The sequence below is a fragment of the Coregonus lavaretus genome (assembly GCF_964263955.1).
Source record: "Coregonus lavaretus genome assembly, chromosome: 1".
NCBI classification, from domain to species: Eukaryota; Metazoa; Chordata; class Actinopteri; order Salmoniformes; family Salmonidae; genus Coregonus; species Coregonus lavaretus.
Genome location: NC_139988.1, coordinates 41,998,247 through 42,117,396, shown reverse-complemented (window position 1 = coordinate 42,117,396; position 119,150 = coordinate 41,998,247). Strand labels below are relative to the sequence as shown.

The 119,150-nt window shown below is 42.0% G+C and overlaps 1 protein-coding gene across 1 annotated transcript; it reads right to left on the bottom strand.

The window, feature by feature from the left end:
• Nucleotides 1–8,525: 8,525 nt before the first annotated feature.
• On the bottom strand, nucleotides 8,526–116,054 carry LOC311129332 (VPS10 domain-containing receptor SorCS1-like; the record flags this gene model as incomplete). The annotated part of the gene is made up of 27 exons (XM_084161605.1): nucleotides 8,526–8,584; nucleotides 9,440–9,594; nucleotides 10,678–10,786; nucleotides 11,542–11,641; nucleotides 22,057–22,191; nucleotides 22,887–22,999; nucleotides 23,237–23,360; nucleotides 23,608–23,741; nucleotides 23,906–24,092; nucleotides 27,518–27,689; nucleotides 27,883–27,996; nucleotides 39,526–39,659; nucleotides 40,324–40,441; nucleotides 40,749–40,856; nucleotides 41,065–41,156; nucleotides 43,078–43,154; nucleotides 43,650–43,752; nucleotides 43,848–43,994; nucleotides 59,111–59,290; nucleotides 66,465–66,554; nucleotides 66,765–66,883; nucleotides 67,574–67,638; nucleotides 73,561–73,634; nucleotides 75,052–75,210; nucleotides 76,504–76,603; nucleotides 83,285–83,352; nucleotides 115,299–116,054. 27 exons carry the CDS (start codon nucleotides 116,052–116,054, stop codon nucleotides 8,526–8,528), a joined length of 3,792 nt encoding a protein of 1,263 aa, XP_084017731.1.
• Between the last annotated feature and the right edge of the window lie 3,096 nt (nucleotides 116,055–119,150).

Sequence of the window (119,150 nt, the reverse complement as noted above, 5' to 3'; positions counted from 1 at the left end):
GACCTCACTACAACGCCTGGGCATGCTCCTGATGAGGTGGCGGATGGTCTCCTGAGGGATCTCCTCCCAGACCTGGACTAAAGCATCCGCCAACTCCTGGACAGTCTGTGGTGCAACGTGGCGTTGGTGGATGGAGCGAGACATGATGTCCCAGATGTGCTCAATTGGATTCAGGTCTGGGGAATGGGCGGGCCAGTCCATAGCATCAATGCCTTCCTTTTGCAGGAACTGCTGACACACTCCAGCCACATGAGGTCTAGCATTGTCTTGCATTAGGAGGAACCCAGGGCCAACCGCACCAGCATATGGTCTCACAAGGGGTCTGAGGATCTCATCTCGGTACCTAATGGCAGTCAGGCTACCTCTGGCGAGCACATGGAGGGCTGTGCGGCCCCCCAAAGAAATGCCACCCCACACCATGACTGACCCACCGCCAAAACGGTCATGCTGGAGGATGTTGCAGGCAGCAGAACGTTCTCCACGGCATCTCCAGACTCTGTCACGTCTGTCACGTGCTCAGTGTGAACTTGCTTTCATCTGTGAAGAGCACAGGGCGCCAGTGGCGAATTTGTCAATCTTGGTGTTCTCTGGCAAATGCCAAATGTCCTGCACGGTGTTGGGCTGTAAGCACAACCCCCACCTGTGGACGTCGGGCCCTCATACCACCCTCATGGAGTCTGTTTCTGACCGTTTGAGCAGACACATGCACATTTGTGGCCTGCTGGAGGTCATTTTGCAGGGCTCTGGCAGTGCTCCTCCTGCTCCTCCTTGCACAAAGGCGGAGGTAGTGGTCCTGCTGCTGGGTTGTTGCCCTCCTACGGCCTCCTCCACGTCTCCTGATGCACTGGCCTGTCTCCTGGTAGGGCCTCCATGCTCTGGACACTATGCTGACAGACACAGCAAACCTTCTTGCCACAGCTCGCATTGATGTGCCATCCTGGATGAACTGCACTACCTGAGCCACTTGTGTGGGTTGTAGACTCTGTCTCATGCTACCACTAGAGTGAAAGCACCGCCAGCATTCAAATGTGACCAAAACATCAGCCAGGAAGCATAGGAACTGAGATGTGGTCTGTGGTCAGCATCTGCAGAACCACTTCTTTATTGGGGGTGTCTTGCTAATTGCCTATAATTTCCACCTGTTGTCTATTCCATTTGCACAACAGCATGTGACATTTATTGTCAATCAGTGTTGCTTCCTAAGTGGACATTTTGATTTCACAGAAGTGTGATTGACTTGGAGTTACATTGTGTTGTTTAAGTGTTCCCTTTATTTTTTTGAGCAGTGTATATTTTTATGTTAGTATTAAGTTTGTTGTGACATGAGGTGTAATGGATCATGATGAATGGATATCAAAACCGTCAGGCAAATTGACGTTCAATGAGGACAGCATGATTGTCAATGGAAGAGGCAAGTGCAGAATCCTCAGTTCTTGCAATTCAACAACCAGTTACTGCTGGTGGTTTGAACACTGAGCTTGACAATGCCTGCCAAAATGGTATATAATGGCAAATTATCAAATACATAGAACAATGTTAACCATTAAGACACTTCAGAAAAGGGGATCTAATTCTGCACTAGACAGGATTCAAAACATCATAATAGTGTTTTCAATCTTTTTTGTTAGTGCTCCCAGTCGCTGGCAAGGTGTTGCACAATACTTGATTAAGTGGTGTTACAACACACCATGTAATGTGTCAAAACATCTCAGGATGATGTGTTTCAATACTCCACCAAAGTTACGGTTTCGTCTCCTTCAAGTTGGTGGCAGCTCAGTTGCCAGTAGTTTTGGTGTTACAAAGCACTTCACTTTAACAGTGTAATGCTTCATGTTATTCACCATGGTTCAGTGATAGTCTACCTTATAATAATTGTTTGCCACAGAAGTGCTAGACAAACAAGGGTATTTCTATATGTATGTCCTCTCTGTCAGAGGAGTTGTCTGTACTGTCATCACGACAGCCTCTAACACAAACACCCCCCAGCTTCCTGAATCTCTGTTTCACTATTATCCCCAAAGGTATTGCACAGTGAGTCCTGGCTGGAACACATATCCCTTATATCTGCCAGCTAAGGCTAGACATGCACACACACACACACACACACACACACACACACACACACTTCCTTGTTATCCAGCATAGGCCCTGAAGTAATCTCTTTTTGCCAGAAGTCTAAGTTTGTGTGAGATATCGTACCCCTGACATTAAAGTACAATTTGGCCTCTGAACAGGTGCATTTTACTCTCTCTCCTCACCCTCTATCTCTCTTTCAACACCACAATGTCAGACACCAATCTACATCATTGCCAAGCAGTTTCCATGTCCCTGGGAGTCTCACTCTATCTAAGTTTCTCATTTCAAATTACCACCACTACATTTCTGTAGCAGGGACCTAATGCTGTACTCAATTAAAGGAAACATGCTCAATTTCACACTGGGGCTAACAAAATATTGCCGCAAGCTATTGTTGTGGAATATTTTTCATTCAAGGTGCTACTCCACTTATAGAAACCCGCTTGAGTGTGTTTGAGGAAATCCGTTGCGCTTAATACTGTATATCTGAGTACAGTTCATTAAAGTGATTTTGTAGTCATTACTCAAACCGATAGAGTCACTGTGACCCTTTAGAGGATCCAGATTTGAGTTGTATTAGCTTGAAAATGTTGAGTAACACCCCCACTTAGCCACACCTCCAATATAATTTCCCAGTGTTCCTTGCCGTTTCGAGTTACCACACAAGGCTGTATTTGTTAGTGACAGAGACATGGTTGTTGCATTTGTTCGTTTTATGTCCTGTTGCCTTCACCAATTCAGTTCCTAAGCAAATATTACAATTATAATTAAACTCTTTATGACAATACATTACATATCTCATGAGGCCTTATTTTGAGGCCTAGCTTTATCCTAATACAGTGGCCTGATGGTTTACAGGCGACATCAGGCCTGCAAGTAGGGTTGCAAAATTCCAGTAACTTTTCCAAAATTACCAGATAAAAAAAATAAAATGCTGGATGCAGCATTTCCAGAAATCTTCCAACCGGGATTTCTGGAAAACGTGGGAAATTTACCAGAATTTTGCATCCCTACCTGCAAGTCATATTATGCTGGCTTAAAAGTGATGTGTAATTCCTATTGGAATCCAGCCAATATATTCAACAGTTGGAATTTTTTATTCACCCACAACCTGCATTCATAATGACTGCCAGGGTTAGGAACAGTGTGAGGAGACTACTGTATCTAAGCCATTTAAACTGGAACAACCATTTCAGTAATCTGTGCAAAAAATCTAACTAAATGATTGGATTAGTTTATAAAAATGCATGTGATTTATCTTTGTGTAGCTAAATCAATCACTCAATGTACATGCAAAAACAGATATCAAAAACAATTTGAAATTTTTTTTACCTGCAGTAGAGCATGCTGGGTAAACAGTTCATTTGTTATCATAACTTTTAAAAAATGGAGTTGATGTGACTTCTCATTTAGTTTTGAGTCAGTACCATATAAACATTTTAATCAATAATGACTTTTCATTGACTTGGAGTTCAGCTTACTAAAAGTATTAAAATTTAAAATTGCCTTGTGGTTTACAGTGTGGAGAGGAGATAATTAATTTGTTGCAGTGGGGAAAATGTGGAACTAGCCCATTAGATACACTCCAGGCTTCTTGCTTCTTTTCATTTTCCTCCCAGTCAGCCCCCAAGTACATGCAAATGACAACCTTGGAACATAGATAATGCTAAATAACACTTGTTACAGATAAAAACACAACAACTGTGGATGGTTATCTTAAAGATCCTTATCGTGAGCCAATCCCAGTCCGTTTTCTCCAAGATCGCCTCTCCTCCTACTCATCTTAGTAGAGTCTCAGAGCTACTGTAACTAACTCAGGGTTATCAGCATCTAAATCTAATTATGTCATACAGCTAACTGTTAGGGGCAGTTGGAATAATTCCTTTCATATGAACTATGCAAACAGAATAAACATGTAGTTGCAGATTATCTTGAGCCAAAAATATAATGTTCATTGCGTTTAACCCTCTATGTCTTCACCACATTGCCAGTATTTATTTATTTATTATTTCAATTCACAATGGCTGGTACAGTGTGATACCACCCAAAAAGACATCTGAATTCATAAACGGTAAAGGAGTCACAATAATTGCCCTACTCTAGCTGCCCAGTTTGCAAATCGAAAATAGTTTACATTTCCCAAAATAAAGTCTAGCAGTAACTGTAAGCATGTGAAGAGAGAAACAAATACCATGCAAACAAATATGTACAGTTTCCGTTGTACACATTTCTTAACAAAGCGTAACAAAATGTAGTTTGAAAGACATCTACAGTAGTTGAGTTTATTTACGTGTCAGTGTGTTTTGGAGGAGTGTGGAGGCAAGTGGAAAACTGCTAGTCAATTTAACTGACATGTTACGCTGACAATACTTTAAAAGAGAATTTGATTTAGGACTTCTGTGCCTCTCCCAAAGAGACAGCCAACCTATCGAAAACAGTCAGTCATCTCTGGCTAGCAGACTCCTGTCGACAAGAAGGGATATTCTTCAGTCTTTCAGTCCCATGTGGAAAACAAAGAGATTGGATGTGAATCTTTTGCCCAATAGTCCTTTGCCCAAGGAAAGAAGTTACAATGGCAATTTCTGCACCAATACTGTAAATTGAGTGGTAGCATCCAAGTGTTGATACCATGGCACATATCCAGTGTGAGAATAAACAAAAACAAAAAGAGCATGCAGATACTCTATGTCCCTGTCTCATCCGAAAAAAACTATTCAGAAACTCAAAGATTTGACAGAGATGGAGCCTGCATGGTACATCCTGAACTATACCCTTCTCGTGGAGAAGGCCCGTGTAGCTCAGTTGGTAGAGCATGGCGCTTGCAACGCCAGGGTTGTGGGTTCGATTTCCACGGGGGGCCAGTATGAAAAAAATTTATGCACTCACTAACTGTAAGTCGCTCTGGATAAGAGTGTCTACTAAAATGAAAAAATTAAATTAATGGAGGCCCTGGGGTCTACCGGTCTCCTTCTGCAAGGACTCGAGCACCAATTTGAGTGTGCAAATCATCATCTGATCTGGTGCTTAAAGGGCAAAATCCAGCAGAGCTGGTATTGGTATGTACTTACTGGAAACTTCCATCCTCCTACAACCACCACATCTAATATAGGTATTGTCATAATAATGACATAACACAGTCATAGACCTCACAGGATCGTGTCATTGATTTAACTAACGTATGCATTATGATCTGAATCAAAACATGAGAAACAAGTGCAGAGTTTTTTGCATGAATCTCAAGTTAGCATTTGAGTATCGCAAACTTTTAATATTGTATTAATGCCCACCAATAACATTGACTGATTGTATAAACCAAACATTAAGACATTTATCTCTCGTTGTCTCGTTTAAAAATAAATTCCATGTAGTTAGTTGCTAAGGGCCCGATTCCGACGTAGGGAATTACGTCTTTCTTACACACGCCTTTCCTATGCACTTCTCAGTAGTTGGTATTCAAACTTACCTTATGATGGTGCGTAACGGACTTTGCAAACTTCGTTCCCTTGTGCACACTGAATAAATGTAATTCAACTGATGAAAACCCTCCCACTTGCTGGACAACATATGTTCTCGTGGAGTTGTCATTCAATAGGGTTTTCAGTACATGTATCTTAAGCCATCCCTTTAAATACAGTGTACCTTTAATTAGAATTTTGTCCACAGACTAGAATACATCGAGAGAAGGGGTTCAGAAAATAGGAATCAATGAAAAATCCCATCTATGCATCTTCGTCTCTGTTTCAGCACCAACTGGTATATTTAAAAATACTCTGATCTTTTAGATTAACCTCTACAGGATTGGTGTCCCGTATACGGGATGGTTGAGCTAACATGCGCTAATGTGATTAGTATGACTGTTGTAAGTAACAGCAAACTTTCCAGGACATAGACATGTCTTATATGGGCAGAAAGCTTAAATTATTGTTAATCTAACTGCACTTTCCAATTTACAGTAGCTATTACAGTGACAAAATAACATGCTATTGTTTGAGGAGAGTGCACAACAACAAAAAACGTATCACGGCAACTGGTTTGATACATTCACCTCTGAAGGTAAATAATGTACTTACATGCAGTAATCTTGCTCTGATTTGTCATCCTAAGGGTCCCAGAGATAGAATGTAGGATAGTTTTGTTTGATAAAATCCATTTTTATATTCAAATGTAGGAACTGGGTTCTACAGTTGGAACCCCTGCTGTCTCTGACTCCACACCCGGCCATCTAGATGTGTGAAAGTTAGTGTATAAGCTAATGATCCATCATGTATGACATTCCTGGGAGTGTGTAAACTTACATTTTATATTACCATATCATTTTTGTTTGTTCTCTATAGTTATGTACTTAAAAATGTATCAATTGACGAATTTGGCACATTTGGGCAGACTTGATACAAAATAGTCCAGTATTGCAATGCTTCAATGGATCAATCTGAAACTTTGCACTCACACTGCTGCCATCTAGTGTCCAACATCGAAATTGCGCCTAAACTGCAATATTATATTGTGGCCTTTCTCTTGCATTTCAAAGATGATGGAACAAAATAAATTATAGAAAACGCATGTTTTTTTGTTTGTATTATCTTTTACCAGATCTAATGTGTTATATTCTCCTACATTAATTTCACATTTCCACGAACATCAAAGTGTTTCCTTTCAAATGGTATCAAGAATATGCATATCCTTGCTTCAGATCCTGAGCTACAGGCAGTTAGATTTGGGTATGTCATTTTAGGCGAAAATTGATAAAAAGGGTCAATTTTCCTTAAGAGGTTAATTTGGCAAATATTAGGAAAGTATGTCTCAATCATAAAAAAAAAAAACTGATTTGGAGAGCCTTTACAAACGACATATATTGATAAAATAAAATATACAGTGATTTGATTCATTCTGAAAGTTGGAAAAAAGTGGTGGACAATAGTCCTATAAATCTACCCTAATTCTCACTAATCATGGAACAGTATGACAACAGTCCAGTTGACGTGAACCGACCGCGACAGGCGACAGGTTTAACCTGCTACATGTGGTCTGAGTTCCATAATGATTCAAATAGGCTACATGTCCCAAATTATTGCACAACGTTAGCCTAATATGATCCACTAATGCTAGCGACCCACAGGAACAACTTACACGGACATGACAGAGTAAAGAAAGGTCAACGGAACGGAATGGAATGATGCTAAATTTAAGTTACAACTTGAAGAAAACAAACACTAAAGTGATAGTTATAAATGTATGTGGATATTACTGACGGTGGCTTCCCATAGTGTCTAATATTTAACATGATACAAATTGTAAAATAAAATGTAGAAAAGCCCGGGCATAGGCTATAATTAAAACATTCTAAAGCGCATACATCAACTCGGCATGTTCAGCCCTACAGAAGCCTATACCTTGGGTGTCCAAATTTCATCCACGCAAATTATGAGGGCACACACTTAAAATTCTGAATAACGGCACAGCTATTTATAGCCTATTTCACTGTGGAAAACGGGCCGCAATACATGTCATGTTGATATGATTTTCTGTTTGCTTCAATATGGATGGTTTCACATTCGTCTCCAGGGATCATAAGGAAAAATCATCTAATTAAAACAATTGCTATGTGTATTTACAATCCCTGTCTCCAAATGGATTACTCATTTACCTAGCGCCTATCAATAGCTCTTATCCATTTATAAATTGCAGTGCATGGAGAATGCTATTAATTCTATCGGAAAAAAATAAAGTAGAGTAGATGCTTTTTCCACTTGGAACCGGCAGGTTCACTCGACCTTATTCATGATTTCCTCGCGCGTAAAGGTGGAGGAATTATGAGGGGATTAAGTCAAGGTCAGAATACGGCTTATCTGTAGACCCACCTCCACCACACCTTCATTTCTTAGATCTCCCCCATAAAGAATAGCGGGTGAATAGCATACTATTCTCATGCTTAAGTTCAAGGTCAGAATAGATAGAGAGATAGAGAGAAAATAACGTTCCATTTACGTGTGCTTAGCTCAGGTCGGAATCGGGGCCTAAGTACACCTAATTTACACATCCTCCACACACCTACCACCAGAGACGTACTAGAAATGGAACACTCAAGAGAAATAGATTACTGTACATTACTGTTGCTTTACTGTTTCATGTCTTGAGGTCATACACATGACTGTAACCAGCTGAGTCAAATTATCTTTAGTTCAGCAATTCTGTATTTACACTATTTTCATAAAATAGTGCAATGTTCTTGCAAAAATACAAGTATTTTGATTAAAAATTACCCTTTTCAAGACGCAAGTAAAATCTGTAGTCTCCTCCTCCTAGAGTCCAGGCAGCACAGTGTAAGAGCTGGTCCGTCCATGCATTGGTAGAAAACACTCGAGACCATCCATTTGTTCCGTGGTTTCAGAGTTCGCTAGAAGCAACTGCCAAAAAGACTTATTGCTTACAAGTCGGCTGTAGACTCAGCATTAAAACACATGGGGAGTTTCATCTGAGAGTTTGATGTCTGTGTGAGATGGCAGGTATCCTAGCCAGAAGAGGTTACACAAGAGACAGAGAATAATTTATATATCAGCATTAGCACACTAGCATATCTATTTTTCCATGCAAGCATATCCATCTTCAATACTAACAAATCTTGCTTGACAATTGGAAGGATTACATCAACTGGAGCTCTACAGATTCCTTTATCACTATTTTAATATAGCATTCTCACTGCACTGCTACATTCTTAGGACACTAATTAATTAATAAATACAAAAATAACTTCTGCATGCAATTCAATTCAATTAGGTTTATTGGCATGGTAGGACACCATCTTACATTACCAAAGCAAATATATAGGAATGTAACAACTTAATGAGGAAAGTAAGGACATTGTAATTTCAATGTATTGTTTTGATCTACCTGTGAAAACGTTTCAAAATAATAAGTCATTCAGTAAAAGGATTGTGCAAAAGTTTGTCAATTAAGGCCATGTTTCTACTTAACCAGAGTCAGATGAACTCATGGATACCTTTTGTATGTCTCTGCGTGCAGTTTGAAGGAAGTTGAAGGTAGTTTCTGGGAAGAAAAATAATTTCTGGTAGCATGCTAGCTGTTCCTGTAGACTTCCAGTCATTGTGCTAACGCTAGTTAGCAATGGCTCCAAAAACTAACTTCAACTGACTTCAAACTGCAAGTAGAGACATACAAATTTTATCCATGAGTTCATCTGACTCTGGGTAAGTATTGCCAAAATGTAGAACTATCCCTTTAATAGAGCTGTACACCACTATATAAAGGTAAAATATGTGCATTTATAGCTGTGTCTCATCAATTGGCCCATGAGTTATTCTTGACTACATATCAGTAACTGTCCTCTTTATGAAGGATACCTTACCTATGCCACGTGCATCTGGCCCTGTGTCCAAGTGCTCCAGAGTGCTCACCATGTCCCCCTCAGGGTTTGGGACAGCTATAGATGCCACCGAAGGGATCACTTTCTGTTGTTTCTCTGACCGCTCATCTGTGTGGATGTTGATGCCAGGGATCTTCCTATAGGAAATATACATTGTACAAAAGAGTTAGGAGGATTAACAGCAAGTCAAATGAATAGTAAATACATAGTCAGTTCCCAGCTAGCACATTTGGAACATATGTTTTTGGTTTACATTTTAGTCATTTAGCAGATGGTTTTATCCAGAGTGACTTACAATTAGTGAGTGCATACTTTTTTCATACTGGTCCTCCGTGGGAATCAAACCCACAACCCTGGTGTTGCAAGCACCATGCTCTACCAACTGAGCTACACGGTTGTTGGAACAAAGCCATTCGTTTCTTGACCGGTAAAACAGAACGTTTTTTAAACGTTCTGAGAACAGAAGTGACCAAGCTTTAAGAAACATATGGTTCTCCGAATGTTATGTGCTAGCTGGGTTCTCTGCTTAATCACTTGTGTAATATATCTCATAAAATATATTTACCACCGATGAGGGAAAAATTTAGTATCACTCCATTTTCTGATAATTCTGGGTTTCATGGGGTATTTACAGTACCTTTTCACTGTTGTGATAAATGTTGAACTATGAACAACCCTCATTATCTTTAAAAGTGACAGATTCACACTCTTTAGCACTTTGAGTATAGTAATAATTTAAACTTGTGGGAGAGTGTGGTCTTTTGCAATGCAATGGAAGCAGAGGATACTATCCATTTTATTTGGCATTGTATGTTGTCTCAGGTCTATTCTTTTCAATCATTGCTGCCATTCTGTTGAATGCCTCTCCCTGAATGACTCTATTTACCATTTCAGAAAGGTCAACTTTCACATTTTTAGATAGATGAGTATTGACTGCAGAATACTGACACTCATTCAGCACTTAAAACATTGATTCGACTGTCATTCTCGGGAATATTCAAGAGTATAATAGGAAAGAGAAGAGTGGCTTCTATGATGTCCAATTGTTAGGATGTTTCTAAAGATAGTTGATGATATTTTGGTTAGTTTTAGCTATTGGATTCGAGAAGTAAGATGTACAGATGAATTTGCTTAAGGATTGGCGTGTGAGAATGGCCTAAATTGACACTATCACTCTCATTAGAATCAGCTTAGTTAAAATGAAGTCCAGGATACTTTACCTTTTGAACTTGCAGATAACGAAAACTGCCAAACCCACAAATACGACTGTCACTAGCATAATGACTGTAGCACCATTGTGACCACTCTCACTAGTGTCCACGAGAGGAGCTTGGAAAATAATATAGGGGGAAAAAGTATTTAGACATAAGACAAAAGAGAGAAATAGAGGGTTCAGACTTTTCTTCTGGCAACAAACTCCCAAGTACTGTGAGGCTTTTCAACACCATAGTGTAATTGAATTTGACCTTAATGATCAAAACAACATGAGTTATGTCTTTCTTACACTCTCTTCATAAAGCTGTTGTGGTACTAGACTTCTCAACAGCAGTTAGCCTAGAGGTTAGAGAAGCAGAATGCTATGCAAACTGGAAGGTTGGTGGTTCAAATCCCATGTGTAATCTCCTGCTGTTTTGGCCTTAAGCAAGTCACCTACTAAATTGTATTGCTCTGTGGCTGACCCTGTGCTAACAACATTTACATTTTAGTCATTTAGCAGACGCTCTTATCCAGAGAGACTTACAGTTAGTGAGTGCATACATTTTCATACTGTCTCCCCGTGGGAATTGAACCCACAACCCTGGCATTGCAAGCGCCATGCTCTACCAACTGAGCTACACTACAAATGTGTGTGTGCGTGGGTGTTGTCTTGGGGGTGTGGAGACTGTTTAAACAAATATGAATAAATACGGAATATTCTTCTTCTATTTTATTCTACTACATAATAACATCATTACAAAATGGCCAACATGCAAAACTCTATGAATTGATTCTAATTGCATAGTAGTAGGTAGGACCTTATATCTTTAACTATCCTATGGTCAGACATCAGACTATACTGTGAACACAACAGCAGACTGGCTGACCTGGAGACAGTCGTGTGGCGTAGACGTTAATCTGAACCCCAGGGCGCAGAGTAAACTGGATGAGGTCTTGGTTCAGAGCACTTAGCAGGACTAAAAAGAGCTGTGGAGTAATAAACACAGTTCTGGTTACGAGCACCATTTCACACTCATCAATATTTCAACCTCAATCATGAATAGTCAATATTGCTTTGTTCTATTTAAAGTCATGTTGTCAAATTGTTCCGAAAACTTTCCATAAAAACCACATGAAAACTTTAGTAACGTTCAGAAAACGTTCTAGGAATGTCATTTAAAAACATATACAGTGAGGGAAAAAAGTATTTGATCCCCTGCTGATTTTGTACGTTTGCCCACTGACAAATAAATGATCAGTCTAATTTTAACATTTTAATGGTACGTTTATTGGAACAGTGAGAGATAAAATAACAACAACAAAATCCAAAAAAACGCATGTCAAAAATGTTATAAATTGATTTGCATTTTAATGAGGGAAATAAGTATTTGACCCCCTCTCAATCAGAAAGATTTCTGGCTCCCAGGTGTCTTTTATACAGGTAACAAACTGAGATTAGGAGCACACTCTTAAAGGGAGTGCTCCTAATCTCAGCTTGTTACCTGTATAAAAGACACCTGTCCACAGAAGCAATCAATCAATCAGATTCCAAACTCTCCACCATGGCCAAGACCAAAGAGCTCTCCAAGGATGTCAGGGACAAGATTGTAGACCTACACAAGGCTGGAATGGGCTACAAGACCATCGCCAAGCAGCTTGGTGAGAAGGTGACAACAGTTGGTGCGATTATTCGCAAATGGAAGGAACACAAAATAACTGTAAATCTCCCTCGGCCTGGGGCTCCATGCAAGATCTCACCTCGTGGAGTTGCAATGATCATGAGAACAGTGAGGAATCAGCCCAGAACTACACGGAAGGATCTTGTCAATGATCTCAAGGCAGCTGGGACCATAGTCACCAAGAAAACAATTGGTAACACACTACGCCGTGAAGGACTGAAATCCTGCAGCACCCGCAAGGTCCCCCTGCTCAAGAAAGCACATATACAGGCCCGTCTGAAGTTTGCCAATGAACATCTGAATGATTCAGAGGAGAACTGGGTGAAAGTGTTGTGGTCAGATGAGATCAAAATCAACCTCTTTGGCATCAACTCAACTCACCGTGTTTGGAGGAGGAGGAATGCTGCCTATGACCCCAAGAACACCATCCCCACCGTCAAACATGGAGGTGGAAACATTATGCTTTGGGGGTGTTTTTCTGCTAAGGGGACAGGACAACTTCACCGCATCAAAGGGACGATGGATGGCGCCATGTACCGTCAAATCTTGGGTGAGAACCTCCTTCCCTCAGCCAGGGCATTGAAAATGGGTCGTGGATGAGTATTCCAGGATGACAATGACCCAAAACACACGGCCAAGGCAACAAAGGAGTGGCTCAAGAAGAAGCACATTAAGGTTCTGGAGTGGCCTAGCCAGTCTCCAGACCTTAATCCTATAGAAAATCTGTGGAGGGAGCTGAAGGTTCGAGTTTCCAAACGTCAGCCTCGAAACCTTAATGACTTGGAGAAGATCTGCAAAGAGGAGTGGGACAAAATCCTTCCTGAGATGTGTGCAAACCTGATGGCCAACTACAAGAAATGTCTGACCTCTGTGATTGCCAACAAGAGTTTTGACACCAAGTACTAAGTCATTGTTTGCAGAGGGGTCAAATACTTATTTCCCTCATTAAAATGCAAATCAATTTATAACATTTTTGACATGCGTTTTTCTTGATTTTTTTGTTGTTATTCTGTCTCTCACTGTTCAAATAAACGTACCATTAAAATTATAGACTGATCATGTCTTTGTCAGTGGGCAAACATACAAAATCAGCAGGGGATCAAATGCTTTTTTCCCTCACTGTACATTCCGTTCTCAGAATCAACAAAACTCTCTCTTTCTTGTTAAGTGTGTTCAGGTGTGTTGGCCGCACCGACTAATTGGCCACACCTGATCTTAAATTAGTTTGTTTCCTTTGAAATGGGTTCTGTTTGAATAGACAAAAATTAACAGCTTTGTATGAGAAAATAAAACACATGCCATGCTACTGTAGCTCCATCCTGGTTGCACAGTGGACTAATTCCATGGATAGAGAACAGAAGATCATAGGTTCGAATCTCACTGATCCTGTGCCACAATACAAAATAAATGTGTTTGCATGATTAATGCCTAAGGAAATGAATTTCCATGTGTCCTATCTGTGCTTGGAGTTCAAAACAGTTAACCTCAGCTAGCAGTGTTATTAAAAGTCTTATTGAAACATGTTGTCAGAACATTATTTAATAACCTTCAAATAACCTATAATTTCCATTCTCAGAACGTTAATAAAACTTCCCAGGAAAACTTTCAGGGAACCATAGTAAAATGTCATGTATAAATACATTGAAATAATAGCTTCCTTCCATGATGGGAGAGTAAGGCCCTCCTTCAAGGTCCAATTGAAGGATGATACAGTATAAGCAAAGGGGTCAATTCCTCTTTTAAGCTTTTGTACCACTGATGGGAAGCCGTCGCTCCCTGGAGATTTGTTGTTCTTAAGTCTAGTAACTGCACTCACTACCTCTTCCTCTGTAATGGGTGCCGTGAGGGTGTCATTCTGTGTTTTCCCAATAGATGTCAAATCCAAAGAATTGAGAAACTCCTTCATTATACGGTATCCTCATCTGCTGCGGGTGGTTGATTATACAAGTTTTTGTCATAGTCCTCAAATATATTCTCTATGTCTATGGGTCCGTGGTTAATTTGTCTAGTTTGTGGATCTCTTATCTTATATATTGTACTTGCTATTTGTTGTTTACGTATGTGTCTAGCTAGCAGTCTAGTAGCTTTACGTCCCGCCTCATAAAATATATGTTACATAAATATTAATTTTTTCTCTGTCTTGTTACTAAGAATATAATCTATTTTTCTCATTGTTTCTTTCATTTGTTGTATTATTAATGGATCAAGTGATCCTTTGTTTTTGTTCCATATCTTTCAACTTTTTAATCAAATTCTGATATATAGCCAATCTAGCTTTCTTCTGGAATGTTGTAAGTGCGATTAGCTTCCCATAAATGACCGCCTTCACTGCATCCCATAGAATATTAGGATTCACCATTGTCATTTTCCTCTATACATCTCCTTATTTCCTTTTTTATTTGATCTACCATTGCCTTGTTGTTCAAAATGGCCATATTCAATATCCACACAGTATTTATTTTCCTACAGATATCTAATCTGTAGGAAAATAAATATTGTGTGGATATTGAATATGGCCATTTTGAACAACAAGGCAATGGTAGATCAAATAAAAAAGGAAATAAGGAGATGTATAGAGGAAAATGACAATGGTGTGGCCATAGAAATTATAATATGGTCTGATACAACAGATACCCCAATCCCACATTCCTTCACTCTATACCTCTCCTCCGTTTATAAGAAAATAATATATCCTAGAATAGACTGAGTGAGGGACAGAGTAATGGGTATAATCCCTTTCCAATGTGTGGAGGTCCCTCCAGATATTAATCAGTCCCAGTTCTATCAATGAGGTGTTAATCAACTCTGTAAGGTACATTTTATTTCTCTTAGTACTGGTCGTGTCCAGATTATGATTTAACACCATGTTCAAATTGCCCGCACAAATTAAAATCCCCTCTGCTTCTGATGCAATGGTTTCAAGTAAATGTGTAAAAAAATAACTTTTCACTCTCTGGAGGGGCATAAACATTAATGAATGTTACCTCTTTATGTTCTATTTTCCCCTTTACGTAAATCTCCCCTCTTTGACATTCATTTCCTTAATACTTTCAAAATGAACTGAGTTCGGAATAAGGATTGTGTAATGGGTGATTTGAAGGAGTCAGGCACAGAAGGACAAATCACAGAATAAAAGGTATATTCCGAACACAGTAGTACGCAGCAATGCGTCAAACACTTCAGCGCGGAAAACAGGTGCACTGGAAAACAATGAAGACACGGGTGAAAATAACCCGGCGATACAAAATAACAAAGAGCTCCACCGAGCTAATCGAACCTCCACAATAAACAATCACACACAAAGACAAGGGGGCAGAGGGAACACTTATACAGGTACTGATGAGGAGATGTGAACCAGGTGTGTGTAATAAACAAAACAAAACAAATGGAATGATGAGATGAGGAGCGGCAGTGGCTAGAAGGCTGGTGACGACGAACGCCGAAGCCTGCCCGAACAAGGAGAGGAGGCAGCCTCTGAGAAAGTCGTGACAGATCGCCACACCAGCCCCTACTGTGTTTCTGTTTAAAAGAGCTGTAGAATGTGTTTTTAAAACCAAACATTTTCAGTTTTTCATGTTCCAATTGTGATAAATGTGTTTCTTGGAGGAATATGGCCTGTGCTTTCTCCTTTTAGATGTTTTGCAATAACCTTACTTCTCTTTACAGGATTGTTCAAACCATTCACATTTAGGGACACCAACGTAATGTCATTTATCATATGTTGCATTATTTTTGTACATCAAGATGGTTTTGGACCCCGGTAACAAAAAACATTCAAACCCTGAACATCTGGGTACTAAATCTAAATAAGATAACAAAAAGTAGACCTCCAAAAAATGGGTTGCCCAATGCACCACGCAACGTGGAGGTCCCTCTCTAATAGTGCAGAGATACTAGAAAATTCTCCCTCTACACACTCTAGCTATGACCAGTTTCCACCACACACCTGCTGGTCTTGGTTACTATTCAAAAGAGTCAGTTTTCTGTTTGAAAGATTCACTTCGTTTGTGAGTTTCCAAAGAAAACGTTGTTGTAAACAGTCGGCCTTACAGTCTGCCTTTTGAGCGATAATTTTCTGGAAATAATGTTACGTCAGTATGTTAACCGATTGGCCTTAATCCTCGAGTGACCCTATCCAAGGCTGGGTTATAGCCTATAAACAATGACAGTTTTAGCCACAAAACAAATTAGCTGAGCTGAGGTTACAGGCTATTTGGCTAACTATAAATTGCTCGGTCAACCTGGCCCAGCAATATGCTACCTAACCAGCCAACCATAGTTGCTATCCATCTACCCTAGCTAGCTAAACCGCCATCTATAGGTGTTATCCACCTACCTCATATTTCAGCCCTAGGAAATTCCCCATACCTGTTATTACAAATCACATATGTATCCTTAGAATTAGGTCTCCGTTTGAATTCCTGCAATCTGTCCCTTGCTCTGTGTGCTCTCTGGATCTGAAGATCTGTGTCTGTCGGCAGAGAAAGTTCGTTTTTGAGTAGACCTTCTATGAATTGGGGCATATCTTTTCCCTCTGCCTCCTCAGCAATGTCATAAATATGGATATTGTTGTGCCTGGACCTTCCCTCAAGGTCCGTCAGCTGCTCCTGTATTCGTTGTTGTTGTTTAAATGTAAGGAGTAGAGATTTGCCAATTTCCATGTTTTGTCCTTCCAGCTGTTCTATCCGTGTCTCTGCCCCTTTAGTTTCCCTTTAGTTTCCTGAAGCCTCGCTGTAACTTTGTGTTTGAATTCCTCTAACTCCTTTGTTATTTCCTTCTTAACTTTGTTCCCTCTCATTCCGGTTCTAAGTTTGCAGATTTATCTGCTAATACTTATTGCCGGGTTCCTCACCATCTCACTTTCGTCGTTGCCATCATGGCTAGCTTGTTGAGGGCTGTGTATATCTTCATCCATTTCTGCTTTATCTGACTCTTTAACTCGTGTTTTCACTTATTCTGACTTCTCGTTCTAACTCCCCCACTCATTTATACTGAAGCTTTATATATTCGAATTTTGAAAAGATGAATTTGGAGGTGAATTATTTACAACCGACCACGAGATTGTTTTATACATGGCCATTCCGTCGCTTGCCATCTAGGAAGTCAGCATAACTAAATGTTATGTTGCTTTTCTTCCACCCAAGCCTTATACACCTGAGTCAGGAAGAAGAAAGAACTTGTAGACCACTGCTCTTAATAACCCCTAGAGTCGATGTCCGTGCCCCCGCAAAAATCTAATTAGCATAATACAAATATTCACATGAAATCTGTCCGTTTAAGATAGAGATATCTGTTTTTAGTGTAGTGTCTGAACAGTTTAGGGCTACACACTGATATGATCCCTCTGTGGAAAGGTGAGACTCTCACAGACATGTACATGTCAGTTGTTCTGCTCTAGGACGCCCTCAGGCCTCACAAGACTCATCTGAAGGTCCCCCGGTACCAGTTGAAAAAATGAATTGAAGTATACTGTATATGAAGACTGTTCAGGGTCAATTTATTTTACACATTTTTCCTGATCTTTCTTATATCGCTTATACAGTGGGGGGAAAAAGTATTTAGTCAGCCACCAATTGTGCAAGTTCTCCCACTTAAAAAGATGAGAGAGGCCTGTAATTTTCATCATAGGTACACGTCAACTACGACAGACAAATAGAGCATTTTTTTTCCAGAAAATCACATTGTAGGATTTTTTATGAATTTATTTGCAAATTATGGTGGAAAATAAGTATTTGGTCACCTACAAACAAGCAAGATTTCTGGCTCTCACAGACCTGTATCTTCTTCTTTAAGAGGCTCCTCTGTCCTCCACTCGATACCTGTATTAATGGCACCTGTTTGAACTTGTTATCAGTATAAAATACACCTGTCCACAACCTCAAACAGTCACACTCCAAACAAAATTGTAGACCTGCACCAGGCTGGGAAGACTGAATCTGCAATAGGTAAGCAGCTTGGTTTGAAGAAATCAACTGTGGGAGCAATTATTAGGAAATGGAAGACATACAATACCACTGATAATCTCCCTCGATCTGGGGCTCCACGCAAGATCTCACCCCGTGGGGTCAAAATGATCACAAGAACGGTGAGCAAAAATCCCAGAACCACACGGGGGGACCTAGTGAATGACCTACAGAGAGTTGGGACCAAGTAACAAAGCCTACCATCAGTAACACACTACGCCGCCAGGGACTCAAATCCTGCAGTGCCAGACGTGTCCCCCTGCTTAAGCCAGTACATGTCCAGGCCCGTCTGAAGTTTGCTAGAGTGCATTTGGATGATCCAGAAGAGGATTGGGAGAATGTCATATGGTCAAATGAAACCAAAATATAACTTTTTGGTAAAAACTCAACTCGTCGTGTTTGGAGGACAAAGAATGTTGAGTTGCATCCAATGAACACCATATCTACTGTGAAGCATGGGGGTGGAAACATCATGCTTTGGGGCTGTTTTTCTGCAAAGGGACCAGGACGACTGATCCGTGTAAAGGAAAGAATGAATGGGGCCATGTATCGTGAGATTTTGAGTGAAAACCTCCTTCCATCAGCAAGGGCATTGAAGATTAAACGTGGCTGGGTCTTTCAGCATGACAATGATCCCAAACACACCGCCCGGGCAACGAAGGAGTGGCTTCGTCAAAAGCATTTCAAGGTCCTGGAGTGGCCTAGCCAGTCTCCAGATCTCAACCCCATAGAAAATCTTTGGAGGGAGTTGAAAGTCTGTGTTGCCCAGCGACAGCCCCAAAACATCACTGCTCTAGAGGAGATCTGCATGGAGGAATGGGCCAAAATACCAGCAACAGTGTGTGAAAACCTTGTGAAGACTTACAGAAAATGTTTTACACACAATACCCCATAATGACAAAGTGAAATCATGTTTTTAGGAATTTTTGGTAATTTATTGAAAATGAAATACAGAAATATCTCATTAACGTAAGTATTCACACCCCTGAGTCAATACATGTTAGAATCACCTTTGGCAGCGATTACAGCATCGCACACCTGAAATTCACACCTAGAATTCTTCAACTGTCAAATTGGTTGTTGATCATTGCTAGACAATCATTTTGAAGTCTTGCCATAGATTTTAAGCAGATTTAAGTCCAAACTGTAACTCGGCCACTCAGGAACATTCACTGTCTTCTTGGTAAGCAACTCCAGTGTAGATTTGGCCTTGTGTTTTAGGTTATTGTCATGCTGAAAGGTGAATTCATCTCCCAGTGTCTGGTGTAAAAGCAGACTGAGCCAGGTTTTCCTCTAGAATTTTGCCTGTGCTTACCTCCATTCTGTTTTGTTTTTTATCCTGATAAACTCACCAGACCTTAAAGATTACAAGCACTATGTTTGAAAATATGGAGAGTTTTACTCATTAATGTGTTGGATTGGATTTGCCCCAAACATAACACTTTATATTCAGCTTTGCCACATTTTTTGCAGTATCAGTTTATTGCAAACAGGATGCATGTTTTGGAATATTTTTATTCTGTACAGGTTTCCTTCTTTTCACTCTGCCAATTAGGTTAGTATTGTGGAGTAACTACAATGTTGTTGATCCATGCTCTATTTTCCCCTATCACAGCCATTAAACTCTGTAACTGTTCTAAAGTCACCATTGGCCTCCAGAGCGGTTTCCTTCCTCTCTGGCAACTGAGTTAGGAAGGATGCCTGTATCTTTCTAGTGACAGGGTGTATTGAGACACAATCCAAAGTGTACTTAATAGTCATATTCAAAGGGATATTCAAAGGGATATACCTCCCTGGTCTTTGTAGTTGAATCTGTGTTTGAAAACTCCTCGACTGAGGGACCTTGCAGATAATTGTATGTGTGGAGTACAGAGATGAGGTAGTCATTCAAAAATCATGTTGAACACTATTATTGCACACAGAGTGAGCCCATGCAACGTTTTATTTGACTCATTAAGCAAATCTGTACCTCTGAACGTATTTAGGCTTGCAATAACAAAGGGGTTGAATACTTATTGACTCAAGACATTTCAGCTTTTTATTTTTAATTAATTTCTAAACATTTCTAAAAACATAACTCCACTTTGACATTATGGGGTATTGTGTCTAGACCAGTGACAAACATCTCAATTAAATATATTTTAAATGTGGAAAAAGTCAAGGGGTGTGAATACTTTCTGAATGCACTGTATTTTTAGTACATTTAGTATGTTAAGTTTTCTCTGTGAGAAGAAAGTTCATTTTAAGTTATTTGTGATTTGATTTATGTAGATACATCTCAATGTAGTTAATAAACAAATTTGCCGCAACAGTTTGCCCAAAAACAAATTTTGTGAAAATATGAGCTTGCCGCACATTTTCGGCATATGAAAATATGAGCTTGTGGAAAATGTTCAAATAATTGGCCAAAGATTTGCCACAACTGTTTGCCAGAAGCCAGTTTATTTTTTTTCATTAAGGGTTCACACCTAGATAAAGCAGTAATTTAACAGAAGATCAGAAACCATTTAACAAGAGACCAGAAAGCCTTCCCAAAGCCAATTTGACTCCTTAGCCCATGGCTCACTGATGCCATCTCGCTCTTTCTAAAATCATTCTACTGGTTAAAATTAGCTGTACACTGTATGAATAATTACTTTTTATTATAGTGGCATATCAGGGTCAGTAAATCTATTGCACCTTTTAATAAGCTGTACCAGACAACCCCCCCCCCAACACACACACACACACACAAACCCAATGTGCGCACACACCATACCACACACACACGACACAAGAAGATGTGCAACAGTGAACTAAGATATATTACCCCATTGTCTGTGAGGTATTCAGACAGGCTATAGATAAATACATCCGCAAAATTCCCAACTCAGGCTGCCCAGCCACTAGTCTCCTCTCTAGATGTGTCCAATTACATGATGCATCATTGTAATTAAATACCTATTAACTCAGTTCAAGACTAACTGCGAGCCACTGGAATTATGTTTACTTGAATTATGTTTACATGTTGCAACATATGCAAATAAGCAATATGCAAATAAGTGGATCCAGGATTGTAACAGATCAGTGTCTGATGGTGGACTGAAATGGATAAAAATGTTACTATTCGATTGAGATGCTGAAAGGCAGATGAAAACGTGGTGTGTTTTATCAACTCTATAGAATGTCAAGAATTATAGAGCTGAAAAACCATTAGAGCGCAAGTCCAACATCTTAGTCATTCTATTCAAAGTGATTCTATTAAAAGCAAACCCTTCATGATGGAATAAATGGTAAGTATAGTATGTCTTAGTGGTTAGAATTGAGTTATGTGAAATACATTTTGATGCTACAGTATAGGTTGCAATGCTGTATTGAGATGAATGCAGGTTTTCAAGCGCGAGGTTCTATTATTTTGATGGGAAGACATTGCCCTCTAGTGGTATAAATGTGTAATGAAATGCCATTTTGTTGCGCTTGTATATCTAACAAAGGATCAGTAGACTCCATATGCATGTATGATTACAGCAGCGAAGGGAGAAAAACGAATTATGAGCAAATGATGAACCCACCATGATATGAAGAATATAATCAAGGGGAAATGTGTTTTCACATTATGCTGCTATTTAGTGATGCTGTTATTACTTGCTTAATTTAACATTGAGATAGGCCTAACTACAGCATGATTCAAGTAATGGATCTATGTAAATGGAAGTAAATGGGTAGAACCATAATAATAATAAAAAGTAATTAAAGACTTTGTAGTCTGGTGATACATTACCTGCTCTAAATGTGTCACTTTTCCATCCATTCTCCCCTCTGTTGACCTTTTCTCAGGGACGATGCAAAACTCTGCTGCCGTTGGCAACCCTGGGAGCACTGACACTAGAAGCTGCTCTCCACTGATCCCTGTGACCTTCAATTAAAAAGTAATGAAATATAACAAATGTATCTGGCATCTCAGTTTCTCCTATATTTTCATTAGGTTTTGTCATATAGCGCTGCACTGTACTTAGCTATGGAAAAGGCTAAATGCACCCGCTTCTTTGCTTCAGATGTCATTTGACTAAGTACCAGTCACTGGCAAGATATAATGCACAAATCAGCTCATTTTGACAGTCTTTAGTAAAGGGCAGCCCTTTTTAAGTGTATTTGTGCTGTAACAACCCTGTCACTTTCCTGGTATAAAACATGGTCATAGCTGACAAGACAGAAAGCCAGTGTGGGGTGTATGTATAGCTCAGCAGCCAGGCCTTTTATGTAACCCAATGCGCTTCTTGACATCCTGAGAGAGACAATGAAGGAGACTGGAAACACTTTACCTTATATGGTACACTCTACCTGCTATTTACATTAGGCCAAATACTTGTAGGGACATAACCTGATTTGTGGCACTTAGAAATTGTATACTGCTAGTAATGATTGCTAGCAAATACCTTTACTTCATTGAATTCAGTGAGGGAAGCATCATGACATACCATTTACTACCAAGTTGTTTGAAATGCTGTTAGAATTACTTGAAATAATAACCAGAGTGCACCAATGAGTTACTGTAATCCCAGTAATTTACTGGTAAAAAATGATGTAGTAGTACTGTACAGGAGAACTCACTTGGACCATGGAGTCCTTGACCACTCTACTGATGTCCTGCCTCCATTCAGCCACACCAGGATTGAAGGCCTCCAGATTAGAGGAGAAGGCTAAAACGTGTGACCGGAAATATTCTACAGGAAAATACAAGATACATATTTAATGGTGATAGATAATAGATAATAAGAGAGAAACTGTTAATAGATCATAAGAGATTATAAATGATTAAACGTTCAACATCTAAATTATCAAATCACATTTTATTGGTCGCATCACAGTCAATATTTTATATAAGAGAACATTTACCACCTGCATGTTAGAAACATATAACACCTCTGTAATGTAGAGATGAGTCCTTTCAAAGACCTTACCATAGACTGCAACAGTTATTTTGTCTTGAAGGAAGGTGTTGCCAACTGACACTTGCACAGTGACAGTATGGGTTCCCTCCTTGGAGAAGGTGAAGGACATTCCTCCCACTAAAGTCATGACAGGCTAACACACATACAAAAGACAGAGTGATAGAGATAGAGTTAGAGTTAGAGTTAGAGAGAGAGAGAGAGAGAGAGAGAGAGAGAGAGAGAGAGAGAGAGAGAGAGAGAGAGAGAGAGAGAGAGAGTGTCACAAACTAAAGGTGGGTTTGTCCATATAATACACAATATTGCAATTAATATGGTAAATTAGGTAAGTAAAGTTCTGTAAATCTGTAAAGTTTTAAGATATTGTGGAAGTCTTCACTGACCTCAGTGTGGTTGTTGAACCACCAGTAGTAGGTGACTGTTCCAACGTAACTTGGCTTTAGGACTGTTGTTAGATTCACTGCTTCATTCCTAACAACCACTGAGGGAGCTGAAAGCTGCACTTGCTCAAGTAGACCTACAATAAAATAAAATAGAACTGTTTCCTTTCATGGAAGTGTATTCCTTTCCTACTGCAGATACATCATTGACTGATTTTTTTATGGGTAGAAATGTTGCAAAGAGCACCTGTAACTCTATAGTAAAATAATGATATCAGTCATCCATTGCTGTTTCACTTACAGGTAACATGTAGGTATAGTAAGACTCTCTCAGAGCCCAGGCTGTTGAGTGCTGTGGCAGCCACTTGGTAAATGCCCACTTTACTGTAGATATGTTTGACTCCATCCTCTATGGAGCTGATGTTAGCGTAGGATATGGCCATCCCATCTCCAAAGTCCACTGTTATACTTGTTATGGAGCCATCACCCTACCAATGGAAACATGTTTCCGATTAGATCAAAATGGCCACAGTGTGCATGTTTAACAGAATTTAAATCCACTCTATATATGTATTTATATATCCTACGCATATTCTGCATGTAGAAATACATTGTTATATGTGACAACTGTTATATGACAATGGCTACAAGTGTTTGACAACAACCATCAAGGCTCTTAGAGCAGGTCTATGAATCAACAAAATGTACAACATGATGCACAGCAGCTCATCTCAATCCATTGGTTGACGATTGAGAGTAAACCAATGTATACGTAAATATATACTATAGGGAGGCAAATACATAACATCTAGATATGCCCATTCATAGCAGGGTTGTTCCACAAAATGAGTGCCTTTTGCATCCCTTTGATATTTTAAGTACAAATATTGAATTTTAAAAGCCTGTTATATCAAATGAAGTGCCCTTTAATATAGACCACATGGAAAATTTAATAAATCCAATCTTTTATATGAATAAAGACTTGCTAAAGAGCAAAAATTCAGCATTTTGACATGTCCCTCTGTGCTCCCTCTGTGACTTCTAGGAAGATTTTAACCCATTTAACCCCAACATTTCTCAAAGTTTTCACCATTATTGTAAATCCCTAGTTAATATGTTGCTTTGATAAAGTCATTTCTGCCGATTATTATTTATTTAATGCGATTGGTGATTCCTTTTAAGGTAAAAAAAAAAGAAAACTGTCCATACTTTTAAGGTCAACCCTGTTATGTGAACTGAACTCTCGTTTTAATATGGTGAAACTATTCCTTTTTTAAATATTGTTTTCAAAAGAAAGATGGAACATCTTATAGTCAAACCCTAGTGTCAAGCAGGTGAGCTGATTCTACTCTTTTTGGCCATTTTCTCATGTTTTGTGGTGGAAAACTGAGCAGGTCGAGCCAAGGCGGCAGCTACTCTTCCTGGGTTCCAGGAAGATTAAGGCATTTATATACCAAAATAAATATTACATGATATTACATTTCATAACACTTTTCACAAAACATTGTGTTCCCTCAGGCCACTACTCTACTATCACATACTGTATCTACAATACAAAATCCATGTCTACGTGTGTGTAGAGTGGCTCCCGAGTGGCGCAGTTGTCTAAGGCACTGCGGCAGTGCTAGCTGTGCCACTAGAGATCCTGGTTCGAATTCAGGCTCTGTCATAGCCGGCTGCGACTGGGAGACCCATGGGGCGGCGCACAATGGGTCCAGGTTAGGGAATGGCTGGCAGGGATGTAGTTCAGTTGGTAGAGCATGGCGTTTGCAACGCCAGGGTTGTGAGTTCGATTCCCACGGGGGGTATAAAAAATAATGTATGCACTCACTAACTGTAAGTCGCTCTGGATAAGAGCGTCTGCTAAATGACTAAAATGTAAAAAAAATTAGAGTGCGTGTCATATCATATGTACAGTGGGGAGAACAAGTATTTGATACACTGCCGATTTTGCAGGTTTTCCTACTTACAAAGCATGTAGAGGTCTGTAGTTTTTATCATAGGTACACTTCAACTGTGAGAGACGGAATCTAAAACAAAAATCCAGAAAATAACATTGTATGATTTTTAAGTAATTAATTTGAATTTTATTGCATGACATAAGTATTTGATACATCAGAAAAGCAGAACTTAATATTTGGTACATAAACCTTTGTTTGCAATTACAGAGATCATACGTTTCCTGTAGGTCTTGACCAGGTTGCACACACTGCAGCAGGGATTTTGGCCCACTCCTCCATACAGACCTTCTCCAGATCCTTCAGGTTTCGGGGCTGTCGCTGGGCAATACGGACTTTCAGCTCCCTCCAAAGATTTTCTATTGGGTTCAGGTCTGGAGACTGGCTAGGCCACTCCAGGACCTTGAGATGCTTCTTACGGAGCCACTCCTTAGTTGCCCTGGCTGTGTGTTTCGGGTCGTTGTCATGCTGGAAGACCCAGCCACGACCCATCTTCAATGCTCTTACTGAGGGAAGGAGGTTGTTGGCCAAGATCTCGCGATACATGGCCCCATCCATCCTCCCCTCAATACGGTGCAGTCGTCCTGTCCCGTTTGCAGAAAAGCATCTCCAAAGAATGATGTTTCCACCTCCATGCTTCACGGTTGGGATGGTGTTCTTGGGGATGTACTCCTCCTTCTTCTTCCTCCAAACACGGCGAGTGGAGTTTAGACCAAAAAGCTCTATTTTTGTCTCATCAGACCACATGACCTTCTCCCATTCCTCCTCTGGATCATCCAGATGGTCATTGGCAAACTTCAGACGGGCCTGGACATGCGCTGGCTTGAGCAGGGGGACCTTGCATGCGCTGCAGGATTTTAATCCATGACGGCGTAGTGTGTTACTAATGGTTTTCTTTGAGACTGTGGTCCCAGCTCTCTTCAGGTCATTGACCAGGTCCTGCCGTGTAGTTCTGGGCTGATCCCTCACCTTCCTCATGATCATTGATGACCCATGAGGTGAGACCTTGCATGGAGCCCCAGACCGAGGATGATTGACCGTCATCTTGAACTTCTTCCATTTTCTAATAATTGCGCCAACAGTTGTTGCCTTCTCACCAAGCTGCTTGCCTATTGTCCTGTAGCCCATCCCAGCCTTGTGCAGGTCTACAATTTTATCCCTGATGTCCTTACACAGCTCTCTGGTCTTGGCCATTGTGGAGAGGTTGGAGTCTGTTTGATTGAGTGTGTGGACAGGTGTCTTTTATACAGGTAACGAGTTCAAACAGGTGCAGTTAATACAGGTAATGAGTGGAGAACAGGAGTGCTTCTTAAAAAAAAAACGAACAGGTCTGTGAGAGCCGGAATTCTTACTGGTTGGTAGGTGATCAAATACTTATGTCATGCAATAAAATGCAAATTAATTACTTAAAAATCATACAATGTGATTTTCTTGGATTTTAGATTCCGCCTCTCACAGTTGAAGTGTACCTATGATAAAAATTACAGACCTCTACATGCTTTGTAAGTAGGAAAACCTGCAAAATCGGCAGTGTATCAAATACTTGTTCTCCCCACTGTATGTGTGTCTGTGTCCATAGATAGACAGACTATAAATGATTTAACAATTTTTAAAAATGGTGAAGCTTGCATTCAATTGCCCCTCCCTGTTTCATACAACCAGCTTCCATTTCCCCTGTCAAAAAGGATTTATTTCTGATTTAAGATGAAATCGTCAACCTTGTTACTTTACTTGGCACTTAATAGGCACTTACTATTGTCTTTTTTTTTATTAACCTCTTGAAATGGGAAAACATGGTTTTTATCGACATTGAATATCTGCTCTTTATGACAGAATATTTTTTTATTTTTCTATCACCAAGTTACACTGCTCAAAAGGCACCCAATTGGTGGAACGACCCAGCACATGCTTTCAAAAGTTTGATAGGATCTCTAAGAAATATGGCAGACCATTACCTCCTCCAGAAACACCAGGAAGGTGACGTTGTCCCCTATGGTGGCTGTAAGTGTCCCCTCACTGGTGACCAGCTGCAGACCTCTGGGGGCCTGGCGGGGACACCTTTGGCTCCTAGGGCTATACTTCCCCAGGGTTCCCGCAGTGCAGTTATTGGACAGAGCCTTACGGTATCTGCAACATACGCACATACAGACATAAATAATTAGACAGCCCATACTCTATCTTAAATACATTTGAAGGAATAAAACAAGAAAATAGACTGTCAACTTTGCTGATGGGTTCTCTAATACTGTATCTTCTTTTGAGTGCATTTCTGACTAGTTTAGTAGTACATCATGTTTAAATGGAGATGGATTTACCATACCCAGTAGTGTTGAGGAAACTGTCTCCGGTGGTGCAGTCTCTGGACACAGAGGATGGAACAAACCAGAAGACAGGGGTGCATCCTCCATCACTCTGCCTCTCAAAGCCATAATCACTATTTGGGGTGAGAGAGAGAAATCAATAGGCTACAGGTCTTGAGATCGGTAATAAGCATTAAGTATAGAAAGGGGATGTCTGTTTTCAAGGTTTATTAGTAAAACATTTTAAGACTGTAAATAAAAATATACAGACTTGAATTTCCTTGATTTTTAACACCAATCATTACATAGTTTGATAGAATATTATGTTTGGTGTGTTCGATATTAAAAGAACCATAAGAAGAAAAAGAAACATCTAAATATGTTTAATCTTGTTAACTGGCTTTGGAGCTCTGTAAGAAAATGGTATGTAAACAGATATCATATAAATGATTTGACAGATGTCAGTGAACCTTTCAAAGTATGTTAGCTGGAAGTTTGGTTCCAGTAAACAAAGTGCAGCATTGGTGACACACACAGATACACACACACTAAATACATATTCAAATACTCACATTCAAGCACACTTAGGGTTGCAAAACTTAATGTACTAACGTTACCGGTAATCTATGGCAATCTATGGTAACTTTGGTAATTTATACTTGAATATATATTATTCATATATAGTATAAATGTTTTATATGTGTACATATTGTCCTTGAGTTTCTAGTGGATAGACCATATGGTTCAAGAGAAAATAGCCTTATTAATTAAAAGGCATCTAATCAACAATGGCATTATTTTCCATTAACTCTGCAACTATTTACTTTTTTCACAACTGCCACCAGTTTGGCGCCAACACATTCACAACAAAGACATAGTAAAATAAATACGTGTGTAAAATATATATTTCATGCTGAAACCCTCATATTAAACACCAATTGTATTCACTAAGTTGATGGTTTATATTAAGGATAATGTTTTACAGCTTTGTAATTCTATTTTTCATTTTAAAAAACGTCTTATTTGATTAGTTATATATATTTTACATGTGATCCACACGGAGGGCCAGAGATAATTACAGACACCTGGAATAATCTGAAGTACCCAAAAAGGCCATTAGATGTCATGTGATAAAATTGAACAACAAAATAATAAAGTTACAAAATTCTGGTAGTTTACTGGTAAATTTAGAAATGTACCAGTAATATAAAATACATTTAATCAATTCAAATTGTATTTGTCACATGCTTCATAAACAACAGATGAAATGCTTACTTACAATGCAGAGATAATAGAAATATAATAACACAAGGAATAAATAAACAATGAGTAACGATGACTTGGCTGTATACACAGGGTACCAGTACTGAGTCAATGTGCAGGGGTACGAGGTAATTGAGGTAGATATGTACATATAGGTAGGGATAAAGTGATATACCCTCCCTTTGCATACTCAACCTGTTGTGACCTTTCTCAGATTTCAGATTAAGCCAACTTTTGTGATTTTCTTTTTTTACATTTGATAAAAGTACAGATTCAGAGCTTCAAAATTATAGTATATCATTACACTGTAGTTGAAGGAAATATGGGAAAGTTATGCTGCTTTGAAAGTTGATAAACATGTTATCCCACTTAGGGGACAAGTAGGAGAAAATGCCCTTGAAAGATTTTGCTGATATTTTCACACTTGCTAGAGAGCTCTTCTTTGTTTAAGTCCATTCAGCATCATTCACACACTCTAAAGCCCCACCCATCTCTTTAAGAATTCACATGTAAACGCATGTGAGTCATCATGGCATTGTCCTCCAGAAAGTAATCTCTTTACTTAAACTTTCTCCCACTGAGCTTTGTCAATAGCACCAACTAAATTCAGGGCAGAAATGTTTTTAAGAGCTGTAGCAACACTTTTGCAGTTGTTCATAGCTATATCTTTCAAAAAAATCTGCTGTAGCAAAAATAATCTATATACTGACCAGGGAAGGCGCCATGCTGTTATAGACAGAAGCCTGTGACATGACAAACCAATCAGGATTCATCTCTTGGCATGTCCAACCCCTCCATACAAGTTTGTAATTAAAGGGGAATTGCACCCGCTGATTTGGCTTCATTTTTTGGCTTGCTCCTCAAGAAATGCTGGCAGCCATGACAGAAGCCAAACGTGAGTTGGGTTGGAAGTGTGGTTTGATGTAGGCATTTCTTGGGTGTGTCCTTGCCACCACCAAGACACACCCAGCTGTCAGAACCTTGCCCGCAGCTGTTTTCCCTCACTCAGTCACAACAAACAAACATCCTGCAAGTTGAGTTCAATAATTACAGGCAGATGTATGGTGAGATGCCGGAGGAAGCTTTGAATAGGGCAGTAGCCTACAGAGTAATATGAGAAGAATGCAATTGCTGAATTTATGTATATATTCTAAACTAAGTGTTTTGATAACTTTCAAATGTAGTAACAGGTCCATGTAGAAACAACTTCCCTTTACATAATACCATAGAAGCAGTGTTCTGCTATAACAATGTGCACCATTCAGCTTTCATTGTCATTCCCAGCTGATACAGATACCGTGCCTATCAGCATTTTGTCTGGTGGTAATGGGGCTACCTTGGCAAACACGTCAGCGTGGTCATACCTTGTTGTGTGGTGTCCCATAAACAACAGGAGTTCCCTGATCCTGGTGCAAAATACACAGGGTTTCTCCCTCCCCATATTGACTGAATCCATTCAATTCAATAATAAAAAAAGACAATACAAGTGAAAGTCTAGTAATGTTTTTATGCTGAGTGGAAGGTCTCACTCCATTCAGAGACGTCAGTATCATAGCCTGTCTGTCAGTGAGGACTCCATCACATCATCTTGCATGTCTCCAAGTGCTGGCTCCATAGATGCATCTGTGAACATATACACTGTTCTATTACAATTGTTTACAAACAGATTATTTCACTTAAAATTCACTGTATCACAATTCCAGTGGGTCAGAAGTTTACATACACTAAGTTGACTGTGCCTTTAAACAGCTTGGAAAATTCCAGAAAATGATGTCATGGTTTTAGAAGCTTCTGATAGGCTAATTGACATCATTTGAGTCAATTGGAGGTGTACCTGTGGATGTATTTCAAACTCAGTGCCTCTTTGCTTGACATCATGGGAAAATCAAAAGATATCAGCCAAGACCTCAGAACAAAAATTGTAGACATCCACAAGTCTAGTTCATCCTTGGGAGCAATTTCCAAATGCCTGAAGGTACCACGTTCATCTGTACAAAAAATTGTACGCAAGGATAAAGTAATCCTTCTACCCCCCCCCCCCCCCCCCCCCCCCAAAAAAAAATTATTGTAAAGTGGTTATCCCACTGGCTATAGGGTGAATGCACCAATTTGTGAGTCGCTCTGGATTAGAGCGTCTGCTAAATGACGTAACTGTGCCCTTGAGCAAGGCACTTAACCCTAATTGCTCCTGTAAGTCGCTCTGGATAAGAGCGTCTGCTAAATGACTAAAATGTAAATGTAAATGTAAGTATAAACACCATGGGACCACGCAGCCGTCATACCGCTCAGGAAGGAGACGCATTCTGTCTCCTAGAGATGAACGTACTTTGGTGCGAAATGTGCAAATCAATTCCAGAACAACAGCAAAGGACCTTGTGAAGATGCTGGAGGAAACACGTACAAAAGTATCTATATCCACAGTAAAACGAGTCCTATATCGACATAACCTGAAAGGCCGCTCAGCAAGGAAGAAGCCACTGCTCCAAAACCGCCATAAAAAAGCCAGACTACGGTTTGCAACTGCACATGGGGACAAAGATCGTACTTTTTGGAGAAATGTCCTCTGGTCTGATGAAACAAAAATAGAACTGTTTGGCCATAATGACCATCGTTATGTGGATATATTGAAGCAACATCTCAAGACATCAGTCAGGAAGTTAAAGCTTGGTCGCAAATGGGTCTTCCAAATTGACAATGACCCCAAGCATACTTCTAAAGTTGTGGCACAATGGCTTAAGGACAACAAAGTCAAGGTATTGGAGTGGCCATCACAAAGCCCTGACCTTAATCCTATAGAAAATTTGTGGGCAGAACTGAAAAAGCATGTGCGAGCAAGGAGGCCTACAAACCTGACTCAGTTACACCAGCTCTGTCAGGAGGAATGGGCCAAAATTCATCCAACTTATTTTGGGAAGCTTGTGGAAGGCTACCCGAAATGTTTGACCCAAGTTAAACAATTTAAAGGCAATGCTACCAAATACTAATTGAGTGTATGTAAACTTCTGACCCACTGGGAATGTGATGAAAGAAATAAAAGCTTAAATAAATCATTCTCTCTAGTATTATTCTGACATTTCACATTCTTAAAATAAAGTGGTGATCCTAACTGATCTAAGACAGGGAATCTTTCCTAGGATTAAATGTCAGGAATTGTGAACAACTGAGTTTAAATGTATTTGGCTAAGGTGTATGTAAACTTCCGACTTCAACTGTACATACATACAGATACACATAAATACATACTGTACATACAAACATATAAATACACATACATACAGCTCTGGAAAAAATTAAGAGACCACTGCAAAAATATACGTTTCTCTGGTTTTACTATTTATAGGTATGTGTTTGAGTGAAATTAACATTTTTGTTTCATTCTATAAACTACTGACAACATTTCTCCCAAATTCCAAATAAAAATATTGTCATTTAGAGCATTTATTTGCAGAAAATGACAATTGGTCAAAATAACAAAAAAGATGCAGTGTTGTCAGACCTCGAATAATGCAAAGAAAATAAGTTCATGTTCATTTTTAAACAACACAATACTAATGTTTTAACTTAGGAAGAGTTCCGAAATCAATATTTGTTGGAATAACCCTGATTTTCAATCACAGCTTTCATGCGTCTTGGCACGCTCTCCACCAGTCTTTCACATTGATGTTGGGTGACTTTATGCCACTCCTGGCACAAAAATTCAAGCAGCTCGGCTTTGTTTGATGGCTTGTGACCATCCATCTTCCTCTCGATCACATTCCAGAAGATTTCAATGGGGTTCAGGTCTAGAGATTGGGATGGCCATGACAGGGTCTTGATCTGGTGGTGCTCCATCCACACCTTGATTGACCTGGCTGTGTGGCATGGCGCATTGTCCTGCTGGAAAAAACAATCCTCAGAGTTGGGGAACAATGTCAGAGCAAAAGGAAGCACGTTTTTTTACAGGACAACCTTGTACGTGGCTTGATTCATGCGTCCTTCACAAAGACAAATCTGCCCGATTCTAGCCTTGCTTAAGCACCCCCAGATCATCACCGATCCTCCACCAAATTTCACAGTGGGTGCGAGACACTGTGGCTTGTAGGCCTCTCCAGGTCTCCGTCTAACCATTAGACGACCAGGTGTTGGGAAAAGCTGAAAATTGGACTCATCAGAGAAGATGACCTTACTCCAGTCCTCTACGGTCCAATCCTTATGGTCTTTTGCAAACCTCAGCCTGGCTCTTCTTTGCTTCTCATTGATGAAGGGATTTTTTCTAGCTTTGCATGACTTCAGCCCTGCCCCTAGGAGCCTGTTTCGAACCGTCCTCGCCATGCACTTCTCCCCAGCTGCCGTTTGCCATTCTTTTTTTGGGTCTTGATGTCATCCTACGGTTGTTGAGTGACATTGTTGGAAATCTGTCCTTTGGTCTGTTGAGTCCAAATTTGAAATTTCTGGTTCCAACCGCCGTGTCCTTGTGAGATGCAGAGTAGGTGAACGGATGATCTCCGCATGCGTATTTCCCACCGTGAAGCATGGAGGAGGAGGTGTGATGGTGTGGGGGTGCTTTGCTGGTGACACTGTCTGTGATTTATTTAGAATTCAAGGCACACTTAACCAGCATGGCTACCACAACATTCTGCAGCGACAAGCCATCCCATCTGGTTTGCGCTTAATGTGTCTATTATTTGTTTTTCAACAGGACAATGACCCAAAACACACCTCCAGGCTGTGTAAGGGCTATTTTACCAAGAAGGAGAGTAATGGAGTGCTGCATCAGATACCCTGACCTCCACAATCACCTGACCTCAACCCAATTGCGATGATTTGAGATGAGTTGGATGGCAGAGTGAAGGAAAAGCAGCCAACAAGTGTTCAGCATATGTGGGAACTCCTTCAAGACTGTTGGAAAAGCATTCCAGGTGAAGCTGGTTGAGAGAATTTCAAGAGTGTTCAAAGCTGTCATCAAGGCAAAGGGTGGCTACTTTGAAGAATCTCAAATATAAAATATGTTTTTGATCTGTTCTCTATCTAGTCCCACCCTTCAGCGCCATTCAACCTGTCCCATCTATCTCTTAACACCATCCATATTGGATTTCTATTTGCCATATATTTTTCAACTGTGCTGTGATGCTTCACCAAAGTTCTTTACCTTTCTATTCTCATAGTTTCTACAGATTGTAAATTAAATATAAACATTTTTTCTAAAATTATTTTTATATTATTGATCGATTGACTATGAGTTTTCAAATCACCCAGTATTGCTATCTGCAGCGTTAGCTCCAGGTAAATGTTGCAATTCTTCAGCCATTCCTGGACCTGTGACTAAAAACAAGCTACATATGGACAGTACCAAAATAAATGATCTAATGACTCTGTCTCTTCGCAGCAAAATCTGCAGAGCTGGGAATCGGTACATAAAAAATCACTTCTCAAATATTTTGCAATCTACATGGCACAGCTGTCCATTTTTTGGTCCTTAAATTAGACTGGTATATATTTTTTATTAATCAACATTTTCTTGAACCAATTTTGGTATTTAATGCAGGGCCACATTACCGTTGTTGATGAAGCCATCTGTGTCATCAGGGCAGTAACTAGGATCAACCTAATTCTAGGTCGTCACTAGTTACCACAGCCACAAAGGCATAAAGTCTGCCTATTTCTACAATGTATCTTCTTAAAATGTGATTTTAAACCTAACCTTAACCCTAACCTTAACCACGCTGCTAACCTTATGGCTAACCCTAACCTTACATTTTTGTTTCATTGAATTTTTACGATATTACTTTGTGGCGGTGGTAACTAGTGGCAACCCTAATTCTATGCTTTTCAGATGTAGACTGACTGTAGCTCCAGATTGGATTAGATTCAGGCTGGTAACGCCGTTACGGTTTGTTGCTCCTAGTTCACTACATTAGTCAGACTCAGACATGAGTTAGCTACCACCATAGCTGCATCCATTATTTAGTTTTGCCCTAGACAACACAGGATAAACTTGTATGAGCTACGAACTAACTTGCAAATCCGTCTTGTAGCCTGTAGCTAGCTAGCCTGCCTTGCTAGCACTTTCAAATGATAACATTAAATAACCAGCAGTATCTAGACAATACACAATAAACTTGTATGAGCTACGACCTAACTAAGTTGAAATGAGGTAGCTAGCAAGCTAGTTGTATATAGCTAGCTAGTAAGCTATGCTAATGTTAGCTAAAATGTTAGCTAGCCTGCATCACTAGCTAACATTATCTAGCCTGCCTCGCTAGCTAACGTTAGCTAGCCTGCCTCACTTTTTCAAAGGATAGCTACCTACATAACAAGTAATAACGTTATTTAACATCGTTAGCTAAGTTATGCCACAGAGGTCATTATATTCCAGTATCTCTTTCTGGCTATACTCACCACCACTGACTGTTGCACACCGGAGCCCCATTCAATGGGCGGATTTGATTATGCTGACCCGTCGTGCACCGATCTATGGCCTGTGACGTAAACGGGAAAAATGCATGCTGATTGCAGGATTGTCAACCAGCTCTGTTGCCAGACAATTTTATGTTAATTTCTCTACCATAAGCCGCCACCAACATCGTTTTAGAGAATTTGGCAGTACGTCCAACCGGCCTCACATCCGCAGACCACGTGTAACCACGCCAGCCCAGGACCTCCACATCTGGATTCTTCACCTGTGGGAACGTCTGAAACCAGACACCCAGACAGCTGATGAAACTGTGGGTTTGCACAACCGAAGAAGTTCTGCACAAACTGTCAGAAACCACCCCAGGGAAGCTCATCTGCATGCTTGTCGTCCTGACCAGGGTCTTGACCTGACTGCAGTTCGGTGTCGTAACCGAGTTCATTGGGCAAATGCTCACCTTCGATGGCCACTGGCACTCTGGAGAAGTGTGCTCTTCACGGATTAATCCCGGTTTCAACTGTACCGGGCAGATGGCAAACAGCGGTGTATGGCGTCATGTGGGCGAGCGGTTTGCTGATGTCAACGTTGTGAACAGACTGCCCCATGGTGGTGATGGGGTTATGGTATGGGCTGGCATAAGCTACAGACAACGAATACAATTGCATTTTATCTATGGCAATTTCAATGCACAGAGATACCGTGACGAGATCCTGAGGCCCATTGTCGTGCCATTGATCCGCCGCCATCACCTCATGTTTCAGCATGGTCCTATGTCGCAAGGATCTGTACACAGTTCCTGGAAGCTAAACATTTCCCAGTTCTTCCATGGCCTGCATACTCACCAAACATATCACACATTGAGCATGTTTGGGATGCTCTGGATCAACTTGTACGACAGAGTGTTCCAGTTCCCGTCAATATCCAGCAGCTTTGCACAGCCATTGAAGAGGAGTGGGACAACATTCCACAGGCCACAATCAACAGCCTGATCAACTCTATGCGAAGGAGATGTGTCACGCTGCATGAGGCAAATGGTGGTCACACCAGATACTGACTGGTTTACTGATCCACGCCCCTACTTTTTAAAAAGGTATCTATGACCAACAGATGCATATCTGTATTCCCAGTCATGTGAAATCCATAGATTAGGGCCTAATTAATTTATTTAAATTAACTGATTTCCTTAAATGAACTGTGACTCAGAAAAATCTTTGACATTTTTGCATGTTGCGTTTATATTTTTCTTCAGAGTATATGTTAGAATTTTCTAACTAGTTTTCATTTGGAAGGCAGATAAACTGTTTTATGTGAAAACACATAATCCTACTCATTACAACATGTGCTAACTACGTCACGTTTGATTTGAGCCGACTTCGTCATGGGCTTTGAACGGGGTACCTGGTTCACGCCTGGGAGGCAGCCCGGTTCCAAAATGAATGCAAGCAAAACATGACTACCCGGGCGCCCGGGCCGATTAATCAAACCCCCTCAATGAAGGGAAGCGAAGTGGGAGGAGGGGCGATTTGCATGTGGAGCTTGGCAAAAGGGGGCATGATTTGTTGACATAATTGTAATCCAAACCCAACCTTCCTTTACTCGTTGTGACACACTGAGGTTCCAAACTCCGTTTTAGAAGAGACTGAGTTTATGACCAAAATTATCCTATTTAGACTTTGTAGTAAATTCTGACACTATAATAAATGTTTCTGACTCATATTGATGCCACATAGGCCATTTTCAAAGGGATTAGTTGCTTTTTAGGAGCAGTCACTCTTTAAGGCACATGAAAGTTCACATTCAAGAAAGCATTTCTAAAGAAATATATATATATACATTTTCAAATGGCCCTACTGTGAAGTAGGAACTAGCGTCAAACGCCCCCGATCCTGTAACCAGTCACATTTATGTTAACCTGCAATCAAGGTTAAAGAGCTTTAACTGAGGAACTGTTAACTCCTGTTTTTTCTAACCGGAACACAATCTCCATATCTACACCGACTCACACCAGTCACAATTTCCAGAGGTACCGTCCTCTACTTCATGGTCCTTCAGAGCCGGTTTGAGTAATCATGCAAAGATATGGAAGCAGCAGATATGGACACACCTGACCCATCTGTGCGGTCCCATATTATCAGAGAGATACATCCCCCAGCGCTCCTTATTGACAATGCAGTGAAATACCTTGCTCGGGCTTTAGAGGAAAGTTAAGCTTATGGTGACTCACCTCCACTTCTCCCTGCCTATCCAATGTACCCTGGACCACCTGTGGTTCTGCACCCTGGTCCAGCACTTGTGGTTCCACTCCCTGCTCCACCACCAGCAGTGCCACATCCTGCTCCAGGATTTCCACCATACCCCGTTTCAGTAGCACCCTGCTTCCCTCCAGGCCTAGACGTGCCTTATCTAATTCTAGCAGCAACATACCCTGCTCCTGCTCCGCCAACTGGTATGGCACAGCTAATTGTACAGCATCCCAAAGCAGGCCTTGGATGACCTGATGAACAATCACCGACACCTGAATGAGCAGTATAAGTATCAAGTGCTACTGGCTTGCTAAGGCCTTCAACCATGACTCAAGGCCTTACACTGCTTTCTTACAAGCCCTGCAGGTTAAGTATGGTCAGCCCCACCAACTCGTCCAATGTGAGTTAGGCACCATTCTGAACCCACTGTCGAGTTTGGAGATACAGAAGCCTTCGATGCATTCACACTGTCTATCTACACACTGGTAAACATGCTTAGAACCCTTGAGGGGCAGAACGGCTATGGGCTCAGATGTAGATCCCAATGCCGACTGGCTCTTGAGCAAGATGCCACAGGACTACCGCGATGAATTCGTGGAGTACTGTTTTGACCTTACCTGACTTGACAGCCTGGCCGCAGAAGAAGTCCAAGGCTAAGCATATATCAAGCAGAGATGCAGCCCTCTAGCAATGCAATGCTCAAGCCACTTAAGAATGACAAATGTGCCTCCACTAGGCCAAAGGAGAGGTCCACTTCAATCCTCAACACCAGTGAATATCTAAGCTCCCAGGAGCCTGCTCAATCTAAGGCCCCTTCCAAACCCCGGCCATACTTCCATCACTGTGACAACAAATAACACTATCTTAACTCATGTCCAGAGTTTAAGAAGTTGAACACAAGACAGATCATTGAGTGGATAAAGGATGAACAATGGTGTTGGAAATGTGGACGATCCCACAAACCTGATGCTTGCACCCTCAAACAACCCAGACATGCACCGAGCAGCACCTAACGATCCTTCACGATTCTATCCAGCAAGACCAAAAGAGCATTCTCATGGGGAGTATCCCTACAACTTACGCCCTGTTTATACCTGCCCCTAACATGTGTCCTTTGGTCTGATCTAGTCCTGATCTTGTCTGTTTACACTTGTAAGATCTGATCACAATCAGATCACAATGCATATTTTAATCATCCACACCTGTCTAGAAATTTGGGCACAATCAAAATGTGGACAAAATCAGAACAAAGGACGCATGTTTGAACCAGGTATAAACGTGGCTAAAGATGTACCTGGACAGACCCAACCGATTACAGAAATGTATGCTGAAAGTTGTGAAACTTCTACTTCACAATGGAGATAGAGATGTCTACCTGCCCTCTTGATCCTATCCCCAATCTTATATTTTTACTGCTTTTAACTGTGTCTAAGGCAGTTTTTATTTTATTTAATTTTTTGTCATTTAGCAGACGCTCTTATCCAGAGCGACTTACAGTTGGTGAGTGCATACATTTTCATACTGGTCCCCTGTGGGAAACGAACCCACAACCCTGGCATTGCAAGTGCCATGCTCTACCAATTGATCTACAGGGGACTACAGTTATTGTCATTAATTCTCTGCATACAGTTATAAACATCATGTAATTGTGTTATTGTGCTCCAATGATGCCTTCTTAAATTGCAGCTGAAAGGATTAATAAAGACTGTATGGAATTGAATTGAATGTTATTTATTATCACCAGTAGCAGCCAGTAGTCTCCTCACCACTCAAAGTCAGCCTCAGTGCATGGACAGGAGTCTGACATCTGGGAGATGTACTGATCTCTGGTTTTGACACATCTGGTGTCGGGCTTCAGATTCTGGAAGATTCTCTTCACTCCCATAATGCAGACTTTACCCTGTGAGAAATAATGCATTATTTGAAATAATTAACTACAACATTTGAGAATTTACTGTCTTTTTGGATGTAACAGTTTCAAAGAAAAGACACTGAGTGATGGAGTTGTTGTCACGATCGTTGTAAGAGGCAGACCAAGGTGCAGCGTGATAGGCGTACATCTTTTAATGATTACTTTACACAATAACAAAACAACAAAACGATACGTGAAGTCTAAAGGTTCACCAACACAAACCTATACAGAACAAGATCCCACCATACTAAAGTGCCAAAAGGCTGCCTAAGTATTGGCCCCAATCAGAGACAACGAGCTACAGCTGTCTCTGATTGGGAACCACCCTGGCCAACATAGATATGAACGATCTAGAACAGACCCAATGAAAACTAAACATAACAAGTCCAAACCCTGGCTCAACATTTAAGAGTCCCCAGAGCCAGGGCGTGACAGTTGTCTTAATATATATATTTGTTTATAGTACATGAACATGTGTATAATTGATTATTTGTTATCTGAAAGTAAATACATAGAAAGGAGCCATAATGTTGAGATACATTTGAGATAGAAAAATGGGTGAGATAGGACGTTTCTCTTCATACTGTAGATATATTCCATCAAACTAAAGTGTACAAAGCCATTGCAAATGCATCAAAGTGGTTGCTCTTACGTCATTGTGTAACTGCCAGGTCTGATAGTCGTCTGTGTTGCACCTTCTGTTAAAGATGGACCTGAAGTCAATTTTGACAAGCTGCCACTCAGAACGATGGCTGAAATGGCCAAATATTCTGCAAACACAAAAAGTAAAGCATGGTGAAAAATGGCTGAAAAAAGCGTTACTAGCTAAAATGTATCGAGGAAAATACCTTGCTAGCATAGAAGTGGGAGATGAAAGGCTGCGACACTTGCCCACAAGGGATTTGTGCAATGACTCAGAAGAGTAAAAAGAGAAAATAAAAAAAAGTGTCTAACTTCTGACAGCGAATACATTTTTTTATCTGTGTTCGAAACGAACTATTTTTTTTCAAAACGTCCAGTAAGCTTTCAACGCATTGCATAATACATACTATTACCCATAGAGTATTTGATTCTTACGTCATGATGAGGGTGTCTTCCCCTGGCTCTCCTAAGACTCCGTCTACATAGAGAGGAGAGGGGGTGAAGCTGTATTTGTTCCAGCGTTTTCCCTCATCAAAACTGAGCCTGGATGGAGAAACAACATGTTGGCTCTCATGCGTGGCTCATGTAGACCCCTCACCATGCATAGAATAGATTGTACTGTAACACTAACATTAGATGGACTTTCAGTGCTTACATAATACAGTCCATGAAACATTTAAATAGACAAATGTAAATCAATGTTGATACTGTAACAGTATGCACGGAAGTTGAATGTTAAAGGAAACAATACCAGATATGTCTGATGGGGAGAGGTGTGTGTCGAATGGCCACTAGGGCACCACCCTGGTTAAGAAAGAGGACACTATACTCCTCCTCAAATACCTACAAACAGGACAGCATTTCATCACATTTTCAGAGATCAGAGATGTGCATTACGTTCACGTATACTTTTGATGAGTGATAGACTTTTATAACTATAGGCTATTACTATTCTTCTGTATCATGTAACACAGCCACATAAACTCAGCAAAAAAAGAAACGTCCTCTCATTGTCAACTGCGTTTATTTTCAGCAAACTTAACATGTGTAAATATCTGTATGAACATAACAAGATTCAACAACTGAGACATAAACTGAACAAGTTCCACAGACGTGACTAACAGAAATTGAATATTGTGTCCCTGAACAAAGGGGGGGGGGGGGGGGTGGGGGGTCAAAATCAAAAGTAACAGTCAGTATCTGGTGTGACCACCAGCTGCATTAAGTACTGCAGTGCATCTCCTCCTCATGGACTGCACCAGATTTGCCAGTTCTTGCTGTGAGATGTTACCCCACTCTTCCACCAAGGCACCTGCAAGTTCCCGGACATTTCTGGGGGGAATGGCCCTAGCCCTAGCCCTCCGATCCAACAGGTCCCAGATGTGCTCAATGGGATTGAGATCCGGGCTCTTCGCTGGCCATGGCAGAACACTGACATTCCTGTCTTGCAGGAAATCACGCACTGAACGAGCAGTATGGCTGGTGGCATTGTCATGCTGGAGGGTCTTATCAGGATGAGCCTGCAGGAAGGGTACTACATGAGGGAGGAGGATGTCTTCCTGTAACGCACAGCGTTGAGATTTCCTGCAATGACAACAAGTTCAGTCCGATGATGCTGTGACACACTGCCCCAGACCATGACGGACCCTCCACCTCCAAATCGATCCTGCTCCAGAGTACAGGCCTCAGTGTAACGCTCATTCCTTAGACGATAAACGCGAATCCAACCATCACCCCTGGTGAGACAAAACCGTGACTCGTCAGTGAAGAGAACTTTTTGCCAGTCCTGTCTGGTCCAGTGACGGTGGGTTTGAGCCCATAGGCGACATTGTTGCCGATGATGTCTGGTGAGGACCTGCCTTACAACAGGCCTACAAGCCCTCAGTCCAGCCTCTCTCAGCCTATTGCGGACAGTCTGAGCACTGATGGAGGGATTGTGCGTTCCTGGTGTAACTCAGGCAGTTGTTGTTGCCATCCTGTACCTCTCCCGCAGGTGTGATGTTCGGATGTACCGATCCTGTGCAGGTGTTGTTACACGTGGTCTGCCACTGCGAGGACGATCAGCTGTCCATCCTGTCTCCCTGTAGCGTTGTCTTAGGCGTCTCACAGTACGGACATTGCAATTTATTGCCCTGACCACATATGCAGTCCTCATGCCTCCTTGCAGCATGCCTAAGGCACGTTCACTCAGATGAGCAGGGACCCTGGGCATCTTTCTTTTGGTGTTTTTCAGAGTCAGTAGAAAGGCCTCTTTAGTGTCCTAAGTTTTCATAACTGTGACCTTAATTGCCTACCGTCTGTAAACTGTTAGTGTCTTAACGACCGTTCCACAGGTGCATGTTCATTAATTATTTATTGTTCATTGAACAAGCATGGAAAACAGTGTTTAAACCCTTTACAATGAAGATCTGTGAAGTTATTTGGATTTTTACGAATGATCTTTGAAAGACAGGGTCCTGAAAAAGGGACGTTTCTTTTTTTGCTGAGTTTATTATATTTTATTAAAAAGTGAGAAAACGGCTCATCAAATAATAAAGTAGTATCAGCTCCTAAGAAGTTCTATGGGAAAATAATAATAACTTCATAAAACCAGTATATATGGCATGTGATCAAGGGTAATGTCAAACAATATCATGCATTATTCATCCAGAGTTTCCTCCCTCCTCCAAATTCTTGAGTTATAAGCTGATATAAGAAAATATAAATGTGTTGTCTTGATTTTGTGTCACATTTCAGTTGCACCTCTCTCTTTCAGTCACAGTACCTCTCTCCAAGTGTTGCCAGCATCTGAGGTGATGAAAATGCTGACATTATAGGTGGTAAGCTCAGGCCCAATGGTACCTAAATGTAAAAAGCATAGTATAGTTACAGTGTAAACACTTTCATTGTATGTCTTCTTAACCCACATTACAATATCTTTAATACACAATGAAATAAAAATACAGATGCATACATACTGCCACAGGCTACAGATCTCCTAAAAATGAGTATTTACTCAGCCAAAAACAGACATTCAGACATTCAGTCATTCAAACCTTTTCTTCTGTATCTATTTTTGCCAACCATCTGCCAGTCTACAGATATGCAGGCATGCTGTGATCAATTTCACAGATCAAACTGAGCTGACTAAAAGGTTTTAAGGCAGAATCCCAGCATTTACTCGGAGAACAGAGCTAAAAGATAACAGGGGTCTTGAAGGGTGGAAAAAGAGCAGTGTAAGAGTTGAGAAACAACTGCAAATTGGGAACCTCAGGGAGAGCGGAGGTCCCTGTGGTAATTGCTAATGAGGGTAAAAATAAACAAAAGACACAGCTAAACATTTCAAATAGTGCCTACCTGATGCTACTATAATTCCTGGAGCTGATTCTTTGCTGACTATGTTTCCAGATGTGTACGGGTTGTCAGACACATGAAGATGCAGGTGTAATGAACAGTAGGGCTGAAAATCAACAAAAGAAAAAAACATAAGGTGGTTTATAGAAAAAAAACTCTTATAGGTTTTCAGATGTTGCTCACTTTCAAAAGCAGACTCACCTGTACACAGTAGAGTCTGATTCCCTTCAGATCAGTGGTAGGAGCCTGTAGAAGATTCCAGTCTCGCCCCTTATTGTAAGTGATAAACGTTTTCACTTGGTCCTCAACAACTTTATTTGACAAGAACAGCCCTTTTATCCCTGCTACCTAGGAACATGTGAGAAACAGAGACATGAAAAAACATTTAGGGGCAAAAGCTACAACTGTAAATTATTCAAACATAAGTAAAGATGAAGCCCTAGTTTTGAGGTGGAAGTGAAGTCTTCTGTACACAATAGCATTTCTGACAGGGAGCACTATTTTGGACCAGGTTGCTGACTAGTGGTGGTCTGGGGGTAGAAGCATTTGGCCAGTCTTACAGTTTTTGCAATGATTCTCCTATACTGCCCGCATCTGAGTGATAGAAATGGGGAGAACAAGCCATCAAATCAAATGAAAACAAAATATTGGTCACATACACGTGTTTGGAAGATTTTATTGCGGGTGTAGTGAAATGCTTGTGCTTCTAGCTCCAACAGTGTAGTAATATCAAACAAGTAATACCTAACAATTACACAACATATATCCAATACACACAAATCTAAGTAAGGAATGGAATTAAAAATATCTACACTATCAGTCAAAAGTTTGGACACACCTACTCATTCAAGGGTTTTCTTTATTTTTACAATTTTTTACATTGTAGAATAATAGTGAAGACATAAAAGCTATGAAATAACACATATGGAATCATGTAGTAACCAAAAAAAGTGTTAAACAAAACAAAATATATTTTATATTTGAGACTCTTCAAAGTAGCCACCCTTTGCCTTGATGACAGCTTTGCACACTCTTGGCATTCTCTCAACCAGTTTCATGAGGTAGTCACCTGGAATGCATTTCAATTAACAGGTGTGCCTTCTTAAAAGTTAATTTGTGGAATATATTTCCTTCTTAATGTGTTTGAGCCAATCAGTTTTGTTGTGACAAGGTAGGGGGGTTATACAGAAGATAGCCCTATTTGGTAAAAGACCAAGTCCATATTATGGCAAGAACAGCTAAAATACGCAAAGAGAAACGACAGTCCATCATTACTGTAAGACATGAAGGTCAGTCAATATGGAACAATTCAAGAACTTTGAAAGTTTCTTCAAGTGCATTCACAAAAACCATCAAGCGCTATGATGAAACTGGCTCTCATGAGGACCGCCACAGGAATGGAAGACCCAGAGTTACCTCTGCTGCAGAGGAGAAGTTCATCAGAAATTGCAGCCCAAATAAATGCTTCACAGAGTTCAAGTTACAGACACATCTCAACATCAACTGTTCAGGGGAGACTGTGTGAATAAGGCCTTCATGGTCAAATTGCTGCAAAGAAACCACTAATAAAGGACAGCAATAATAAGAAGAGACTTGCTTGGGCCAAGAAACACGAGCAATGGATATTAGACAATGTGATTTTCTGGATTTTTGTTTTAGATTCCGTCTCTCACAGTTGAAGTGTACCTATGATAAAAATTACAGACCTCTACATGCTTTGTAAGTAGGAAAACCTGCAAAGTTGGCAGTGTATCAAATACTTGTTCTCCCCACTGTATATGGACGAGCAATTACAGAGCGGCATGGACTAAGATACAGTAGAATAGTATATAATACAGTATATACATATGAGATGAGTAATGCAAGATACAAAAACATTCTTAAAGTGACTAGTGTTCCATTTCTTAAAGTGGCCAGTGATTTCTAGTCAATGTCTATAAGCAGCAGCCTCTAATGTGCTAGTGATGGCTATTTAACAGTCTGATGACCTTGAGATAGAAGCTGTTTTTCAGTCTCTCGGTCCCAGCTTTGATGCACCTGTACTGACCTCGCCTTCTGGATGATAGCGGGATGAACAGGCAGTGGCTCAGGTGGTTGAGGTCCTTGATTATCTTTTTGGCCTTCCTGTGACATCGGGTGCTGTATGTGTCCTGGAGGGCGAGTAGTTTGCCCCCGGTAATGCGTTGGGCAGACCGCACCATCCTCTGGAGTGCCCTGCGGTTTAGGGTGGTGCAGTTGCCGTACCAGGCAGTGATGCAGCCCTACAGGATGCTCTCAATTGTGCATCTGTAAAAGTTTGTGAGGGTTTTAGGTGCCAAGCCAAATTTCTTCAGCCTCCTGAGGTTGAAGAGGCTCTGTTGCGCCTTCTTCACCACACTATTTCAGTTTGTCAGTGATGTGACCTCCCGAGTGGCGCAGTCGTCTAAGGCACTGCATCGCAGTGCTAGCTGTGCCACTAGAGATCTAGGCTATCTCGTCATTGTTGGTAATCAAGTATACTACTGTTGTGTCGTCTGCAAACTTGATGATTGAGTTGGAGGCGTGCTTGGCCACGCAGTCATGGGTGAACAGGGAGTACAGGAGTGGGCTGAGCATGCACCCTTGTGGGGCCCCAGTGTTGAGGATCAGCGAAGTGGAGGTGTTGTTTTCTACCTTCACCACCTGGGGGCGGCCTGTCAGGAAGTCCAGGACCTAGTTGCACAGGGCGGGGTTCAGACCCAGGGCCTCAAGCTTAATGATGAGCTTGGAGGGTACTATGGTGTTGAATGCTAAGCTATAGTCAATGAACAGCATTCTTACATAGGTATTCCTCTTGTCCAGATGGGATATGGCACTGTGCAGTGTGATGTCGATTGCATCGTCTGTGGATGTATTGGGGCAGTAAGCAAATTGAAGTGGGTCTAGGGTATCAGGTAAGGTAGAGGTGATATGATCCTTGACAAGTCTCTCAAAGCACTTCATGATGACAGAGGTGAGTGCTACAGGACGATAGTCATTTAGTTCAGTTACCTTTGCGTTCTTGGGTACAGGAACAATGGTGGCCATCTTGAAGTATGTGGGGACAGCAGACTGGAATAGGGAGAGATTAAATATGTCCGTAAACACACCAGCCAACTGGTCTGCGCATGCTCTGAGGATGCGGCTAGGGATGCCGTCTGGGCCGGCAGCCTTGCAAGGGTTAACACGCTTAAATGTCTTACTCACGTCGGTCATGGAGAAGGAGAGCCCACAGTCCTTGGTAGTGGGCCGCGTCGGTGGCACTGTGTTATCCTCAAAGCGGGCGAAGAAGGTGTTTAGCTTGTCTGGAAGCAAGACGTCAGTGTCGGCAACGTGGCTGGTTTTCCTTTTCCTTTGCCATGGCTCAGGGGCTGGGGTCCCTGATGATCTTCTTGGCCTTCCTGCAACACCTGGTGCTGTAAGTGTCCTTGAGGGCAAGCGGTGTGCACCCAATCATGTTTTCGGCTGAGCGTACCACCCTCTTTAGCGCCTTGCGGTCTGCGATGGTGGAGTTGCCGTACCAGGCTGTGATGCAGCCCAAACGTATGATCTTGATGATGCTCCTGTAGAACACTGTGAGGGCCCTCGGGGACAGGACGGATTTCTTCAGCATCCTAACGTTAAAGAGTCGCTGGCATGCCTTCTTCACCACGGTGTCCGTTTGGTTTGAGCATTTCAGGTTTTGACAGTTATGCCTGGTTCCTCCTGAAGTCCAAAATCAGCTTCTTTGTTTTGCTGATGTTGAGGGAGAGGTTGTTTACCTGGCACCAGGTTGTCAGAATGCTTACCTTCTCCCTGTAGGCCGTCTTACTGTTGTTGGTAATCAACCCTACTACTGTAGTGTCGTCAGCGAACTTGATGATTGAGTTGGAACTGTGTGAGGCCGCGCAGTCGTGGGTGAACAGGGAGTACAGGAGGGAACTAAGCACGCACCCCTGAGGGGCCCCCGTGTTGAGGGTCTGCGTGGCTGATGTGTTGTTGCCTACCCTCACCACCTGGGGATGGCCCGTCAGGAAGTCCAGGATCCAGTTGTAGAGGGAGGTGTTCAGTCCCAGGGTCCTTAGCTTAGTGATGAGATTGGAGGGCACTATGGTGCTGAAAGCTGAGCTGTAGTCAATGAACAGAATTCTCACATAGGTGTTCCTCTTGTCCAGGTGGGAGAGGGCAGTTTGGAGTGCAATAGAGATTGCGTCATATGTGGATCTGTTGGGGTGGTATGCGAATTGGAGTGGGTCCAGGCTGTCAGGAAGGTGGTGTTGATGTGAGCCACGACCAGCCTTTCAAAGCATTTCATGGCTACATGTGTGAGTGGTATGGGGCGATAGTCATTTAGACAGGTTACCTTGGCGTTCTTGGGCACAGGGACTGTGAAGACACTTGCCAGCTGGTCAGCACATGCTCTGAGTACGCATCCTGGTAATACACCTGGCCCTGTGGCCTTGTGAATGTTAACCTGTTTACCCGTCTTAATCACATCGGCTATGTATAGCGTGATCACACAGTCGTCCAGAACAGCTGGTGCTCTCATGCATGGTTCAGTGTTGCTTGCCTCGAAGCGAGCATAGAATGCAATTTAAATCAAATGAAATGAAATGTTATTTGTCACATGCGCCGAATACAACAGTGAAATGCTTACTTACGAGCCCTTAACCAACAATGCAATTTTAAGAAAGAATTCCCCCCCAAAAAAATACCCCCCAAAAAACATTAAATAAAAAAAATATATATATAAAAGTAACAAATACTTAAAGTGTCACGGTTTCGGCTGAGGCTGCTCCTCCTCCTGGTTCGGGCAGGCTTCGGCGGTCGTCGTCCCCGGAGTACTAGCTGCCACCGATCTATGTTTCATGTTCGTTTGGTTTTGTCTTGATGTTGTACACCTGTGTCTTGTTAGTCCTCGTTAGTGTCCTATTTAGTTCTCGTTGTGTGTGTTTGTCTTTGTGTGTGATTGCTCTTCTGTTTCGTGTTGGAGCTACGTACTTCCCTCCAGTGGTTTTGGAGAGGTTTTTCGCACATGTTAGTGCGCCGTTTGTTTGACGCCTGTGTGCGCCGTTATTTCGCCTTCGGGCTTATTGTGCTTATTTTCTACGTGAATATTGCACTAAAGTCTTTTGGACTGAGCTTCTGCGTCCTGCGCTTGATTCATGCACCACACCCACCTTCAGCACCCCTTGACAGAATCACATACCAAAATGGAATCAGCAGGATCGGCAGTTACGCCTGAGTCGCTCGAGGAGCATGTTCGCGGCCAAGATGACCAGATACGACAACTGGGGACCGCTCTACAGGACGTCATCAACACCCTGCACCGATGGGAGGCCAGCGGGGTACCCACACCTCCACCTACCCTGCCAACCCCATCGGCCGGTCCACCAGTCCCAGGTCCGGAACCCAGGGGGATTCGGCTCTCGCTCCCGAGGGCGTATGACGGAACAGCTGCCGGGTGTCAGGGGTTCCTCCTGCAGGTGGAGCTCTACCCGGCCACTGTACACCCGGTGCCCTCGGGACACGAGAGCGTTTCCGCCCTCATCTCCTGTCTCACGGGCAAGGCGTTGGAGTGGGCTAACGCCGAGTGGAGGAAGATGGACGCCAACACCATCTCCTACGCCGAGTACTCCCGCCGCTTCAAGGCCGTGTTCGACCATCCACCTGAGGGCAAAGCGGCGGGGGAGCGTCTAGTCCACCTGAGACAGGGGAGGAGGAGCGCACAAGCGTTTGCTCTAGAGTTCCGGACTCTAGCGGCGGACGCAGGGTGGAATGAACGGGCCCTCATCGACCATTTTCGATGTAGCCTACGGGAGGACGTTCAACGTGAGTTGGCCTGCAGGGATACCCATCTCACCTTCGACCAGTTGGTCGATATGTCCATCCATCTGGACACCCTGCTGGCCACCCGTGGACGTCCCGAGGGGGGTCCGTCCATTCCCCCCTCCGGCACCTCCGAGCCGAGCCCTGTGGAGCTCGGGGGTGCCGGCGCTAGAGAAAGGAGGAGGAGGAGCCCGAGGGGGCCTGTCTCCTGCACCAAGTGCGGTCGTGGAGGGCACACTGCGGCCAGGTGCTGGGGAGGGTTCTCCGGGGGAGAAGACAACAGGCCACGCACTGGGGGGGCATCCCAGGTGAGTAGACGTCCCACTTACTCAGAGCTTTCTGTTGCGCACTTTTGTATACCTGTGTGTTTTCCACAGGTTGCACCTCATTCCCAGCATAAGGCGCTAGTAGATTCAGGCGCAGCTGGGAATTTTGTTGATCGGAAGTTTTGTTTAGATTTAGGGAACCCTCTCCTACCTGTTGACAAACCTTTTCCTGTTCATGCCTTAGATAGCCGCCCGTTGGGGTCGGGGTTGATTAGGGAGATCACAGCACCACTTAGGATGTGTGCGCAGGGGGGTCATGAAGAGACTATACAGCTGTATCTGATCGACTCTCCTGCGTACCCAGTGGTGCTGGGAATTCCCTGGTTAAGCACCCATAACCCTGCTATTTCGTGGCAACAGAGGGCTCTCGATGGGTGGTCTGCTCAGTGCGAGGGGCGATGTCTGGGTGTTTCCGTGGGGGCGACTTCGGTGGAGAGTCCAAACCAAGTGCCCGCACTGCACATTCCGCCTGAATATGGGGATTTAGCTCTCGTGACAGGGGGATTGTGCGATTGATCTCCAGGCAGGAGCAGCGCTCCCACGGAGCCATGTGTATCCTTTGTCTCAAGAGGAGAGAAAAGCTATGGAGACTTACATAGCCGAATCTTTGAGACAGGGATACATTCGGCCCTCCACTTCTCCCGCCTCCTCGAGTTTATTTTTTGTGAAGAAGAAAGATGGAGGGTTGCGCCCGTGCATTGATTACCGTGGTCTCAATCAGATTACTGTGAAATACAGTTATCCACTCCCTCTGATTGCGACCATGACCGAGTCATTGCATGGAGCGCGGTTTTTCACAAAATTGGATCTCAGGAGCGCGTATAACTTGGTGCGCATTATGGAGGGCGACGAATGGAAGACAGCGTTTAGTACCACATCAGGTCATTTCGAATATCTCGTCATGCCATATGGGTTGATGAATGCTCCATCAGTCTTCCAATCCTTCGTAGATGACATTTTCCGGGATATGCAGGGACAAGGGGTGGTCGTGTACATTGATGACATTCTGGTGTACTCGTCTACCCGAGCCGAGCATATAACCCTGGTGCGTCGTGTATTGAGGAGGCTGTTGGAGCACGACCTATATGTCAAGGCAGAGAAATGTCTGTTTTTCCAGGAGTCGGTCTCCTTTTTGGGTTATCGGTTGTCCGCGTCAGGGGTGAGAATGGAGGTGGATCGTGTGTCCGCTGTGCGTAATTGGCAAACTCCAACCACTGTAAAAGAGGTGCAGCAGTTCTTGGGCTTTGCGAATTACTACCGGAGGTTTATCCGGGGTTTTGGACAGGTGGCAGCTCCCATCACGTCCCTTCTGAAAGGGGGTCCGGTGCGCCTGCAGTGGTCAGCTGATGCGGACAGGGCCTTTAGGAGACTGAAGGACCTGTTTACGTCGGCTCCGGTGCTGGCGCATCCGGATCCCGCATTACCCTTTCAGGTTGAGGTAGACGCGTCTGAGGCTGGTATAGGGGCCGTTCTCTCTCAACGGTCCGGCACGCCACCTAAACTCCGCCCCTGTGCTTTTTACTCAAAAAAGCTCAGCCCGGCGGAGCGTAACTATGACGTTGGGGACAGGGAGCTGTTAGCTGTAGTTCAAGCCCTTAAGGTGTGGAGGCATTGGCTTGAGGGGGCTCAACACCCTTTCCTCATTTTGACTGACCATCGGAACCTGGAGTACATCCGGGCAGCGAGGAGACTGAACCCTCGCCAGGCTCGATGGAGTATGTTTCTCACCAGGTTCGTATTTAAAATCACGTACATCCCTGGGTCCCAGAATGGTAAGGCAGATGCGCTGTCCCGGCGGTATGACACGGAGGAGAGGTCCGTTGAGCCTACTCCCATACTACCGGAGTCTTGCCTTGTGGCACCGGTGGTGTGGGAGGTCGATGCCGAAATCGAGCGAGCGTTGCGTACCGACCCCAGCCCTCCACAGTGTCCTGAGGGTCGGAAGTACGTTCCGCTCGAGATTCGGGATCGACTCATTTACTGGGCTCACACGTCACCCTCCTCTGGACATCCGGGTATTGGCCGGACAGTGCATTGCCTTAGCACTAAATACTGGTGGCCCACTTTGGCTAGGGATGTGAGGGTTTATGTCTCCTCCTGCTCGGTGTGCGCCCAGTGTAAGGCGCCCCGACATCTGCCCAGGGGTAAGTTACAACCCCTGCCCGTTCCACAACGACCATGGTCCCACCTCTCGGTGGATTTTGTGACAGACCTTCCCCTCTCTCAGGGGAATACCACCATCCTGGTCGTTGTTGACCGGTTCTCTAAGGCCTGTCGTCTTCTCCCTATGTCGGGTCTTCCTACTGCCCTACAGACCGCTGAGGGCCTATTTACCCACGTCTTCCGGCATTACGGGGTACCCGAGGATATAGTGTCTGATCGAGGCCCCCAGTTTACCTCCCGTGTTTGGAGAGCGTTCATGGAGCGTTTGGGGGTCTCGGTTAGCCTTACCTCAGGGTACCACCCGGAGAGTAACGGGCAGGTAGAACGTGTCAACCAGGATGTGGGTAGGTTTCTGAGGTCGTATTGCCAGGGCCGGCCGGAGGAGTGGGCACGGTACATTCCCTGGGCCGAGATGGCCCAGAACTCTCTCCGCCACTCCTCTACCAACCTAACCCCCTTCCAATGTGTGTTAGGTTACCAGCCGGTTCTGGCACCTTGGCAGCAGAGCCAGATCGAGGCCCCTGCGGTGGATGATTGGATGAGGCGCTCGGAAGAGACGTGGAACGCTGCCCACGTCCACCTGCAGCGGGCCGTCCTTCGTCACAAGGCGAGCGCCGATCTCCACCGCAGTGAGGGGCCGGTGTACGCACCCGGAGATCGAGTCTGGCTCTCTACCAGAAACCTACCCCTCCGCCTGCCCTGCCGGAAGCTGGGTCGGCGGTTTGTGGGGCCCTTTAAAGTCCTGAGAAGATTGAACGAGGTGTGTTATAGGTTACATCTACCTGTTGAGTATAAGAATATTAACCCCTCGTTCCATGTGTCTCTTCTCAGGCCGGTGGTAGCTGGTCCACTCCAGGACAATGAGATAGGGGAGACTCCTCCGCCCCCACTTGACATCGAGGGGGCTCCGGCGTACACCGTTCGGTCCATCTTGGACTCAAGACGCCGGATGGGGGGTCTCCAGTATCTCGTGGAGTGGGAGGGGTACGGCCCGGAGGAGCGGTGCTGGGTGCCGCGGAGGGACATCCTAGACCCATCTCTCCTGTCGGAGTTCCACCGGGACCATCCCGCGCGCCCTGCTCCGCGTCCTCCTGGTCGTCCCCGAGGCCGGAGTCGGCGCACGGCTGGGGACGCGCGTCAAGGGGGGGGGGTACTGTCACGGTTTCGGCCGAGGCTGCTCCTCCTCCTGGTTCGGGCAGGCTTCGGCGGTCGTCGTCCCCGGAGTACTAGCTGCCACCGATCTATGTTTCATGTTCGTTTGGTTTTGTCTTGATGTTGTACACCTGTGTCTTGTTAGTCCTCGTTAGTGTCCTATTTAGTTCTCATTGTGTGTGTTTGTCTTTGTGTGTGATTGCTCTTCTGTTTCGTGTTGGAGCTACGTACTTCCCTCCAGTGGTTTTGGAGAGGTTTTTCGCACATGTTAGTGCGCCGTTTGTTTGACGCCTGTGTGCGCCATTATTTCGCCTTCGGGCTTATTGTGCTTATTTTCTACGTGAATATTGCACTAAAGTCTTTTGGACTGAGCTTCTGCGTCCTGCGCTTGATTCATGCACCACACCCACCTTCAGCACCCCTTGACATAAAGAGCAGAAGTAAAATAACAATAGCAAGGCTATATACAGGGAGTACCGGTACTGAGTCAATGTGCGGGGGCACCGGTTAGTCGAGGTAATTGAGGTAATATGTACATGTAGGTAGAGTTATTAAAGTGACTATGCATAGATGATAAACAGAGAGTAGCAGCAGCATAAAAGAGGGAGGGGGTGGGACAATGCAAATAGTCTGTGTAGTCATTTGAATAGATGTTCAGGAGTCTTATGGCTTGGGTGTAGAAGCTGTTTAGAAGCCTCTTGGACCTAGACTTGGCGCTCCAGTACCGCTTGTCACGCAGTAGCAGAGAGAACAGTCTATGACTAGGGTGGCTGGAGTCTTTGACAATTTCTAGGGCCTTCCTCTGACACCGCCTGGTACAGTGAGGGAAAAAAGTATTTGATCCCCTGCTGATTTTGTACGTTTGCCCACTGACAAAGAAATGATCAATGTATAATTTTAATGGTAGGTTTATTTGAACAGTGGGAGACAGAATAACAACAAAAAAATCAAGAAAGACGCATGTCTAAAATGTTATAAATTGATTTGCATTTTAATGAGGGAAATAAGAATTTGACCCCCTCTCAATCAGAAAGATTTCTGGCTCCCAGGTGTCTTTTATACATGTAATGAGATGAGATTAGGAGCACACTCTTAAAGGGAGTGCTCCTAAACTCAGCTTGTTACCTGTATAAAAGACACCTGTCCACAGAAGCAATCAATCAGATTCCAAACTCTCCACCATGGCCAAGACCAAAGAGCTCTCCTTGGATGTCAGGGACAAGATTGTAGACCTACACAAGGCTGGAATGGGCTACAAGACCATCGCCAAGCAGCTTGGTGAGAAGGTGACAACAGTTGGTGCGATTATTCGCAAATGGAAGAAACACAAAAGAACTGTCAATCTCCCTCGGCCTGGGGCTCCATGCAAGATCTCACCTCGTGGAGTTGAGAACGGTGAGGAATCAGCCCAGAACTACATGGGAGGATCTTGTCAATGATCTCAAGGCAGCTATAACCAAGAAAACAATTGGGAACACACTACGCCGTGAAGGACTGAAATCCTGCAGCGCCCGCAAGGTCCCCCTGCTCAAGAAGCACATATACAGGCCCGTCTGAAGATTGCCAATGAACATCTGAATGATTCAGAGGAGAACTGGGTGAAAGTGTTGTGGTCAGATGAGACCAAAATGGAGCTCTTTGGCATTAACTCAACTCGCTGTGTTTGGAAGAGGAGGAATGCTGCCTAAGACCCCAAGAACACCATCCCCACCGTCAAACATGGAGGTGGAAACATTATGCTTTGGGGGTGTTTTTCTGCTAAGGGGACAGGACAACTTCACCGCATCAAAGGGATGATGGACGGGGCCATGTACCGTCAAATTTTGGGTGAGAACCTCCTTCCCTCAGCCAGGGCATTGAAAATGGGTCGTGGATGGGTATTCCAGTATGACAATGACCCAAAACACACGGCCAAGGCAACAAAGGAGTGGCTCAAGAAGAAGGACATTAAGGTCCTGGAGTGGCCTAGCCAGTCTCCAGACCTTAATCCCATAGAAAATCTGTGGAGGGAGCTGAAGGTTCGAGTTGCCAAACATCAGCCTCGAAACCTTAATGACTTGGAGAAGATCTGCAAAGAGGAGTGGAACAAAATCCCTCCTGAGATGTGTGCAAACCTGGTGGCCAACTGCAAGAAATGTCTGACCTCTGTGATTGACAACAAGGGTTTTGCCACCAAGTACTAAGTCATGTTTTGCAGAAGGGTCAAATACTTATTTCCCTCATTAAAATGCAAATCAATTTATAACATTTTTGACATGCGTTTTTCTGGATTTTTTTGTTGTTATTCTGTCTCTCACTGTTCAGATAAACCTACCATTAAAATTATAGACTGATCATGTCTTTGTCAGTGGGCAAACGTACAAAATTAGCAGCGGATCAAATACTTTTTTCCCTCACTGTATAGAGGTCCTGGATGGCAGGAAGCTTGGCCCCAGTGATGTACTGGGCCATACGCACTACCCTCTGTAGTGCCTCTGTAGAACCTTTTGAGGATCTGAGGACCCATGCCAAACTTTTCAGTCTCCTTAGGGAGAATAGGTTTTGTCGTGCCCTCTTCACGACTGTCTTGGTGTGCTTGGACCATGAGCAGCAACATTATGTACAAAATAACAAACAAGAGTCCATAAAACAGCAGCCATACCCTCCGGCGCACATCTGGTAGGCTCGTGTCACTGGCCATCTCGCGGCTGGGTTTCCCTTTGTAATCCGTGATAGTTTACGAGCCCTACCACATCCGATGAGCGTCAGAGCCAGCGTAGTATGATTCGATCTTAGTCCTGTATTGCCGCTTTGCCTGTTGGATGGCATCGTCGGAGGTCGTAGCGGGAATGAAGCCACTGACTGATGTGGTAAAGTCCTCAATGCCATCGGATGAATCTCGGAACATTTTCCAGTCTGTGCTAGCGAAACAGTCCTGTAGCTTAGCATCCACTTCATCAGATCACCTTCGTATGGAGCACATCACTGCTTCTTCGTGTTTGACTTTTTGCTTGTAAGCAGAAATCAAGAGGATAGAGTTATGGTCAGATTTGCCAAATGGAAGGCGAGGGTGAGCTTTGTATCCGTTTCTGTGTGTGGCGTAAAGATGATCTAGAGTTTTGTCTCCTGTAGTTGCACTGGTGACATGCTGGTAAAAATGAGGTAAAATGGATTTTAGTTTCCCTGCATTAAAATCACCGGCCACTAGGAGCACCACCTCTGGATGAGCATTTTCTTGTTTGCTTAAAAACCTTTTAAGGATCGGACCCTTTTTTTCAATTTTCGCCTAAAATGACATACCCAAATCTAACTGCCTGTAGCTCAGGACCTGAAGCAAGGATATGCATATTATTGATGCCATTTGAAAGGAAACACTTAGAAGTTTGTGGAAATGTGAAATTAATGTAGGAGAATATAACACATTAGATCTGGTAAAAGATAATACAAATCAAAAACATGCGTTTAAAAAAAAAAATTTCAGATAATCTTTGAAATGCAAGAGAAAGGCCACAATATAATATTGCAGTTTAGGCGCAATTTAGATGTTGGCCACTAGATGGCAGCAGTGTGTTCGCAAAGTTTCAGATTGATCCAGTGAAGCATTGCAATACTATACTATTTTGTATCAAGTCTGCCAAAAATGTGCCAAATTGGTCAATTGATACATTTTCAAGTACATAACAATAGAGAACATACAAAAATAATATGGTAATACAAAATGTAAGTTTACACACTCCCAGGAATGTCATACATGATGAATCATTAGCTTATACACTTTCACACATCTAGATGGCTGGGCGGGGTGGGTGTGGAACCAGAGACAGCAGGTATTCAAATTGTAGAACCCAGTTCTACATTTGTATATAAAAATGGATTTTATCAAACAAAACTATGCTACATTTTATCTCTGGGACCCTTAGGATGACAAATCAGAGCAAGATTACTGAATGTTAGTACATTATTTACCTTCCGAGGTGAATGTATCAAACCAGTTGCCATGATACGTTTTTTTGTTGTTGTGCACTCTCCTCAAACAATAGCATGGTATTTTTGCACTGTAATAGCTACTGTAAATTGGACAGTGCAGTTAGATTAACAAGAATTTTAGCTTTCTGCCCATATAAGACATGTCTATGTCCTGGAAAGTTTGCTTTTACTTACAACAGTCATGCTAATCACATTAGCTCACGTTAGCTCAACCGTCCCGTATACGGGACACCGATCCCGTACAGGTTAGGCCCTATACAGCTTGTTGAGTGCGGTCTTAGTGCCAGCATCAGTTTGTGGTGGTAAATAGACGGCTATGAAATATATAGATGAAAACTTTCTTGGTAAATAGTATGGTCTACAGTTTATCATGAGGAATTTTAACTCAGGCGAGCAGAACCTCAAGACTTCCTTAATATTAGAGATCTCGCACCAGATTATGTTAAAAAAGAGACACACACCTCCCCCCTTGAGCCTACCCGAGGCTGCCATTCGATCCTGCCGATGTATAGAAAAACCAGCTAGATGTATATTATCCATGCCCTTGTTTAGCCACGACTCAGAGAAACATAGGATATTACAGTTCTTCAGGTCCTGTTGATAGGCTAGTCTCGAACGGAGCTTGTCCAATTTGTTCTCCAGTGATTGTATCTTTGCCAATAGAACGGAGGGTAGAGGTGAATTATTTATTTGCCTACGTAGTTTCATTAGGGTGCCCGCACATCAGCCACTCTTACGTCGTCTCTTCCATTTCTGAGTCTCGGGGATTAGGACCTGGTCCGGGGTGAGCAGTATGTCCTGTGCCGCCGACTCGTAGAAGTAGAAACCTTCATCCAAATCGAGTTTAGTGATCGCTGTTCTGATATCGAGAAGCTCTTTTCAGTCATGGCGGAAACATTATGTACAAAAGAAGTTAAGATCAGTGCAAAAAACACAGAAAATAGCAGAAATGGTCAGGAGCCCTTAAAACAGCAGCTATTCATTGCAGTGCCATTCTGTATCTAAATTGTACCTTAAATTGTAAGGAAAGAGAATTTGTTTGTGAAACAATGTGAATGGGATCCAATTTGGTTTATATTCGAACTTGGGCTGACTAGGCTACCTAGACTTTTTCAATCCAAAATTATTCACTGGAATGAATCAATAAACACAATAGCTGACATAGACTGTGAGTTCATTTTTTATTAGGCCTAATAGAGTTGCATAGGGCAGGACTACACGATGCAAACCTGCATAAAGCAAGCTCAGCACTATGAGTTGTATTGTCCAATCGTTGCTTTCTCTGTGTCTGTGTATAGGAAACCCCCCTAGTCCTTCTTTAAAATGTAAGTACAAGGTTGCTGCAGTTTGACAGGGTTTTCATCCTCCCCAAGGCCAGGAGTTTTTCCAGGAGTTTTTTTAAACCATGTGACCTGATTAGAGAAACTCTGGTCCCATCATTGCTCATATTAAACCTTTTTACAACAGATTAATCACGTCATACCGTATAAGGTCTGGAGTTTTACCTGGTTAAGTTACCAGATAAGGAAAAACTACGGGCCCCAGAATTATTTTTGCACCACACCACTATGGGACCTGTAGTGCCACCTCTGGTGCAGGTTCTACAGTAGCTAAGGTTGATATAATAGAAGTGAATCATTAATTAATGTGTGTAGACCTGCCAACTTTGCTAATTTAATAATGCTACATACAGTAGCTTATAAGGTTATGTTATCATTGTTATGCATGGACGTGCTAGTTAATGTCTAACAAAGCTATATACTTCATAGATACAGATCATAAGGGTCTGATACTGTATGAGTAAATAGATGCTAATCCAGGTTTCTAACAATGCTGCATAATTGGATATGGCAGTTCATCATGACTGATGTATGTGTTTGCTTGAATTCCTAACATAGGAAATGAGGGGGAACAGCCAGGATCGGGGCTTCAATAAGACGTCAAGCTCTTACAGGGCAAGTAGACTGTGCAATAAAGGTTGAGACCTCTTGGCAGAAGTGGTAGTGTGCATACAAACAGGGATGGCAGTCTAACTAAGCCATTGCTACATACCTCATAGAGGTCTATCATGACGTTGCCCTCTGGTCCCACACTGCTCACTATGTTCTCCAGGGCCAGAGTGAAGAAGAGTCCACGGGCCTCTGACATGTACAGGTTGTAGGAGTCATTCTGGTGCCAGTCCTGCACTGCTGCTACCACCTGGTTATCATCAATGCTGATTATCTGCAAGTCCTGGAAAAGGAATAATGAGTTAGGATACCATGCCATACAATATAATCCAATACAAAACCAGTGGTCCCACTGGGCACAAACTGGTTGAATAAACGTTTTTTCCATATCATAATTTTTTTTATCAATGTGATGGTGTTGAACCAACGTGGAAAACTGATTGGAGGATTTACAAAAAGTCATCAAAGTAAATCAATTTGGGAAATGTTAGACTTTTATTTTTACCCAACTTTTAACCTATATCCAATGACATCGTATGTCATTTCTTTTGATTTCACATTCAATTCTCATTAGTTGACAACTAAATAAACTGTCAATCAAAACTAGATGTTGAACTGATTTCTGTATCCAGTGGGGTAATTCTGTAAACAACGGTACAACTATTCTACTGTTAGTATGATGTTTGTACATCAGTTCTGTGTTGGGATTCCTATGTGGAAGGTTTAATACATTCTTGAAATATTTCCTTTAATATGTATATATAATATGTATATACATACAGTACCAGTCAAAAGTTTGGACACACCTACCTTTTCTTTATTTTTACTATTTTCTACATTGTAGAATAATAGTGAAGACATCAAAACTATGAAATAACACATATGGAATCATGTAGTAACCAAAAAAGTGTAGCCACCCTTTGCCTTGATGACAGCTTTGCACACTCTTGGCATTCTCTCAACCAGCTTCATGAGGTAGTCAGTTGTGTTGTGACAAGGTAATGGTGGTATTCAGAAGATATACTTATTTGGTAAAAGACCAAGTCCATATTATGGCAAGAACAGCTCAAATAAGCAAAGAGAAACGACAGTCCATCATTACTTTAAGACATGAAGATCAGTTTATCCAGAAAAGTTCAAGACCTTTCAAAGTTTCTTCAAGTGCAGTCGCAAAAAACCATCAAGCGCTATGATGAAACTGGCTCTCATGAGGACCTCCACATGAAAGGAAGACCCAGAGATACAATACCGGTCAAACATTTTTGAACACCTACTCATTCAAGGGTTTTTCTTTATTTTTACTATTTTCTACATTGTAAAATAATAGTGAAGACATCAAAACTATGAACTAACACATATGGAATCATGTAGTAACGAAAAAAGTGTTAAACAAATCAAAATATATTTTATATTTGAGATTTTTCAAATAGCCACCCTTTGCATTGATGACAGCTTTGCACACTCTTGGCATTCTCTCAACCAGCTTCATGAGGTAGTCACCTGGAATGTATTTCAATTAACAGGTGTAACTTGTTTCTTTTTTGTCACGCCCTGGCTCTGGGGACTGAAATGTTGAGCCAGGGTGTGGATTTTCTATGTTTAGTTTTCTATGTTTTTTGTTCTAGATCGTTTAGTTCTATGTTGGCCAGGGTGGTTCCCAATCAGAGGCAGCTGTAGCTCGTTGTCTCTGATTGGGGACCATACTTAGGCAGCCTGTTGGCACCAGTTAGTTTGTGGGATCTTGGTTCGTCCCATCTAATAACGATCGTGACATTTTTGTATCTTTTTTAAATTTTTTATATTGCAGATAGATTGTAACTTCCATCAATGTAATTGTCTGCATCACTTCCAATCCCCCATATGTTTTTTCTTCTCTCGCAAATATATATATATATATATATATATATATATATATATATATATATATATATATATATATATATATACAGTTGAAGTCGGAAGTTTACATGCACTTAGGTTGCAGTCATTAGGACATCTACTTTGTGCATGACAGAAGTAATTTTTCCAACAATTGTTTACAGACAGATTATTTCACTAATAATTCACTGTTTCACAATTCCAGTGGGTCAGAAGTTTACATACACGAAGTTGACTGTGCCTTTAAACTGCTTGGAAAATTCCAGAAAATGATGTCATGGCTTTAGAAGCTTCCCTTTCTGAACATTCGAGATGTGTAGTCCACTTGTGTAGCATTCGAGATGTGTAGTCCACTTGTGTAGCTAGCATGACTGACTTTGTGCTAGCTAGCCAACGTTTAATTATTGCTGCGTTATGAAAGGAACTAGACACGGACACGAATGATCTGTTTAGTGTGTTAACACACTATTGGTAGTTTGTTGTAACCAAGTATTGGTGCTAAACCGTGTGTTATTGGATGCTAGCATGCTAGTTAGCTATGGCGTCATAGGATACGGTGCCCTGGGCGGTTTTCATGGAAGAATACTGTACCAAGTTAGCTAGCTGAATAAAGTAAGTTAGAGTCTATTCCTAGAAACATTGAACCGCTGTAGTTTACAACAATTATAATTTCTAAAGTGGAAGTTGGGAGAGTTATATTCGGGTGTTTCAGTGAAACAATTATAGTTTCTGAGGTGGAAGTTGGGAGAGTTATATTTGGGAGTTGTGGTGAGGGAGGCCCCGCTCTCTCCTTTCCCAGATGTTTAGTTAATTTCATTCCAATCTCCTCTGCATTATTGTAGCCATTTGCTGCAGCCTGTCAACTATGCCTCTGCCTATCCCTGTTCTCTCCTCTCCGCACAGGCTACACAAACACCTCACACCGCGTGGCTGCTGCCTCTCTAACCTGGTGGTCCCTGCACGCACCACCCACCTGGAGTTCCAGGTCTCAGGCAGCCTCTGGAACTGCCGTTCTGCTGCCAACAAGGCAGAGTTCATCCCAGCCTATGCTACCCTCCAGTCCCTCGACTTCTTGGCGCTGACGGAAACATGGATTACCGCTGAAAACACTGCTTCCTCCTACTGCTCTCTCCTCGTCTGACCATGTGTTCTCGCATACCCCGAGAGCATCTGGTCAGCGGGGTGGTGGCACAGGAATCCTCATCTCTCCCAAGTGGACATTCTCAATTTTTCCCCTAACCCATCTGTCTATCTCCTCATTTGAATTCCATGCTGTCACTGTCACTAGCCCATTTAAGCTTAATATCCTTGTCATCTATCGCCCTCCAGGTTCCCTTGGAGAGTTCATCAATGAGCTTGACGCCTTGATAAGTTCCTTTCCTGAGGATGGCTCACCCCTCACAGTTCTGGGGGATTTCAACCTCCCTACGTCTACATTTGACTCATTTCTCTCTGCCTCCTTCTTTCCACTCCTCTCCTCTTTTGACCTCACCCTCTCACCGTCCCCCCCTACTCACAAGGCAGGCAATACGCTTGACCTCATCTTTTCTAGATGCTGTTCTTCTACTAATCTCACTGCAACTCCCCTCCATGTCTCCGACCACTACTTTGTATCCTTTTCTCTCTCGCTCTCCTCCAACACTACTCACTCTGCCCCTACACCGATGGTAATGCGCCGCCGCAACCTTCGCTCTCTCTCTCCCGCTACTCTCTCCTCTTCCATCCTATCATCTCTTCCCTCTGCTCAATCCTTCTCCCTCCAATCTCCTGATTCTGCCTCCTCAACACTCCTCTCCTCCCTTTCTGCATCCTTTGACTCTCTATGTCCCCTATCCTCCCGGCCGGCTCGGTCCTCCCCTCCAGCTCCGTGGCTTGATGACTCATTGCGAGCTCACAGAACAGAGCTCCGGGCAGCTGAGCGGAAATGGAACTAGACTCCCTGCGGACCTGGCATCTTTTCACTCCCTCCTCTCTACATTTTATTCATCTGTTTCTGCTGCTAAGGCCACTTTCTACCACTCTAAATTCCAAGCATCTGCCTCTAACCCTAGGAAGCTCTTTGCCACATTCTCCTCCCTGCTGAATCCTCCTACCCCCCCCCCCCCTCCCCCCCCTCCTCCCTCTCTGTGGATGACTTCGTCAACCACTTTGAAAAGAAGGTTGACGACATCCGATCCTCGTTTGTTAAGTCAAATGACACTGCTGGTCCTGCTCACACTGCCCTACCCTATGCTTTGACTTCTTTCTCCCCTCTCTCTCCAGATAAAATCTTGCGACTTGTGACTGCAGGCCGCCCAACAACCTGCCCGCTTGACCCTATCCCCTCCTCTCTTCTCCAGACCATCTCCGGTGACCTTCTCCCCTACCTCACCTCGCTGATCAACTCATCCTTGACCGCTGGCTATGTCCCTTCCGTCTTCAAGAGAGTGAGAGTTGCACCCCTTCTCAAAAAACCAACACTCGATCCCTCTGATGTCAACAACTACAGACCAGTATCCCTTCTTTCTTTTCTTTCCAAAACTATTGAGCGTGCCGTCTTTAGCCAACTCTCTTGCTATCTCTCTCAGAATGACCTTCTTGATCCAAACCAGTCAGGTTTCAAGACTGGTCATTCAACTGAGGCTGCTCTTCTCTGTGTCACGGAGGCTCTCCGCACTGCTAAAGCTAACTCTCTCTCCTCTGCTCTTGTCCTTCTAGACCTGTCTGCTGCCTTTGATACTGTGAACCATCAAATCCTCCTCTCCACCCTCTCCGAGCTGGGCATCTCCGGCACGGCTCACTCTTGGATTGCGTCCTACCTGACCGGTCGCTCCTTCCAAGTGACGTGGCGAGAAGCTGTCTCCGCACCACGTGCTCTCACCACTGGTGTCCCCCAGGGCTCAGTTCTAGGCCCTCTCCTATTCTCGCTATACACCAAGTCACTTGGCTCTGTCATATCCTCACATGGCCTCTCCTATCATTGCTACGCAGACGACACACAACTAATCTTCTCCTTTCCCCCTTCTGATAACCAGGTTTCGAATCGCATCTCTGCATGTCTGGCAGACATATCAGTATGGATGACGGATCACCACCTCAAGCTGAACCTTGGCAAGACGGAGCTGTTCTTCCTCCCGGGGAAGGACTGCCCGTTCCATGATCTCGCCATCACGGTTGACATCTCCGTTGTGTCCTCCTCCCAGAGTGCGAAGAGCCTTGGCGTGACCCTGGACAACACCCTGTCGTTCTCCGCTAACATCAAGGCGGTGACCCGATCCTGTAGGTTCATGCTCTACAACATTCGGAGAGTACGACCCTGCCTTACACAGGAAGCGGCACAGGTCCTAATCCAGGCACTTGTCATCTCCCGTCTGGATTACTGCAACTCGCTGTTGGCTGGGCTCCCTGCCTGTGCCATTAAACCCCTACAACTCATCCAGAATTCCACAGCCCGTCTGGTGTTCAACCTTCCCAAGTTCTCTCACGTCACCCCGCTCCTCCGCACACTCCACTGGCTTCCAGTTGAAGCTCGCATCTGTTACAAGACCATGGTGCTTGCCTATGGAGCTGTGAGGGGAACGGCACCTCCGTACCTTCAGGCTCTGATCAGTCCCTACACCCAAACGAGGGCATTGCGTTCATCCACCTCTGGCCTGCTGGCTCCCCTTCCTCTGCGGAAGCACAGTTCCCGCTCAGCCCAGTCAAAACTGTTCGCTGCTCTGGCACCCCAATGGTGGAACAAGCTCCCTCACGACGCCAGGACAGCGGAGTCACTCACCACCTTCCGGAGACATTTGAAACCCCACCTCTTTAAGGAATACCTGGGATAGGATAAAGTAATCCTTCTACCCCCCAGATCATGTCTTTGTCAGTGAGCAAACTTACAAAATCAGCAGGGGATCAAATACTTTTTTCCCTCACTGTATATATACATACACATACACATACATATACATAAATACATATACACACATACATACACATATACATATCCTTTAAAAACATATAATTCCCTTTATTACAGCTGTGCCTTGTTAATTAAAAGTTAATTTGTGGAATATATTTCCTTCTTAATGTGTTTGAGCCAATCAGTTGTGTTGTGACAGGTAGGGGGGTTATACAGAAGATAGCCCTATTTGGTAAAAGACCAAGTCCATATTATGGCAAGAACAGCTAAAATAAGCAAAGAGAAACGACAGTCCATCATTACTGTAAGACATGAAGGTCAGTCAATACGGAACATTTCAAGAAAGTTTCTTCAAGTGCATTCACAAAAACCATCAAGCGCTATGATGAAACTGGCTCTCATGAGGACCGCCACAGGAATGGAAGACCAAGAGTTACCTTTGCTGCAGAGGATAAGTTCATTAGATTTACCAGCCTCAGAAATTGCAGCCCAAATAAATGCTTCACAGAGTTCAAGTAACAGACACATCTCAACATCAACTGTTCAGGGGAGACTGTGTGAATCAGGCCTTCATGGTCGAATTGCTGCAAAAAAAACACTACTAAAGGACACCAATAAGAAGAAGAAGAGACTTGCTTGGGCCAAGAAACACAAGCAATGGACATTAGACCGGTGGAAATGTGTCCTTTGGTCTGGAGTCCAAATTGGAGATGTTTGGTTTCAACCACCATGTCTTTGTGAGATGCGGTGTGGGTGAACAGATGATTTCCGCATGTGTATTTCCCACCTTAAAGCATGGAGGAGGAGATGTTATGGTGTTGCTTTGCTGGTGACACTGTCTGTGATTTATTTAGAATTCAAGGCACACTTAACAATCATGGCTACCACAGCATTCTGCAGCGATACGCCATTCAATCTGGTTTGGGCTTAGTGGGACTATCATTTGTTTTTCAACAGGACAATGACCCAACACACCTCCAGGCTGTGTAAGGGCTATTTTACCAAGAAGGAGAGTGATGGAGTGCTGCATCAGATGACCTGGCCTCCACAATCCCCCGACCTCAACCAAATCGAGATGTTTTGTGATGAGTCGGACCGCAGAGTGAAGGAAAAGCAGCCAACAAATGCTCAGCATATGTGGGAACTTCAAGACTGTTGGAAAAGCATTCCAGGTGAAGCTGGTTGAGAGAATGCCAAAAGTGTGCAAAGCTGTCATCAAGGCAAAGGGTGGCTATTTAAAGAATCTCAAATATACAATTTATTTTGATTTGTTTATCACTTCTTTGGTTACTACATGATTCCATATGTGTTATTTCATAGTTTTGATGTCTTCACAATTTTTCTACAATGTAGAAAATAGTAAAACTAAAGAAAAACCATTGAATGAGTAGGTGTGTCCAAACTTTTGACTGGTACTATATGTATATATATATATATATATATATATATATATATATATATATATATATATATATATATATATATATATATATATACTTTCTATTCCATCTTTTTATGTTTATTTCATTAAAGCTTGCCTTGGGAAAGCAGGAAAAGCAAGAACATATATTTTTCATTAGTGTTATAATATCAAAACAGTTCAAAAGGGTAAGAAACAGATTTTCACTGGATTTATAACATGATAGTAGTAATACTAAAGTATTTTAATCTCAAGGTAATATTTCCAACCCACCTTTGGCAATATGTACTTAGGTAGCTTCATGGGGAAGAAGGTATTTCTTTTGTAAGACACATAATGGACAGGCCGGCCACCCATTGGTACCTAGAGAAATCCAATTATGTGTATTTCATTTAGAGCAGTTCATTTTGCGGTAAATCACTCTAAATTGGTCTGACAGACTAATGATGTAATAGTGTTATTTGTATGGTTTTATACCATTCTCTCTTGGTTTATTGTCATTAATACTTACAAGTTTTTCACACAGCAGTTTTAGTGCATTTGTATTATGACAGAAACATTCAAAATTCCCACCTGAATGAAAACATACTGGTCCTGAACCACCAGGGAATCAGGGCTGATAAATCCAGGGAAAGGCCTGCCTTTGTTGGCCTCTGAGCAGTTCTGCAGCTTACACGTTATATACTGGGACCCTATAACAGACGTTAAATAATTTATGCAATGTACGAGGCGAAAATAAGTGCTTCGGGACAATTTAATCGAGTCTAGCATTAACTACATTGATAGTGGAAAGCAGAAAAGCAAGGAAGCCAATTTCTATTTCCACTATTAACAGAGATGGAATGAGTGTCCCTGCGTGTTAGCTACAGCCAAATGAGCCATTCTCCTCAGGGACAAGACATTAACACTGGGGCCCTTATGGAACAGACAATCTCAACACTCCGTCCAACTTAAGAGCCTAGTCAGACCAATTGCCCCTTTGATCAGGGTTTCCCAAACTTTTTCACTCGGGCCCCCTTTCCAGCATTAGGGAACATCCCACACCCCCCACCCCCCCCTGCGCGCACGGGCCATGTCTATTTTTATGGGCACAAGCAATGTTCATGACACAAACAGTTCACACCCCTCTTGTTGGTGGAGATAATTATTCAGGTTTAAAGCTTATTTCCTTCAATTCTACACATTTTGTCATGTTTAATGTGTATTCATGTGATATTTGAGTCCACCCGCGGGACAAATTTGGCCCATGGGCTGCCAGTTGCAGAACCCTGCTTTAAAGGCTGTTTAGCAGATGGAAGATGTCACTTGTGTGTGTAAATGATCCCAAGTGTCCCTATAATAAAGTCCTTAAAGATGATGTCCTAGATGTGATGATGACTCACGTCTGTCAGAAACACTGGTCTCCAAGTGAATCATTCCTGGCTCTTTGTCCAAACCCAATTTTGACCTGTGGGGAAAGGAGAGACAACTGAGGAACATAGAAAAACATTTATCCAATTATAATATGTGCATCATATGGTAAATATGTATGGATTTATAGTAGTATCAATCAATTCATGATTTGAACATTTTCAGCAATGATGTGTGCATTTAGCTCATTACCCAGATACAGTGGGGAGAACAAGTATTTGATACGCTGCCGATTTTGCAGGTTTTCCTACTTACAAAGCATGTAGAGGTCTGTAATTTTTAATCAAAGGTACACTTCAACTGTGAGAGACGGAATCTAAAACAAACATCCAGAAAATCACATTGTATGATTTTTAAGTAATTAATTTGCATTTTATTGCATGACATAAGTATTTGATACATCAGAAAAGCAGAACTTAATATTTGGTACAGAAACCTTTGTTTGCAATTACAGCGATCATACGTTTCCTGTAGGTCTTGACCAGGTTTGCACACATTGCAGCAGGGATTTTGGCCCACTCCTCCATATAGACCTTCTCCAGATCCTTCAGGTTTCGGGGCTGTCGCTGGGCAATACGGACTTTCAGCTCCCTCCAAAGATTTTCTATTGGGTTCAGGTCTGGAGACTGGCTAGGCCACTCCAGGACCTTGAGATGCTTCTTACGGAGCCACTCCTTAGTTGCCCTGGCTGTGTGTTTCGGGTCGTTGTCATGCTGGAAGACATAGCCACGACCCATCTTCAATGCTCTTACTGAGGGAAGGAGGTTGTTGGCCAAGATCTCGCGATACATGGCCCCATCCATCCTCCCCTCAATACGGTGCAGTCGTCCTGTCCCCTTTGCAGAAAAGCATCCCCAAAGAATGATGTTTCCACCTCCATGCTTCACGGTTGGGATGGTGTTCTTGGGGTTGTACTCATCCTTCTTCTTCCTCCAAACACGGCGAGTGTAGTTTAGACCAAAAAGCTCTAATTTTGTCTCATCAGACCACATGACCTTCTCCCATTCCTCCTCTGGATCATCCAGATCGTCATTGGCAAACTTCAGACGGGCGTGGACATGCGCTGGCTTGAGCAGGGTGACTTTGCGTGCGCTGCAGGATTTTAATCCATGACGGCGTAGTGTGTTACTAATGGTTTTCTTTGAGACTGTGGTCCCAGCTCTCTTCAGGTCATTGACAGGAAGCGGCACAGGTCCTAATCCAGGCACTTGTCATCTCCCGTCTGGACTACTGCAACTCGCTGTTGGCTGGCCTCCCTGCCTGTGCCATTAAACCCCTACAACTCATCCAGAATGCCGCAGCCCGTCTGGTGTTCAACCTTCCCAAGTTCTCTCACGTCACCCCCCTCCTCCGCACACTCCACTGGCTTCCAGTTGAAGCTCGCATCCGCTACAAGACCATGGTGCTTGCCTATGGAGCAGTGAGGGGAACGGCACCTCTGTACCTTCAGGCTCTGATCAGTCCCTACACCCAAACGAGGGCATTGCGTTCATCCACCTCTGGCCTGCTGGCTCCCCGTCCTCTGCGGAAGCATAGCTCCCGCTCAGCCCAGTCAAAACTGTTCGCTGCTCTGGCACCCCAATGGTGGAACAAGCTCCCTCACGACGCCAGGACAGCGGAGTCACTCACCACCTTCCAGAGACATTTGAAACCCCACCTCTTTAAGGAATACCTGGGATAGGATAAAGTGTTCCTTCTAACCCCCCCCCCCCCCCCCCCCCCAAATTGTAAAGTGGTTATCCCACTGGCTATAGGGTGAACGCACCAATTTGCGAGTCGCTCTGGCTAAGAGCGTCTGCTAAATGACGTTAATGTGCCCTTGAGCAAGGCACTTAACCCTAATTGCTCCTGTAAGTCGCTCTGGATAAGAGCGTCTGCTAAATGACTAAAATGTAAAATGTAATGTAAATGTCCTGCCGTGTAGTTCTGGGCTGATCCCTCACCTTCCTCATGATCATTGATGCCCCACGAGGTGAGATCTTGCATGGAACCCCAGACCGAGGGTGATTGACCGTCATCTTGAACTTCTTCCATTTTCTAATAATTGCGCCAACAGTTGTTGCCTTCTCACCAAGCTGCTTGCCTATAGTGCTGTAGCCCATCCCAGCCTTGTGCAGGTCTACAATTTTATCACTGATGTCCTTACACAGCTCTCTGGTCTTGGCCATTGTAGAGGTTGGAGTCTGTTTGATTGAGTGTGTGGACAGGTGTCTTTTATACAGGTAACAAGTTCAAACAGGTGCAGTTAAAACAGGTAATGAGTGGAAAACAGGAGGGCTTCTTAAAGAAAAACTAACAGGTCTGTGAGAGACGGAATTCTTACTGGTTGGTACGTGATCAAATACTTATGTCATGCAATAAAATGCAAATTAATTACTTAAAAATCATACAATTTGATTTTCTGGATTTTTGTTTTAGATTCCGTCTCTCACAGTTGAAGTGTACCTATGATAAAAATTACAGACCTCTACATGCTTTATAAGTAGGAAAACCTGCAAAATCGGCAGTGTACCAAATACTTGTTCTCCCCACTGTATATGTTCATTGAAGAGTATACTGTAGGTGTGCCTTGTGATTAAATAAATAATCTGTTTAAAAAGATCAAGAAAGGCACGCTGATGTCAAACTGTATGGGAAACATTAATAATCATTCTGTTTGTTCTCTTCTATTCCAAAAGGATCCTGTGACAGTGCTTCACAAAGTCATAAAAAAAGTGAGAGAAAGAGAAATGTATCAAAAGCAGAACTCAGAACAGAGATACTCATTTACAAATGTCAACCCCTCTGTTCAATCGCGCTATTAAAACATTAGCTTTCTAGAGAGTCATGTTGGAAGACATTTGAAGGAAGACAATGTTTATTTTGATTAAATGAAATTATAATAGGGAACCTAACTGCTTGAAATGTTGATCCCTTTCTTGTTGAAAATATAACAACGACAACAAACATTTCCCACTCTCACGAATGTCGGTGGAATGCGGTAGGCCAGAGTCAAGCGCAGGACACAGAATGAGATGAAGAACCACTTTACTGAGAAGTAAAGAAATACAAGTAAACCTCCAACAACAAGGGAGGAGCAATCCCGCTCACAAAATGACACTCGTCCAATCCAATAAACACGCACACCACACAGTGGACGTGAACAGGTTAAATAGGGAAGACAAACTAACATAATAGGGAACAGGTGTGCAACAACAGACAACAATCAAATGAACATAGAAACATATAACATAGAGCGGCAGCAGCTAGTACTCCAGTGACGACGAACGCCGAAGCCTGCCCGAGCCAGAAGGAAGGGCAGTCTCGGCAGAATCTGTGACACCCACAAACATGGCCCCATCAATCACTGGGCCTGTGGGGTAATTCAGAGGGAAGGTGCCTCAGAGCCATTTCATCCTCTTTCAAAATAGCCACGACTGGGAGGCAGCGGTTAAGTGCAGAGCGACAAGCGTGACCACTTGTTGCATTAATAGCAGCTAGCTAAGTGTGGAAGAAGATGGGTTTCTCCTCACTTTCCATACTGTGTCAGTGTCTGAGACATAATAAAAAAGGGCCCATCCTGCTTCCCTCAGCACTCTGTAATTGTCTTTCTGCTCCATCTTTTTTTAATGGACTTCCTGTCAAATACTTCATCCTCTTCTATTGGAGAACAGCAGCCCCATGTTCTTAAACAGGCTCCTTATATGTTCTTCTATCACTCTGGAATGTATGGACTACATGCCTGCATTGTGTGAGCTATGTTGCTTGTTAACAGGTTGATGGTGTAACTCTGCCAAGTCGAGGCTACTGTAACATAAACTGCAGTATATGGAGCAGCAAAATATATGAAGAGTAAATGAACTGAAAATATTAACTGTATTTTGTCCTTGCTGAAATATGCATGCCCTACCTAAATGTAATATTCATTCCACAAACAAAACAGATAATAAACGCTTGGGAAGAGGGCCTACACCTCTGTTTTCCTCTGAGAGGACAATTTTATAATTGATGACAATAATATCATGATCATTGAAGTTGAAAACAACAATGAAATATGGAATAGATATTTAAACCCAAGCGGTCTAAAGTTAACCAATACATCTTATTGTTATGATGGGTTTCTGGTATCGAGAAGTTCAGGATGCAAGAGAGTAGTCAACCACTGATATGGGGAGTTGATTCAGTCATAATTTAATGGTTACAGTACTGGATTCAATGACAAGCGGTACGTGCGTAGCCTCTTGTCATCTGAATGAATTACATAGACAAATCTCTCAGTTTATATAATGCCTTCCGAGCTACTTCTGTCCATCAGCTGCCAACCATCATTGAGTGTCACTTATCTCCTGCAATAGGAACCCCATACATGGTATCTTGTGGCACCCTAGCCAGGCAATTCCATCGCGTACTCCTTCTAAGATTAGCACAAGTGGCCCCCAATCTATCTTGGCACACCGACCCTCTGTCACTCACCAGTGACCTCTATAACACATGACGTGTCCTTATCCTCTCTATATGAGATCAACGACATTAACCAATACTGTATCAAAAGACGTCATATCACTTATATTTCATCAATACTATAAAAAGGAAAGCAGATACATGGAATTGAAAGCAGCAATATTGCACAATATTGCATAATGTAGATCTATAGACGGGTTGGCTGACAACATCACGGAAATGATGCACGTGCATCGATGGGGCTGGAAGCCGTGCTTGTTATGATTCTGAACGGTCAGATAGCTAGCAACAATACAAAAAGCTGCCATGTGGGGAATCGTAGGTGGCTCGTTTCAGCTAGTTTTATCTTGTTCTTGATACCATGTCTTGTTTTGAGGTGTTTTGAGTGATTTCATTTCAATGCTAACATGGATAAAATCCGCTAGCTAGCTAGCTAACCAACAACTGTAACGATGTATTTGAGAGACAACAAGTGCTCATTGTGCAAATGTATTTATGTTTTCAACAAACATTTGGAGACTAAATATAGTTTTAACATTTCAACAATCTAAGCCAACACCGTTTTGCCCCCTAGATGCGCACGTGTCGGTATTGTTGCTAAACAACCAACCCATCTATACACACAACCTGTACGTATACTGTACCTCCATACACAACACACACATACTGTAAATTTGTGACCACAGGTTGATAAGTAATTGCAAACTAGTATTAATTAATCATATGACTAATTAAGAAGCTAATGTGTCACTCAATATTGCATCCAGCTCTACTGTTGTATCATCTCCACCAGGAAATCTTAGGGCAAATATATCAACTGTTTAGCACAAGAGGCCAATAATGGCTTTAATTTGATGGTACATTGCTTCCACTGCATCTTTCTTTGGCTCCTGTTTTGGGCTAAAAAGCACTTTATCATAATTTGTTCCCAAGTGACAATGTTTGTGAAATAAGTTATTAGTAAATGTGAAATATGACCTAATTAAGGTATTCTAATTGAGTCATCCACTTTAAGAGGTGATGTTGTCCTAATGGTGTTATTTATCAAAACGTTAAAGGCTACCTAATCACACAAAAAGTATTGATCTCCCTTGCTACCTTGTAAAATATAAATTATTATGTTTTGTAAAAACACATTCATATTATCATAATCTGGCAACAGGCACTACTGCATTAAGTTACTGTATGTCTGGCAAATAATGTAGATTAGTGACCAGTACTAAATACATTATTTCTTAAGCACAACTGTTGGACCTTAACAAAAGTGTGTACGAATATCTACTTCAACTATTCATTTGTTCATCAGGACCATAATTGTATCTACTATATGCCATCTATTGAGTTCAACTCAGGTACTAGCAGGTACTTCTTAAGAGATTAAATTCAATGTGTCAATTCTGATGGGCTATCAGTTCAAAATGCTATCTGTAGAGGAAAGTGTGGTACTTTGTATGAATATTGTATTACAGAGACTTTAAGTATGTGTCCAATGATGATAGAAAGAGATTTTTACTCTCACCAGTAAAATCTGTTGGGGACTACACTCTCATGCACGAGCTGCCATCTTCTTCCAAATTCAACAGAGACATAGAGCTGCAAGAAAAAAACATTCCAGAGTTTTAAAAATCTGAAGAGAAAGCAGAACATTTTATTCCAGAGTTCAAACTAAGAGTTCAAACGAAGGAAACATCAGACCTGGAGAATTCTCTGCCCCATTTTAGGGACTGTCATGTAAGTCTCATGGAGGCTCATACAACATTTCAATTATATTGCCATGTTTTTTCTGGTTTTGCACTGCACTTTAGAGCACTTAGTTTGAATGTTTATGTTATGAGTGCTGTACAGTTGAAGCTTTAAAGAAGGCTTGAAAAGAGTACTTCATATTTGAGTTAATGATTTAATGCTTTGTGACTGTTTGAGACAGAAAGAGAGAGAGAGAGAGAGAGAGGGGAGAGAGAGAGAGAGAGAGAGAGAGAGAGAGAGAGAGAGAGAGAGAGAGAGAGAGAGAGAGAGAGAGAGAGAGAGAGAGAGAGAGAGAGAGAGAGAGAGAGAGAGAGAGAGAGATACTTTTTTATTATGACAGGCTCGTTTTGGCTCCCAGTGGTACCTGTCTACCGCCATAGGATTGTTCCCTAATTTACATTATAAAATGACACACTTAACCATCAGTATAATCCCTTTGCATTATGCTATTGACCTCCCTCTTTCAGTAGAGTAGGGCTGTTATCCAAGCTCTCAAAATACATGTCATCCATCCTGCTATAACAGTCAATACTATTGCACAGTAAAATACAGCAAATAAATGATTGAATATAAAAATAGAAACAGAACAAGGAAACCATACAGAGAGGAAAACAACCACATCTTTATTTTAACAGAAAGATATGGAGTGAACTCAGGGATAACTTCTCCCCAGCTTCTTCATTTCAACCATATTGATGGCTCTCAATAAAGCATCTCATCGCTCCACCTCACCATTTATCTTACTTCTCAGCCTTTGACTGCACTCTCTCTCATAATCAAGTCAATAGCAGGATGGGAGGGGAGAGTTTGATCTCTGTTGTGTTGAATAAAACAAACAGTTGGGTTCTCCTTGAGAATAATAAGTGTGGTCTCAGGTCTCCTGTTTGGGACATTAACTAACACATCTCTAGTTTGGACTCTCAAGCCAGACCATGTGGCCTGTTTGGGAGAACATGTGGTGAGCTGTCTAGACTTTGGCCAGAGCTGTCATGGCTTGGGTGACAGATGTCTCTTGAAGTGAAGTCCACTACTCTGAACATAGTACATTGATGTGTCGGCTACTAAGAGGTGGGAGGTGCTTTCCCCTCTGGGAGACAATGATGCTAATGAAAGAACAGGCAGAAGTGTAGAGCACACAGCTACAGTTGAAGTAAACATCTTGTTAATGTCAATAAGGTCAATAGACTCACTAGCATTAACAAGACCCTTACCTCAATCAAGTTGTGTGTGTTTTCTCCCCCCTCCTCACTCCTCAGTTATAATTTACCTTTTGGTCGTGGCTGTAAGCCAGGATCCAGTCCTCCTGCTCGGGGTGGAAGAGGAGGCTGATGATGTCGAAGGCTAAGTGGTACCTCTGATAGGATGCACCCTCATCAAGGCTAATGAGCAGGCTGCTCTCCACCTCCAGGTCAGTCAGTAACATGATCTGAGATGAGAGAGGACAGGTCAGGAGACGAGAGGAGAGATTTATAAATCACAACATTTAGCATTAATTATTATTATCCATTCATGTCCGTAATGATTCAACTTGATAATTATACTATTGTTAAGAGTTTCCCTTACAAAAAAAACACATGAAATAAATCACGTGAAAATAAAATAAAAAATTTGCACGTGAAATTTTGACGAGTAAGACACATATGGTTTTTGGACACGTGTGACATTGCACATACATTTTACACGAGAACAAATCACATGAAAAATGTAACATGGGAAAAACAGACACGCGAGTCAGACGTGGTGTTCAGACACGTGTGAAGTTTCACATGACTCAGATACATATGGTTTCCCAACATTTCACGTGATATTATACGTTTCACATGTGTGCTTTGTAACTGCTATTTCACCACCACATGTGAATTTGTTAGATTTTCACGTGTAGTTTTCTTACATGTGAAACTGCACATTTGAAATGTGCAACTGCAATTCACATGAGGTGAAAACATCTTTTTTTTCTCACAAGAAAAGGTGGTGTTAACATGTGAACTCTAAATGTAATACAGGTGGTGTCACAGGTGAAATGTTAACCTGGACTCAGAGGTAGACGTAACATAGTAAATGTAAATCCGGGACATTCGAAATAGTATGATATGTTACGTTCCGTATGCTATGGTATGTATGACATGCTACGAAATTGTAAAACGTATGATAAGTTATGAATTCCAATTTGTTGTTGCTAATGCTGTTAGCTAGGCGTCTAACGTTAGCTAGGCTAGGGTTTAGGGGTTAAGGTTAGAGTTAAGGTTAGGGTTAGGAGTTAGGTTAAAGGGTTAAGGTTAGGGGAAGGGTTGGCTAACATGCTAAGTTGTTTTGAGTAGCTAAAAAGTATTAAGTAGTTACACAGTTTCTAATTAGCTAAAATGCTAAAGTTGTCCGTGATGAGATTTGAACACGCAACCTTTGGGTTCCTAGAAATTAACGTTATACGCTTACCCATCCACCCCGACCAACCACCATACTTTTGTTTTTGGTTGAAGTAACCTTCTGTCTTATGTAACCTTACCAAACGTAACATCTGATACTAATTTGAGTGTCCCGGATTTACATTTACTATGTTACGTCTAATCTATGAGACCTGCCCTGAAATTTAAGCTCAACATGTGAAAATGCGCTTTTCTTATATGAAACTGCAAATAAGACGTGTTTTTTGTAAGGGTTAAGGACAACAAACAGATATGGTTATGTTATGGTACATGGTAAGACATGTATGAGGACATACCTTCCGTTTGTTATTCGGACTCACGTACAAGTAGCTTAGTATGGTTTTTGGTCCAACCTTTTCATTAAGTTTCTCATATGAGGTTCCATAGTCTGTTGACCTAGAATTCAATTAGGGGATTAACAAAATGAGTTATTGTACTGTTAATGGTGAGACTGAGAGCACGGAGCAATATCAATTATAATACCTATGGCTTAGTACAGTGACAGTGTCATAAGGCTATTCGGGCAAGCAGAAAATTGTAACAGGAAATAATACAATGCAATTTGTGAGTTGAATGGAGAACTATTTAATTATCGGACTAAACATTGATATCTGTATGACAAACTATGCAAGGGAATTATATTATTTGTAGTCAATGTAAAACATTCAGTATAAAAGTGTAGTAAAATGTTGACACCATAATGTACATTACAAATATCAACCCTGTTTCTCTGTAACATCATAAAAAACAAGCTTGATAACAACTGTGGCGGAGTTGGATACAGTAACATAATCATATTAGAAAAGTTTGATTTATGGAATCATAAACCATCTCCAGAAGCATCTATATTTCACAGTTCCATCTGGCATTTTCTGGTTATCTGAAATATTTCAAGTGTAATATGCTACATTCAGTAACATACAGTACTGTACTAGTTTGCAATATTTGAACAAAACATTCTAGTTGTACTGTCTCTGTTTCTTAGCTCCCTGCTTCCTAGTCTCTTATAAAAATGGAATCAAAGTTTATTGGTTGAGTACATAGATTTGCAGAAGTTATCGCAGGTGCAGCAAAATGCTTGTGTTTTCTAGCAGTGCATTAATATCTAGCAATACAAAACAATACACACACATAATAGTAAAATATATATATATATACAGTGCATTCGGAAGGTATTCAGACACTTTAACTTTTTTGTCACGTTACATCCTTATTCTAAAATGGATTAAATTAATTTATTTCCTCATCATTCTACACACAATACCCCATAATGACAAAGCGAAAACGGGTTTTTCAACATTTTTGTAAATGTCTTAAAAATAAAAACGGAAATACCGTATACACAGTTGAAGTTGGAAGTTTACATACATCTTAGCCAAATATATTTAAACTCAGTTTTTCATAATTCCTGACATTTACTCCTAGTAATAATTCCCTGTCTTAGGTCAGTTAGGATCACCACTTTATTTTAAGAATGTGAAATGTCAGAATAATACTAGAGAGAATGATTTATTTCAGCTTTTATTTATTTCATCACATTCCCAGTCGGTCAGAAGTATACATACATTCAATTTGTATGTAGTAGCAATGCCTTTAAATTGTTTAACTTGGGTCAAACGTTTCGGGTAGCCTTCCGCAAGCTTCCCACAATAAGTTGGGTGAATTTTGGTCCATTCCTCCTGACAGAGCTGGTGTAACTGAGTCAGGTTTGTAGGCCTCCTTGCTCGCATATGCTTTTTCAGTTCTGCCCACACATATTCTACAGGATTGAGGTCAGGGCTTTGTGATGGCCACTCCAATACCTTGACTTTGTTGTCCTTAAGCCATTTTGCCACAACTTTGGAAGTATGCTTCGGGTCATTGTCCATTTGGAAGACCCATTTGTGACCAAGCTTTAACTTCCTGACTGATGTCTTGAGATGTTGCTTCAATATATTCCACATAATTTTCCTTCCTCATGATGCCATCTATTTTGTGAAGTGCACCCGTCCCTCCTGCAGCAAAGCACCCCCACAGCATGATGCTGCCACCCCCGTGCTTCACGGTTGGGATGGTGTTATTCGGCTAGCAAGCAAACCCCTTTTTCCTCCAAACTTAATGATAGTCATTATGGACAAACAGTTCTATTTTTGTTTCATCAGACCAGAGGACATTTCTCCAAAAAGTACGATCTTTGTCCCCATGTGCAGTTGCAAACCGTACTCTGGCTTTTTTATGCCGGTTTTGGAGCAGTGGCTTCTCCCTTGCTGAGCGGCCTTTCAGGTTATGTCGATATAGGACTCGTTCTACTGTGGATATAGATACTTTTGTACCTGTTTCCTCCAGCATCTTCACAAGGTCCTTTGCTGTTGTTCTGGGATTGATTTGCACTTTTCACACCAAAGTACGTTCATCTCTAGGAGACAGAACGCGTCTCCTTCCTGAGCGGTATGACGGCTGCGTGGTCCCATGGTGTTGCAAACTATTGTTTTTACAGATGAACGTGGTACCTTCAGGCATTTGGAAATTGCTCCCAAGGATGAACCAGACTTGTGGAAGTCTACTTTTTTTTCTGAGGTCTTGGCTGATTTCTTTTGATTTTCCCATGATGTCAACCAAAGAGGCACTTAGTTTCAAGGTAGGCCTTGAAATACATCCACAGGTACACCTCCAATTGACTCAAATTATGTCAATTAGCCTATCAGAAGCTTCTAAAGCCATGACATCATTTTCTGGAATTTGCCAAGCTGTTTACAGGTACAGTCAACTTCTGACCCACTGGAATTGTGATACAGTGAATTATAAGTGAAATAATTTGTCTGTAAACAATTGTTGGAAGAATTGCTTGTGTCATGCAAAAAGTAGATGTCCTAACCGACTTGCCAAAACTATAGTTTGTTAACAAGAAATTTGTGGAGTGGTTGAAAAACTAGTTTTAATGACTCCAACCTAGGTGTATGTCAGTAGCTGAGTGTAGATGCGGTGTGGAAATCAAGCGCAGGAAACACGGGCGTTCGTGAACAGACTTTAGTAAACGAAAGCAGCACCAAACAGGCGAACAGCCAACCCAACCGGGAGGCAAAATACAAATTACGCACAATAAACACAGTGCGTAAAACGACGATAGCGCACACAGTGCGGACTCTCGAAAAACAACAAAACACGAGAGTAAATACAGAGAGCAACAGCTTGACAAAAAACAATCACACATAACACCTGACCCAACACACGATAACTAAATAGGAAACAAAATCAAACACTAACAAGGGACAGGTGTACAAACAGACAAAACCAAACAAACATGAAACATCGAACGGTGGCAGCTAGTACTCCGGGGACGACGACCGCCGAAGCCTGCCCGAACAAGGAGGAGGAGCAGCCTCGGCCGAAACCGTGACAGTGTATGTAAACTTCCAACTTCAACTGTATGTACAGTACCAGTCAAAAGTTTGGACAAACCTACTCATTCCAAAATCATGGGCATTAATATGGAGTTGGTCCCTCCTTTGCTGCTTTAACAGCCTCCAGTCTTCTGGGAAGGCTTTCCACTAGATGTTGGAACATTGCTGCAGATATTTGCTTCCATTCCGCCACAAGAGCATTAGTGTGGTTGTGCACTGATGCTGGGTGATTAGGCCTGGCTTGCAGTCGGCGTTCCAATTCATCCCAAAGGTGTTCGATGGGGTTGAGGTCAGGGCTCTGTGCAGGACAGTCACGTTCATCTACACCGATCTCAACAAACCATTTCTGTATGGACCTCGCTTTGTGCATGGGGGCATTGTCATGCTGAAACAGGAAAGGGCCTTCCCCAAACTGTTGCCGCAAAGTCGGAAGCACAGAATCGTCTAGAATGTCATTGTATGCTATAGCGTTAAGATTTCCCTTCACTGGAACTAAGAGGCCTTGCCCGAACCATGAAAAACAGCCCCAGATCATTATTCCTACTCCACCAAACTTTACAGTTGGCACTACGCATTCGGGCAGATAGTGTTCTCCTAACATCTGCCAAACCCAGATTCGTCCAGCGGACTGCCAGATGGTGTAGCGTCACTCCAGAGAACGCATTTCCACTGCCCCAGAGTCCAATGGCTATGAGCTTTACACCACTCAAGCCGACTCTTGGCATTGCACATTGTGATCATAGGCTTGTGTGTGGCTGCTCGGCCATGGAAACTCCCAACGAACAGTTTTGCGCTGACGTTGCTTCCAGAGGCAGTTTGGAACTTGATAGTGAGTGTTGCAACCGAGGACAGAACGTTTATACACCCTACGAGCTTCAGCACTCGGCGGTCCCGTTCTGTGAGCTTGTGCGGCCTAACACTTCCAGCTGAGCCGTTGTTGCTCCTATATGTTTCCACTTCACAATAACAGCACTTACAGTTGACCGGGGCAGCTCTAGCAGGGCAGAAATATGATGTACTCGCTTGTTGGAAAGGTGGCATCCTATGATGGTGCCACTTTGAAAGTCACTTAGCTCTTCAGTATGGCCAATTCTACTGCCAATGTTTGTCTATGGAGATTGCATGGACATGTGCTCGATTTTATACACCTGTCAGCAACAGGTGTGGCTGAAATAGCCAAATCCACTAATTTGAAGGGGTGTCAGATACTTTTGTATATATATAGTGTACATATAAAGTGGGTAAAACAGTATTTAAACATTGAAGTGACCAGCAGCAGTCTCTAAGGTACAGGGTAGGGTACCGGATGGTAGCCGGCTAGTGACAGTGTCTAAGGTTCAGGTCAGGGTACCGGGCGGGGGCCGGCTAGTGATGACGGTCTGGAGATAGAAGCTGCTTAACAATCTCTCGGTCCCAGCTTTGGTGCACCTGTACTGTCTCCATCTTCTACATGGTAGCGGGATAAACAGGCCATGGCTCGGGTGGCTGAGGTCCTTTATAATCTTCTTGGCCTTCCTGTGACACCAGGTGCTGTAAATGTCCTGGAGGGCAGGCAGTGTGCCCCCGGTGATGCGTTTGGCTGACCGCACCACCCTCTGGAGAGCCATGCGGTTGCAGGTGTTGCAGTTGCCATACCAGACGGTGATACTGCCCGACAGAATGCTCTCTATGGTGCATTTGTAGAAGTTAGTGAGGGTCTTAAGGGCCAAGCCGAATTTCTTCAGCCCCATGAGGTTGAAGAGGCGCTGTTGCACCTTCTTCACCTCGCTGTCAGTGTGGAGGGACTGTTTCAAGTCCTCAGTGATGTGCACGCTGAGGAACTTGAAGCTTTTGACCCTCTCCACTGCAGCCCCGTATATGTGGATGGGGGCGTGCTTTCTCTGCTGTCTCATGTGTTCCATGATCAGCTCCTTTGTTTTGTTGACGTTGAGGGAGAGGTTATTTTCCTGGCACTACTTTGCCAGGGCTCTCACCTCCTCCCTGTAGGCTGTCTTGTTGTTGTTGATAATCAGGCCTACCACTGTTGTGTCGTCAGCAAACTTGATTGAGTTGGAGACAGGCGCGGCCATGCAGTCATGAGTGAACAATGAGCACAGGAGAGGCCTGAGCACGCACCTCTGTGGGGCCCCGGTGTTGAGGATCAGAGTGGGGGAGGTGTTGTTGCCTACCTTCCCCACCTGGGGTCGACCTGTCAGGAAGTGTAGGACCAGTTGCACAGGCCGGAGTTCAGACCCAGGGCCCTGAGCTTAGTGATGAGCTTGGAGGGCACTAAAGCATTGAAGGCTGAGCTGTAGTCAAAGAACCACATTCTTACATAGTTATTTATCTTGTCCAGGTGGGATAGGGCAATGTGCAGTGCAATGGCGATTGCGTTATCCATGGATCTGTTGGGGCGGTATGCAATTTGTAGTAGGTCTAGGATGTTGGGTAAGGTGGAGGTGATATGATCCTTAACTAGCCTCTCAAAGCATTTCATGATGACAGAAGTGAGTGCTTTTGGGCGAAAGTCAGTTCAGTTACCTTCACTTTCATGGGTACAGGAACAATGGTGGACATCTTGAAGCAACTCCACTTTGTCCTTGTACTGTCATTTTGCCTCTTTGATTGCCTTACGGAGGTCATAGCTGGTCTGCTTGTATACATCCATGTTCCCAGTCACCTTGCTGTGGTTAGATGCAGTGATTCGCGCTTTCAGTTTTGTGCAAATGCTGCCATCTATCCTTGGTTTTTGGCTTGGATAAGTTTTAATCGTCACAGTGGGGAACAACATCCTCTATGCATTTCCTGATGAACCCAGTCACTGAGTCAGTGTATACGTAGATACTATTCTCAAGGCGAACCAGAACATTTGAACGACAGTGATGATGAAGAAAGTTATCTCAGGAGGTAATGCGGTCGGCATTTGATGGTGAGGTATTCCAGATAGGGAGAACAAAAGGACTTGAGTTCCTGTTCTTTAACACAATCACAACATGAGTTGTTAATCATAAAACATACTCCTCCACATTTCTTTTTCCCGGAGAGTTCTTTCTTCCTGTCTGCGTGATGGACGGAGAACCCTGCTGGCTGAATGGACAGGGACAATATATCCGGAGAGAGCCATGATTCCGTAAAACAGAGTATGTTACAGTCCCTGATGTCTCTCTGGAAGGAGATCATCGCCCTGAGCTCATCATTATTGTCCAGGGACTGAACGTTAGCGAGTAATATACTTGGAAGCGTTGGATGGTAAGCACGCTGCCTGAGTCTGACTTCTTCTTCCTCGTCATCATTTTGGTGCAGACCCTGGGATGAATGGAGCTGCATCAGGATGTTCAAACAAAGCATCCATTTCAGGGAAATCAAATTTCTGGTCAAAATGCTGGTGGGTGACCGCCGATTTAATATCCATAAGTTATTTTCAGCTGTAGTTAATAATACAAGAGACGCTCTGAGCAAATAATGTAAGAAATAACAAAAAATATATATATACTGCAAAGTTGGCTAGGAGCTAGAAACCGGGTGACAGTGTCTGTCTATATTTTGGCAGTTACCTATATAACCAACATACAACATGAGAAGGGCCATTCATTTTCCTAAAAATGTGATAGGCAATCACTCGGGCCCATGGTCACATGCTCAAGAAAGACTCTTGGCCCTAAACATGAACACCAAAGCCAGAGAGAAATCAACTGAGATGAATTGAAACCCTCCTTACCTCCATAGAGAGCTCTCTGTGACACTGCCAAGGCTGAAGTCAAAGTACTTAGTCAGCATTAGAATCACCTACAAAACAGAACACAGTTCCCATCTCAGCATAGAGTTTTAGAAAATAAGAGTAATAGACAACCCTTTGTTAAGGTAACACTTCCATGCATCATATCATCTGGCACTTTGGTGGTATTTGAAGTAATTAGTTGTCTATTTTGCAGTATTTCACAATTCTGGTAAATAAGCCTAAAATACAAAATAAGGGGAAAAAAGCACTTTTGACAACCTCATTTTCAAAGTTGCACCTGTTGATATTTTTATTATTGGAAGTGGTTTGAGCAGGATGGCCTTAGGAGGTGTGCATCATCAATTTTACAACAGCTATCACGTTTCAGGACAAGACCCAGATGCAGACAGTGTTGAAGTAACAAAAGTTTATTACAAAAACAGGCGGCAGGCAAACGACAGGTCAAGGGCAGGCAGAGGTCAGTAATCCAGATCAGAGTCCAATAGGTACAGAACGGCAGGCAGTCTCAGGGTCAGGGCAGGCAGAGGTCAATAATACAGGGTGGTGTGACAAGGTACAGAACGGTAGGCAGGCTCAGGGTCAGGGCAGGCAGAATGGTCAAAACCGGGAAAACTAGAAAACAGGAACTTGAGAAAGAGAGGAGCAAGGGGAAAAATGCTGGTAGGCTTGACAAAACAAAAAGAACTGGCAACAGGCAAACAGAGAACACAGGTATAAATACACTGGGGATAATGGGGAAGATGGGCGACACCTGGAGGGGGATGGAGACAATCACAAAGACAGGTGAAACAGATCAGGGTGTGATAACAGCAGCAACACGGCTGCCTTAATATGGATGCTCAGTTTAATATGGACCCTTGCCAAACCTCCACACACATAAACTAATCCCAAACAAACTTCTGAGGCCTTGTTAAGGCATCATTCTGCATGAGAATGGTGCATCTTCTATGTAAAGGTAAAGGTTGTGTTTTTTTTTAGGGCTCACCGGGTTTCTTCCATTGCAAACACTACCAACGGTGGTCTCTAAATAAATTAATAAATAAGTAAACAATCCATCTATCATTCATCCCAGGTACAGCAAGGCTCTCCTCGTAAATATCATATTTTTTTAGGAGATCGTAAAGAACTCCATTGTTATATGGCGGTTATACAAGCCCATACTTAATAGGTATGAAGACACATAAATTGCGAGGTGTCACATAAATGATTCTACATGTTAATGAATGGCTATCTATGGACAGGTCTATTTTCCCTGTTTTACCTAAATCGAAGTATTTTATCACTTCATTAATATTACATAGAGTCAATGTTTACAGATTGATATTGTGGAAGACAATGTGAAAAAATACAATTTAAAAAAAGTATGCAACTGTCTCAATGGTTTACTGCATAAGAAACCATTGTGAATGTCTTCTACTCCTTGGAGACAACACCCATCTCCTGGGACCATTGGTCTTTCCAATTGTACCCATTTATTCTGTTTGTTATTTAGCCTTTTAGTTGTGTCTATTCATTAAAACATGTATATATTGTGGTTGGCTAAAGTGTTGTGAGGAATAATCTGAGTATTTTAACAGAGCAGTAATATAGAAACCCACGGATTGGGAAATAGAGATTAATGGTCTACTAATAACATGGCCTTTATAGCTTCCAAAAGTCCCAATCTGTTGGACATTGTCATGAATAATAAAATGAACCAGAGCAGTTTTGAAAGTAGAGCCAAATACTTCCTGTCTTCTGGATGTTCATTATCTTAACTATTTACTTGGAGTAGGTCCAGTGGAAGATTTAAATCATTTGCATCCTCTCAAGTACCAGCTGGAAATGTGTTATGGGAGTGTTTAAAGTGCAAGGTGAAGCTCTCTTAATGTTGTAAATATTTAATGTGCCAGGCATCAATATACAGTGACACTTAAGTTTGTAGATTGTTCTGTGTTAAACAGGGGGTTGGGGCTGGGTACTTACTTGCTATCTTACTGTAGCTATAAAGTTTAGTGTTAAGGGAGTCATGAAGAAACTCTGAAGCACCGAGAGCAATCCAAACCTATTAAAGGAACCAACTGTGTAGGTGAGGAATTACATGACAAATTCGACGATAAAGGGAATTACAGGAATTATACTTTACAAGATTGCAAAATGAGTGCACAGATCCATCCCTACCACATCTTGACAAACGTGAGCTGTTAGAAATCTTTTAACATGTCGAACACGATTCATGCCATGTTGGAGCCAAATGTTTCCAGAAAAGCAAATTGATGTCCAAGCCCTTAATCCCGTGTAAATATCAACCCTGTGTGAATACATTGCTATGAATCTGATCATTATTGAGGCATGAAAGGGGTTTTATAGTGATTTAAAAGAGCTTAGTTTGAGGAGATTACTACAGTGGAATGAAGGCGCTGTATTAAGAGGGATGGAGGAAATGTGGGATAGAGGGTGGAGGGGGGCACTCTATTAGTGAAGGATGAGGAGCCACTGTGAGAGACAAATTAAATGCTAGACAGACTACAAATTACGATTCATTCCCAGACTCAGCGACTCCCTGATCTAGCCTTATCAGCTTCAGGAATTAAGTTACCTCATCAATAAAACTGTTGACATATTTACCCGCTGCAATTAAATAGATTGATGATTCCATAAAATCAATTGTTATCCAAGTTACTGATCAGAATATCAATAATATAGGGCCGTTTTCTATCTTTACCCTAGAAATGGAAAAACACTAACTAACACATTACCCTTTTTGGCTTTTAAGAGTTTCTCAATCTATTTCCACTACTACAACACTAATGATGCTGATGAAGATTAATAAGCCAGCTTCCTAACGGTAACCCTTATTATACAGATGTGAATTGTTATACTTTTTAAGTGCTTATTAGCAATGGAGTAGAGACACCTACATTCTTAGAAATGTACCTACATTCTTAGAAATGTACGTACATGTTGGCCAATTAATATGAGATTCAAATTAGCATTTGCAGTCTAACACAATGAGCCTAAGAATTGTGACAGATTCCCTGGGAGCGGAGCTGGTGTTTACTTTAAACAGATGTTTCTGTTGGTTCATAATGATATTATCATCAAAGGTTATGAATTTTGAAAGTAGAGGGTTTCATATTATCAACTTATCATCCAGCTATATGTTAAAATCGGACTAATTGAGATAATATAAGGCAAGTACTGGAAACAATAGAACACTATGAAAAATCGACTATTTATAGCAGACTTCGAAAAGGCATTTGATAAAGTACGACTGGGGTTTATATATAAATGCCTTGAGCATTTCAATTTTGGACAATCTCTTATAAATTGGGTTAAAATCATGTATAGTAACCCTAGGTGTAAAATAGTAAATAATGGCTATTTTTCCGAAAGTTTTAAACTGTCAAGAGGAGTGAAACAAGGTTGTCCACTATCGGCATATCTATTTATTATTACCATTGAGATGTTAGCTATTAAAATCAGATCCAACAATAATATCAAGGGATTAGAAATCCAGGGTTTAAAAACAAAGTTGTCATTGTACGCTGATGATTCATGTTTTCTTTTAAATCCACAACTTGAATCCCTCCACAGCCTAATAGAGGATATAGATACATTTTCTAACCTCTCTGGATTACAACCAAATTATGATAAATGTACTATATTACGTATTGGATCACTAAAAAATACAATTTTTACATTACCATGTAGTATACCAATAAAATAGTCTGATGGTGATGTGGATATACTCGGAATACATATCCCAAATGAAATAAATGATCTCACTCCAATACATTTTCATAGAAAGTTAGCAAAAATAGATAAGATCTTGCTACCATGGAAAGGTAAATACCTGTCAATTTGTGGAAAAATCCCCCTGATTAACTCTTTAGTATTATCCCAGTTTACCTATTTGCTTATGGTCTTGCCTACGCCTAGAGAACAGTTTTTTAAATTATATGAGAAAAAAATATTCAATTTTATTTGGAACGGCAAGCCAGACAAAATTAAACGGGCCTATTTATATAATGAATATGAATTTGGAGGACAGAAATTATTAAATATTAAAGCATTAGACCTATCACTAAAAGCTTCAGTCATACAAAAGTTATACTTAAATCCGAACTGGTTCTCTTGCAAATTAGTAAGATTGTCTCACCCAATGTTCAAGTCTCCCGAGTGGCGCAGTGGTCTAAGGCACTGCATCGCAGTGCTAGCTGTGCCACTAGAGATCCTGGTTCGAATCTAGGCTCTGTCGTAGCCGGCCGTGACCGGGAGACCCATGGGGCGGTGCACAATTGGCCCAGCGTCGTCCAGGGTATGGGAGGGAATGGCCGGCAGGGATGTAGCTCAGTTGGTAGAGCATGGCGTTTGCAACGCCAGGGTTGTGGGTTCGATTCCCAAGGGGGGCCAGTATTTTTTTATTATTTTTTTTTATTAAAAAATTATGTATGCACTCACTAACTGTAAGTCGCTCTGGATAAGAGCGTCTGCTAAATGACTAAAATGTAAATGTAAATGTTCAAGAATGGCCTTTTTCCCTTTATTCAGATTACAACCTCTCTTTAAGTTATTTGAAAAGGAAATAATCTCCCAAATATCACTATTTCTAAAACAAGCCATAGAAAGTTTGTTGCCATTTCAATTTAATCCTCCAGAAACGACAGAACAAATAATGCAACAAATATTGTGGTTAAACTCAAATATACTAATTGATAAAATAAAAAACATTTTTTTTACAAAATGTTTAAAAAGGGTATAATCTTCGTAAATGATATTATCGGTTGGACTGGTGTTAGTTATGTCGCACATGCAGCTAACAAAAACATATGGAAATGTCTGCTCTACCCAAAATTACAACCAAATAATTGCAGCATTACCGCAAAAATGGAAAAGGAAAGTGGAAGGGGGAAAAAGTAAGGAACTTGTCTGTCGGCCTTGCATTAAATAATATAATTGGTTATAGAAAATTGTGATAAATAAAAAAGTATACCTGTTTCATTTAAGGACCAAAGAATTGACAGGCGTCCCATATAGATTGCAAAATAGTTGGGAAGAGATTTTTGACGTACCGATTCCATGGCATAGTGTTTATGAATTCATACGCAAAATGACGCCGGATTTAAAAATAATGTTTGAATTTAAATTATTATAAAAAATTATTGCTACCAATAGAATGTTATTTATATGGGGGATACAATCTTCCCAGCTCTGCAGATTTTGCTGCGAAGAGACAGAATTATTAGATCATTTGTTTTGGTACTATCCATTTGTAGCTTGTTTTTGGACACAGGTCCAGGTATGGCTAAAGGATTGCAATATTTACCTGGAGCTAACCCTGCAGATAGCACTACTGAGTGATCTGAAAAGTCATAGTCAATCGATCAATAATATAATAATACTTTTAGCAAAAATGTTTATTTTCAATTTACGATCTGTAGAAACAATGAGAATAGAAAGGTTCAGAACTTTTGTAAAACATCACAGTACAGTTGAAAAATATATGGCAAATAGAAATCCAATATGGATGGTGTTAAGAGATAGATGGGAGGTGTTGAATGGAGATGAAGGATGGGAATAATAACAACAACTAATAACAACAAGATAACTAATGTAAAGCATAATGTGTCCATAATACGTATATAGGTTATAGGTTGAGAGCTTTTGTGAAAGAGCACAGTTAGAAAAATATGGCATATAGAAGCAAACCAGATGGACATCATGAAAATGATCGGATGAAGTTCAGGAGTAAAAACAAACAAAATATAAGTATTATAGAATTTGACTGTGTCCATAAAATGTATATAGTATGTATGGGCTGGAAGTAGAGGCCTAAGCGTTGTTGTTCACTAGTTTACTCCAATTGGGGAAGGGGTGGTGGGGATGGAAAGTAATGAAGGGAAATATAAATTAAAAAAGGATATGTGTGTGTGTATGGATGTATGTATATATGTATGTATGTGTATATATATGTGTGTGTGTGTATGTATGTGTATATGTGTATGTGTATGTGTATATATATATATATATATATATATATATATATATATATATATATATATATATATATATATATATATGTGTGTGTGTATGTGTATATGTGTATGTGTATGTGTGTATATATATATATACAGTGGGGAGAACAAGTATTTGATACACTGCCGATTTTGCAGGTTTTTCTACTTACAAAGCATGTAGAGGTCTGTAATTTTTATCATAGGTACACTGCAACGGTGAGAGACGGAATCTAAAACAAAAATCCAGAAAATCACATTGTATGATTTTTAAGTAATTAATTTGCATTTTATTGCATGACATAAGTATTTGATCACCTAACCAACCAGTAAGAATTCCAGCTCTCACAGACCTGTTAGTTTTTCTTTAAGAAGCCCTCCTGTTCTCCACTCATTACCTGTATTAACTGCACCTGTTTGAACTCGTTACCTGTATAAAAGACACCTGTCCACACACTCAATCAAACAGACTCCAACCTCTCCACAATGGCCAAGACCAGAGAGCTGTGTAAGGACATCAGGGATAAAATTGTAGACCTGCATAAGGCTGGGATGGGCTACAGGACAATAGGCAAGCAGCTTGGTGAGAAGGCAACAACTGTTGGTGCAATTATTAGAAAATGGAAGAAGTTCAAGATGACGGTCAATCATCCTCGGTCTGAGGCTCCATGCAAGATCTCACCTCGTGTGGCATCAATGATCATGAGGAAGGTGAGGGATCAGCCCAGAACTACACGGCAGGACCTGGTCAATGACCTGAAGAGAGCTGGGACCACAGTCTCAAAGAAAACCATTAGTAACACACTACACCGTCATGGATTAAAATCCTGTAGCGCACGCAAGGTCCCCCTGCTCAAGCCAGCGCATGTCCAGGCCTGTCTGAAGTTTGCCAATGACCATCTGGATGATCCAGAGGAGGAATGGGAGAAGGTCATGTGGTCTGATGAGACAAAAAGAGAGCCTTTTGGTCTAAACTCCACTCGCCATGTTTGGAGGAAGAAGAAGGATGAGTACAACCCCAAGAACACCATCCCAACCGTGAAGCATGGATGTGGAAACATCATTCTTTGGGGATGCTTTTCTGCAAAGGGGACAGGACGACTGCACCGTATTAAGGGGAGGATGGATGGGGCCATGTATCGCTAGATCTTGGCCAACAACCTCCTTCCCTCAGTAAGAGCATTGAAGATGGGTCGTGGCTGGGTCTTCCAGCATGACAACGACTCGAAACACACAGCCAGGGCAACTAAGGAGTGGCTCCGTAAGAAGCATCTCAAGGTCCTGGAGTGGCCTAGCCAGTCTCCAGACCTGAACCCAATAGAAAATCTTTGGAGGGAGCTGAAAGTCCGTATTGCCCAGCGACAGCCCCGAAACCTGAAGGATCTGGCGAAGGTCTGTATGGAGGAGTGGGCCAAAATCCCTGCTGAAGTGTGTGCAAACCTGGTCAAGACCTACAGGAAACGTATGATCGCTGTATTTGCAAACAAAGGTTTCTGTACCAAATATTAAGTTCTGCTTTTCTGATGTATCAAATACTTATGTCATGCAATAAAATGCAAATGAATTACTTAAAAATCATACAATGTGATTTTCTGGATTTTTGTTTTAGATTCCGTCTCTCACAGTTGAAGTGTACCTATGATAAAAATGACAGACCTCTACATGCTTTGTAAGTAGGAAAACCTGCAAAATCTGCAGTGTATCAAATACTTGTTCTCCCCACTGTATTTGCGAGAAAAAAAAACATATGGGGGATTGGAAGTGATACAGACAATTACATTGATGGAAGTTACAATCTATCTGAAATGTGGGACTAATTACCTATCTTTTACTGGATGGACCTCCTTTTACAAGAATATACACTGCATAAAATGCATAAACTGTCATTCTTTACACAAGCTATATATTTCTGTTTCAAGCTTTGTCTGTTTGTACAAACACAAGCTCAGTGCTCTCAACCATACAACCTCCACCTGTATTATTGGCGTTCTATTGTCTACCACATCAATTTATATATCTTTATTCACACAGACAGTGTTTCCTGGTAGACCAGAGGGCTGGATTTTTTGAAGTCAGAGCTATTTTCTCTCCTATGGATAACAGGTCAACTGGATCATGAATTATAAAGTGACTTCACTGTAGAATATTGCAAAGATAAATGAGTAATGTCCTCGCACGACTCTCATAACCACCAGGATTTCAAAGCATGCCACACCGTGAGAGCTTAAAGTAGGATTGCTTGACAACAACAGAATACTCTAGATCACTGAAATAATTTATATGCCTCCTCAAGCCATGTTAGTATCTTCTGACATTCACTACTGTCAACTGAGAGCTTTATCGTTCACAAAATAATGTCTGAATATCTGTAAATATAGCGGGTGCAATTTAAGTGATATGTGGTAGTAGTTCCACAACAATCAAATGTGTATGTATATAGGGAACAGATTTTACATTTACATTTTAGTCATTTAGCAGACGCTCTTATCCAGAGCGACTTACAGTTAGTGAGTGCATACATTTTTCATACGAATCAGAGTGATAGCAGTTCTTAAACCTTTTAATGGTTGAATGTTTACCTATGTCTATTTGTAATCACGGCCAGTTTGGAAGCCTTTGTTTAGGCCTCTAGTAGCGCAAGTGATATAAAGCGCCTAGTATTCAATAATATGTAAATGTATACAGCCAACCTGCTTGCTCTAATCCCTTGTAATTACAGTAAAATACTGTAGATTATTTTATCTTACAGTTTAATTGTAACTTTTACTATATTGCACTGTGTTTCATTGCTCTGGCAACAAGTTACTGTGAATATCTCAGTATTGTATTTCCCTATACAGAGATAGTCAGAGATACAGTGCATTCGGAAAGTATTCAGACCCCTTGACTTTTTCCACATTTTGTTACGTTACAGCCTTATTCTGAAATGGATTAAATAGTTTTTTTCCCCCTCGTCAATCTACACAAATACCCCATAATGAGATATCACATTTACATAAGTATTCAGACCCTTTACTCAGTACTTTGTTGAAGCACCTTTGGCAGCGATCACAGCCTAGAGTCTTCTTGGGTATGACGCTACAAGCTTGGCACACCTGTATTTGAGGAGTTTCTCCCATTCTTCTCTGCAGATACTCTCAAGCTCTGTCAGGTTGAATGGGGAGAGTTGCTGCACAGCTATTTTCAGCTAACTCCAGAGATGTTTGATCGGGTTCAAGTCCAGGCTCTGGCTGGGCCACTCAAGGACATTCCGAGACTTGTCCCAAAGCCACTCCTGCGTTGTCTTGGCTGTGTGCTTAGGGTTGTTGTCCTATTGGAAGGTCATCCTTTGCCCCAGTCTGAGATCCTGAGCGCTCTGGAGCAGGTTTTTATCAAAGATCTCTCTGTACTTTGCTCCGTTCATCTTTCCCTCGATCCTGACTAGTCTCCCAGTCCCTGCTGCTGAAAAATATCCACACAGCATGATGCTGCCACCACCATGCTTCACCGTAGGGATGGAGCCAGGTTTCCTCCAGACGTGACACTTGGCATTCAGGCCAAAGAGTTCAATCTTGGTTTCATCAGACCAGAGAATCTTGTTTCTCATGGTCTGAGAGTCTTTTGGTGCCTTTTGGCAAACTCCAAGCGGGCTGTCATGTGCCTTTTACTGAGGAGTGGCTTCCGTCTGGCCACTCTACCATAAAGGCCTGATTGGTGGAGTGCTGCAGAGATGGTTTTCGTCCTGGAATGTTCTCCCATCTCCACAGATGAACTCTGGAGCTCTGTCAGAGTGACCATCGGGTTCTTGGTCACCTCCCTGATCAAGGCCCTTCTCCCCCAATTGCTCATTTGATCGGGGGGCCAGCTCTAGAAATAGTCTTGGTGGTTCCAAACTTCTTCCATTTAAGAATGATGGAGGCCATTGTGTTCATGGGGACCTTCAATGCTGCAGAAATTTTTTGACCACCCTTCCCCAGATCTGTGGCTCGACACAATCCTGTCTTGGAGGTCAAAGGACAATTTCTTTGACCTCATGGCTTGGTTTTTATTCTGACATGCAATGTCAACTGTGGGACCTTATATAGACAGGTGTGTGCCTTTCCAAATGATGTCCAATCAATAGAATTTACCACAGGTGGACTCCAATCAAGTTGTAGAAACATATCAAGGATGATCAATGGAAACAGGATTCACCTGAGCTCAATTTCGAGTGTAATAGCAAAAAGTCTTAATACTTATGTAAATAAGGTATTTCTGTTTTTTATCTTTAATAAATGTGCAAACATTTCTAAAAGCCGGTTTTTGCTTTGTCGTTATGTGTAGATTGATGAGGGAAAAAAGTAATTTTATCAATTTTAGAATAAGGCTGTAACGTAACAAAATGTGGAAAAGTCAAACGGTCTGAATACTTTCCCAAAGACACTGTATATCATAAGATATCTTTGTGTAATGACTATTATTTTGAAGACCAATGTATCCTTAACTACAACAACATTTTCAGTAACGGTTACATAAACGTTTTACTTGCTATGACTGTGATGTGTTTGTTTTGTCAACCTTGATTGAATGCACTGACTGTAAAAAGGCCAGCTAAATGGTCAAAATGTAAATGTAAAATTGCAAAGAACACTGGGTAATATGTCACTGCATGGGTAATTCCAGTAATATACTGTAAATTAGATTACAGTAACATTTTTGGTACCGCAAAATTGATTACCGTAAAATAGATTACAGTAGCTGTACGTAAAATAAATTACAGTAACTTACCTGCCAATTTCTGCCAGTAAGTTACTGTAATTTTTCAAGAAATGTTTTACAGTGCTCTATAACTCTCTGGATATCTGACATTAACATATTTATTCAGCACAAACTCCTTCAAACTGGCCTTAACATTAAAAATAAAATATCCATCCTAAACATTTATTACATATAACAAAATGTTGCACAACCAAAATCCTCAAAAGCCTGTATTTCCGTCTTTCATTACATTTGCAACCCCTAATTGAATATCAATTTTGATCTATGTTTCCCTGAACATCTGTGAACCATATCATTTTAACTGGGTACCAATAGTATATACAGTAGTTATCCAACATTTAGAAAGGACTCTGGCTAGGGATATCCTGATGCTATCATACATTAAGGAAAAGCTGAAATTTAAGATGCATTACAGACACCACTGTGGCGGACATTTCTCTGTTGTCTTGACGTGAAAAATCATCAGAAGCCCCTCACTTCTTCTTTGCATGTATGCGTTTGCTCTAATAACTGTGGCAGCCTGCTGAGCCTCGAAGCTTCATCCTGCATGAGGGGGGTCTGATCAACGCTGGCAAGATAAGAAATCGAGTGGGTTTGTTTTCTACCCAGCCCAAAAGTAGCACCCGCTGAGCAGAGGATGCTTTCAAAAAACACTTTCAACTCATAGATGCCTTCTGAAATGTGGGGGAACTTCAATGCTGCAGGCATTTTTTGGCACCCTTCCCCAGATCTGTGGTTCGACACAATCCTGTCTTGGAGCTGTACGGACAATTTCTTTGACCTCATGGCTTGGTTTTTGCTCTGACATGCACTGTCAACTGTGGGACATAATATAGACAGGTGTGTGCCTTTCCAAATCATGTCATATCAATTGAATTTTGGACTCCAATCAAGTTGTAGAAACATCTCAAGGATGATCAATGGAAACAGCTCAATGAAAAGAGCTCAATTTTGAGTCTCATAGCAAAGGGTCTGAATACTTATGTAAACAAGGTATTTCTGTTTTTTATTTTTAATACATTTTGCTAAAATCTCTAAAATCCTGTTTTCACTCTTTCATTATGAGTTATTGTGTGTCGAATGATCAAGAAAAAATATAATTTAATCAATTTTAGAATAAGGCTGTAACGTAACAAAATGTGGAAAAAGTCAAGGGGTCTGAATACTTTCCGAATGCTCTGTACATTATACAATGCATAATGCAACGCAAAATACAATATAAAATGCGTTAAAATGCGTCTCTTCACAGTCCCCGTCGTGCCATAAGGGGTTATTTTATCTGTTTTTTGAATCTGTTTTTATTGCTAGCTAGAGTTATCTGGGGTGGCAGAGAGTTATCTGATGTACCACGAAAGCACATTGTTTCTACCCAAGGTTCCTCGGTGTTCAGGGGTATTGAGAGTGCCATATTGTCCAGGTGTGGGCATAATAAACACAGTTCCTTCCCCACATTCAGACACACAGTTGTCAAGAGCGGTGGATATAAAAACAAGCTTAACAAAAAAATTGTTTTATCTCAGTCCTCAGGGTGGTGCACTGCCCCTTCAGGAGATAATGTACGGGCATGCGTAGTTTCACCATGGGTGATGAGGATGGTGACAAGGAGGTACGGTCTGCAGTTTGCTGTTCGTCCTCCTCCTTTTCGTGGTGTCATTATGTCAATGGTCCCCAATGTCCTAGCGCCTGTCTTGAGAGAGGAGATTTCCTCTCTCCTTCAAAAGCAAGCTATTCAGGTGGTGACAGAGCGGTTGGTACAGCCAGTACTTCTTAATTCCCAAGAGCGATGGAACGTTGCGTCCCATCCTGGACTTGCATGTTTTAAACAAGCACCTCAAGGTTTGCAAGTTCAAAATGCTCACACTTCGCCAGCTATTGCAGTCGGTGCATCCCAGCGATTGGTTCACGTCCATAGATCCGGGAGTGGGTGTTAGGCGGCGCGCAGGTTGTGCATTTATCCAGGTTACCACAATTCCCTGTGGGTTTGAGCCTTGGGCTGCCTTTGTGTGTGGCAGAGTGTAAAATGTGCATTATCAGGGTTACCACAGTTTCATGTGGGTTTGAACTAGGCCTCCAGTGTCTGGTCTGGAGCGTGAAGTCACAAGCTCTGCTGGTTGGCTACTGCGTAGCAACCTAGCTGTGCCAAAAGCCCTCGTCTGCCTTAGAAAGCCTATGTAAATAACGATCGCCAGAACGGCCAAACACATTTTTTTAGACAGACGTTTATTATGATCTAGTTTGATCCCCATGGTGAAGTATTTTAAAGTTCGCTACAAATCGAGATATTTAATTAAATAGTGATCCATTCTGACTACTACATTTGTTGTCACACCAATCACGGGCCGGCAGGCTACGAGGAGGCTCGCGCCCTCATGCCATAGACATTTAGGTTGACTCGCTCAGGCAGGATGAAAATGACTACATCGACCATGATCCTTTGCAATTTTTTGGTGCCATTCAGCCCCATTCAGCAATATGGCAAGCTTAAAATTCAAATACTTCTGGCTTCATGCGCCATCGGGAGATTTCCGTAAGGAATACTTGGATGACGTCAGCACTATCACAATCTAATGGTTTTAATCATGTCCATGGTTTGAGCCTTGGGCTGCCATGGCACCGCGCCAGTACACAGTTTCTAGGTTACTGCAGGTTCCTGTGTGTTTGATCCTCGGGCTGCCCTGATTCATCGACTCTGGTCGATGCTATGCAACGCGTATGTGTTTTACCAAGTCACAACAGGTGTTCTGTTGTTTTGGACTTGCGGTTCCTTGAACTAGTTCTGACATTTCAGGCTCGCAAGCAGTGGTAGAAAAATAACTCAATTGTCATACTTGAGTAAAAGTAAAGATGCCTTAATAGAAAATGACTCAAGTAAAAGTGAAAGTCACCCAGTAAAATACTACTTGAGTAAAAGTCTAAAAGTATTTGGTTTTAAATATACTTAAGTATCAAAAGTACATGGAATTGATAAAATGTACTTAAGTATCAAAAGTAAAAGTAAAAGTATAAACCATTTCAAATACCTTATATTAAGCAAACCAGATGGCAAAATTATATATCTTTTATTTTTATTGGCGGATAGCCAGGGGCACATTCCAACACTCAGACATAATTTACAAACAAAGCATTTGTGTTTAGTGAGTCCGCCAGATCAGAGGCAGTAGGGATGACCAGGGATGTTCTCTTGATAAGTGTGTGAATTGGACCATTTTCCTGTCAAAATGTTTACGAGTACTTTTGGGTGTCAGTGTACATTATTTTCTTTAGGAATGTAGTGAAGTAAAAGTACAAGTTGGCAAAAATATAAATAGTAAAGTAAAGTACAGATAACCAAAGAAACGACTTAAGTAGTACTTTAAAGTATTTTTACTTAAGTACTTTACACCACTGCTCGCAAGGTAAGTATTGTTCTTGGAACCGTGGGGTCTATCGACTTGGGGTGCAGTGGCAGGGTGTCAGTGTGCATAGCCAAGTTGCAGCAGGTTCTAGTTCCCTATATGGGGCTCTGACAGTTCAGGTTTCTCTGGTAAGTATTAGGGAAAAAGGTGGCTTCTGTAACCCCTTTTTGGAGCCGGTGGAACCTGTTCATGCTTGGGCTACCGTGGGCCTCCTAGTTTGGTACCCTCTGAGCCGGCGTTGGGCGTGATTGTACTGTATGTCCCCATAGTATGTTATACCGAGTGACCTACTGAAAGGGAACGTACAGTTATGAATATAACTACTGTTCCCTGAAGAAGGGAACGAGGTATAACATACACTATATATTCAAAAGTATGTGGGCATCCCTTCAAATTAGTGGATTCGGCAATTTCAGCCACACCCGTTGCTGACAGGTGAATGAAATCGAACACACCGCCATGCAATCTCCATAGACAAACATTGGCAGTAGAATGGCCTTACTGACGAGCTCAGCGACTTTCAACATGCCACCGTCATAGGATGCCACCATTCCAACAAGTCAGTTCGTCAAATTTCTGCCCTGGTCAACAAGTGCTGTTATTGTGAAGTGGAAACAGCTAGGAGCAAAAACGGCTCAGCTGCGAAGTGGTAGCTAATATGGAGGCGAAAGAACCGCACACCTATTTAGGCGAGGTGCTGGCTAACGGAGTAGAACACTTGAAAAAGAAAAGGAGAGCCGCACACTCTAGGAGCTCAAATGCAATAATTGAATAACCTAATAACCAACGTTTCGACAGACAAGCTGTCTTCATCAGGGTATAATGACAAACACTGCGGGTCACTAGTTTACATAGTGTCAAAGGACACACACAGGTGTCTGTAATCATGGCCGGGTGTGGCCTGATATCATTGGTTAATTAAGAGATAAACAGAACATACAAAAAACATGAATAGATAGCATACGATCATAGATACAACTTGGCTACGTAGGCCCACAAAAATGTACAATGAATAGCAAAATCACAATAATCACAAGAATGGCTTCAAATCAAAGTCTACGTTGAGACCGAAGGGATAAAGGGTCTTTAAATTAAAGATCCAGGCAGCCTCTTGTTTTAGCAGTAAGTTGTTGAGTTCACCCCCTCTCCTAGGGAGGCTGACATGTTCGATGCCGATATAACGTAGGGATGAAATCGAGTGGTTCGCTTCCAAAAAGTGGGCCGCGATTGGGTATGTCGAGTTTTTGCACCTAATTGTGCTACGATACTCCGTGATTCATACTTTTAATTCGCGATTCGTACTTTTAACGGGACCGCCGAGTACTGAAGCATGTAGCGCGTAAAAGTCGTCTGTCCTCGGTTGCAACACTCACTACCGAGTTCCAAACTGCCTCTGGAAGCAACGTCAGCACAAAAACTTAGTCAGGAGCTTCTTGAAATGAGTTTCCATGGCCGAGCAGCCGCACACAAGCCTAAGATCACCATGCTCAATGCCAAGCGTTGGCTGGAGTGGTGTAAAGCTTGCCGCCATTGGACTCTGGAGCAGTGGAAACGCATTCTCTGGAGTGATGAATCACACTTCACCATCCGGCAGTCCAAAGGACAAATCTGGGTTTGGCGGAAGCCAGGAGAACGCTACCTGCCCCAATGCATAGTGCCAACTGTAATGTTTGGTGGAGGAGGAATAATGGTCTGGTACGGTTCGGGCTAGGCCCCTTAGTTCCAGTGAAGGAAAATCTTAACGTTACAGCATACAATGACATTCTAGATGATTCTGTGTTTCCAACTTTGTGGCAACAGTTTGGGGAAGGCCCTTTTCTGTTTCAGCATGACAATGCCCCCCATGCACAAAGCAAGGCCCATACAAAAATTGTTTGTCGAGATCGGTGTGGAAGAACTTGACTGGCCTGCACAGAGCCCTGACCTCAACCCCATCGAACACCTTTGGGATGAATTGGAATGCCGACTGCAAGCTAGGCCTAATCGCCCAACATCAGTGCCTTTCCTCACTAATGCTCTTGTGGCTGAATGGACGCAAGTCCCCGCAGCAATGTTCCTACATCTAGTGGAAATCCTTCCCAGAAGAGTGGAGGCTGTTTTAGCAGCAAACGTGGGGACCAACTCCATATTAATGCCCATGATTTTGGAATGAGATGTTTGACGAGCAGGTCTCCATATACTTTGGGTCATTTAGTGTATTTTGGCCCCACGCTGTCAGGGGATTTGGGCTCGCTGAAGAGCCGTACTGAATTGAGGAAATGGATGTGAGCCCTGGTATAGTAGCCAGGAAGGCGGAGCTTCCGAGTGCAGGCTCGGCATTCATTGTCCCATTGGGCGTGATTTCAGTTTTCCTCATGTGAATACGATTGGTCGTTCACTCTACATAGTATGTTATACCTCGTTCCCTCCTTCAGGGAAAAGTTGTTATATTTATAACTGTACATTATATTGACAGTAGCGAGAGCATCATCAGCACAACGCCTTCTTATGTTCGTTACATCAGTCTCTGATTTTGCCTTTACATTACATAAATCAGCCCCTCATACTTTATATTATCTATAATAACTCATAACCATTATTACTCTTTTATGGGCAGCTCCATCAACCAGCATCAACACTCATTCTTGCCTTAACTCTTGCAACATCAATCTACCATTCACAACTTTACATTAGCAACACCAGAGTTGGTCATTTGCCTTTACAACCATGACATCTTCAATGTGTTACAGTGACCAGGGCTGTTGTGGTTACAGTATTACTGCCACACCGGCAGTCATGAGTCATGACCGCAGTAAAATTCCAAGTGACCGTTGAGTCACGGTAATCTCCTCTTATGCATTCTGCATATGCATTGGTAGTACCCAACTCGCTAACGATCATCAGGTCGCTAATGGCCTGGTAGTCAGGGCTCTATTCTCCCTCTAACGACTCTGACATCAATGCAAATGCAATCGGAAATCACGTCTGCTGAATGACTAAATTGTAATGTAAATCTAGTGCTATCTATGTATATTCATGTAATTATGTGTTTTATTTGTTATGTTGTTTCCTGTTTGGACCCCAGGAAGTGTAGCCACTGCCTCAGCAAGATCTGAGGGTCTGAAAACGTATGTGTAGTGTATTGACAATATGATGGTGTTAAAGGTTTTTAGATGGAACTGAAAGAATGTTGGTTGTTCAGGCAAGAGGGGGGATGTTTTATGATGTTATTTGAAATGTGCCGCTTGGAGGGTGACGCCCGAGGGGAGACTGGTGATTGGCCAGAAGAGGGGGTAACCCTTATTTTGGTATTGTCTATATAAGAAGGGTTTTAGACAATAAACCCCAGAGCAGCTATTAGAATTGGGGGACACTGCTCTCCAGACCTCGCGAGTCTGTCACCCCTGCTGAAGCTTGTGATCTGAATAAACCTTATGATCAATGTTCAGTATGAGCAGACTCCTTTTTGTTGACAGCAATAATTGCCACCACTCATCATATACGACATAATGGCGCCCAACGTGGGGCTGGGTTTGCGTCTCTTCCTTGTTTCAGTCAACCGCCGGCCTAACTCTCTCTGAAGCATGGAAAAGGGTGAGTGTCCTTACCGCTTCGGAGGTTGTTAGATTGGATATGACTTGTGTACATTGAAGGGATGTTCCATTATGACCTGGCCTCGGTGGTGTTATTGTGGTCGACTGGAGTCTGCTAAAATGTATTCCATCAAGAACGGCAGGTAATTGGAATGTAGAGCATTAAACGGTAGGATTTAAGTATTGAAAGTGTATCATTCATTGGTAACGGGTGACAATGGATTGGTAGATAATAAATGTTGGAAGACGTCTGCATAGTTAGGGCACCGGGAATCTGGAAAAGCCCTCGGATCGAGGCGATTCTTTAGGAATGGGCCATAAAATCCTTGCAACGCGTTATGTGGTGTAGGGTTAATTCTGGGAATTATTAAGCTGGACGAATTATATGTATGTTATATACTCATCGTATGGTTGACGAACTATAATGCTTGGGGTAACCTCTCTATGATTATCCAGAACTTACGGCAACACAAAGTTAGAAGGAGATATTACTGATAGACAATGATTTGGCCACGGTGCGGGGTGTTCATTTGTATAGCTAGTAGGCCGCAGTTGGCTAGAGGCTGAAGCTAAGGCTGGGTTGTTTTGGGCAACGTGGTACATCGTGGCTAAATGCTAATGCTAATGCTTAAGGCTAAATGCTAACTGGGTTTTGTGTCACAGTGTACCTCAGGCTAATGCTAACTGCTAATGCTAATTGTGTTGCGTGCTACGTGCTAACGGATATCCTTAGAGATTCCATTGCGATGGATTAAAGTCTCTTAAATTTGTTTCTGTCTGTAAGTCAGGTTGTATGTTTTGTGAGCGCTGTTAAATGTTGTTTGACTAGGAGGGGAAAATGAGAGTTACAGTTGGAGTGTTATTCTGTCTGTTTGGGGAGAGAGAATAGAAAATCTTCCTTTCACGGTGAAAAGGGATTTTTGAATGGTTGTGCGCATGCGTTTAATTTTGCGATACTACCCGACAGAAAGGGGGAGTTTATGACACGAGATTAGGACACGTGTTGATTTTACGGGGCTAAAAACTACGAAATGAGGGTGAGCTAAGCCTACAAAACAAAATGGTGGGGTACAGGTCATAGGTCCCATTTGGCGTTACCCTGCAAGGGAAGACAGACAGAGGATAAATTTTAACACGATGATTCTAGTTTAAACTGCGATTGGTTAAAGATGAAACTTGTTTTGTAGCCTATTGAATTTATAAATTAGATATATGGTAGCGGATTATAATAAATTGAATTAAATAATTAAAAGACGGATTAAAATAAAAAATGTTTTTGAGCGATCTATTTAGTTCTGAGTTTAGTCTTAGAGTGAATAATGTAGAACGAATGAATATTGAATGGTTGGAAATACTCAGTGATTGCATTAACTGCTGAAATCTTGTGTGTTTCTATGTTTTTTTGAAATATGAGAGGAACATGGAACGGCGAGACGAGAGAGAGAGGAGGGGCTGACCTGTGCGTGGCGTGACGTCACATGACGTGACGTCACATGATGCAGCAGAGGATCAGATATCAGGCTAGGTTGCAACATTTTCCAATTTAAAGATATGTGATGTTATGACAATTTTACATGGGCTTGGCAAATACTATTTCATTAAAAATTGCATTTTGGAGGCTGTGTATCATTGGGGTTTGATTACAGATGTGTTGGGAATCAAGGATGGATTGAGGATTGTTCTGTAAATTTAAGATAATTAGAGCTAATAGAGCAAGGGGTTATGGGAATTGGAGTATTGAAGGGTTGTAAGGTTAGAAGGCTTTGTTTATGGGTATTTTAGTCTGAAGTTTACTAACTTCATTTACTTGCATTTGATGGGTTGGGGTAAGATAGCCAACACTAATTGATATTGGTGACATAGGAATAGGAATTGGGGTTAATTATTCAGGATTGTTAATGGATTTGTTTAGGTTATATTAAGAATTACAGGGGGGAAGCCTATATAACTTATATAGTCTAAAATAGGATAGTTCACAATAAAGGAATAGAAAGGCTTGCTACAATGGGGAAAAAGATATCAGGACTATGAAAGTCATTACACGGGTTGAAATAGTGGTAATCCTTTAATTAAAGTGTTGCTAGGGTATCCGGCAAGTGAAACAAAAGTTGCCCTTCATTCTCAAGCAGAAATTGATAACAGAAATTGATAAAATATTCCAGCGATAAGATAGGCTAAAAAGTAGAGCTTAGGGATGTTTATTCTCAGCTTACAATGATCATCTAGGAGTGATTATTGTATCAGAAATTAAGATGAACAAATAATAGATAGGGTACCAGCAGAAACAACGATGAAGATGAATCCAGAAGATGGAAGAAAATGAGAGGTCTGGAACATGAAGGAGAAGAGGATGATGAAGATGAGAGTGATTGATGAGAGGCCATGGGTGGAGGTGACTCTGTGATCAGAAGGAAGTGGCAAGAGAGGAAAGAAGGATACTGGAGACTTGATCTCTGATGAAGGTTGAAGAAAGAAGGGTACAAGAGCAAAGAAGAAATGGATGATATTTCGAGGACAGAACTTAGAAGAGAACCTTTTGAAGAATACTGATATGTCAACGACGAGAACAACAGGACGAAGAAAACTCAATCAAATACAACTTATAACTGGGGGTGGAGAAGAAGAAAATAAGTGTTGGTTATGAAGAATCAGAGTGAATCAAATCAACAATCACTGTTACAGCTTTAACTGAACAATATCAAAGGCAATTGTACCAGCCAAGGGGGGACCAGATGTTCCATATCGACCGCCAGTTTCTGGACAGACACAGAATTGGAGAGGGAGAAGAACAAAGAAGAAGGAGGAATATTTCAGCTACACTTTCAGCAACTTTCAGAAGACTGGTATAATTATGGACAGATTGGGTACTTTACCTGTTCATGCAACAAGTTAGGAGGAAGAACAGAGAACATTTTTAAGGAAGATACAGGGGCAATTCAAGATCACCTGTTAGTGTCTAGAGGAGATCCGGAAGGGGGGTGCATTGCTGAGAGCCTCGATTAGAGGAGAAGAGAAAATAGCTAACAGTTGAAACAACCGGCCATTAGAAGTGATAGTGAATAGTGGGAAAATTTATGTGTTCAGCCTAAAGAGGTTAAACATCTCACTATGTAAAATTATTAGGGTAGGATAGGGATTTGATGTAGTAAAACAGTTTAATTACTTTTAAGGAATCAATTGAGCTCTGCTATAGAAGTCAAATAGGAATTAAAAGAGACAATATACCAATGACATTGTGGGAAGAGATGCATGGTGTAAATTGAAGTGTTCAATCAGAGGCACACTAGACGACTGACTGTCTGGTAGAATATTTTAAAAAGTAGGGTTTTTGGGAATCATTTGCTTAAAAAGATAATATCATAGGAAGGATGATAATTTATTAGATTGCCTATTAGACAATCTGTTTGGGAAAATAAACTTAATAGGGTGATTATTATTCTGGGTTACATTCTTACATTAAGGGATTTCAGGCTAGGCTAAAAGGTGGTTAGTCGTTTTGCCAAGTCTGTGTGTAATGAGTCAGAAGCAGGTGGGGAACTTTCCCAATCACATATTCCAAAAATTTGGTGGTAAGAGATTTTGTCAATAAATCAGGGGAAAAGGTTTTAAATGTTATGAGAGAAAAGATTAGATTAAAATAAGTTAGGAGTAGATTAGGGTTGGAAGAACTCTGAGACAGTAAGCTAAGTTTCAAAGTTAGTAGTAAGACAGAGAGAGAACAGTGAGGAAGGACATTTTAAAGTTTAGTGGGAAGATATGGTAGGAGTTTAAATCGGTTAGGAGCAGATGCATTGAGAAAGTATGTGTTGCTGAATGATTTGAGGGTGATTGAGTATCTATATTTACAGTTTCCAGCAGGGAGATCAAGGTCATTATAGGTGTATTTTGTGTAATCAAAAGTTTGAAAGTCAGGGATTTAGAGATAGGACTGAGATTTGGGGAAAAAGTGACACTAGTGGTGATGGATGGAAGTACAAGGAAAGAGTTCAAAGTCTTAGGGGAAAACTGGGGGAAAATTAGGAGTAACTAAGGACATCAACACGTGAGTCTATTATAACAACAGTAAGAAGCAATTTAACTCTTTCAACATTGATAGGTATTAAAGTCATAAATATATTGCATTTGATTATAAGGGAACCAATACAGCACCAATTTTAGGGGGAAAAATACTTATTAGGGTTTAGGATGGGGACGTTTCTCCCATATGGAGAGATAATTATGGAGAATAAGTATTGTTATCAGGACCAGGAGTAAAAGGAGATATAGTTTAGAAGAGGGTTAGGAGGGACTGTTCACTTATGTTGCGTAATGTTACAGAGAAAGGTCAGGGAGAATATGTGTACTTATCTAGTGCAAGCATTAGAATTTGTTCCGGTTCAGAATTATTGGGTAAAGGGCTATGTAATTCATAAAGTAATGCTTATAATGGAAGAGTAGAGGTCTGTTGTAGCCTCCACAGTCATTGAGGGAGTTCAGGAGGAGTAGAACTGAATGGACAGTAGTCATTCCAACAGTAGATAAGACACAGAGGATAATGGGAAACTTTGCACTAGAAGTAATTAGGGTTGATACAGCAGCTAAATCAACTACTTTAATGGTAACTTTGGAAGGGATTAATGATACTATGGCAATAGCAAATATAGGAGTATGATACCGACAACAACTGTTCTGAAATTAAAGGGGGTTAGCAAGAAGGACTCAGGGGTTTAGGTTATGGATGGAGAGTGCTGTCAATGATAGTACGAATAGGGTTAAAATAGGAGAACAGATAGTAGTAGAGAGAATATAGATTCATCATGGAGGACAGGATGAGATCTTTGATTTTGATGACAGACAGGGGGGGGGGTATCTGATCAGTACCGCTCGTTCTTCTGTTGTGGAAATTAGAGATAGATTAACTCATTCTGTAAGATCAGTGAGGAATCTTGAGGGTCCATGTCTGTTGAGAATTCCATCCCAAGCGTGTTAGACGGTTGCGCAGCCTCTATCAGGTGTGGGTCAGTCTTATGCTTTGTCATGACTGAGGTATTGGCAACAGTCATTGACAGATAAAATAATGTTGTTGTCAGAACAGTGGTTTAAGCCTAGGTTTAAGTAGTGTTCTTGGGTAAATGAATTACCCTATGGGAATTGTTAAATGGGAAAGGAAAATTAGGTAACAACGGAACCATGAAGTATTCAGGTGAAATATTGAGGGCTAAAAGTTGTTTTTGTTCTAATAAAACATATGAGGTAAGGGGTATGTTTATGGGAATATCAGAGTGTGATGAGTATAGGATAACCTTGGATAGGTATGACCTTAAGGGTAGTAATGACAAATAATAGGTTACTTTTTATATATCAGGTAGTAAGAAGAGCAGGACTTTGATGGTTAAAAGATTAGCTTTTGACTGACAATGTGACTATGGGAATTTTAGAGATATTTGGTGGGTTTGTGATGATAGAGTATATTCTTACCCTATGGGGGATAGGATGTTGTTACAGGTCAACGGTTAAGCTTCCATATGAGGTTTTTACCATTAAAAGAGGAGTGGTACCAACACAGAAATCTGAAGCTAGGGTTGAAAATGGGGTGAAAAGAGACATGGCTACATGTCATAGTCTTCAAGCCTATCATTGAAGGGTAAGTCTAAGGGAAAAGGGGGGACTTCATTCATGGTATGGTGTAACATTTGGGAAGATAATATTGATAAATATTAGTTATACTTTGAGTCCAGATAGTTCAGATAATATCACTGGGGTTATAGATGCATTATAAGGGATGGGTTTGGGAGATCTGAGAGGATGCAAGATCAATTAGGCCAGTAGGGGCAGTGATGGGTCAGATTTTAGTTTCAGCTTTGATAACACTGTGATGTTTGTAATTTGTTACTGATCTTTGAGAAAGTTATGATATTGAGATAGGTTGGAGAGTGATTCCTGGAGACAACACTCCGATGCCGGGGTTGACTGTTCCGGATCTGGAGGAAGATGGATGGACTACTGAATGGATAAATATCCTTTTTGATTATTTGATCATTTTATTTTTCTTGTTTCAGGGAAAACATTTTTTTAGTATGATTTTAGAATGATTTTATGAATCAAGGGGGGGATAGGTTAATGTGATTCATACATCATTTATAGGTCATTTTTATATTCTTAAATTGATGTTGAGGTTTAATTTGAAAATGTTGTTTTGCAAAAGATACTGTTTGGTCGTTTCTTTTCTTTTCATTCCAGAGGCATTTGGGAGAACATGGGGAGAGTGGAATATTCAGACAAAGACAATATGAAGGGACAATATGACTGGAGGAGATGAAACAAGGAGGGTGTGGCTGATTCCATCATCAACAAGTCCATTGGAAGAGGACACTACAGGGAGATGAAGTGTAGTGGACTGCATTCCAGTGTTTGCAATGAAATATAGACATGTGTAATACATAATTGTGTAATAGTCTCAGGTATTAATTTTTGTAGAATGATGTTTGATGTTATTGAATACATGGGAGGATCTTAGATGTTTTTGTTTATTTCGGTGAATGTTTAGGGACAGAGAGGCTAGGAAGGGAGAGTTTCATTGTCCGGTCCTATGGGTTGACCAGCCGTACAATGGATGTTTATGGATAGGATTTTGTTTGCATGTTTGCAGGGGCTTACATGTGTATTTAATTGCATCATAGTTTCAAATGCATTTACAGGGTTAATGAGGTTATCTGGAGTACCGACGGTGGTTGCCTGGGGCAGAGGGACCGTGAGAGAATTTTACTGTCTTGATTGATATGGATGGATGGCTGCCAGACAGTTTTTCGCTCTTACACTCCATAGAGATTTCTTCATATGTCATAGTAATGGATTCATACTTCAAAAACAGTTGTTCATATTTCATAGTAATGTATTTACACTCCATAGAGATTTCTTCATATGTCATAGTAATGTATTCACACTTCATAAACAGGTATTTCATAGAAAGGTATTTACGCTCTAGAGAAGAATGTTTTGGTTTAATGTTAAAGATACTCAATGAGATAAATTGTTACTTGTTATAATCTTATTCTGTTTGGTTTCGAGACGTTTAGGTTGTCTCGAAAGGGGGGAATGTAGTGTATTGACAATATGATGGTGTTAAAGGTTTTTAGATGGAACTGAAAGAATGTTGGTTGTTCAGGCAAGAGGGGGGATGTTTTATGATGTTATTTGAAATGTGCCGCTTGGAGGGTGACGCCCGAGGGGAGACTGGTGATTGGCCAGAAGAGGGGGTAACCCTTATTTTGGTATTGTCTATATAAGAAGGGTTTTAGACAATAAACCCCAGAGCAGCTATTAGAATTGGGGGACACTGCTCTCCAGACCTCGCGAGTCTGTCACCCCTGCTGAAGCTTGTGATCTGAATAAACCTTATGATCAATGTTCAGTATGAGCAGACTCCTTTTTGTTGACAGCAATAATTGCCACCACTCATCATATACGACATATGCAAATAAGGTATTTCTGTTTTTTTATTGTTAATACATTTGCAAAAATGTCTAAAAACCTGTTTTCGCTTCGTCATTATGGGGTATTGTGTGTAAATGTATGTTTTTTTATGCAATCAATTTTAGAGTAAGGCTGTAATGTAACAAAATGTGGAAAAAGGGAAGGGGTCTGAATAATTTCGGAATGCACTGTATGAGCCCAAGCCCCCCAAAATACCTGAATTAAAATAATGATTGTGCCATTGTACAATACATAGCCTACTGCATTTAAAAAACTGATTTAAGATGTCTTTGTTACATAATTGGTCTATACAAAATTAAACAAATTCTAGTAATCGCCTTTGAGTGTGGACTGTATTGTTATGCATACTGCTCCAAACCTTTTATCCATGAGTCTGGGAGAGAACGTATAGGCCTTGGCGATGCAGTTGGTTCATTGATTGTTTATTGATTGTGCATACAGGCTTACAGTGAATTTGTATTTGATTTTTAATAGGCTAGTAATAGGGAATTTGTTATATTTTCATAATTAATAGGCTGACACATTACCTTTAGCTACAAAATATCTCACCACCATGCGTTTCCATCTCCTCCCTTCTTTCCTTCATTCCTTTCTCGAGCGTGCAGAGTTTTATGAAATATGTTTCGTTGTGAAAACATATTGGAATCGATATTCCCAAAAAGATTTCACTTGGTTTCCGAAATTGGATGTAGAGCCCATGGCATACAGAATTTGGGCGGATAAAACCTGTCCCGCAGCAAGAGCCTGCATGCTCCACAAACAGTGGTTGATGTGTGGAGTGAAATAACCGGAGTAGCCTACCCAGCGTGAGTGAAAAACGAACCAGCAGGAAAGTGGCCTCCATTCGCTATTTCAGTGCATACGGATTACATGTATTTTTTTCCCCTGCCCCTCTTCCTGCCCATTTGATAATGGGCCATTCTAAATCTAAACTAATTTTCATATTATTAAAGACAAGATTAAATTGAGAATAGTCTGATGGGTGAAAATATGATCACTTGATGTTGAGAGAACAGCTTGTGCAGCCTATTGCAAGGAACAGAGTGCAATCCTTTTTTTTTCTTGTCTTTCTCAAATAATCAATAGCCTATAGTGGCATCATGCAGCCCATATACAGTATGTTTGCATTTCTAAGACATTATAAGGTTTGTATGATTCACAACTAAAGTTGCCAAATAACTCTAAATCTAGCATATAGGACCTGTTTCAAATTATCTCTTTTACGATCAACATAGCCACTTCACATACACACTCGCTCCAGAATGGGAAAATATCCTTTCTATTTTATTCAACTAAGTTCAATTATATTCTTCTTACTATAAAATCATAGAATATAAAATAATGGCACAGGACTTATAATCATATCTTGTCTGCTAAATGAACAAGTCTACAGCCTATGGCATGGTGCATAGCCAGATAACATACAGTAGGCCAACTCATATTCTGTTCTTCTGAAATGTATTTTCTTCATATCATAATGTTTCTTTAGACCTGCCTAAAATAAATAATGGATGGGCCTCCCGAGTTGCGCAGCGGTCTAAGGCACTGCATCGCAGTGCTAGAGGTGTCACTACAGACCCAAGTTCGATCCCGGGCTGTATCACAACCAGCCGTGATCGGGAGTCCCATAGGGCGGCGCACAATTGGCCCAGTGTCGTCCAGGTTAGGGGAGGGTTTGGCCGGGGGGGCTTTACATGGCTCATCGCGCTCTAGTGACTCCTTGTGGCAGGCCAGGCACCTGCATGCTGACTTCGGTTGTCAGTTTTACATTTTTTTGTACATTTTTAGTCATTTAGCAGACGCTCTTATCAGTTGAACGGAGTTTCCTCCGACACATTGGTGCGGCTGGCTTCCGGGTTAAGCAGCCGGTGTTAAGAAGCGTGGTTTGGCGGGTCATGTTTTCGGAGAACGCATGACTCGAACTTCGCCTCCTGAGCCCATTGGGGAGTTGCAGCGATGAGACAAGATCAAAATTGGGGAGAAAAAGGGGGTAAAATACCCACAAAAAAATTGATTTATTGTGATGGTGTATATTACATTGATTTATTGTACTTTTTTAAATGTAGATGTTCCAAAAGCGGGCATCAGCAGCTTGTATGCGTGGAGGCCTGGAAATTCTAAACATGTTTATTTTAATGAATGATGAATTACCGTGAGATTGGCAGTCTTTTGCATGATTATAACCAGCTGATAAAATGTAATGACCATCACAGCCCTAACTGTGAATCATATTTTGGAGACTTCTGTTGGACCTTAGCCCCACTGAGTGTGCTGCAGAGAGGGGAAGCAGGCTTTTAGACCGAGCATCTAATGAGCATTCATTATATAAGAGTTAGACAAATCTCATTGCTGGTAAGGTACATTAGCTTTGAGTTTGTCAACAGAACACACACAACCCTGGACCTTTATCTCTGAGCACCCACATTTCAGAAGGCATCTATGAGTTGAAAGTGTTTTTTGAAAGCATCCTCTGCTCAGCGGGTGCTACTTTTGGGCTGGGTAGAAAACAAACCCACTCGATTTCTTATCTTGCCAGCGTTGATCAGACCCCCCTCATGCAGGATGAAGCTTCAAGGCTCAGCAGGCTGCCACAGTTATTAGAGCAAACGCATACACGCAAAGAAGAAGTGAGGGGCTTCTGATGATTTTTCACGTCAAGAATTGACAACAGAGAAATGTCCGCCACAGTGGTGTCTGTAATGCATCTTAAATTTCAGCTTTTCCTAAATGTATGATAGCATCAGGATATCCCTAGCCAGAGTCCTTTCTAAATGTTGGATAACTACTGTATATACTCTTGGTACCCAGTTAAAATGATATGGTTCACAGAGGTTCAGGGAAACATAGATCAAAATGGATATTCAATTAGGGGTTGCAAATGTAATGAAAGGCGAAAATACAGGCTTTTGAGGATTTTGGTTGTGCAACATTTTGTTACATGTAATAAATGTTTAGGATGGATATTTTATTTTTGATGTTAAGGCCAGTTTGAAGGAGTTTGTGCTGAATAAATATGTTAATGTCAGAGATCCAGAGAGTTATAGTGCACTGTAAAACATTTCCTGTAGAATTACAGTAACTTACTGGCAGAAATTGGCAGGTAAGTTACTGTAATTTATTGTATGTACAGCTACTGTAATCTATTTTACGGTAATCCATTTTGCGGTACCAAAAATGATACTGTAATCTAATTTACAGTATATTACTGGAATTAACCATGCAGTGACATATTACCCAGTGTTCTTTGCAATTTTTACATTTACATTTTGACCATTTAGCTGGCCTTTTTACAGTCAGTGCATTCAACCAAGGTTGACAAAACAAACACATCAAAGTCATAGCAAGTAAAAAGTTTATGTAACCGTTACTGAAAATGTTATTGTAGTTAAGGATACATTGGTCTTCAAAATAATAGTATATAACAAGATATCTTATGATATACAGTGCCTTCTGAAAGTATTCAGACCCCTTGACTTTTCCACATTTTGTTACGTTACAGCCTTATTCTAAAATTGTTAAAATTACTTTTTTCCCTCATCAATCTACACATAACGACAAAACAAAAACCGTCTTTTAGAAATGTTTGCACATTTATTAAAGATAAAAAACAGAAATACCTTATTTACATTAGTATTAAGACTTTTTGCTATTACACTCGAAATTGAGCTCAGGTGAATCCTGTTTCCATTGATCATCCTTGATATGTTTCTTCAACTTGATTGGAATCCGCCTGTGGTAAATTCTATTGATTGGACATCATTTGGAAAGGCACACAGCTGTCTATATAAGGTCACAAAGTTGACATTGCATGTCAGAATAAAAACCAAGCCATGAGGTCAAAGAAATTGTCCTTTGACCTCCAAGACAGGATTGTGTCGAGCGACAGATCTGGGGAAGGGTGCCAAAAAATGTCTGCAGCATTGAAGGTCCCCAAGAACACAATGGCCTCCATCATTCTTAAATGGAAGAAGTTTGGAACCACCAAGACTATTTCTAGAGCTGGCCCCCCGACCAACTGAGCAATCGGGGGAGAAGGGCCTTGATCAGGGAGGTGACCAAGAACCCGATGGACACTCTGACAGAGCTCCAGAGTTCCTCTGTGGAGATGGGAGAACATTCCAGAAGGACAACCTTCTCTGCAGCACTCCACCAATCAGGCCTTTATGGTAGAGTGGCCAGACGGAAGCCACTCCTCAGTAAAAGGCACATAACAACCCGCTTGGAGTTTTCCAAAAGGCACCTAAAGGACTCAGACCATGAGAAACAAGATTCTCTGGTCTGACGAAACCAAGATTGCACTCTTTGGCCGGAATGCCAAGCGTCATGTCTGGAGGAAACCTGGCACCATCCCTACGGTGAAGCATGGTGGTGGCAGCATCATGCTGTGTGGATGTTTTTCAGCAGCAGGGACAGGGAGACTAGTCAGGATCGAGGGAAAGATGAACAGAGCAAAGTACAGAGAGATCCTTGATGAAAACCTGTTCCAGAGCGCTCAGGACCTTAGACTGGTGCGAAGGATCGCCTTCCAATAGGACAAATACCCTAAGCACACAGCCAAGACAAAGCAGGGGTGGCTTCAGGACAAGTCTCTTGAGTGGCCCAGCCAGAGACCGGACTTGAACCCGATCGAAAATCTCTGGAGAGACCTGAAAATAGCTGGAGGATCTGTATGAAGAATGGGAGAAACTCCCCAAATACAAGTGTGCCAAGCTTGTAGCGTCATACCCAAGAAGACTCGAGGCTGTAATTGCTGCCAAAGGTGCTTCAACAAAGTACTGAGTAAAGGGTCTGAATACTTATGTAAATGTAATATTCTCCTTCTTTTGTTTGCAACAATTTCTAGAAACCTGTTTTTGCTTTGTCATTATGCGGTATTGTGTGTATATTGATGAGAGACAATTTTAGAATAAGGCTGTAACGTAACAAAATGTGGAAAAACTTAAGGGGTCTGAAATACTTTCCGAATGCACTGTGTGTGATACATGGTTGGGATACGACTGTGATATGTGGTTGTCTCACCTGGCTATCTTAAGATAAATGCACTAGCTGTGGGTCGCTCTGGATGGGAGCATCTGCTGAATGACTAAATTGTAATGTAAATCTAGTGCTATCTATGTATATTCATGTATATTATGTGTTTTATTTGTTATGTTGTTTCCTGTTTGGACCCCAGGAAGAGTAGCCGCTGCCTCAGCAGGATCTAATTGGGGATCCTAATAAATACTAAATACTAAATCCAATGCTGAATGAAAATGAAAAGGATACACATATGAGAACAATAAAGTATGTAAGAATTATGCAAAACATAAATTATATAAATGAGACCTGTACTGAATTACGCTATACACTGAGTATACAAAACATTAAGAACATCTGCTCTTTCCATGACATAGACTGACCAGGTGAATCCAGGTGAAAGCTATGATCCCTTATTGATGTCACTTCTTAAATCCACTTTAATCAGTGTAGATAAAGGGGAAGAGACAGGTTAAAGAATTATTTTTAAGCCTTGAGACAATGGAGACATGGATTGTGGATTGTGTGCCATTCAGAGGGGGAATGGGCAAGACAAAATATTTATGTGCCTTTGAATGGAGTATGGTAGTAGGTGCCAAGCGCACCGGTTTGTGTCAAGAACTGCAACACTGCTGGGTTTTTCATGCTCAACAATTTCCCTTGTGTATCAAGAATGGTCCACCACCCAAAGGACACCCAGTCAACTTGACACAATTGTGGGAAGCATTGGAGTCAACATGGGCCAGCCTCCCTGTAGAACGCTTTTGACACCTTGTAGAGTCCATGCCCCGACGAATTGAGGTTGTTCTGAGGGCAAAGGAAAATAACCCCACACCTACTATAAAATATGGTGGTGGATCTTTGACGCTATGGGGCTATTTTCCTTCCACTGGCCCTGGTGCCCTTGTTAAGGTCAAAGGCATCATTAACTTTACCAAGTGACAGGATATTTTAGCCAAAAACCTGGTTGCTTCTGCCAGGAGGCTAAAATATAGCCACAAGTGGCTCTTCCAGCAAGACAATAAACCCAAGCTCACCTCAAAATCCACCCTTACGAAAAAAGATTGCAGTCAGAGTGCAGTATAACTGCAGTTAGAGTGCAGCATAACTGGAGTATGCTGCAAATACTGCGTCCAAAATAGCACTGTTTTTTTTTACTGCAGTAATTTTGCAGTGTAACTGCAGTTAGAGTGCAGACTAAATGCAGTTCAACATCTACTTTTTTTACTTACAACATTTTGTTGTACACATTTTGCAATTACTGCATCTAAAATATCACAGTCAACTGCAGTTACTGCACTTTTACTGCAGTTTCAAAACTGCAATCTTTTTTTGTAAGGGTACAAAGAAATATTGGCCACAAAATCAACATTTTACAAGGCAATTTGAGTCTGTGAACTTGAAACACATTGAAAACATGTGGTTTGAATTGAACTGGGCAGTCCTTAAGCGCAGAGGAAGGATATCAAGGAGTGAGTGTGTTTTTCTGTGTGTGTTTCCAATTTCCACAATCCAGCTCTTCAGCATCCTCTCATTAAATCGCCTGCTGCACTGGTCTGCACTGCCAGGGCATTGTCAGTGCCCATGCTCTTCCAATGCCTCACATTTTTAACCAAGCTCCAGGATTTGCACTAGAGGCTTACACACAACTACTTAACTACATATTATAGACCCTTCAGAAGACCAAGTCCACCACCTAAATTACTATTTTAAAATGCAGAAAATTGTTATACATTCAAATTGATTATTCCGTGTGCTATAGGCTAATGCAAGGAGGCAATCATCATTGTCAAGTTTGACTTACACTGCTATTTTGGCCGGACCAATGCACCATGGCTTGGTTATGAGCTGAATCCCCGGTGAGTGCGAATGTAGAACAAATGACTTTAAACTCATCATGTTGATCGGAGGTTGACGCATCTTCACCGTTCCATCTGAATCCGGACCAAGTTGCTCTGCTCTCCGCCGTCTGGAAGCTACGCTTTCGTCGCCTTCCACGGCTCCTAAAACTTTCTCCAAACTCATGTTGTTTAAGTCTATTTTCTCTTCCAAAACAATTCATTGTATTATGTCTAGTGTTATTTACGGTTACTTTATTGATGGTGGCAGGTGGAATATCTATGTCCGAACCACTTTGATGCTGGTAGAGCTCTTCAGAACTGGAAAGTTTCTCCCTGCGCTGACTTTCTTCAAATCCACGGGTGTGTGATTTATTTGAAAAGGGCTGCTCGGATTTACGCACTGAATTTATTACCTCCCCATCACCTGAGACGCGCGCTAAATATTCCGCAACATTGACTTCTTTACAGCTGCCATTAAAGGGGTGACAACCTGGTGACTTCTCTGAAAACCCCACAACTTCACCCTCTGGTACTTTTCCAACTGTATCAAATACCACTTCAGAGAGTTCCGGGGGAAAAGGCTTGATAACAGGGAGCTGGCATGATGGAATGCACTTTATCTCCGTTTTGGTCATGTCCAGGGTGGAAGTTAGGGTAAAGAGCCACATCCATATAGCAATGTAACAATAAGGGCAGCAGCCGGGTACGGTTGTCTCCATCCTTCGTTTAGGTTATTCCACTTTGAATTGTATCCTGGAGATAATCGAATACTTTTTAGTATCTGCTGAATCGTTTCGGGAACGTAGGTTGATATGGTGCGCGAAGAAGTGCTCACACAAGTAGTGATGCAAACGAAACACTGAGGAGGAGCTGGCTGTTAGATTCGGTCATGATAGGAGAAAGGAGAGAGTGGCTATATTTCCCCTGTGCTTTGATCTCAACCACGATAGAAAAATAATGATTGGAACATATTTACTTGATTACATTTCCATTTGAAGTGTCTTACTGTTTAGGGGAATTTAGTCTCTGGATAACATAGAAAATGATACATTATTTTAGTCATATTTTAAATAAGGAGCAGCCCTTAAAACATACTGATGCATTGTTAATGATGCCCCCCATTGGACCAATTGATGCATATAGGCTGCTTTATTTTTGTCAAGAAATGTTTGTTAAATTTTCACATCAACTTAGCCTATGTATTTATTTTTGCACAGAGCAGTCTTTGAGGACCTTAACTATGTCCATAATGAGTAAAACTTTATATTGTCATTAATACGCCATTAATAGACCAATTATAAGACATGTGTTCATGATTTGCAATTCTTTGTTAATCTATTACATTTTCAAATGCAAGTAAGCTATTTTAAAAAATGGGTAAGAGTTATGATAGATCACTTATAAGGCATGTCTTAAGGATTGGTAAATAATCTATAAATCATAACTATATGTCATGATCTTTATAGGAACCGGACCAAGGCGCAGCGTGATAGGCGTACATCTTTTAATGAGTACTTTACACAATAACAAAACAACAAAACGATACGTGAAGTCTAAAGGTTCACCAACACAAACCTATACAGAACAAGATCCCACAATCAACTGTGCAAAACAGGCTGCCTAAGTATGGTTCCCAATCAGAGACAACGAGCAACAGCTGCCTCTGATCGGGAACCACCCTGGCCAACATAGATCTAAACGATCTAGACAGAAAACAAGGAACAACTAAACATAGGAACTAACACCCTGGCTCAACATTAAAGAGTCCCCAGAGCCAGGGCGTGACAGTACCCCCCCCCCCAAAGGCGCGGACTGCGACCGCGCCAACCAAACACCACAGGGGAGGGGCCGGGTGGGCATTCAGCCTCGGAGGCGGATCCGGCTCCGGGCGTGACCACCACTCTCTCTCTCGCCCTCGTGGTCTGGCCCTGCTAGCCGCAGCTGGACTGAACACCGGTGGAGCGGATTGCTCTGGCTCCGGTGTGGAGCAGCTGACCGGTGCCGGACCAGGCACAGGTGGAACAGGCACGGACCGTGCCGGACTGACGACGCGCCCCACTGGCTTGGTGCGGGGAGCGGGAACGGGCCGGACCAGGCTGACGACGCGCACCACTGGCTTGGTGCGGGGAGCAGGAACGGGCCGGACCGGGCTGACGACGCGCACCACTGGCTTGGTGCGGGGAGCAGGAACAGGCCGGACCGGGCTGGCGACGCGCACCACTGGCTTGGTGCGGGGAGCAGGAACAGGCCGAACCGGGCTGGCGACGCGCACCACTGGCTTGGTGCGGGGAGCAGGAACGGGCCGGACCGGGCTGACGACGCGCACCACTGGCTTGGTGCGGGGAGCAGGAACAGGCCGGACCGGGCTGTGGAGACGGACTGGAGGTCTGGAGCAAAGAGCTGACACAACCCGTCCTGGCTGAATGCCTATTTCTACACACTCTGTGTGAGGCTTCAGCACAGGACGTACAGGGCTGTGCACTCGTACTGGCACTACAGCACGTGGCACTGGCGCAGGATATCCGGGACGGAGGAGGGGTACTGGAGGCCACGAGCGTTGAGCCGGCACACTCTGTCCTGGCTGCATGCCCACCTTAGCACGACACGTGCGTGGTGCTAGCACAGGACGTACAGGACTGTGCCGGACCACTCGCGGCACAGTATGCAGCTCCGCATAACTCGGAACCTGCCCAGTCTCACGCTGCCTAGCCTGAGTACGGGGAGTTGGCTCTGCTCTACCTCTAGGCTCCGCCAACCTCCCTTCCAGCCCCCCAAACCTGGTGGCTTCCTCTCCTAATCCGCCGATACGTCCTGTAGCTGCCTCCAGCATCCCCGTCGTCCATGCCGTGTGCCCCCCCCAAAAAAATTATTGGGGTTGCCTCTCGCCTGTCCGACGACGACCCGGTTGGCGCCGCTTCTCCTCTCCTGCCTGGGCATCCTCCCTCATCGCCCTCCGGTAGCGGACGGCCTCCTCCTCTGTGATTCTACCCCAACAGAGGAGGACATCTACCAGAGTAACCTCCTGTTCCATACCCGGCGTTTGCTCCTGCACACGCTGCTTGGTCCTATTTTGGTGGGATCTTCTGTCACGATCGTTATAGGAACCGGACCAAGGCGCAGCGTGATAGGCGTACATCTTTTAATGAGTACTTTACACAATAACAAAACAACAAAACGATACGTGAAGTCTAAAGGTTCACCAACACAAACCTAAACAGAACAAGATCCCACAATCAACTGTGCTAAACAGGCTGCCTAAGTATGGTTCCCAATCAGCGACAACGAGCAACAGCTGCCTCTGATCGGGAACCACCCTGGCCAACATATATCTAAACGATCTAGACAGAAAACAAGGAACAACTAAACATAGGAACTAACACCCTGGCTCAACATTAAAGAGTCCCCAGAGCCAGGGCGTGACACTATATTCATATTACATTTTTATACCCCCGTTCAAAATAATTTATCTGATCAATGTCATTCTGACAAACCCATTTACAAATCATTACTAAACTGTAACCGATAACAGCTCCCTTGATATCTTTTCATTCTCTTTCAGAATGGACAGTTAACTGAGCAAAGAGCATTAGATATTCAGCAGCAACATTCCTTCAAACAGCGATATGTAGATAGTGACTCAGGGATATTATCCTGCCCATCACCGTGACATTTGCTCTGGACTTTCACCTTAGTTAACCAATGGAATTACAAGTGTTTAAATAATAATGTGAAATACAGTGCACTCTTAGAAAAAAATGTGCTATCTAAAACCTAAAAGGGTTCTTCAACTGTCCCCATAGAATAGTCCTTTAAAG